The sequence below is a fragment of the Vombatus ursinus genome, unplaced genomic scaffold (genome assembly GCF_900497805.2).
Source record: "Vombatus ursinus unplaced genomic scaffold, bare-nosed wombat genome assembly UNPS02010304.1, whole genome shotgun sequence".
Taxonomy (NCBI): domain Eukaryota; kingdom Metazoa; phylum Chordata; class Mammalia; order Diprotodontia; family Vombatidae; genus Vombatus; species Vombatus ursinus.
This window is the reverse complement of record NW_020950082.1, coordinates 5542020-5686198: the sequence shown is the minus strand read 5'-3', so window position 1 is coordinate 5686198 and position 144179 is coordinate 5542020. Positions and strand designations below refer to the sequence as shown.

The window sequence follows — 144179 nt, the reverse complement described above, 5'->3', positions numbered from 1 at the left end:
GCAGATGTTTATTTAAAAATAAATAAAATTTTCATCACTGTTGTTTTTTGAGGGTAGTGGTTAGAATATAAAGGAGCACAGGGAAAATCAATAGTTGGCTATGAATCTGGGGTCAAAGAACAGGATTTAGCTTCCTGGACCATAATTTAAGAGATAGTAATAATGGACATTTGACCAGGCACGAAGCACATCTAATGAGGACAGGGAAACATTTATGTTCCTTCAGATTTTTGCTGATCTGGTCTGGGGAGATTTAAAAGGAAAAATAAGCAAGGGGAAAAAAACTGCCTTGGTACAACTGTTGAACTAGAGATCAAGAGGGCCATACATATGACATAGGAAGAATTGCAATAGAAGGATATAGTAATTTACAGGAGAAAATAACAAGAAGGAACAGCAAAAATTTTGCTTGTGGTTTCAAATTTTTATGTATTAATCTGCAAGTTAGTGTAGGTGCCAGCTCTGATTCTTAGTAGCTGAGTAACCATGGACCTCGATTTCCTCATTTGTAAAATGGAGTTAATAATACTTCTGCTTACCTCAAAATAGAGTTGTTATGAAATTGCAAACATTAAAGTGTTATGTGATTACAATTTACTGCTGTTCTAAAAGAACCTCAGAATGGCATTAAATGTCATGAAGACATACCTCTATGTGGAAATACATGGGATTTATGGATGAAGTATGGAAGAGAAGGCATGTACTTCACTTGGGGATAGGGACTAAGCTTGTGATTTCATTGGTGTAAAGAACGCTCAGATGTAGAAACCTCCTCCACCAATGCAGGCTAAGATCTTCCCTACAACTTACTGTACTAGATGCAGGGGTGAGGAACCTGCGGCCTCGAGGCCACATGAGGCCTTCTAGGTCCTTGGCTGTTGCCTTTCGACTGAGTCCAAGTATTACAGAACAAATCCTTTTATTAAGGGGATTTGTTCTGTGAAGTTTGGATTCAGTCAAAGGGCCTCACTTGAGGAGCTAGAGGCCACGTGTGGCCTCGAGGCTTGAACCCAGATCTTCCTGGCTTTAAGGATAGCTTTCTAATCTACTATCCTATATGTCTCTCTCAGTATTGAGCAATACACTTCGATGATTTTTTTATTTTTCTCATGTAGGCATTTTCTTTATACCCATGTTTATCACAACCCAACCACATCATCTCATCCCGTGCAATTTTGTCCATGTTCTCCCATCCGTCTCTTATAGAAGATCTACCCAACATATAGGAGACCTTCCTCAAGTCTTTTTCCATTTTACGGGTACCAAAGAGATACTCATTTATATGTCATCCCTCTATATCACCACATGACTGACCTACCTTCTTTTCTAATCATATAATACCTTGATAATATCCCTTATGTCATATAATACATATTAACTATTGTACTACATCCTATTTTCAATAATCATGCCTTTTTCCATTGCTCTTTGGCTCATCCCCAACTTTGATTCTTTGTAGACTGTAATATTCCAAGATGAACAATTATATTTCATCACCTAGAGAAAACAAGCATTCAAAAGTTGGATTTTGTAGTTGTTGTCGGAGAGCAGCTGGGAATCATTGAAAATACGATGTGATATCCCAAACCTACTATCTTCCTCCCTATCACTTTGCTCTCCTCACCCTAGGTAATTCTGAGTTCAACTCATCATCCATCTTCAATAGCTGCCTTAACATGTTATTATTGTTGTTCAGTCATTTCACTTGTGTTCGACTCTTCATGACCTCATTTGAGATTTTCTTGGCAAAGATACTGGAGTGGTCTGCTATTTTCTTCTCCAGCTCATTTCACAGATAAAGAACTAAGGCATATAGAGAGCAAGTGACTTGCCCAGGGTCATACAGCCAGTAAGCGTCTGAGGACAGACTCAAACTCAGGAAGATGAGTCTCCCTAACTTTAGTTTTGGCACTCTATCCACTGTGCCACCTACCTGCTCCTTAGCTGTATGTACTGATTCACTAAAGCAATGGACTGGCCATCCCATTACATTATAACTTGGACAATAGAATTTTTATAACTATTTAGTTTTTCCTGATTGCACTATTCTTTTGATTAATCATGGATGTCCCTGAGAAGGTCCTGTAATATCCCAGGGCTTGATGAAATCAGCACAATACCATCAACGAATAAGAACATCTAGACTTCACCATCTCGGGAATTCTGCTTCAGTTGGGACCTTGAATAAGTTACCCTCCATGAAAGTGGCATGGAACAGAGTTATCTCTGTGGTTCCATCTATTGAAGAATCTAGTATAATCTTAACATGTGCTAAAGACTTCCTGTTCAAGGACAGTTTTTAAGCCTGCACTTTGCTGTATTGAGTGTATTGAGTCCAACAGGCTCAGATCTTGTTTAAATGTGGAGGAAGTGATCATGGCAGGCACTCATGGTCACACGGTTCATTACAAGGATGGACAGGTCCAAGAAAAAAAATACCAACTTCATATTTATCCAAAGCCTCAGAATTCTTGACTTTGAATTAGGCATCAGTATCCAAGATAACCAAGGGGTATTGATCAGAACAATACTGAAATGAGTTAACCACATCTTTCTGGAGCAGAAGGGTTTTATAAAAGTATGTTCTAATGGAAAAATAGTTTGCCTGTTCCTGATACCAGTTGTTACTCTCCCAGTATGATGTTTCCCCAGCAACCCACTTCACATGATGTTCTTCTACTCTATTATTATATTCTTTCATAGTTTATTTCCCCTGAATTTTGTTGTTGTTGTTCTACCAATGCTTTCCTTTTTGGAGAGGTATATGTGATAGACATTTAAAGCAGAATAAGATACTGGTATAACCAAGATAGTCTGTATACCTATTGATATACTAATGTCCTCCTCAGTCTACTCCTAAACAGACAGACAGACAAATAGATAGATAGATAGATAGATGGATAGATTCATACCTATGGCCTAACAGATGTCCTCTTGCACTACAGATAGAGGAGAGAGACCATTTCCTTGGTACCTGACACATCATTTAGTAGCAAATGTTCCCTACATGGTTGGTTATGTGAGGTCTGCCAGCATTCTAGAGAATTATAAAGACAGCCTAATAATAAAAAACATATATCCTAGCAAAATATATTGAAGGCTATACGTATAGCAAGCTGGTCATTTAGCAAGAAAACTAGAGCTAAGAACATGGCTACTGTAGGCCTCCTGGATGCTTCCAAATGAAAGACGTGTTCTTCTCTGACTCTACAAAAGGTATTAAACGCTAACCGTCAGTGACCAAACAAACACCAATACCCATGGATTAGCTCCTGGATGGCTCATCAACGCTAGACAAGAATTTAATTCCCCCTTTAAACAAATGCAATTCTTGTACAGAAAACATAATGGAGAAATAATAATCTAGAGATACTTCACCATTCATGAGATTGACCAAGGGATTTGTGCTGCGCTGCTTAGGCTCTTATTGCCTCAGTAGATTTATCTGTGTTAGGTCTGTTGTTGTTCAGTTGTTTAGTTGTGTCCACCCCTTTATGACCCCACGGATCATAGCACTCCAATATTAACCAGAAGGTTTTCTTGGCAAAGATACCTATATCTGTATGTGATTACTACTTACAAGGGTAGAGATTTGAGAAGGTTTCTTTTTAAACCTCTTTAAAGAGACAGGAGACTCTTCCCTTTTTCAGTGGGAACTGAGGCACAAATAAAGGGTAGATATGCCATTTTCTTCTCCAGCTTATTTTATATACAAGGAAACTGAGGCAAACAGAGTTAAGTGATTTACCCAAGGTCACACAGCTAGTGTCTGAGGCCAGATTTGAAATCAGATCTTCCTAATTCCAGGCCCCGCACTCTGCCTCTACGTTAGGTCTAGAGGTACACAAAGTATGACAAATGTTTATATGTTCCATGAGAAACGTATGTCTGTCTATGACAGACTCTTTGTGCGTCTATCTATATGGAATATGATTGTATTCTCTTGCTTGTATGAAATCCAAAGAGTATGCATGTCTATCCCTTATTTGTGCCTCAGGTCACACTAAAAAAGGGAAGAATCTCCCATCTCTTTAAAGAGGTTTAAAAAGAAACCTTCCCACATCTCGACTCCTGTCAGTAATACATACAGATATAGGTAGCCATTATGGTTTTCATTTATCATAAAACAGCCACGCATGATAATGCAATGAGGATTCAATCAGACGGTAAAAAATGGAAATCAACAGTGACTGCCTTTCAGACTTCTTTTTCTCTTCCTCTCCTCCACATTTGACTTTTGTACAAAGCTTCATATATTGGAGTGCCTTGAATTTGTGAAGTAGAACAAGTAGTTATAACAGGAAATTATCTATTTTATCCTATGAAATTAAAAAAGGTAATTTCAACTATATGAAGCTGAAAGACTTTTCCAGGAATAAAATTAATGCTACTAAAATAAGAAGAAAAATTGTCATTTGGGGGGAAATTTTGTAGCAAGCATCTCTGATAAAAGTCTGATATTCAAGATACATAGGCAACTAACAGAAACATACACGACCAAAAGCCATTCTTCAGTAGATAAAGTGGTCAAAGGATATGCACCAACAGTTCTCAAGACAAGAATTATAAACTAATAACAACTATATGAAAGAACACTCCTAATTACTAATAAGAGATACACAAATCAAAATGACTTTCAGGTTTCCTCTCTCTTTCCCAACAAATTGGTAAAGATGACAAAAGATGGAAATACTCATTGTTGGAAGGGTTATGGAAAGACAGGCACATTAATGCATAGTTGGTGGAAGTATGGATTGGTCCTACCATTCTGAAAAGCAACTTGCAAATAAAGTGGCTAAAATGTCCAGTCCTTTTGACCCAGAAATTTCACTGCTAGGAATATATCTCAAAGAGATCAATCAAAAAAAAAAAATGACCCTTAAGACAACAAATATTGCTAGCAGCACCTTTTATAGCAGCAAAGAATTGGAATTAAAGTAGATATTCCCCAATTCGGAAATTAATATAATGAAATCCTACCATGCTGTAAGAAACAATGAATATGATGAGTTCAGAAAGGTATGTGAAGGCTTATATATGAATTGATGCAAAATGAAGAAAGCAAAACCAGGAACACAATATGCACAATAATTATAACAACGTAAATGGAAAGAACAGCAAAACAACTGAAATGGAAATAGGATCCATTTAGGCCCTAAGAATATATATGAATGAAAATGTACCCCCTGCCATTCTTTTTTGCAAAAGAGGACCATGGGTGTGGAAAAACTAGAGGTGATATCAGAGTTTTTCAAAGTGTTGGTTAGTTTTGCTGAACTGTTTTTGCTTTTTTTTTTTTTTTCTAAATTCTTTGTTATAAGATTTGGCTCTCTGGGAGAAGGATATACCATAAAATGTAGATGTTAAGAAACCAAATCAACATAAATTTATTTATTTAAAAAAAATGACAGGAACCAGAAATGGCATTCATAAGCACATTTTCCCCCTTATCCAATCTTGCAGTCACTCCATCTTTCACTTTCTAGTCACACTAGACAGGTAGGGAGAAGATTTAATCATAAGACCAAATGATAGACAAAATGTTCATATAAATGTCCCACTCTTTTCCAGCAGTTTCGGAACTTAGAAGAGGTTTGGGTATTTTTTTAAGACGTTAAATATACAAGGGATGGAGAGTTTCAGTGCAAAGAACACATTTGGTTTCAGTCAACTGACAGTTGTGGCGTAGGAGGAGTGCTGAGGTTTGCTAAATTTTCAGGAGCAACAGAGAAGCCTGCAAAAAAAACCTGAAAAACAGTAGACTATAGAGAAACCTTCAAGAATCCCTAGTTTGATCTGGATGCTAACTTCAAGAAGCCTGACTAGAGTAGTCTTTTTTAATCAGATGGGCACTGTATATGTAACCTAGAAAAACTCATATAGGTCTCTAAGCAGACTACCTGGTTTAGCAGGTTGACATATAATTCTGTGGTCACAACTATAACAGAAACTGAGAGATCCTTTTTTCATCCTTTCTTTCCTTAAAAATATTTCACAAATTTCTTATCTCCTATAATCCACCTTTGGAACAAAAGTGGCTCTTATACATAGTTAGCTCCTTTGGGAAAAGGGAGGAGGTGAGGGTGGAGGGAGGGAGGAGGGAAGGACATCTACATATGCAAACTGTACGAATAATAAGAGTGATTTTTCAGCAAATTAGAGACACAGGCGTCAGGCCCAGCTGGTGGTTTTGCAGAATAGCCTCCTATTATAGCACTGCAAAGTGTCTCTTCAGGTATGGTCTGCATCTTTCTACCATCCCAGCACCTTCCTGGGGCTAGAAGGATAACTTGATGAGAAGGACATATATGGAGAAACCTTCTTCCTAGGAAAATACATCAGCATTCCCCCGACCCAAGTCTAACCCAAATAAAATTCAGTAGAGAACTCAGTGGCTAGGGATTTGCTTCAAGAGGATTGTTTCAAAGATTTCCCTAATTCTCTCTCAAAACATTTCTGGTGCAGCTAGAAGTGTTAAATTTCTACCTCCATTCCAACCCAGTTTCAGCCAAGGTATTATCTCAGACAGTCCTGGTGGTCTGAGAATGACCTCCAAAAGGGGTTTCTTTTCTTTAACAATCACCCCTTCATGCTCTTTATCCTCCCACTGTTCATCTCTCCCAACCTCATTCTTTTTTTTTTTTTTTTTTTGGTGAGGCAATCAGGGTTAAGTGACTTGCCCAGGGTCACACAGCTAGACCCCCACCCCATTCTTTCCTGCTTCTTTCTATATGATCTGTTGATTCTTCCAAGTTTGTTTTTAGGTTCTACTTGGAGTGAATGCTCATTCAAGTGATTAATTTGCAGCAAGCAGGACCCATCCAAGAGTTCCTTCTGCTTTCAGCTCTGCTTCAGCTCTATTTTCCAGCTCTCCAATTCCTACCATTTGGGCCATTTAGCAGACCCCGGCCATCCCTACCTGCAACTGTTAACCCCTGGTTTCTACCTGAGGCAAGCATCCATTTAAATGACAAAACACCGCAAATAGGATTAGTGCCAGATGATCCTCTCTCCTCCTCCCAGCTACAGTCAACCTCTATTTCCCATCCAGATTCCTGAAAACACACCCTTCTATTGCCTGGGAGGGTGACAGTGATAACAGCTTCTTCTAGTTCCAGGATTCTTTACCTAGGATCCATGCTTTTGGGTTATTGTAGGGTTTGGTTTTGTTTTGTATTTTTAAGAATTTTTATATGGTGCAAAGGATAGAGTGCCAGGCCTAGAGTCAGGAAGACCCATCTTCCTAAATTCAAATCTGACCTGAGACACTTACTAGCTGTGTGACCCTGGGCAAGTCACTTAACACCGTTTGCTTCAATTTCCTCATCTGTAAAAACAGCTAGAGAAAGAAAAGGGCAAACTACTTGGGTATCTTCACCAAGAAAACCCCAAATGGGGTCATAAAGAGTCAAACATGACTGAAATAACTGAATTTCAATATAACTGATTTCCCATATATCTTACCCTATTTTTTAATTTTATTTATTGGGGCACCTAGATAGCATAATGGATAGAGTGCTTTGCCTGGAGTCAGGAAGACCTGAGTTCAAATTCAATTTCAGGCACTTCCTAGCTGTGTGGTCCTGGGTAAGTCACTTAACCTTTATTTGCCTCAGTTTCCTCATCTATAAAATGGGGAAAATAATAGCACCTACTCCACAGGGTTGTTGTGAGGATCTAATGAGATAATAACTATAAAGCACTTAGCACAGTGCCTGGCACATAGTTAAGTATTACGAAAATGTTGGCTATTATTGTTATTATTTTATGCATTTAAAAACATTATTCTAAGAAGTGTTCCACAGATTTCGCCAGACTGCCAAAGGAGTCCATGACACAAAAAAAGGCTAAGAATGCCCTAGTTAGAGCATGATCTCTACCATAGGAGTCCACATCAGCCACCTGGGGATGTAAAAGCTCTCTACCCACCCACCATCATTAAATAGCTATGTAAGGGTGAGTTTAAACCACCCCACTCCATTTTAGCCCTGATACATTATTAGGTGAGAATATGCCAATCAATAAATCATAGGCCTTAGACTAAGCCTTTGAAAAGCCATTTGATGAAAGTTTTTGAAAGTCATTTGATGAAGTGAAATGATGCCAGATAGGAAGTCTGTTCCAATTGTCTTATTTTATCACATCCTCTGGGTCCTTCATGAAAGCCCTGAATTAGACAGAATCCAAAAGTTCCATCAAGAAAGGAACCAGGAGTTTGAAAGGTTGAACAAGCCTAGCATTTTAGTAAAACTCCTGAAAAGGAAATACTTAAGGGGGAAGGAGAGGCCTTGGCTCCAGCCTTAACATAGGTCTCCTTCCTGACCCCATCTTTCACTGAGGACCTTGAAAGCTTTGAAAGGTATGGAGGATTGAGAATCCAACTGCATCCTAACATCAATTTCCCCCTCAACTGCATTAAGTGGTAGCAGTGACTGCATCAAGAGCCAAGAACAAATTAAATGCAGAGCTGGTATGTTAAAAGAGGAATTTCTTGAGCAATCCATAAACAGGAGAAAAGGGCTTCCAGCAACCAGGAGCCATGAGTCACTCCTTTGTTCCATGTTTTCTAAAGTTTGTGTCTACTTCCCTCTGGATTCTGTATGTATTTGTGCAAAAGTGTGTTGTAGATTTTCAGTGGAATGTTTTATATCAACTACTCTTACTCTATCATATTAGTAAATATCCATTCCTTTCTCAAAGCTACTTAAGATTAGATGACTATAATAACTCTCATCTGAATATCTTGGGAGGGAAGCCACTGGTGGGGGCTTGAGTCAATAGAATTTAAAAAGGTATTCCAACTCCTCAGGGATACCCTTAGACCCTGAGGGTATAATGTAGCTAGCTACACTCTAAAAAATTAAGTCCAGAATCTCACTACAGCTGTTTGTTGATATCACACTCCCCTCTTTTTATTTACAATAAATCACATTTTTCTCTTCCCCTATTTTTGCTCCAAATGATGCCATGGCCTCCACCTAGGGCCCCCATGTTCCTTGCATGACTATGCTAATGTCTCCCACAGATGTCTTGGGTTCAAATTATGAGAACACCAAGAGAGTAAAAAAATCACAATGTGGTAGCAAAAAAAGTCTTTCATTGAATGGGGATGAGTTCACATTTCTAGTAGCAGGTAAAAGCCCCATGAGAGACTACAAAATGGCAACCAGTGGTATCATTGACTGGATCCAGATAGAATTAGTCTAATTAAGGTGACCTTTATATGTAGATCACCCTTGGATATACAACCTAGAGAGTTATTTAGTCTTCTAGGCAGGTATATGGTTAAGAGAGTTTACTTGGCCAGATTCATGTCATTATCCAACTGGACAGGCTTCACATATTTCTACTGACTATGCAGTCACTACTACAGCTGGAAATGGAGAAAGGACCTTTATTCAACCTGTATTTCCAAATAAAGTCTTCTGAAAATTCTGTTTCCTATAGAAGGCCACTAGCAAACTGGGGAGGAGATTAGGAAAGGCTTCATGGAGAAGATGGCGTTTGATTTGAGTCTTGAAAAAAGTATAGGATTCTATGAATGGGAAGTGAGGATAGAGAGTTTTCCAGGCACAAGGGATGACCAGTGAAAAGGCACACAGATGGAGACTGAGTGCCATGCATGAGGAATAGCCAGAAGGCTAGTTTGGCTGTATAAACTAAGATGAAATTTAGTTAACCTTTCTGATCCATTCTAAGTCTGACTTTTCCCTGGATTTGCTCTTTTTATTGAAAAAGAAGAGAGAAGTGTCTAAAGATACCAATGTGACTGCACAGGAAGCTTATCAAAGAGCTCAGATTTTAAAAGGAAACATAGAAAGGATGGAGACATGGGCATATAATTCAATACAAAAAAAAAAGAGAGAGAGAGACATAGTCCTAGAAGAATAGCATCTGCAACAGTAAAAACCAGAATGAACTGAAGCTTAATATAAGGGTTAAAAATAGACCAAATGGCTTTTTGAAATTATTCTGCGGCAAAAGAAAGAATAAGAAAGAGACAAGACCACTACTGGGACTGGACAAGACAACAAAGGATGATATTAAAAAGGGCATATTGACTTATTTCATATTTCATTTCAGTTTTAACAAGCTAGAAAAATGATTTTCTATAAAGGAAGTATAGAACCAAAATAATGCCACAGACTTTAAATCCAAGATAAGTGAAGAGATAGTTAAAAGAGAATCTGAGTGCCCTCAATGAATTTAAGTTACCTGGCACAAATTAGATCACAATATACTGAAGGAAAAGGATGTTATAACTGAACACAGTAGGTATTTCTTAAAAAATTACAGAGAGAACAGTAGAAGTTCCCTAGGACCAGAAATGGACAAATGTACCTATTTTTAAAACAATGAAAATGAGTTTGACTTTGATTCCCGTAAAGAACCTATAATTAATGATTAAAATTTTAGGTTGTGAATAATTGGAAAGAAAAGCACAATTAGTATGAGCCAGCATGAGTTAATTTTAAAAAACCATCCGCCAGGGATGGTGGCACACACCTGTAATCTCCCCCCTCCACACTAGGAGAGGAAGAGGCTGATAGATAACCTGAGTTCAGGACTTCAGAGCTCCAATAAGCAAAGCTAAAGCCAATTGGATACTGGCACTGTCAGGAACCAAAACAGGAAGCCATCAGGAGTAGTGGCCACTAGGCTGTTTATAGAGGGGCTCATAAGCCAGCTTTCATCAGAAAGAGAACAGGTCCAAGCTTCTAGGCTGATGAGCAAGGGACTTGGAGGAGTCTTAGGGGAGGGAGCAGGTGGCTGCTGCATTTCCAGCCTGGGTGACATAGGGAGACCTGGTCTCAAAGCAAACAAATAAACAACAAATCATGCCAAACATTGTGAGACATAGGAGACACTGGCACATGACTGCCCAGCATGTCATGCCCACATCAAAGAAGGCTTTGTGTTCTATGAGTGAAGCAGAATTGCGGTAGCTCAAAAGAAACACGAGATGCACAGATGTAGAGACATCTCCACTCCAAATGCTCGTATACACCATTTGTGTGTGACCTGTGGTAGAGCCTTTGGAGTTCACACTGCTCTGATCAGTCACAGTACACAGTCTGTACCTTGACTCCCAGCACAGTGATGTCGTTTTGGTCTTTTCTGAGAACAAAGGATAACATGCCAAAACATCTTCACTGTCTTTTTTCCCCAAAAGGGTTTTTTTTTCAAGTTTTGTTTAGTTTTTAAAATTGACCCATGGATTCATTTGTGTGGAGAGTTTCTGGTGATAAATTTCCTGTACCAATACAGACCTTCACCTTCTCTACATCTTACATAAATGGTCAGAGCATTCCCTGAGACACAAGAGTGTGCTTCTAAATGTTTAACAATCTGCTCTCCAAAAGAAAATATAGCAGGACACATTTTTAGGTTTAATTTTCATCATTGACATTTTCTCCATCACTTTCATAAGTCTCAACCAGGGGTGGGGAACCTGCAGCCTCGAGGCCACATGTGGCCTTCTAGGTCCTTGGATGCAGCCCTTTGACTGAGTCCAATTTTTATAGAACAAATCCTTTTATTAAGGGGACTTGCTCTGTAAAGTTTGGATTCAGTCAAAGGGCTGCACTTAAGGATCTGGGGGGCTACGTGTGGCCTCGAGGCCACAGGTTCCGCACCCCTGGTCTAGACATTCAACAAAACAATAAAGCAAGGCCTGCTTTGTTGTGATTTCCTAGGTGTAAGTGCTCACAATGAAATTTAACAAAGTTCTTAGACCCAGTTGGAGCTGTCTACAACACAACCCAGACTGAAAGGTTCTGACTTGCCTGGGATGACTCAATGAATATGTGTAAAAGGCAGGAAAAGGATATTGCACTAGTCACACAATAGTATTAGAATCCGTATGACATAGTTAATAAAGGGTCAACTTGGAGTTAGCAAGACCCAGGTTCAAGTTCCATCTTTAACAAATGCTAGCTATTTGACCCAGAGACCATTAGTTAACTCTTCAGTGCCTCAGGCAACTCTTAGTCTTTAAGTTACAAAGATCTGCACCTCTGGCAGGAATTCCACACCAAAGAGTTGCCAACATAGATGAAATTACAGGTCCCCAACAAATTAAAAAGAACAATAATTGGCCTCCTCAATAATTTCTATAGTTATTCCAACCAGGTTGACCTAACATATCATATAAGGAAAACTACATCAATGAAAAATGACTTATGGTCCAGAGGATGATATGCAATTGGATAACCAGTTCATTGAGTATGATATATATGTGCTAACTGAACAGTTAGTTGGACCTAGAATTGAATAGGAGGGAGAGAGTGGATTTGATTTGGGAAATTACAAATTACACTTAACAATTCTAAGCTATAAAAACCTGTATTTCGGGGGCAGCTAGGTGGTGCAGTGGATAGAGCACCAGCCCTGATGTCAGGAGGACCTGAGTTCAAACCCGACCTCAGATCAAACACTTTACTAGCTGTGTGACCTTGGGCAAAGTCACTTAACCCCAATTGCCTAAAAAAAAACTAAACAAACCTGTATTTCAACACAAATGCTATCCCAGTTATGCTATATGGTTTCAAATCTTGGAAGCAACAATTTTACTTTATTCATCAAGTATTTATTAGATGCCTTCTCTCTGCAAGGCACTGTGTTGGAAATACAAAGACAGAAACAAATCCACCCCTGCTCCTTGGGAGCTTACATTCTAATTGAGGTTACACAAGGGGTTGTTGTAAGGATCAAATGAGAAAACAATATATGTAAGATACTTTAGAAATCTTAAAGTGCTATAAAATGTTAGTTAATATACACAATACAAATATAAGAATTTGATGAGAGAAGCATCAGTAACTGAGGAGATGAGGAAAGAATTTGAGTAGGGGTGTCATCTTAGCTGAACTTTGGAAAAAAGCTAAGGATTCTAAGAAGCAGAATTGAGGAGGGAATGCATCCCACCCTTGGAAAACAGCCTTTGCAAAGACAAGGAGAGGGGATGGAATGTCCCATATGGATAACAGTAAGTAATCCAATTTGGATGGAACAGAAAGTACATAAAAATATGAAAGATTAGAAAGACAGATGAGAACTGTACTGTAGAAGGCTTAAAATACCAAGTAGAGAATTTTGTATTTTCTCTTAGAGGTACTATGTAACCTATGAAGATTTCTACATAGGAGAGTGTCTTAGGACCTGTGTCTTAGCAATATTCATTTGGCAGCTTTGTAGGGGATGGATAAGAGAAAAGAGAGTTAGTGGGAAAAAAGGAGACAAAACATGAGACAACTGACATAGTCCAACAGTCCTGGAGAGAGATGATGTATAAACTTAGGTGGCAACCACGTGAATAGAGGGAAGGGGACTAATATAAGAGGTAGAAGTAGAATCAACAAGACTTGGCAATCTATGGGGAAAGAAGAGAGGACAATTCCAGGATTTTGAACCTAAATGACTAGAGGAAAGATGATGGTCTCAATGGAAACTGGTAAGCAATGAGGAGGGATAGGTTGTGGAGGTGTGGGGGAAGTACTGAGTTTAGTTCATGGTATTTGCTGACATGGGAACAGAATTCAAAATGGGACAAAATTTAAGGAGAGAGGTTAGGGCTGGATATATAACCAAGATTCATCCGTGTACAAATGATAATTTAATCCACAGGAGCAGTACATTACAAAGAGAGTATACAAAGACAGGAAAAGAAAGCTCAAGACAGAGCTTTGGCAGACATCCAAGGTCAGTGGGTGTGAGATGAGTGATAATCTAGCCAAAGAGACTGACAAGCATATGGTCAGAGATACAGGAAAATAACCAAAATAGAGCAGTGTTGTCAAAGCTTAAAAGAACAGAGATAATCCAGAAAGAAGAGGTGGATAACTGTGACAAGAGCTGTAGATAAATCAAGCTATAGACTAGAGGACTTAGAAAAGGTCGTATGATTTAACAATTAAAAAGATTCTTAGTAGCCATTCAGTAGAATGGTGGTATCATTATCATATTAATTACCCCATAATATGCCAGATGACAAGAGATTTAGAAATGAGTAGAAAATACCAGAGAATTGATATACTTAAAATGCAGAATGAGATATATTTTTGAACAAGGCCAGTGTGGGAATTTGGTATGCATATTTGTTATCAGGTTTTTCTTTTTCTTTTTCTTTTCTTTTTAATTCAGTTGCAGGGGCAGGGGGATGGGAGTGAGGAAAGAAAATAAATGCTTATAAAAATAAAAAGGTGAACTTAGCAAAAGAAAAATGAGAGGTGAGGAAATGGATACAATAGAGTACTGACAATTTTTTCCAGGATTTTATGAAAGGGAGAAGTAATATAGAGTGATAGCTTGTGGGGTTGACTGGGTCAAATGAAGGTTTTCTAAGGATAGAGGACAGGTGGGTATGCTTGTAAGAAGCAGAGAGGGAGCCAGTAGATAAAGAGATTAGAGGTGATAGAAAAAGAGAGTCATTGAAGGGTCAGGCTCCCATAGGAAACAAGAGAGGATGGGATCAAATATACAAGCAGAAGAACTGGCCTTCATGAGGAAAAGGGCTACCTCTTGCTCAGAGACTAGAGCAAAAGAGGGCAGAATGGGGGAGAAGAAGTTCATGGAAGATAAGTTTTACTCCTTAGGAAAGTTGGAATAAAGATCCTTGATGGAAAGGGATAGAGTAAGGGTCTTGTAGATGTCTTGAGGAAGGAAAGGAAGGTTTGAAATAGTCATTGGAAGGAGTATGATTGAGAGTCAATGAGGAAAGAATAAAAAGATTACCATGGAGCAATGAATGGTGAGTTACCCTTTTGCCAGAGAGAGTTCTAAAGCTTGTATACATTTCTCCCTGGATTCTGTATGTACTTGTATACAAGTGTGTCATAGACTTTCAGTGGATTGTTATGTACCATCTTCCACCTGCCCCAAAGCAACCACTTCCATCTGTATCAACACGAGCCATCTTCCAACTTCTGCTGCCATCCCAATTTCCCAACTGGGATGTGGAGAACCTCTAGTTCAAAGAAAAACAACCCTTCTTTGCACTTCAGGCCTCCCATCTCCTGTTATACCTGTCTTTTTGAGGATAGAGGAGGGGTGCCCTTCATTCAGTAATGAACATTGAGTTCCTACTTGGTCATACCCTTCACATCCCAGTGACTTTGAACTCCTGCACATCATCATTCAAACCCTACTCCATACCCCTTACCAACGAATTCTTCATTCCCACCTTAAAGTTTCATCCTAATTCCACCTAGCTCTTCCCCTGTGCCCTTTGGAATGCCTTTTCCATAGGCAACAAACTCCTCTACATCTTAAACCTATTTCTTTCCTACTCCTTCCATCTGCTAGCTCTTAGTGGAACCTGGCTTCCTTCTGATGATACAGCCTCCCTTGCCACCCTTTCCAGTACTGACTTCACCATCATTCATTCTCCTTGGCTCACTGGTCAAGGCAAGGAAGGGGGTTGGAATACTTCTTGCTCCCCATGGTCACTTCCAGGTTCTCTCCCTTCCTCCTAAGTAATCTCTCTTCCTTTGAGGTTCATGCTATTCATATCTACCAGTCAATCCAAATCCTAGCAGCTATTGTCTACAGTCTCCAGGTCACTCCCCTTCCTTCCTCAATGAGTTTAATACCTTGCTTATAATTTTTTCCTCCTCCTCAACTCCTGTCCTCATACAAGGAGACTTCAACATACATATTGATTTTCCCTCAAATACCCTAACAACTCAGTTCTTCACCCTACTCACCTCCCATGAGCTATTCCTCCACCCCACCTCAGCCACACACAAAGATGGTCATACCTTCAATCTTGCATCACCTACAAATATACCACCTCCATGTTCAAGAATTCTGAAATCTCCTTTGCTGTTCAGTTGTTTTCCAATTGTGTCCAACTCTTCATGACATCATTTGGAGTTTTCTTGACAAAGATATTGGAATGGTTTGCCATTTCCTTCTCCAGTTCATTTTACAGATGAGGAAACTGAGGCAAACAGGGTTAAGTGACTTGCCTACGGTCACACAGCTAATAAGTGTCTGAGGTCAGATTTGAACTCACAAAGATGAGTCTTTTTGACTCCAGGCACAGCACTCTATCCACTGTGCCACGTAGCTGCCACTTATCTAACCATTAAAAATCCCCTTTTCTGACCATAATCTATTGGCTTTTCACCTCTCCCTCTGCCTTCCTTTACAAATCCCTTTTCTTCATCCTCATCAAGACGTCCAATCCCTTGGCCCCTTAATTCTCTCCCAGGCCCTCTCCCCTGCACTAGCCACTCTCTCCACTTCTCCCCATAATGACTCCTTGGTGAACCAATTCAACTCCACATTGTCCTTCTCTCTTACATTCCTAGCCTCAGCCTTGAATGACTCCCACCATTCATTGCCTTCATGCCCATACATGTGTTGCTGAAAGAAGGTAGAGAACATCAAGTAACTGTTCCAACTGGAGCCACTACAAATTTCTGTTACATAACCACAACTGGGCCCTCACTGCTACTAGGCAATCCAACTACACCTCCCTTATCAACTCACTATCCCACTCTCCACAGCAACTCTTCCAATCCTTTTCACCCTTCCTCAAACTCCCATGGTTCTTCCTTCCCCCAGCCTCTCAGATGAGAACTATGGCTCACATTTTACAAAAAGTTTGAAGCCATTTAAAGTGAACTTCCTCTTTTCCTCTCTTCCTCATTTCCTCAGGTACCTTGTGCCATTATTTCCTCCTTCACGACTGTCTCATATGATTAAGTAGCCTTACTCCTTAGCAAGACTAACCCCTCTACTTGTTTAATCAATACCATTCCATACCATCTCCTGCATCAGACTACTCCCTCTGTCATCCACTCTTTCCCTTATTTTCAATGACTCCTTTACAATTCATTTCCTACTGCTTACAAACATGCCCATGTCTCATCCCTATCCCCCCCAAAAAAAACAAAACCCTCACTTGATCCTTTGCTAATTATCATCCTATTTCTCTTCTGCCCTTTGCAGCTACATTCCTCAAAAAGGCAGTCTAAAATAGGTGCCTCCACTTCTCTCTCATGTTCTTCTTAATCACTTACAATCTGGCTTCTGATGTTATCATTCCATTGAAACTGCTCTCTCCAAAGTTGCTAATGATAACTTAGTTGCCAAATCCAATGACCTTTTCTCAATCCTCATTCTCCTTGACCTCTCTGCAGACTTTGACACTATTGATCACTCTCTCCTCCTTGACACTCTTTTCTCTCTAAGTTTTGGGGTTACTCTCTCCTGATTTTCCTCCTCCCTATCTGACCACTCCTCTGTCTCCTTTGTTGGATCTTCTTTCAGATCATGCCCTCTTCTCTTCCTCTATACTACTTCATTTGTTGATCTCATCAGCTACCATGCATCTAATTACCATCTCTAGGCTGATGATTGTCAGATCTACCTATCCTGCCCCAATCTCTGTGCTGAACACCAATCTCATATCTCCAACTTTCATGCCGTTCAGACATCTCAAACAGGGTGTCTAATAGACATCTTAAACTCAATATATCCAAAAAAAGAACTCATCTTTCTCCCTAAACCCTCTTTGCCTCCTTCCCTCCCTAATTACTGTAGAGGGCAATACCATCCTCTCAGTCCCTCAGACTAGCAACCTAGGAGTATCCAGGATTCCTCACTATCTCTCACCCCCTATATCCAACCTGTTGCTGAGGCTTGCCGATTTAACCTTTGCAACATCCCTTGAGGTAAGCCCCTTTCTCTTTCATAACACTGCCACCACTCTAATGCAGGTCCTCATCACCTCATGCCTGGACTACTACTGCAATAACCTATTGGTGGGTCTGCCTTCCCCAAGTCTTTCCAAACTCGAATCCATTCTCCATTCAGCCACTAAAGCAATTTTCCTAAAATGCAGGTTGGAAATGCAAGATTGGAAGCCAGCAGAGAGATTGGGGCAGGATAGATAGATTTGAGAATCATTAGCCTAAAGATGGTAATTAGATCCATGGAAACTGACGAGATTACCAAGTGAAGTTGTATAGAGAAAGAAGAGAAGAGAGCCCAAGTCAGAACTCTAAGGGACATCTAGGATTAGAGGGCATAATCTGAAAGAGGATCCAGCAAAGGAAACAGAAAAGGAAGGGTCAGATTGGTAGAAGGAAAACCAGAAGAGAGTGGTATCCCAAAAACCTAGAGAGGACAGTGATGTCCTTGACATAATAAATGTTCTATGATCAGTTCAAGATACTAGAAAAGTTTAGCCTGGGAAAAGAGGAGGGACATAAATGAACACATAATTTACGTCTTCAAACATTTGAAGGGTTGCCACATAGAAAAGGCATTAGATTCGTTCTTCTTGGCCTCATAGAGACAAGTTACAGAAAGGTAAATTTTAACTCAAAATTAAGAAACATTTCCTGACCATTAGAGCTATACAAAAAATAAAATAGTCTGCCTTGGGAATTCTTTAAATGGTGTAGTGCATAGAGCGCCAGGCCTGGAGTCAGAAAAATTCATCTTCATGATTTCAAATCTGTCCTCAGACATTTACTGTGTGACCCTGGGCAAATCGCTTAACCCTGTTTGCCTCAGTTTTCTCATCTGTAAAATGAACTGGAAAAGGAAAGGGCAAACCATTCCAGTATCTTTGCCAAGAAAACCCCTAAGGGGGTAATGAAGAGCTGGACATGACTGCAACAGCAATAACAAGATGACCAGTTGTCAAGGATGCTGCCAAGGTGGATCACATTTTTGGTCTGAATCAAACTATGTATGCTGAAAGTTCTCTTCCGACTCTGTGATTCTATATGTCACCGAGAGTAAAAAAAGGGCATGGATTGAAATTTGAGCATAAAAGATTTAGCTTAAATACAGTGTGTCCTAAAAGGCTTGATATAGTTGTAAGCTATTCAAGTTTAAAACTGCACTAAGTCTTTGGGGACACCCTACATAAGAAAGAGTACCCTGATAGCAAGGACTGTTAAATGCTGGAAAAGGCAATTGAGAGGAATGAGTTTGGGGAACTTGGAAGGGTTAGGGGATAAATATCTCATAGACATGTTTAGACACAGTTTTATCTAACAGTTCTGGGTGGACTAACTTTCTAGTCCTATGAATTTATGATTCAGAAAGAAATACATTAGAAAGGTCCTTACTGAAAGATTTCTCAAGATTGCCTTTACTAGACCCAGAATGGAAACTAGTAAGAATGCACAAGAGAGAGTGACTGCTTCCTGAAGTAATGAATATATGAGCAAACTGTGATGGACTAGAGAGAAGAGAAGAGTATATTTCAGAAAGGAACTCTTTGGCTGGAAGGCTACCAGAGGAAGTTTGTTCTATGGAAAGGAACCAATTGGCAACATCCCTCCTTTCCCACTGCTCTTGAAATTATTTACCGTGTGAAAAAAATGTAATTCCTCCTTGCGTGAGATAATGTAGATGAAGTACCTTGTTAATTGCAAAGCATGGGACTGTGAGAGCTGATGCTCAGAGATCATGCACTCTAATTCCCACAAAATCTTGAATGCTATTATTCTGTCTAGTCTATGGAGATGAGGACCGGAGAGCCAAGGTGAAAGCTGTTAGCTGTTCTTTAGTCTACTTTTAGGGAAGAACTTAAAGAAATGGACCTTGGCATACCCTAAACATTGATCCATTTGTCCATGAGTGTATATGACTGTACTCTTTGATATCTTTGGGAGTGGAGAAAGTATCAAAGGGATTAAAGGAGAATTAGACTTGAATTCCCCTGGAGATGTAGGAGGATTTTAGCCCTTTGTGTAGGGGTGCAGACAATGTTTTGCTACATGATTCATTTCCTTGTTATATACATTGCTTCATGTTTTAAGTAAGTGCTTTTTCCCATTAGGCTTGTTTGTCTGTGGTATGCCCAACGTTAGAGTGATATACTGAATGGGTGCTTAGACCAAAGTTTGAATAACAGTACAGCACACAGAATCTGAATGTAACTGGGAGACCGTGGGTCTGCTACTATATTTGAGATTATTGTTGTTGCTTGTCCTTCATTTTCAAAGAGAACCAATGACCTCACAGGTGATGTCTTGACTTGCAAGTGAACTGGATTTCAGTGAGGTGGAATTCACAAAGTTGTCAGCCTCACTCTGTCTTCCAGAGGTACCTTAGAAACAAATGCATTGTAACACTACTCAGAATTCAGTAGTCAGGAATTCTTTTTAGCACCTCATTTATGACAGTTTAATAAAGAACTAAAAGATGATATTAGCTGCAGGCAATCTCACAGCATGCACGCAAAAGACAGAGTTATGAGGCAGGTAGGTGGCACAGTGGATAGAGCACCGGCCCTGGATTCAGGAGGACCTGAGTTCAAATCCAGCCTCACACACATAACACTTACTATCTGTGTGACCCTGAGTAAGTCACTTAACCCCATTGCCTAGCCCCTCCAAAAAAAAAAAGACAGAGTTACATGAAAGTTTCACTACACTGAGTTCCTAAAGAGCTAGGTCACTAATGGGAATGTTTATTCTTTAGTGCAATGATAACATGTCTAAGTAGTGCCCACTTTGCCCTGATACTTTACATTGAGTTATTCTTGGTCTGGATAAATGTCTTTAAAGAATGACTTTAAAATCAATGCCTTGTGTTCAATTTCAAAGCTACATCTTTAGAAACGTATTGTTTATGTCAAGAAGAGAGTAAGTTATAAGTATTTTGGGAATAGTAGAATCAAGAGTTAAGAGTAAAAAAAAAAAGTCCTCAGGAGGCTGAAGGGTACAGAAAGGGGTAAACAACTTGAGTAATGATGTCATTTGGGTTCATTCTTTTTATGTCTTTCTTTTAAAAAAAAAGTGTAATGGTTTGGGAAGACTGTTTAGGAATTTAAAGAAATGAACCCAATGAATGAGAAAAATGAAGATGAAATTGCAGCAGGTGCTACTCCTGAGTTTTATAATCTCCACAGGCAAATATACTTTACCCAGCATGCTACCCTGAATTAAAATACTATCCTTCAAAAAGTTCTGCACTGGTATTGGGGGATCTAAAAAGAAAACCTCAACTTTGCATTATTCTCCTTGTGAGTTACTGGGTAATCTGGCAACCTATTATATTTACTTTGGTAATTCCGCAAATTTATGATGTCATTAATGCACGTACGCTTCACTAATGCAGACTGTGACCTTCATATGCTTTCTTAACTGTGTAATTCTCATCCATGTCTTTCCATATATTCTCCATAGAAGATCTAATTAAAATGCTGGAGCTCTTTCTCTGGATCTTTTAATATTGGCACAGTGCAAGCCTTGGAGCCAGGAAGACCTGTGTTCAAATCCGACATTTTCTAGCTCAGACATTTACTAGCTATTATCTCTGGTCGTCACTTAACCTCTCAACCTCATTTTCCTCATCTATAAAATAGGGATAATAATAGTACCTACTTCGTACTATTCTTGGGAGAAATAAATCAACATATATATATACACATGTAAAGTGCTACATAAGCACCAGTCATTGTTATCCTATATCATAAATACTACTACTTCCTTTTCTGAAGATATATGTGCTCTTGATTAAATTCTTTATGCCACATCTTTCACAGAAGTCATTATTTGTGGTATCTTGAAGCCGACTTATACCCATCAAATGACTTTCCACTGCCCCATGGGTCACCCTTAACTGTGATTCTTCTGAAATTGTGGTGTTCCAAGAGTTATAGCCACATAGTATCCCTGGGAGAGTAATGATGTCAAAAAGATGTGCTTTAATGGCAGGGAGCAATTGGAATCATTAATAGTAATAGATCATTCATTTATTTAACAAGCAGCTATTAATTACTTTTGATAGGTAGAACCCTTTCTTAGAGCCATGGATTGAGGGTAGTACCTTAAGACTAGATTCTAGTCTAGTCATTGCTGGGACCTACCCTTCTCACCCTTCTCCATTGAGAAATGATTAAGATATTAAAATTTTCAATGAGAAGAGGAGGCTATATTCAATTCCAGAAGTGAGGGCAGTGGTACTCAAGAGAATGGAATGCTGAAATGTTAACTCAGATTGTAATTTTTTGTTGTTCAAGTTTCTTATAAATATTACCTGAACTCTTCTTGGGGGAGAGAGTTCTGTTGGAGAGTACGGAGGACTATCTATTTTGGGCATCTTCCAATAGAAATGGCTTCATTGATCAATTAAATAAAATAGTCTCTGACAGACTTGGTTTTAAATTATAGAGTCCAGTATTAATTTTTTTCTTTGATAGTTGCTAAGCATACAAAAATAGTCCTTACCCTCAAGAAGCTGAAATTACACTAAGGGATAATAGAAATTAAATACAAAGTAATTACCCAAGGGTGGGAGGAGGACACTTACTACTATTGGAATCAGGATAGACCTCCCATAGAAGCTAGCTTTTGAATTAAAAGCCTTGAAGAAAACAAGATTCTAAGAGGGACAAGTGGGAAGGGAATGTATTCCAGAAATGGAGAACTGCCCAAAAAGTAATGATGTGGGAGATAGAATGTCAGGTATAGAAAACAGTAAATAAGTCCATTTGACTGGAGCATAGAATTCATAAAGAGTAAAAGTGCAATAAGCCTGGAAAGGTAGACTGGGGCCAGACTGTGAAGACTTTAAAGGCTGAGAAGAGTTTCTCTCTCATTCAAGAGGCAAGAGCAGGCTTCTGGAACTTCTTGAGTAGTCAGAATGCTCTCATACCTGTGACTTTGTAATATCAGTTTGTTAGCCACGTGGAAGATGGATTGGAAAAAGGAAAAGCTAGAGAAAGGGGTAGCAACTTAAAGATTATTGTAGTGGTACAGGTGAAGAGGGCCTGAACAAAGATGGAGGCAATGAGAGAAAATGATATATGCAAGCAATGCTATGTAGGTAGAATGAACAAGACATGATAACTGAAATAATATGGGGGGAGGGTGAAGGAGAGGGAAGAGTTAAAGATGGCAGATCTAGCATTTAAAAGATCATTGGTATCTTTGGAAAGAACACTTTGGAAAGGACATGACAGTCGTCATGAGGTCATAAACCAGGGTTGAGAAGTGAGTAAGAGGACAGGAAGTAAAGACAACTAGAGTAGATCACTTTTTCTAGGAGTTTGATGGTAAAAGAGAGGAGAAATATTAGAGAAAAGCTTCAGGTTGTAGTTAAGTTGAGTGAAGGTTTTTTAATTTTAATTGATTTGTTTTTAGTTATCAACATTCACTTTTATAAGATTTTGAGTTCTAAATTTTCCCCCCTCCCTCCCCACCCCCCACCCCAAGACAACATGAAATCTGAGATAGATAGATATATAATACATACATAATCTATAATTATATTAAATATATTTCCACATTAATCATGTTGTGAAAGAAGATTCAGAACAAAAGGGAAAAACCACGAGAAAGAAAAAAAGAGAGAAAATAGTATGCTTCGATCTGCATTCAGACTCCACAGTTATTTCTCTGGATGTGGATACCATTTTCCATCTTGAGTCTTTTGGAATCATATTGCTGATTGATCATTGCACAATGTTACTGTTACTGTGTACAATGTTCTCCTGGTTCCGCTCACTTCACTCAGCATTAATTCATATAAGTCTTTCCATGTTTTTCTGAAATCTGCCTGCTCATCATTTCTTATGGAACAACAGTATTCCATTACATTCATATACCACAGCTTGTTCAGACATTCCTATTTTGTTTTGTTTTTAAGGACTGGGGAGACCTGCAGGGAAGGAGCTCCCATGTCTATGAAGATGACCCCTATATCTATATATTCATTCCTAGGATCTATTCTGAGTTCCAGTTCCTCATTGCCAACTGCTTAGTGGACATTTCAAACTGAATGTTCCATCAGCATTTTAAACTCAACATGTCTAAAACAGAATCCATGACCTCCCCAGCCCCAACTCCATTTCTTCTGAACTTCCCTATTTCTCTCTCTCTCTCTTTTGCTTTTTTAAAGTAGGTAATTGGGGTTAAGTGACTTGCCCAGGGTCACACAGCTAGGTAAGTGTTAAGTGTCTGAGGCTGGATTTGAACTCAGGTCCTCCTGAGTCCAAGAGAGCTCTATCAACTGCACCACCTACCTGCCCTCCCCCTATTTCTCTTAAGGGTATGCCTCTCTTTCTAGATATACAGAGGCTCTCAGTCTCAGAGTAATCCTATCCCCCATATCCAATCAAATCAAAGTCTTATCAATTCTACTTCCATAGCATCTCTCCCACCCATACCCTTCTCACCCAACTACCCACCATCTTCATTCAGTCTGTCATCACCTCTCACCTGAACTATTGCAACATGGCCACCTAATTGGTCTCCTTGACTCCTCTCTCCCCTCTCCAACCCATCCTCCACAGCACTAAAGTTATTTTCCTAAAGCACAAGTCTGACCATGTCCCTCCCTTATTCAGTAAACTCCCTGGCTCCCTAAAAACTCTAGGATCAAATCTGGCATTAAAAGATCTTCATAACTTCACAACGATCTTTGATTATTTTGCATTACTCTCTTTTATCTATTCTTCAGTTTAGACATACTAGTCTTCCTCCAATGCCTCACACACTTCAATCCACTCCTATCCCTGTGCCTTTGCCCTAGATGTCCCCCTTCCCTAGCATGAACTCCCTTCTGCTCATCATTTCCTTTAAAGCTTAGCTCAAGTACTATCTTTTACATGATGCCTGATCCCCCAGCTGCTAGTGCCTTCCACCACCCCAAATTAGCTTGTATTTATTTTGTATGTAGCTTATATGTATATTTTTCTTCCCTAATAGACTGTAAGCTCCTTAAGGGGATGGATTGGTTTTGTGTTTTTCTTTGGGTCCCTAGCACCTAGCACAGTGCCCCCTACGGCAGAGAGGTCTCCGAAGTCTGTGGCCCCGAGGTCTGTGAAGTTTGGATTCAATCAAAGGGTCACACTTGAGGACCTAGAGGACCACATGTGGCCTCAAGGCTATAGATTCACCACCCCTGTCCTGAGGAATTTAACAAATGCTTATAGATTGATTGAAGATCAAATCATTAATTTGTCAATGATATATACCCACCAAAGGTGTTCTCCAACATCATGGAGAATGTTCTGTAGCGTTTAAGTGGAATAAGGATGTCTTATGGACGGTAAGATTCCTCAGATGCTGTTTGCAGATGACATTGTACTTACTGCATCCAGTAGGTGCAATACACATGTGGTTCATCTTTAGTGAGAAAAAAAAGTTGGCTGCAAAGAGTTTGTATTATACTAGATTCATACTGGAAAAAAACAAGACATATGAAGAGTACATATGTCCCAGATTATGAAATGCATTTAGACAAGCAACCCATCGAGTGGGCTATATATATATAGTCACTGCAAGTGGGCAGTGAGCTAGTCCCAGAATTGAAGATAATGGTGGACTAGACTGTGCTTGGAAATTACATAAACTTAACTTATATTCTGTTTCAATGCCTCTTATGAGCTGTGGAGTTGCACATTCTGAATCTATGGGTCTCCTTCCACTACCGTGAGCCTTTGGGACACCTGAGAGGACACAATGTCTATGCAAGGGCAGTTTGTGATTTTGGCCAGTACAGCTTGTATTGGTAGACAGGATGAAATGAGCCATGAGTGTGGTCCAGCAGCTGCTGCTTTATCTGTCATAGGTCACAAGTGCAGACAAATGTATCCATGGTGATCTGCCTGACCCAGTGAGGGTCAGAACTGTGGGATTAATGACACACCATTACAGGAGCAACCACAGTGAAGAGAACAGCTTTGACCACTGTAAGTATGTACAAACTTCAAAACTTACAGACAAAATAGAATGTAAGTTTTTACTCCATGTCCAATAAAAAGTTGGGAAGTAATAGGAAGGAAAGCCCAACACCTTTTCTTTGTATGAGAAATCTAGGAGACTTCTTTTAGCCCCTTAAGAGTCCTTTATTTTCACAGACTTTGCCTCCCAAGAGCCACACTCTAGGCACCTTAGAAGAAGAGAAGAAGAAATTGATTCAGTGAACTCGCTAACTATAAAACAAGTCTTAAAGAATGAAGACTCATCATTTTTCACTTCTCTTTAACAGTAACTTGTGTAAATGAGTTTAGGAATTTAACTAAACTTGGAGAAAGTATCATGAAAATTAGAATCTGGATAAAAATGTTTGGGAGATTTAACAAAAGATATAGAGTCTCAGATTGTGTGATCTGTACGGAAATCCTGAATGAGGTAAAAATGTTTGTGGGTTGTTTTTGTTTGTTTGTTTTTGCATATAGGCGGTTCAGGTGAAAAACCTTTCCAGGACCAATGTATGCACCCAGCTGTTTTATGTGAACAGGATCCTTGAATCACCCAGGTAAGACAATAATGTTTAGATTTTGATTTAATTCTTTCAACACCTTCATTGATACTGATGTTTTTTTATTTCTCATGTATATTGCAAAAAATTCCTATGCCTCACCTCCCCCTCCCCAATGTAAATAGTTGGAAGTTGCTAAAGCAAATTTAGGCTTTTTGTCAAGGAAAACTTACTAACACTTAAAGCTACTGTAAGTGTAATGGAATGCCTGAGAAGCTAGTGCCTTTTTGGTTAGATGTTATCAAACAAAGGCTGCATAACCACTTGTCAGGTATTCTATAGAGAAAATTCTTTTTCAGGAATTGTTGAACAAGATAGATACTGGGGTGTCTATTCCAAGTCTGAAGGTTCATAGTTTTGTCCATTTCATTTATAACTCAGAAGATGCTCAAAGCCATCTGAATTTTCTGACCACACTTCTCAATAAGCCTAAGAAAAAGTATTGTAAAAGCCAGCCTATTGGTCAAATGCCTCAATTTCCTGAAGTACCTCAAAATATTCTCTTTGAACTCCTCAGTGTTCTTATTAGAAATTACTCTTAATTCTTGTCCTTTCTTTCAGTATTGCAGAGGAAATAAAAAGCATCTTCATAATTTTCAGAGCAGTCAAGTAAATAAGAGGGAAAATATTTTTTATTTTATAGGGGAATAATCAGTGCCACAGAGTGATCAAATGTCTTGTTCAAGGAAAAAAAGTCAGTGGTAAAACTGAAGTTTTCTAGCATGTTACTCCATTAGGGAATAAGTATTATTTAATCTTATATCACTCCCAATAGCTAGTGCTCTCCACATAGTAAATGGTACTTAATAAATGTTTGTTGAATCAGATCAGTTCAAGTTAGGAATATACATATATACATGTATACGCATTCTGCCTCAGAATAGCTATGTAACCCTGGGCCAAGTCACTTAATGTCTCTGGAACTAGGTTTCTTCATCTCTAAAATGAGAAGATAACACCTATCCCCACAGAGTGATTGTGTGAAGATCAAATAGGTAACATATGTAAATATGAGCTATTATTCCCACATACTATTTATCCCCATTGTACAACTATGGTCAAGGACTAGAGAAATTAAGTGACCTACTTGCCATTGTCAGTCCCATAGCATGAAGTCTAAGTAACTTTAAAGCAAGATTCCCTACACGTTTCTCTTTCTAAAGAGTTACGTTTCAAATTGTTGATATAAAGATCAAATTTCTCTTAACCAATGATTTATAGAGATATTACATGTGGTATTGGGGACAGCATGTTGATTGATACTCTTGTCACCTTAGGAAGCTAATCAATAATAAAAATAAAATTTCATTTGATGGGGGAGGTGGGAAGGCAGATCCATAGATTCATCATTGTAGGAAACCCCTGGTGAGAAATGTCTGCCAATCAAATCAGCACCTTCTCTAAAATTTACAGTGTTAGAGAGTTGTCTGGGACACTGAGAGATTAAATGAGTCACCCAAGATCACACAGTATGTGTTGGGAGCAAGATTTGAACCCAGGCTGTGCTGACTCCAAGACCAGTTTGCTACCTATCTAATGACTCCATGATGCCTCAGAGTTTTATTTATTTTAAACACAATATAGGCCCTTCTTTCTTCAGATCAGTTCTCAGGGGGGAAGGGAACAGAACAAAGATTAAATATGAACAAAAGTAAGTAATCAGACATATATATTCATAGAGAGTATTTTTGCATATTCATTTTTGATAAGGCCTTTAAGTGATTATTTTAATTCCATGGTGGCATAATGATATTTGTAAGTAAGGGTTAGATACATAGATCAAATATGTATAGATTGTTGAACAGGTAATTTAATATTGTTTTCTTAGTCAATAGATCTTACTGCTTTGGTTAAAAAACAAAGCAAAATTTAGAGAATACCAATAGCTGTCTTAATGCAGTTTTATTTATTTTGTTTTCTAATTTATTATTTCATACCAATGTTCTTCCAACTGGATAAGGGTAAGTTCAACAACTTCATCATTGATTCATTCTTTGAATTTTAAAAAGAAATCTCTGGATTCAGAGATGCAAAAGAGAAATGGAAAGAGAGTATGTCTAAAGTTTTATTTAATACTATATTATAGACTTAATACTACTGGATCACCACTCTGTGGCTTCATTAATATGAATACTAATGCCCTAGCTCTGAAAGAGACATTGGGTGGGTGGAATTAAAGAGGATGACTTATTTGAAGTCTTCATTTTCTATGGACCTGTAACATATTTGTAACACCAACCACAGGAAATAGTGTAGGAAGGCTTGATGTCACAATAAGACTTTATGCCTCCATAAGAGAGAGAAATTTTGTGTGTCACTATCTAAACAGTAACCTAGCTGCTGCTGTAATCTGACTAAATGAAGAGGAAAAATATGATGAACGAGTCATCTCTCAATCTTTAAAAATAATCTTGACTCAGGAATGCCTAGAAAAAGTAGGGTCCTAATTCTATTATCTGTATAGTCTGAATAATCCTAACTATATAGAAAAGAGCACAAAGATTCAATAATTCAGCACTGGGTCTGCTTTCTTTCTCTAGGAAAAATCTTCCAAATCTGAACCCTGCTTAATATAGTTATTTTTACTTCAGATGAAGCCACAAATCAAAGGTTTAAAATTATCTATTACATTTAAATGAAAAAAAAAAAATCAACGTTAGAACCCAATAATAAAAAGATACTCATTCTTCGACTTGCTTCAGCCCTATCAGTTATTATATTTAACCAATAAGAGTTAATTTTCATGGTCAAACCTGTGATCTTGTCTTCTAAAGGTCAACAAATCTGTCTATGTCAAACCAGGAGGAGGGAATTCCTAAGCAAGGAACTCAGCTCAGGAAGTACAATACCATGTCTCCAATCCCCTGAAATTCAAGTCAAAACTGGAAACATAAGGATATACTGCCATAAGGTAAAGAATTCCAAACTATGTAGGACTATATCATTGGAAAAAGTATATATGCTAAATAGATTAACAGTGAGACAATCTTTAGGTGTATAGCATTCCATGTGCCTTTATCAGAATCTGTTAGCCCCGTTAAGGGTCCTACAACCTAAAATTCATTTACCTTCTTTCATCATTTGTACAATTTTGGCATATCATTACTACTTACAAGAAAACTCACGTACAGAACTAGAATTAACTTTGCCAAATTTGAAGGTTTGTATGTATTAAATAGTCTATAAGCCCATAGGACAAGGTTCTAAAATAAAGAACCACCTACAGCTACAGAGTGAATGTAATACGTCATGTTAAATCTATGAGTCATATTATATCCTACATTGCATAAGAGCAATAAATCAATTTATTTAAACAATTTCTCCCTTAACATCAGTAAACATTAGGGCACAAATTTCCCCCTTGTAGGCATGTTCTCTGGTTGTCTCATTCACAGCTATACCTCAGGTTAGATTTTTTTTTCAATTTGCAAAAGTTTTAATTAGCAAACTACTTACCATTTATTTCTAACAAACCTTAATTTAGTACAATTCACATCTTTGAAACTGCTCTTAAACAGTCAGGCTTCAGAGGTTCAAAACTATTGCCCAGAAGGAAGGAGAATACTTTATTTATATAGTCAACAAAGATTTTAGTGCCTAATATCAGTTGTATGTGAGCATCGATTGTGTTCTGTGTGCTGTTTTCCTACTTAGAATGGGGGTGGGGAGAGGAGTGGAATATTCAAGGAAGGAAAATGTGGAAATGCATATGATTGTCACACTTAAAATGTCCCAGGAGAGGTTAATGTCTAAAACGCCTCAGAGACTGTAAAAGTCAAAGTAATCCAAAATATCTTCCATAATCACTCTTCGCATTCCAAATCATAGAAGGGAGATTTTATTTTATTTGAGTTTACATAGAAACTAGCCTGATGTTTAATATTAACATGGGAGTCAAGTGGGTTTCATCAAGTATTCATATGTACCTATGACACACATATATATTCATATGTATATGTGATACATATAACAAAGTATTTTACAAATACTTTACAAATACCTGGATTGTTCAAGCAATCCAGGTAGTCCTTATTTTATTAAAAATTTTTATCTGCATAGTTAATTGCAAATAAAAATTTCTATAAAAGTAAAGCCTATCTTCCCATTGACTTCTTTATATAAAATCTGTAATGCACTCCTATAGTGGGAAAAATGTCCAATAAAATAAATTGAGAATTTCAGTGGGATAAGGGTTAATTTAAGAAATTAGTTAACCCCATAGCATTTTGAATAAATTGTAAAGTGATTGAACATAACTGTGTAAATTGGCTATATAAATATTAGTATTATGATTAGCCGGGTTATTATACCCTTTGGAAGAGTGTGTTCTGGACTTTTCTGGTATCTCTCCACTGTCAGTCACCCTCTCTCTCACTAAACCTGCCATTTGTTAAAGTCACATGATTTTCTACCATGCTTGGGGATCTCATTCTTTCACACTTATAATCTAAGAAATTTCTTTCTTGCTGTTTTAAGATAAATATTTACCAAGTACGGTTAAATAGGGTTAGTTTGTGATTTCACAGTTCACCAGTAGGTGATACCACCTAATATAAAAACTGATTTTTTTAAAATGTTGATGAAAACACCCTTTATATAAAAAAAAAACCCTCTTCCTTCTGTTTTTTAAGGATTCTAAATGATTGTATCAGATTATGAAAAAAGGAACTGTCTTTATTCTTTAACATATTGTTTATCAAGTTTATGTGTCAATATTCATGGTCATGATTAAACAATATTTGAAATTCATATGCAAGTGAAACTAAATGCTGATCTTCCCATCAGTTTCTACTTCAAAAACTGATGTCCTACTGATGTTAGAATGCAACACAACAGCTACAAAATGTAACTGGGCAAGCTTTCTAAGCAGCTCATTTTATTCAACGTCAACATTTTCTCACTGCTCAGATCTCCCTACATGATTCTCAAGTTTCAGAGAATTTAAAAGTAAAAAAGTGCAGAATCCTTCACAGAACACTAACTCTATGCTACCTACTCTCACAAGTAAACAAAAAAGTAATCACAGACAGAATTAATGGAAAGGATCTCACTGTTCGATGAACTATCAATAAGGGAGTAATTATATATCCATCTCAAGAAAAAGTATAATCATTAATAAGAGACACAACAAGGCCCTGGACGGGGTTCCACTCTAGAATGCCTATAACTTTTAAAATAAAAATTGGTACATTCTGACAAATGATATTACATTTTCAAAATTTGATTTAAAATAAACTTTTCTTGAAATCAGGGGTGCCCTGGAAAATCCAAGTTATATAACCACTACAGTAGATAGGACACCACCAGGCAGTTAAATCTTACTACGGTTGTTTTTTCTACAATCCGATTACAAAACTTTCAGAATCCTTAAAGGGTACGAGAAAGAGTTAAAGTATTTAATAATCATTTCTTTAAAACTAGTTCTACATGCTTATTTAGTGCTTACAGAAAGGAAAGAGCCTAGTGGGTCTACAGGGCCAACCTTGGAGTCAGGAAGACCAGGGTTCACTCTAATCAATACAAGGCCGTATACCTGAGAAAGTCACTAAACTACCCATTGCCCCACCAGACAACTATAAAACCAACAGGTTATAGAGAGCTACCTAATTCCACTAGGGAAGGGGATTTCCACACCGGGATTTCCCATGGCATTGAATCACAGGCCTGTTCCAGAAGAAAAATCAGTAAGGGATGATGAATAAAGGAAGGTGAACCCTCCAATTGCAAATTTCCTAATCTTAATTAACCTAATTTCCCATCTTAAGACATTTTATCTTCCTAGTAAAATAGGAAGTCAGTAGCCATTATATTGCAAGAGGAATCCTTTCATTTGGGATCACTCTTTACTTACATCCCCTCCCCCCTTTTGAATGACCATTGATTGTTCCAGTTCCTCGAGAGCAGTCCCTACCCTCCAACAGAGTCCAGCACTTATGGCAGGCACTCAATCAATGTTGGCTGATTTATTCGATCACATTCCTTTTTGATGGGAATTTGTTTTAAAGCAGCCCCGACTTTTTTCATCAGCTTGCCTTCTGCGAAGGCAGAAACATCTTCTCGCATCAAATAACTGGCACTAAAATCGGGGCTCTTTGGTAGTGTCCCCCATAACTCTCAGTCCACTTCTTCCTGCCTCAGTTTCTCTACTGTGTTCCTGCCCCCTTCAAGGTGGAGTCCTAGAAATTAACAGATAACTGGCCTAACCAGGACCCAATCAGCGCGCCAGTGCAAACGGATCCAATCCCGCCCCGCCTTCCCTTGAGGAAGGAGGCAGTTCTCCAACTCTCCAGGGACCCCGTGACTGACACGGCCTGCGCCCCTAGACTGAAAGGTGCAGGGGGAGTCCCCGAGCATCCCGGGAACAGACAGATCAGCGAGGGCGCAAGGAAGCTCCGAGGAGCTCGCGCAGCTCCTGGGGCGGATCCAGCGTGGGGGGGCTGGGGGAGGGACTAGCGTGCAACGTGGTCACATTTGGCGGGAGAAAGGAGGAAGCGGAGGGGAGGGGGTGCGCGGAGCCATCTCGGCCCAGGCCTGGCGGGAGTCCGTGACTCACTCCCGGGTCTGGAGAGCCTGAGTCACGCAAGCCTCCGGGGGGACCTCCCGCAGGAGGGGAGAACAAGGGGCGGGGTTCGGAGGAGGGGGCACGTCGAGGGCTATGTTCCACCCGCTACGGTCCTCAGGCCTGGGAGTCCCGGGCCCGGAGGAAGCGGGGGAGGAGGGAAGAAGGGAAGAACGGACCGCGCTAGGCGAGGCTCGCCCCTTCTCCTGCGAGTATCGCGCCTGAGCCTGCCACCAGTGACCGAGCCCAGTCCCCTCCCCGCAGCCCCAGCTCTGCCTAGACGCACGGCTCAGGCCATCTCCAGACCGCGAACCTCTCCTTCCCCGCCCCCAACCCTCACCCCGACTCGGCTCCGCCCGCGCGGCCAGTGACGCCGTCGCAGGACGGTAGGATACGCGGCCAATCGGAGCGGGGCCGGTGAAGAAGGCCGCCTCGGCCTCGAGCCTCCGGGACCAATGAGAGGCTGGCGGCGGTGTCCGCGGGTTGGGAGGGACGGAAGGTGAGAGGTCGCGGGGCCCCACCCCTCCTTTCCTTCCCCCTTTGCCCCGCCTCTCCCGCGCCCCAGCGCCGCCGCGGCTGCTGCTGCTGCTGGTGCTGGTGGTGCGCTGCCGCTGGTGCTGGTGCTGGTGCTGGTGCCGGCAGCTCGTGTCCCCTCCCCCTCCCCGCCCGCGAGCGCTCCCGCCTCACGGCTCCGTGTCTCTCCCCCTCCTCTCTCTCTCCCTCTCCCTCTCTCTCACGCTCAGCGCAATGGCGGCGGCGGCGGCCGAGCAGCAACAGTTTTACCTGCTCCTGGGGAACCTGCTTAGCCCCGACAATGTGGTGCGGAAACAGGCGGAGGTAACTGAGTCTCTCCTCCCCCTCCCCCCCACCCCGACCCCGATCTTCCGGGCCTCCACCCCAGCCCCGGCCCGATCCCTGGCCCCGCGGACTGCTGCCCGCCACCTCGGCCCGGGGGCCCCAAGCCCTCCACCTCACGCTTCTCTCACTGCCACTGTCCTGGCCGGCCTGACCCGGGCTCGGGCAGGCGGAGCAGAGGCGCCGGGCCGGCCCAGCCCACGTGGGAGCTGGAGCCGACGCGGCCACCGCCGCCGCGGACTTTACATCCCGGCCTCGCTGCCCTTTCCAGCTCGGAATGGGGCGGCCTCGGCTCCCCCCTCCCCCCGCCCTGCCCAGTCCGGTCCAGTTCTGTCCTGCCTTGGCAGTTACTCCCTCCCCACCCCCCACCGTGGTACCCGGGTGCTGTTATGCGTGAGTATCTGTGAGTCCAGGAGGAGAGCCCCAATCCTGCCATTGGAGATGGGGGTGGGGAGGTTAGACCCCAACTCGACTTGGATCATCCCCTTCCCCTCCCCCCCTGCACGGTTTGACCTTTCCCATGCCCCCCCATGCCCCTTTTCCCGCTTTCTCCTAATGGGATTTCCCCTCCCCCATCCAGGCTAGTCTCCATCTCTGCCCCCCTCCCCCCACCAAATCCCGAGCTGCTGCCTGTCCCATTTCTCCTCTTCCACTCATTCTTTTCCACCTGGTACTTACTGTTCTCTTATTCTGCACTTTATCCATCCCCCTTGGCTTTCTTTCTCTGCTGCTGTCACTCTTCCATTCTAACTCCTTTAGCCCCATTTTCCTAATTATTCCTGTCCTCACCATTCCCTAAGGCTAGGAGCGGGGGTGGGGGGTGGGGGGGAGAGAGAAATAGATGTTTGTTCTCTTTAGTATTCTCTTCCTTAAGAGACTGCCTTTTCTAAAGAACTGTCCTCAGCCAGCTGCCCAGCTTTATGTATCATGTCTGGGGAAGGGGGGAAGGGGGGAGGCAAATTTTCTCCGACTCTAGGGAGCCATGTGCTCTCATTTTTGTGACACATGAGGGAACTTAGGGGATTTTGCTGTATTCTAGGTCCAGTAGCACGGATTTTTAATAAGTTTAAAAGGACAGAGAAAGTACAGCTTAGTGTTGGAGTACTTGCTGCCTATTTGGTCAACAGCTTTGTCGTGTTGGTTACCTGAAGGGACTGAAATAAACGATCTTCAGCAATGTATAATTTGAACTAAATTTTTATCTTGATTATCTATGAATGGACTTTCTTGCCCAAACTTTTGGAACTGGGGAATGAAGAAAAAGCTTTTCTGAATTGTGTTATTGTAGTGTGTGCCAGATATTATCACATAGCAAAGAAGTGTTTTGTTTCTGGGTTACCATGGCCAAAGAATTGTTTTATATACACCTATATCCAAGAAAGTTTGTTTGGCATCTTCTCTCCGTTCCCCCTCCCCTTGAAGGATTTAGTGATTTTCTTCAAAATCACAGTGATGGGATAGTTGCCTTTAATAGAAATTATAAGTGTATGGCTTCAGGTTTAAAAAAAAAATTCAGTGCTGGAAATTTGGTCCTTGGGGAAAATAATTTAAAGAAACTACTTTTGTCATGGTGTTTTTTGGTAGCTTATTGTTTTTACAGAACAAAATAAAACACTTTATCTTAGCTAACTCACTGAAGTAGAACTTTTTATGTATTGCAAAGCAAAGAATGGTATTATAATTAGTAAGCTAGGTTAATTCTCCTTCCTCCAGTTGCTTAAATCTCTATTGTCAAGCTCAGTGGGGAATCTCTCTCCTATTGAACTAAAATACCAGTGTCTTTTTAGCATGAATTCCTATTGGTGGCTCTCTTTGGTCTTTTATCACTTGCATCACTTTGTTGTTGAGTTCAGCACATTCTTTAATAAGAAACAATTAGGGAAAAGCAGTGTTCTCATTAGTTTCATAATGAAAACTCAGGCACTTAGTGGTTTTTTTTTTTTTAACTTGTGTCTCTTGATTATCACTTATTTGTGTCTGTAATTTTTTTTTAACTGGAAACATAGTTAAAGGTGATTCTACCACTTCATAAGTCAGCTATAAGTCATATAGATTGAATTTTTGTGACTTAATTGGTGACAATAAAGTAATATTAAATAGCTGTCAGTGTGAGTTTCAGTAATAGGAAGACTCAGTGCTAATATTATATTAAATTAATATATATGTTAAATTAAATATAGATTAAATAATTCACTCACTTTAATAAATCAAACTAAAGATAATTGGCCACCATAGGTTAATATGATAAATAAAAAATATTTTCACAAATCTTCTTTGAACTAACTTGAACTGGTATTTGGGAAATGCCCATTTAATATACTATCTAAATAAAATGTATTTTGTTGACATATGAATGCCAGACTGTTCAGGAAGTGAACTTGTTTTGTGTTCAGATGTGATCAAGTTTTAGAAATTTTGTTTGGTGAGATGTTATTCTTACTGTGGGTCATATGTCGTTTGTTTCCTTGTGTTTCCTACATATGCTGTGTGGCCTTGATACTTTTTGTCTATACGTATTTTAAAAAGGAGGCAGTATCAAAATCCTTGTGCATGGATGAATTATCTTGTAAGCAAAATTTTGTTTCACATGAGAAAAAAATTCATAAGGGTTGTTGGTTTTTTTTTCCCCCACTTTATTCCCGAAGTCAATCTTCAAATGTTTTGGGGGGGAAATTGAATATTCCCAGTGATTAGAAACAGAAAAATTATAATGAAATGGTAATTATGAAAGAGAACAAATAATTGAAAGTCATGGTATTCATTGAGTAAATTGATCTAAGTAAACCCATGACTAGAATTCTTAATATAACTTCAGAGTTTTTATTCTGAGTGGATTTAGTATCCCTGTTCATTTTCCCCAAAAAGTTTGTTTCTCTTTGATCCTGGGGGAAGGAAAAAAACTTCATTAATATCAATGGAAGTTGGGTGAAAGGAAAAGACTAGCTCTCTTGAAATGTATTTAATAGTCTTAAGAACAGATAGAAGTTGCTTTTTCCCATTGTACTAGTCAGTTATTTTAAATATTACTTAATAACATCTCTTCAAATAAGAGAAGAATAAAAAGACTTTCCCTAATAGTGACAGAATCGGATGTGACCAAAATATTGGTGGATTTTGTTCGCCAGCACGTATGAACTGGTGAATGACCTAGACTAGTGCTTCTAGTTTTTCTACTATTGAAGTACTACTTAATGGCAACCTCAAACATGTATAGTGATAATGCATTTTATATAGAACTACTTCTGTACCTCTTTATAGGGTGTAAGATAAATGACCCTTAATTCCAAAAGTCTATGCCAGAGGAATGCAAGCTCTGGAAGGTCCTGCTGGGGCTGAGAGGATTCCCATAATAGGCTTCGGTTATGTCTGGTGTCCAAAGACCAGTGTGGCTAAGTTCAGAAAGACTCATCACCAGTTTGGCTGCAGGACAGTCAGAAAGGACCATCTGCTGAGTTGTTCAGGAGCTCCTAATTTCTATCAGTGGAATAGGTGCACACCAAGGAAGAAGCCCCAGGTCCTTGGATGATTGAAATACAGAGCTAGTCTTAGCAGGCCATGTAGAAGCTTCATTGTAGGATCACTTTTCAAGGGATTACCCCTGTTCACAGATCCAGAGCTGGAAGATGACCTGTGAGGTGAGGTCATCCGGTCGACCTGATTTTAAAGATAGGGGAACTCAGACCCAGAGAAATGACGTCATTCACCCAAAGTGGCAGAGATCCAGAAAATTAATCTTAGGTCTTGTGACTCCAGATCTGGAATTGTTTATACCATACTCTTAGAATAAATTTGGATTCTATCTGTTGGTATTGTTATAGTCTATTAATAGGGAATTTAGAGAGTGCTGTGCATCCTTGCTAAAGAGCACGTTGAATTTTAAGAACCATAATAGGAAGTTGAAGATAGTAAGCAGACAGATTTTACCTCTTTGTGGTATCATGGAAGGAGAACTGAACTAGAACTCAGGAAGACCCGGTTTCAAGAACCACCTCCAACACATACCAGCTATGTGACCCTGGGCAAGTCACTTATCTTCTCAGTGCCCCAGCAATTCTCTTAAGACAGGTTTGAAAATGCCTACCTGAAATGGTAGAGGGAGTTTCCTCACCTAAGAATTCCCTATACCAATGAAATTGCTGATCCAGGTGATATTCCTATCAATTATGACTTGAAAATTTTAACTTGCACTGCACCCAGAAAATTTGTTCATGTAGAATGTTTAAAAGGATCAGAAAAGAAATCTATTGAATATGGGTATTTCTTTATTGAAGGCAAGCCTTTCTTTTTTGCAGGGTGGTAAATCTTTTAATTCTCTTGCTTTCTTGGCGTCCAAGTTTAGATTGAGCTCATCTTTTTGGGAGCCTAGAATGTAGCCTAAATTTAAGCCAGTTATCCTTATAAGAAATTATCTGTAGTCACAAATAGCTTTCATTTTCAAACTGTTCTCAGAAACAAAGTTCTGTCCAGAAGTAATGAATACTCACAGACTTGATTTAATAATCAGTAAGGCAGTCAAAGTGGAGAACATATCACTAACTGAAAATTAAACGAATCCCACTTCCTAGTTGGAGACGTATTCTAAGACTATACTCCATTGACTGCCAATCTGGAAGAGAATATCATTTGGTATTTTGAGCTTCATTTTTAAGGCCATTACTAGGATAAACATAGGTATAATATACCATGCAAATATCCCCCATGGGGCTTAGAAGCAGGTGAAGGGAGGTTGACTTTCTAGGCATTTCAAAGAATGGTAGACCAAAGGGAAAAAAAGCTTTACTGACTGGAATTTCACCCTAATATTCGTAATTAGATTTGATTTATGTGTGCTAAAGAAATCAGTGATAACAACATGAATCTTCTTGAATGTTTTGAATGATCTTTTTGTAATTATCTTAGAGTAAGCATAGAATATGTAGGCTTAGTTACAGAATAGCTTAGTATTTGGGGAGAAATGATAATTATTCTAAACTAAGCCTGTATACATTCTTTGTTGTCTATGCTTAAAGACAAATTGTACAAAGATTCTCCAAAACATTCTGGTATAAGAATTTATAGCTTTTCATCTAATATCATTTAAAGAAATACCAATATGCCTAGCTAATAATCATGTTATTACAATAATCATGTGAATACATTCACATAGTTCTTTCTTTTTTCACCTGAATATTGTATCGTGCCTAATTTTATAGAAAAGCAAACTAAGACTCAGATGTTAAGTCACTTGTCCAAAGTCTTATAACTGGTAAGTATTCACTAATATTGAGTGTAAATTGCTAAAGAATGTTAAGATTCAAAAAAGTCTAGAGACTAAGGAATTCACATCGTTACACTGCAAGTTTGCTACAAAAGTTCAGGATCATTCCAGAGCAAGACATAATAGCTGTAGAGATAGGTAAATCATCTGATCTCAATGCCTATTTTTAACCTTAAATTTAAAATTATATATACCTGACTTTACTAATTTTGAGACTTAGAAACTGCATTCACCAGCTTCTATAAAATTCTGCAGTCATCAGTATCACTTTGAATTTGTGGATCTGACCTGTTATCCAAAAAGGAGCTTAAGTTTACCAAGACATCTCCTTCCCCTTCACCCCCAAATTTAGCTTTTTTTCCTCCAGCAAGCAACAGTGTTCCTGTAGTGAGAATATTTCTTATGAGGAAGAGATGAATCAGGTTATCAAGTTTGGAAAAAGAGGTACTGGACTGGGAGGCAGACTTGCATTTGAGTACCAGCAGCTTGACTTGTTTATGCTGGGCAAGTCTTCTAAGTTTCTTAAGCCTCAAAATGGAGACATACTTAACCTGCCTTGCTTTGATCGCACCATAGAGTATATGTGCTGTAGAGTATATGTGCTTTCTAAACCTTATTATATAAAGTTATTAGCCAAACAGCAAACTTTACCTTGGCCTATTCTTCCTTCTATTAGTGGTTAGTAAGTGGGTAGTAATTAAAGTTAGAGGAAAAGAGTGACATCTTGAGAAAAACTAACTTTCACCCCCCCCCCCCAAAGAAAATAGTGCTGTGAAGTTTGGTCAGTTTAAATACTGAGGTGCCTTTGGTGAACTAACTCTGCATCCAATCAATTTAAGTCTTCTGATTTTGAGGCTTACTCCTCTTTGACTAGTAGATGATTGTATGAGAATATTTTAGGTATAGTCTCATTCTGGTAAAGCTAAGGAAAATGTAGCTTGGGAAATGGTAGGTTGTCTTGTCTTCCTACCCTGATTTCTGATTCCAGGTCAGATGTAGCTCTATAGTGGCCTTAAGTAATTTAAACCAATTCTAGGTTGATTATCTTTGGTCTAGAACAGGGATGGGAAGCTGCAGCCTTGAGGCCACATGTGGCCTTCTAGATCCTTGGTGTGGCCTTTTAACTAAGTCCAAGTTTACAGAACAAATCCTTTTATTAGGGGAATTCATTCTATGAAGTTTGGATTCAAAAGGCTGCATTTGAGGACCTAGACTGCCACATGAGGTAGCAGGTTCCCCATCCTTGGACTAGGGATTACAGAGAAAATGGCCTTTATGTTGATGACCTTGCTCTTGGGAAGAGATTGGCAGGAAGTTGTTGAGGCTTAGTCCTACAAAGGAGCATGATGAACTAATGGGTCCCAACCTGTGGAGCCTGGAGTTATTAGAGAGGGTCCTAGAATCCACATGTACTTGGAAATAGATTTCTTGGAATATCATTTTGATAATTGTCTAATTCTATCAAAATACACAGAAAGAAGATGTTGGTTCTAAGTATTATGCTTGTAAAACCATGGCTCCAATACTCTCTGCAACCTTGAGCAAGTCACAGATTGCTTACTTGAAAAGTGGTAGCTTTGGACTAGATGATTTCTAAGGTCCTGTCCAAATCTAAATTTCTAATTAGCCAACATTTCTTTTGTGGGCTAAATTATGTTGGTGCTATTGTGATTAATAAAATACAGAATCATTTAAAAGTTGCTGATTTTTTAAAATTTTCTATTGAATAGATAGCAATAGTATAACTACTATTATTGGGGGGGTCCTCAAAATTTTTTAAAAGTACCCTAATACTTGGGAAGGGTTAATTACAACCCAACTAGGTCACTGTTTCCTCATGAGGCTCCAGAGAACTCATCCTTGGAACATTGTTACAATCTATATTTTTCATTCCCCTCTGCCAGTTTTTTAACAAGGAGAGGAGAGGAAAGGGGAGCTGGGGAGTGGTGGGGTGTACAAGACAGGAGCTAGAAATAGTGACAGCCAGGATTGAAAAAGAATAATTATATCTAATGTATAAGAAGTTGATAGGGGAGGCAGGAATGGGGAAGGATATGGAAAAACAGATTGTTGGATAAATGGCAGGGAGAAAATTGAAGAGCTAACACCCCTAACATAGGTTCCAAGCTGTTGTGTCCCAAGTCACATGTTGAAAAGCATTGGGGGGCACTAGGTGCAGTGACCTTCCTTGATCTCTTCCTACCTTGGTTCTATGTCATTCTCTTTTTTAATGCAGCCTTATATCCATGCTCTAAGCAATAACAGATAACCTACTTCTATATCTAAATTTTCTTGAATCATTAGGCCTTTTCTAGAAATCTCACCCACACCTCCTCATTTTGTGAGTATCTTGACCTTGTCTTGCTATAGATTCTCTATGTAAGGTACTATGGGTCTCTAAATCTAGAGACTTCAGAGACACACAGGAAATGTATAAGTAAATATTCTAACTCTATACCTAGATTACTAGCCTCTTTTTTCTAGGCATATGTTTCTATGATAGTATTCTTTATGTGACTGTAATTCATTTAATCATTCAGCAAGCATTTGCTAATTTCAAACTGTGCTAGATGTTGGGAATTGTGCTATGCCTGAAGAATCTGGCCTCTGACATTTAACTAGCTGTGACCTCTGTTTTTCTCAGTTTACCTAATTGCAAAATGATGATAATAGCAACTACCTTCCAGGGTGGTTATGAGGATCAAATGATATATTTGTAAAGCACTTAGCACACAGCATTGGCACATAGTGGATGTTATATAAATGCTAGCTGTTGGTATATAAAGAAAATTGAAACAGTCCTTGACCTCAAAAAAGGTACATTCTTTTAGGGGGAAGAGAATGATGGTATGTACAAAGATAAATATATTCAAAATATCTACAAAATCTAAAAAGTATTAGAGAGGATGATGCTAACAATTGGGGGGAAATGGGTATAAATACCTTGTTGTAGCTCCTGTGTCTTTGGGACAATTTGTACAAAGTTACAGATATGGGAATTAGAATGTGGTATGCAGAGAACAAGTAGACCACTCTGGCTAGAAGCATAAAGTGTGAAGGGAAGTGACATGTGGTTGTGGTAAGCCTGGAAAGCCAGGCTAGAGTGAGATTATTGTGGAAGTTTTTAAATGCTAAACAGAAAAGTTCATTTTTTATCCTGGAATCAAGAGAGAACCACTTAACTTGGGCCTTTTTAAATAGGGAGTTACATGGTCAAATCTGTGCTATGGGAGTATCATTGGCAGTTCTGTTGAAGGACTGATAGGGTTGCAGGATTAATTAGAGGAGGCTATTATAGTCAAGGCAGCATAGATGATGAAGACTTGAGCTAATGCATTGGCTGTGTGGGTAGAGAAAAGTATGAATGGAGAGATATGTAGATCAGCAAGACTTGGCAAGTGATTGAATAAGGGAGGGGCAAGAGATAATGAGGAGTTGAGGTTGCAAACCTTGGTGAGCAGTAAGATGGTTTAGAAGACAGCAATTTATATATTAAATCATTTATTTTTTTTCCTCCTTAGGAAACCTATGAAAATATCCCTGGACAATCTAAAATCACATTCCTCTTGCAAGCCATCAGAAATACAACTGCTGCTGAGGAGGTATTAAAGCATCTGAAAATAACTTCATTCTCTCAAATAATTAAAATGGGATTGTTGTTAGTAGAAAGCTTATAATAAGAGCTTATATACAGATATATACATTGGATTTACCCTAGAAGAATATAGTTCAACCCCCTCATTAGATATTCTGAGAAAACTGAAATGTAAAAAGGTTATAGAACTAGGACAGGCCTTAGGAATCTGGTCCACTCCCTCAGTTTACAAATGAGGAAACTGAGATCCAGGATGAATCTTATTTACCTAGGTAAGTGGCAGTTGGGAATAGAAGTCCATATTCTTTCTTTCAAAATCCACTGAGATCACCCACACTGCTGATTCTGTTCATTATATGATTGGATGATTGATTAAATCTTGAATAAGACCTAGGTCCATGTTGTTAAACCATCAGAAGGTAAGTTTTTGGTTTTTGCTAGTAAAAAAGCAAACATCATTAGTGATACTTATTAATACTATTTTTTTTTAATATATTCACAAATCAGAAAAACCTAAAAAAAAAAAATCACTGTTGTCAAACAGTTTTGTATATAAAAACAGTAACCTTGGAGTCCAAGAACCTGGAATTAGGTCTCACCTCTGCTATTGAGATGTTGAGGGCTCCTGGTTTTTATTTATCATTATTATTGTTATTATTATCATTATTGTTATTGTCATTGTTATTATTGAGTTTTAAGGTCACAACTCAATTTGAAAGAATGTGTTTTCATGATATACTGTTTTTGAGTATGGGAAACGATTATCTAAAAATAAAATCTTCAATTTAGAGGTCATGAAAATAAATAAGAAATTCAATGTTTACCTAGTAGGGAAAAAAATCTGTATCAAAAAGCTAGCTTTAAAAGCTGAGTAAAAGATTTTCAGATTAGATTTTGAAAGTATACTAAAATGATGATGCTTTTACTTAAAACTTAGTGTATTGAAATGGTAGACAAAGAATGCTAAGATTTTCTTTACTACCAAAAAGGACAGATAGAAATAAAGGTGTGACACCTTAAATGATCAATTTTAAATTTGTCTCAATTGTTTAATGCTCCAAAATGTACTCGTGAGTTCATAATAAGCTAATATTTCTTGTATGAGACAGGCAGATGTAATGAATTTTATTAGGCATTAGTGTAATGGATAGAGAGAGAGCTGGCCTGGGAGTCTGGAAGACCTGGGTTAAGGTTGACCTCCGACTCTGGCCCTAAGCAAGCCACATTTTGCAAAGCAGCTGCGATCTGCATTAGAAAGTGCCTCACTGGGAACTTCATGCACTGATGAAATCCCAGATTGGTTTCCTCCGCCTCCTTTTCCTCTCTCCAGTGATATAGAGTTGGAACTGTAAAAATGGGATGGTGGTATTTGTGTGTCTCGTGAGTTCTATCTCAGTATATGCATCATAGTCACACTTTTACCAGGCCACAATCTAAAGGCTGTTCCTCTGATTGCATGTACTTAATATCATTTTACAAAGTATTATAAAACATCCTTTATACTTTCCTACTCTCTATTCCCAATTTGTTGAATGTGGTAGCTCGGTGTGGAGATGAGTGACAAAGTATAAAGTTAGATCTATCTTGCCTTACCCACTTAAGTTTTGTCTCCTGATCTTTTCCCCCAAAAGTTACAGGTTAACTTGTTTAGTCTTCTCTTTTGTTTGCTGCAGACCAGATTGGGGTTGTCAGCATTTCATAACTGACCTAATAGAATTTCTTTTGTGCATTTTTATCTCTGATCTTCAGATTTACTATATAATAGGTACTTACAATGGCTCTTTCTTTGCTGGTGGATTGGATACTCAACTGTCCCATTTGTGATCTAGATTTACAATTCAATATCTAGTATAACTTACAGATGACATTGATAAAAATGCCAAGATAAGATATCAAAGGTGGTACACGTGCTCACAGAATCATAGAATTTAGATCTGGAATGGGTCTTTGAGATCATCTGCTTACCCATCATTTTACAAAATAAATGAAACTGAGCCCAGAGATGTTAAGTAATTTGAATTATTAATATCACACACAACCCACTAGTTTGGTCCCTGTTTCATGGCCATAAAGACAAAGAACTTACAGGATAAGAAGGCATGGAGGGGTTGTTACCTAGATCAGTGGCATAACTACCCCAATTGATGAGATTACAGATTAGTCAAAGTACAATCATTTTCGCTTTAACCTGTGTTCTAATATATTGGAGATATGATGTATTCTGAGTATAATTTTGAGTTTGTTTCTGCTCGATTTCTTCATTGAGAAACAGCAATAATGCAGAAACTTCACAGTTAACTCCCAGGTTGCAGCCTACTTCCTCAAGCAAACGTCAAGTTTTGTTTTAGGTAAAGTGCCATATTTATTGTATGTCTTCTGGTGCTGTATGTACTGAGTCGAGAAGGGCTGGTCCTCTGCACCCCTTCAGCTGTGTGTCACTTGAGTTTCTGAGCTCTGTCCTCCAACCCTATTTCCCCCATAATTCCTATGGGTTTTATTGCACACAATTTTGCTTAACTTAGAGGGAATGCATGTACCTGTCACCTTATAGCAGAACTGACTTTAGTGACATTTCAGTAGATTTGTGGTATACTGCCCTCTTCTGGTATTGATCATCCATGCCTCACCCTGTGTGTCCTTATATTCTATCTTTGTAAATCCTTGCTTGGTAGAGAATCCTAGTACCTGTTCACTGGAGGCCTATTGTTGTAATCAATGAATGCCTGGGTAACAGTTGGACTATGATTGTCTGTTATACTTCCCTTTCACAGTGTAATAACTGACTCTCTGCTCTTGTTCTGATCATACATGGTCTTAACAACAATGCTTTTATGGCTTTTCTCATGCTTGAAGTGATCATTATGGCCTGCAGCATACTTAAACCCACACAGCTGTCTCCATTGGCCTTTGGGTCACCTACAGTTTTTATTCTTCTGAAATTATGAAAAACAATAGTTATATGTGAGAAATAAAAGAGTTCTCATTTTACAGATTAGGAAAGTGAGGTTTGGAGAGTTTGATTTGCTCACAGTCACAAGCTAGAAAGCATCACTAGCACCTGTGGCCAAGTTTTCTAACTCTGAGTAGTCTCTCTACTGTGCTCTTGTTTTTCTCCTTGTTAGTGTTATATTGGGCTATACATTTCTTTTTTTTTTTTTTTTTTTTTGGCTAGGCAATGGGGTTAAGTGACTTGCCCAGGATCAAACAGCTAGTAAGCGTTATGTGTCTGAGGTCAGATTTGAACTCGGGTCCTGCATTCAGGGCCGGTGTTCTGTCCACTGCGCCACCTACCTGCCCCTATACATTTCTTAAATAGTATAGTTTAATGAACATTTTTAGTTAGTTGGGCATTAAAACATTTTGATTTTATGATATAACTTTGCCCTGTGCATGATGAGAGTTCAGGTTCTTTAGTGTCTGGTTCATCTGTTGTCTTTTTGCATACATTTGTAGAATAGTCCTTAGCCTACAAGAATTGCACATAAGCATTCCAGAGTACTGTGGGCACCAGCATTCAGGCTGATTTTTAAATCTTTGCTGATGATTACATAAATTATCAATATATATACTTTTACAAAAGAAATTGATGTAATATGAGCTTGAGTTTAAATCTTACCTCTGCTATATATTATCAATGAGACTTTGGACAAATCACTTACCTTCTAGGACTTAGTTTCCTCACCTATAAAGTGAAGGGATTGGGCATCTTTTAAGGTACCTTAAAGTTCTTGGTCCTATGATCATATATATATATTCAACAACCTTTAAGCACTTCTGATAGGCTAGACAAAGTATTAGGTCCTGGGGAATACAAAGACAAAAACTTAAGTCTTCCGTCAGGGAGCATGCATTCTGTTGTGCAATGCTGCAATCATGGCCACGTGCAGAATGTTTTTCATTCTGCCTAAATTTTAAGTATTTCCATTTTGCTTGTGAAAACAGCTGTTTTCTCTACAACCAAATTGTGGCAGGAACACTTCAGCAGTGTCTTAAACATAGTAGAAAATCTTTTCAAAAACAGCTAAACCATTGATACGCATCTTTAAAACAAGTTAAAACTTGGGAACTAGGTTGTAAATGTTTTTGCCAACACATACGTGTTTGGCATCAGTAATCCCTCTGACGTTATTTGTATTTGAAACTTTTAAGAGTCTCTTTTGTTGATAGGAGATAACCAGATGTCTTGGTAAAATTTTATTGAAAACTTTCCTTGTTTAACTGTTGTTCTTATATACCTGGCTGCTGTTTCTTTCTTTTTTTTTTTTTGCTGTTTCTCATAGTTTTCTTTATCAATAAAAATAAAGACAAATAATATTTTAAATGAAATTTAAAAAAATTTTTAGTGAAGTAATCCTTAAAGGTTTTTGGTCTATTTGGTTTTGGTTTTGTTTTGTTTTGTTTTGTTTTTTTAAGATAGAAAAATTTGGCATCATAAAGAGTTTGGTATTTATTTTACCCTAGTTGGACCATAACTTACTAAGGTTATACAGGTATCTCAGGTGAAGAATCAGGTTAATTCACGTGCTTGAGAAAGCTTTGCTTTGAAGATACTGTGTTTCACTGAAGCCGCTTAGTAGAACATCTATTTAGGCTTATGAATGGGTTGCAAGTAGTTGTATCAGTCAACAAGTACCTCCTGTGTGCCAGGTACTATATTAGATATTTGGTTTATGAATACAGACTAAATACCTTTTCCCTGGGAAGATTACATTGTACCACTGAAGACAAGAGTTAATATTTGGAATATTTTTAATAAAGATGTTAAGCACAAATTAATTAATTGGCCTAAAAAAGAGCCTAAATTTGGACCTGAATTTGATATTCCTAATAACAGCAGTAATAAGAGCTAGCATTTATGTATAACTCTTTTAAGTTTTATGAAACACTTTACAAATAGCATCTCATTTGACCATCACAGCAACCCGGGAAGTGTTGGCTATTATTCTCCCCATTTTGTAGATGAGGATGCTAAGGCTCAGAGAGGTTAAGTAATTTGCCCAGGGTCTCAGAGCTAGTAAGTGTCTGAGGTAGGATTTGATTAGGTCTTCCTTACTGCAGCACTCTATCCACTGTGTGAATTAACTGCCTCAACAACAGCCATCTAACAATGTGGATGAGAACTAGAAGAAATATAGTATAGGAAAGGAAGGCCAAGAAGAACACCAAATCTGGCAGGATAGGTGATTATATGGTCTGGAATTTTTTGATGATAAGAAAGGAAAGAGAAAGGAAGAAAGAAATATTTATTAAGCACTTACTATGTGTCAGGTATTGGGTCTTTGGTTACCAATATAAGACTTAATTGAACTTATATAGAATATTAATGTAGAAAGTTCCATTATCTGGCAAGCTTGTAAAATTAGGATATCATTTTAAGGATAAAATAAGAAGATTGGACTAAGTGATTTATGACGTTGGCTCCTTCCAGCTAACAACTTGAGGATTTTACTTCCCTATGTGGATTATAAAATTTCATAAAAGTCTATAGTAAAACACTAATGACATATTCAAAGCAATTTAAATCTTAAAACACTTAAGCCTTAAGGATCATTAAAAGTTCGAGGTGTTAGTGAATAAAGAAAATATATTCTGACAGAAAATTCTTATTTTCTGGAATCCAGAGTCATAGGTTTACTTAGGAATTTTAAACATAGCATAAAATAACAGTTTATTATTTTGGTCAACTGCGCCTGAAGTTTTATAGTAAATGCTGACCTGAGAATCCCAATTGAATTTGACAAACAATTATTAAGCACCTAGTACATGGGGTTATGCTGTTCTAGGTATAAATCACCCCAGACCTTGGGTTTAGAAATCTGTTTTGGGGGGGAAAGGTAGATAGCACTGATAACTAGAATGTAAGTTGAAGTTCATAAGAAAAGTCTGAATAGTTTGGTAGTAAGAGCTTATGTATAACAAGAAGTGGTATCAGAGAAACTTCATAAAGGAAGTAGCAACACCTGAGCAAGACCTTGAAGGAAAGAAATTATTCCAACAAAGTGGAAGAGACATTAGATATGGAAAATCAAGGAGGCTTCCATACTGTGCCCATTTGTGTAGATTATAGATAAAGAATAAAATGGCCTTGAAAGCATTCTCCCAAGCTACTTTGTAAAAGAGCAGCCATGCAGAATGATAGGCAAGGGCTCAAGAACTATGTTTAATGTGGAAAGATGAGTTTAAAAGGCATTATTTAATGGTTTTCTGTAGTGATGAAGGACAGTGTTGGTTCAAATTTTACTGTAAGTGAATATAGACAAATTGATGGAAAACTTTCATATACCTTAAATTCACCTTTTAGGGGGCAGGGGCGTATCAAAGTAGTAATTTTTTGATGAACTGTAAAAATCAAGTGAAAATTGAAATTTATGTGTTAAAGAGTGGGATGAAATTAACTTAGAATTTTTTCTCTAGTAATACACAAGGTAACAAAATTTGTTGTCTGTTTTAGGCTAGACAAATGGCTGCTGTCCTCCTACGACGTCTTTTGTCCTCTGCTTTTGAGGAAGTTTATCCAACTCTTCCTTCTGATGTTCAGAGTGCCATTAAAACTGAACTACTATTAATTATTCAGATGGAAACACAGTCTAGCATGAGGAAAAAAGTGTGTGATATTGCTGCTGAGCTGGCCAGGAATTTAATAGGTAGGTATGAAATGAGAGTGCAGTGATAGAAAATGTACATATATTAATCCCTAAGTATTTTTTGGAGTGAAGTTCATGGTTCACTTCTGTGGACCTTTGTTCTTTTCCAAATGAGACTAAAGAGTTGGAATTATTGTGAAGTCTTTTGGATAGTCTCTAAAATGTACATATTGTGCTTCTCCTTATACAAAAATTATAATTTCATATTTTCAGTATATGACTGTCAATAAATTATGCATCAGCTAATGTATATGCAGATGTGCTTAGTGAGATCGGTTTACATTTCTCTTTTTGTAAGACCACTCCCTGAACATTTAGCACTTTAACTCACCTTGTAATTAAGAAACAAATCATTTGAACTGTCTTGTCAATATTTTACCCTTACATTTTGGCAAAGATTTAGAAGTACAGGCAAACCTGTCTCTAAACTGTATCTTCTAATTATGCCAGTGAAGCTGTAGAAAATGCAAAACGGCAATTCATTTTTTAAATTACTTGATTTGAGATTTCTAGATTTGAATATGGGTTTGCCTACTGTCTGAAAGTTCACAGCAGATATAATTGAAGCCACTAGTGGAAAGTTGCCTGGCTTTGTGATTTTTTTTTTCTTTCCCTGTCTAAACTTCCCTAGTTCCCTCATTCCACTATAAGAATAAATGCTGTTGCATCTGATAGAAATCACTGTTTAGCCACATCTTCCTTATTTTGGTTTAAAGGGCTTACTATGGCAAGTTCAATTTCATTTCCCTCTGAATCCATCATATTAAAATATTGATAAGCTCAGCTTCAGTGAGTTCAATTGATATTTTAGTTTGAGTACTGAGGGTATAGTGGAAAAAGTGGAGTAAGACAAGAACAGTTCACATCCCATCTCTGGACACTAGCTGTGCAACCATGGGTACAGATACATCACTGAGCCTTTCTGAATCTCAGTTTCCTCATCTCTAAACTGGGAAGTAGATAATAATTTTAATCCCAGTTTTACCTTGAGAGGCAGCTGGTAGTGTTGTGGAAGAATGCTGGGCAAGTTACATGCTCTACTCTCCCCTTTTGGGGTCTATGGCTTCACCCTGAATCACTTCCCCACTACCTCTTTCAGGGCACTGCCTCTTTCTCTCCATTTTACATTACTCACAACTCAGCTAATACAGTAAAGTCTTTCTCACATAGATATTTTCTTGTGAAGTCTCTTTCATTATCCCAGGACAATCCTCTTCCTTCCATTTATAAGTCTAAAACAGTCCTATTCTTGGACAGAATGCAAAGGAATAGTGCTAGGGATTATATCTGTAACCAGGAAGAAAATAGACAAAAACTATAGCTATCAGCTTCTAGATGAGTGGTTCCCACTCTTTAGATGGAAGACCCCCTGGGAAGCACTAAAATTATTTCAAGAGCTGCCATTCCTTATGTGCATTTTAATCTTTATTTAGATCTGGAAAAGAAAGTAGTATGACTCAATATTAAATTTTTTTAAAGAGCAGTTATCTTGAATAATGAATGGTTTTCACATATGCATTGCAGTTTCTCAAATGCCTTTATAGAGACTTTTATAATTTATAAAGTACCTGTTCCATTTTAAAACATTACTAAATGTGTAGTATACTAAATACATTTTTTGCTTATTTTCTTAGTTGATGAATTTTAGCAGTACAACTATAATGGGGATCCGTGAGACATATTCTATGATTTTTGACAAAAGGGTACTCCTTTAAATATAAATAACCTAAGCATAATAACACTTGTTTCCTACTATTTTTCAACTGTGTTTTGGTTTTTTGTTTTGTTTTGTTTTGTTTTGTTTTGTTTAACAGGCTTTTTAGGCTAGAGAACTGACTACTATAACATTGTTTCTATGGGAAAATTTATTCTGAACTCCACACAACCAACTTGTAAATGAGCCTTTAGAGTACAACCCATTTATAAGTTGAGAACTCTGTTATTCTTCAAATGCTACATAATTCTATCTTTTTTCTTAAACCTTTGCATTTTCCTCTTGTCTACTCAAATAGTAATGAGTTCATGAGTTTTTTTTTTTTTTTTAGACTGGTAGAATTTGTATCATTTAGGTGATTTCAATTTTAGAATCCTAGACACAAAGACTTGAAGATTTAATGTAAAGAGAACATATTTGTGAAGCACAGTTGATAATCAATACATTTATTAATTAAAGTCACCTATGTAATTCATTCCTCCCAAAAAATCAGTCTAAAGTAATTTGGAGAAGATTGAACTCTCTTGATGCAGCTTACTTTCCTGCTTCAGTGTTGATTTAATTGAAATGTAGTTATTTGAATCCACTGTATCATCCCCATCCCCAAAATGGTGGTTCTCATCCTATATTCTCCTCAAATTTCAACATGGACTTTAAGTAACTGAAAGAAAGGTGAGGGAGGCCTTAGTGACTTGTAACTATATGGATTGTTGAAAAGTTAACCTAAGAAATAAAATTCCCTCTGTGCTATGAAACTATAAAATGTGCTTCAAAACATGAAAGAGAAATTCAAATAGTTTTGAGTCTAAGTGAAAGTGATACTAAAGGTTAAAATTTATTTAGGTTTTATTGTTATTTTAAAAAATGTGCAAATAATTACATTTAAGAGGAATGTTTTGATACCTACAAATTGAATATTAGGTAGTGAACATTATGAATGACATGGGTGGACTCTTTTGGTAATTAAACTTAATCTTCTGAATTTGTTATACTACTATTAAGCTATAATACAACTACATTGACTTCTTTTTTTTTTTTTTTTTTTACTAAATGAGGAGTTACCCTTTAAGAAACTTCAGTTTTTAAGTCTAATTATACATTTACTGCCTAAATTTCTCTGCTTCCAGATGAGGATGGCAATAACCAGTGGCCAGAAGGTCTGAAGTTCCTTTTTGATTCAGTCAGTTCTCAAAATGTGGGACTGCGGGAAGCTGCCCTTCACATTTTCTGGTATATTCATGGATTTAGTTATTGATAATAATTTTTGGAAGAAAATTAAAACTTTTAATATTTCAGCCCCTGTATAGGAGCTCTGGACTTAAATCGTTCAGCTTTTTATGGTCTTTAAAATACCTTTGAGTGTGTATGTATATCTATGTATATATGTACATATAAATGCTGTTGCATTTTGTATTAAAGGTAAATAGTAATGTCATACTTATATATGTTATGTTTTCTGTAGACCGGAATTCTGCCTCTTCTGAAAATCATAAATGGAATTCTAATGGAATCATCTTGCTTTTTTCTCTATAATTAGGGGCTTAAACGATAACAAATTAGTCTTTCTCTTTCCTTCTGTGGCAGTTGTGTCAAGAAGTAGTGTCCATTATATGTCTTTCTGCATCCAGGTTTTTAAGAACTATAGTGTTCCAATTTAAGAAAATATTTTTTGCATGTGTGTGACACATTTGTATGTATATATAAATTAGGAAAATGATCCATTATGGTTACTTATCTACATTACAAAATAATTATTTTACTTCGGGGGTTATTTTCATTCCCTTGTTATAATTAAGAAATGATTTGATTAACACAAAGAAACGTGATCTGTGTTCACTAAGTGTGCCTTTACTTTCAGTTAAGCACTTAAAGAGAAGAGAAATGTAGGTATCTGATAAGCCTATTTTTATTTTTCCACTTTGTCTTATCGTATTTCTACTTTAATTTGTATTATCTCAACCACCTGACCTCACACATCAGTAGATACATTCAGTTTTTCATTGACTTGAATATAGAAGAATTTCAAATAACCTGGATTGCTGGGAGTAGGACCAAGTGTTCAAAAACCCCTCCACCAGTCGTCATTCCTGCTTCATATTTGAGCATTGTTCCTATTCATCTCTTAAATCAAAAGCAACTTCCAACTAGGAACTAAAGTGATGAGAGGTTAAAAACAGCAGGAAGAAGTGGCCCTGGGCCAGCCTAAGGCACCTCCTTTGTAGTATAACCTTTGCTTACATTTTCTCTACCCCAGCCAAAATTATATTGTTGGAAATGGTAGGAAAGATTTAATGTAATTATTAAGAGATCATTTGAACTTAACATGAACATTTGATATGAAGACCTAGTTATTTTATATGTTTTGTAACATTTTTAGGAACTTTCCTGGAATTTTTGGAAATCAACAACAACATTATTTGGATGTCATCAAACGGATGTTGGTTCAGTGTATGCAAGACCAGGAACATCCAACGGTAATAAAAATTTATATTTCTTGAGATGTGCAGTTTAATATGGCATCTTATTAATAAAGAAATGAATTTAGCAAATATTTCATGGTATTTTCACTTCCAAATAGCTTAATAGCTAGGATTTATTAGTACAATAAAAAAGAAGTTTACACAGTAGTATCCAGCATTGGAGGATTTGAATTCACAGCAGAAAAAAAATTATTTCTCCTGATCCACAGTGTTTTGACTCTTTTCAGATCAGGACATTATCTGCAAGAGCTGCAGCTGCATTTGTGCTTGCTAATGAGCATAATGTTGCATTACTCAAACATTTTGCAGACTTGCTACCTGGGATCTTACAGGTAAGAAAATAATGTAACAAGGATGTTACTGTCCACTCTTTTTGTTTAAATGTACAACCCTGTGCTTTATAAAATGTGTCTTGTGGAGTTTTAAATATTCCAAGTTTGGGGTGGAAGAATATATATATTATATGCATATAAATGTACATAGACAAATCTTAATTGGATTTAATTGTTAGTCCTAATTTTTTTTTCCTTTTAACCAGTATTAAAAGAGATAAGTTACTTATTTCATACAAGTATGAAGTTTCTGAATTGTCTTTGGACACTTTAGTTTTTTATAAACTTGAGCCAGATTATCTCCATATCTTTTTATATCTTTCCCAGTGCCTACCTTTGCACTGAAATGACCAAATATCACAGTTAAGTTCTCTGTCCTCTCCCAAGAGATGTGAGCATACATATATACACAAAAGCACACAACATATTCACTTCTATTATCCTCATTAAGGGTCTTTCCACTTAATAAGCTTTATAAATTGAGATAATCAAGAACCTCATGAAATAATAGTCTTTTTGGCCTTAGGGGAGAACATGATAAAAACAAACTACTGGTTTCTTTCCCCTTTTGGGTGGGGGGAAGAAAAAGAGTACAGAACAGTCTTACCATTTTGCTCAAAACTTTTTTCTAGCCTTTTTTTTTTGTATAATATTAATTTAATAAATTCAGTTTAACTAGTTTATTGGACAAAAAGCATATATTAAAAGTACCAAATTGTACTAAAAAGTGATTCTTAGTTTCTATTGCCTGCTTTACTGCCACTCTGCCATCACCGTTTGGGGGGTAGGGGAGGCAAAGTAGAACTGTAAGAAATTTTAAATTTCCTTTTTAGGTTGCTATAGCCAGAGAATAATATATAGTGGAGAACCTATTTGTACTCTCCCTACTTAGCTTTTTAAGAATATAGGATTGTGATTTTAAATTTATTTTTATATATATTGAAAAATTGATACATTATTCATGCTTATCCACATTTTTAAATATTTCTTTGTCCTTCATAGAATTAACTAGGTTAATCCTTAAATTTCACTACCAATCCTTCAAGATACCACATGCAAATTCTTTCAAGTGTAGTAGAACTTGTCAGATTTTTGATGGCATAGCCTTTGAGAATCCCATGTCATCTCTACATGATGATATAGTAGGATTTTATGGAGTCAGTTAAGTCAACAACATTTAGTCAGAAGGTGATGAATAGTACAAGCATCTCTCTCCCCCCACCTCACCCCCACATGAAATCTGCAAGAAATGAAATGAACAAGAATCAAAGAATAAGCCATATGTGCACACTATTGACCAAAAGCCCAAAATTATCATCATATTTTTTTAAATGATCTAAAGATGAGAATATACTGCACACAACTGCAAGAAATTCAGCTTGAAGTTCAAATAAACTATTGGGGTTCAAAAATGGGAAGCAAAACAAGATATATATACTGACCTTATTACTATTTCCTGAAAAAGTTTAATTGATTAACCTCAAGGATATGTCCAGAAGAACCCACGCCCCAGCTAATCCTTAGCTTCAAAGCCAGTTACCACTCATTGCCTTGCCAAGGGGAAAGACATGGCAGCCAAAAGTAACACTGGTTTGGAGAGTTGGAATTGAAAACCCCTGACTGATAGGGAAAAAAAAAGATTTACTGCTAATATTATTGGCAGCAGAGTTTAGCAGAAAATATTTTCATTTGTCATAGAACATCCTTCCAACTTAAGGTAGAGTTCCAAAAAACAAGTATTAAAGGATATTATTAAAGAATTTTATCTTCATAGTTTACATTTAGAATTTATGTGATTTTTACAAAGTATTAGATGTGTAGACTGTGATTATTAAGAGCTTTTTTTCCCCCCCAAAGTGTGTAACAGCTGAATTGTTCTGCAGATAAAATTGTACGGTATACAGTAGTGACTAAATTATTGAAGTTACATTAATAAAGTAGAATAGTAAAAGTAATTATCAACTTTTAGGATATAATGGTGATAATCATAGCTGATAGAAATTCCTGTGATGCTGAATTGGTAGGGTATATGTGAGTATGCATGTGGGTATGGACAAGACAGGGTATGACTGAACGTATATCTTCCTCATAGGTTGTCTATGGGTATGGCACAAATGACTATTAAATTGAACATAAGAGAGGTAGTCCTGGTAGTGATGAGAAATTTTTACTGGACCTTGCTTTCATGTTTTACAAAGAATACCAGAGTTTGGAGACTGGAGAGACTTGGTTTTATATCTCATTTCAAACAGCAGTTGTATGACTATGGGACAAGTCAGTTAACTTTTCTAAACCTCAGTTTACTCATCTATGAAATAGGGATCATAATATAGTACATTTGGGGTTTTTGTGAGAAGCACTTGCATATCTTAAGAACAGTATATAAATATCAGTTGTTAAAGGAGGCAGCTCAAGAAGACCTTATGAATAGGCACAAGTGTAGTAAAAATAGTAGACTTTGCTTTAAGAGGAATCATTGCACAGTATCTATAGCCTCTGTAGAGGTTAGAGGTTTTTGAGCAGATAGGTAAATTGTTGCTTAAATAATAGCTGTCCTTGATCAGAAATGTACAAAATGCATTTACATGGAAGAAAACTTCTTTGATTTGCTATACGGAGGGAATTTAATGGACAGAACTCTAGTAGAACAACATTACTGGATATTTCTAATTAGAAGTGTCAAATGGCAAGCCTGATGAAACCAGGAAAATCTGGAAATCTGGGCTTATTAAATAAAATGTTTAATATAATATGTCAACTGTATGCTGAAAACTTCAGAAATCAATATGTATTCTTTATATCTTCATTTAATAAAAATGTATTAATTTCTTAAAGCAATCAAACCTGAATTTTAACAACTATTAGAGCCTAGAGGTAGTTTAAGCAAATTCCGTTCAACACAATTCAAGCTGTTTAATTTTTTAAATTCTTTATTATGAATTTAACATGTTACTTTACTGTTATTAAATACTCTAGTAGCTTTTGATTTTTAGATTAGTCTGTAGTTTTGAAATAAGATCATAGACTTAGAAAAGACCCTAGTGATTTCTTTAGACCTATACTCTCATTTTATAGATAAGGAAGCCAAGGCCCAGAAAGATTAATTGGCCTGCCTGATAACACACAGGAACTGGTAGAATTTATGTCTTAGGACTGCAAACCCAGCATTCTTTTTTTGGCATTACAGTCTCTCAACATATTTATTTCCCATTATAATAGCACAAAGGAAAGCACAAATGTCAAAAGCTGCTTAGAAGATAATCCAGAATTTTATATTTTGGTCACTGGAAACTGTTAGAATTTTTTTTCTGTTTATCAGTGTATAGAACATTATTCTAAAACAATGATTACTGAATGAATAATTGTATAACTAAACTAAAAAAAATTAGTCATGGTAGTGTTTATATCCATTTACCTGGCGCTTTTTTTTTTTTTTTTTTTTTTTTTGAGAAATAAGACACTATATAATTAAGTTTTTCCGTTCCATCTCTCATAGGCTGTAAATGACTCGTGTTACCAGAATGATGACTCAGTGCTAAAATCCCTTGTTGAGATTGCAGATACTGTTCCAAAGTACTTACGTCCCCACTTAGAAGCTACTCTACAGCTGAGTCTAAAGGTAAACTTTATTACTGTAAGAACATTTTTTCCTAAATATTCTTTACTTGTAAATGTACTTAGATCTTCTTGTTTTATAGTTATGTGCAGACACTAGCCTCAATAATATGCAACGTCAACTTGCCCTTGAAGTAATAGTGACCCTGTCTGAGACTGCTGCTGCTATGCTGAGAAAACATACAAATATTGTTGCACAGGCTAGTAAGTAAAAAGTCTTTGTAAAATACTTTGTTTGGTTTAAATTATAATTAATTAAGAGAAAGTTGATGATTTTTGAATGATGTCTTCACTTGAATGCCACTTAGAATTTTCATCAGTTTTATATACTGCATACCTCACTGAATTAAAAGTAGGTGCTTATTTCACTGTCCATATGAAATGAACACTTGAATTAAAGATTATGTTGTTATATTTGGGAAAATAGGCAGATTTGTTGATACTCTTTCCTGCTCTGAGAAAAACAAATAGATATTACTTTTCTCCTTTTTTACAACTCATATCTGAATATGAGTTGTAACATCCCTGACAAATGATTTTCCAGTCTTTACCTGAGCTCTAGTAATTTTTTGAACCTGCTATCTCCTCAGGCAGCCAATTCTACTTTTGGACAGCTCTTACTGTAAAACTTTTCCTTACATCAAACCTAAATTTGCAACCTATTAGCAACTTCAGTTGCTGTCAATACTGGTTCTGTTCTCCAGAGTCAGAAATAGTCTTACACTTTTTCACATAATAGCCTTCAGTTACTTAAAGAAAACTCTCAGGTTACCCCTCCCTTCTCTGATCTACACACTGCCCTGGTATTGTGACAGAGCCTCATTTGACATTGCCTTCAGTCCCGTCATCTTTAGGACCTCCAGTTTGTTAGTATCCTTCCTCAGATGTGTTATACACAAATGAACACAGTGTTCTACATGGTCTGACTAGAGCAGAGTACTGTGGGGCTACGTTTACTAAAGGCAGCCTAAGAGTCTATCGTTTTTACTTCCCATATCATAGTTCATTCATGAAGTTTGCAGTCCCACGACCTTTTCACTGAAACTTTTGTCTAGGCCAGGAGTGCTTTGCCTCAGATTTATGAACTTGTTTACATATTTTGATAGTTATATTTTAATATAATTCTTTTTATTTTGAAATTCCACACATTTTATTTTATGCATGTGTTGGAATTTTGCCAGAAATTAAAGTGAAGCTTATTGAACATAGATTGATTAATCTATCTACCACTTTTTTTTAATTGATTGGAGTTGCTTATGCCTATTTTCTTTTCTAAAGCCCCTTTTTTTGTTCTCTAATTTCTAAAAGGTCACTGATATCTACTGATAGCTACTATTCAGTCGTTTATGTAACTTTCAGTTCCTTGGCATATACATAATCTGGTCCTGTTGGTTTGAACACATTGAGAGTAACCAGGTGCTTTCCTGTTCTCTCCTCATGTAACCTTTGGCATCACATTCCTGTTAATGATTTTTGTTTTATTTTTGTAGTCTTAAGGGTTATTCTTATTGGTAGACAAAATAGAAGATAAGAGTTGCATATTCTGTCCTTTTTTTGATGATGCATTATCATTCTATTTATTTACCCATAGCATTAATCAGATTCTTTTTTTGTCCTCCCCACAACTCTTATAAAATTTTTTTTTTTAATTTTGAGTTTCAAATTTTCTCCCTTCCTCCTTACTTACCTTACCTTACTGACTGAGGAGGCATACAATATGATATCAATTGTACATTCTCACCATAGCTCTTTTAAAAAACAAAAAGAAAAGCCTATTCATCTTCGCATTCATTTCCATCTCAGCATTCACGTCATTACCCTTCTTAAAGGACCATGCCATTTTTTAACATTCAATTCTATTTACCTGCTATTACTTCCATCTGCCATATGCTTCATTTTAAAATCTTAACTGAGCCTCTTAATCCCTATGTATCCCTAAAAGTATTTATCTCGCTTCGGCTTTTCTTCCTCACTGGAATCATTTGTGTCATCAGAATTTTCGTTCTTGACAGAGGTGTCATGGGAAGGATGGAGTGTTGGACTTGGAGTTTGGAAGAATACAGGTTTAAAACGTGACCTAAAAACTTTAACCAAATGGCCTTAAGCAAGTCACTTAATCTCTTTGAGATTTTCTCATTGAGACTTGATTTCCTCATCTCTAGGGAGCTAGAATCTTGACCTCTAGATTTAAATCTATGAACTCTTTGCTTCATTTAGTTACTCTGTAAAATTCTTGGCCATAGGGCCCGATGTATTCTTTATTACTTAAAAGCGACTCTACTCAGTTGTAGATAAATTGCAGATCTTCATGAAATCAAAGTGTCCTTCTCCCGAGGTTCTTGACTTTATAATTTTAATAAACAGCAGTTCTTCCTTATTGGTAAGAATTAGATCTAGAAAAACTTTTGTCCTCATCACTTGGTCCAATTTTTGAGGAATGAAGATATCTTTCAAACAAATCAAAGAGTTTTATCATCTGGTTCTGCTTTTAAGAGAAAAAAACTTTTGATGAAGATAGTGAAAAATGTATTGGATATAGAGTTCAAAGACTTAGGCTCAGATCCTGGCTGTGCTATTTGTGTGACCTTACACAAGTGACTCCAGCTCTTTGGGTAGCCTCTTACTGTAGAATGAGAGAGACTAGGTGACTTCTGATACTTATTTTGGATTCTAATCAAATTGAGAGTCCCTTCTTATGCCCTCCCCATGGGGGGATGGAAAGGAACAACCTGAAGGGTTGTACTACCTTAGTCTTTTTGGTTGGTAAGCTAAACAGTAAAGGCAAGTTCACGGCATACATCACATAAGTCTATACTAACTACCTTTCTGTGTAAATAAGTTTTGTGTTTTGTTTTGTAAACTCCCTCAAAACATTTTATTTGTTTACCCACTAGAAACAAAACTAAAGGAACACATTGAATTTCTTGTGTAAACCAAAAGGACAGGAACATTTTAGAGATGTAGAATGCTCAGGCTAGAATGGAAATTATCTCCTGATGAGACCCAGGGAGCTAGAGAGTCATGGAATTGGATAATACAAGTCTCTTGACTTAGGAAGTTTAGTGGGGTTTTTTTTCTGCTCAACTACTCATCTCACCTTGCCTCTTTTGAATTATTTGTTCTCAGTATTTACAAGTAGGTGCTGTTACATCTTTATTACTTTCATTTGAAGTAAATCATGTGGCAACATAAAATGATGATATACAAGTTCGTTGTCAGTGTTTTAGTTTCTAGTATATGTATGTAGTTTATGATGTTAGATAATACAAGGATAGAAGTAGTTACATAGTTCCTGCCCTGAGATAAAAATAAAGTTTTGGGCCATGATAACATTTATAGGCTTTAGCCAAATGCTACCATAATTTCATGATATCCTATTGTTAACCTAAGTTTGGGTGCATATTGACAATTTATTTTCCCAAAGGAAAGTTGTAAAACAAGATTAATGCTTTTCAGTATATTGATATCCTTGGAAAGTTTCTTGGTAGAAAGATTTCTCTACAGCATGATCTTGGATAGTGTCGCAGATATCCCATTACTATGCCCTCGTAATACCTTTGTGTTATATCCCGACGGTAATAAGAACAGTGACCATCTTCACTCGAGTGCCTTTTATAATAGTCTCTTTTAATTCTCAGAACCTTTGGACCCATTACAACTCTCCAGCTCTCCATTCTACTTTAATTCTCTCACAACTCAAAGCCAAAGCAAATTCAGGGCATCACATCTGATATCCTCCAAAATGTAGCCAGCCATTCTATCCTTGGCTAGTCAACAACCTTGGTTCTTCCTGCCAGGCAGCAGCCCAAATACCAGATGTTTACCTCCTTTGCCCCACTATTTCCCAAGTGGAACCTGTATTTTCCCTGTTAACAAACTTACCTCCCATTTATACTTTGATACTAAAGAACTATCTGCTTTCTGTGAGGTTGTTTGACTATCATGTATTTAGAGAACCATTAACAACATTAAATGGGATAGATCTGTTTTCTCTGTGCCAATTAAAGGACAATGTTTGAAGTCCTAGTAACTAAAAATTGACTACATAGTAGCCCTTCAGTAACAGTTGTGTTTGAAGTGCTATACTATGTTCTGGTTTGAGTGCTTAAGTGTTGAACTCTTGAACTATTGTGTATTTCTTGAGTTGATGTTTACAGCTTATACTTCTCTTTCATTATTGTATATATCCAGTTATATACTCATTTTAATAGCCAAAAAATTTGCTGTCTTTATATTTCTTAAAAATAATAATAAAATGGGAATTATAGAGTATCTATTTGACAGCATTTCATAGGCATCTCATTTGATTATCAGCAACTTTTGAAAATAATCTGCCTATTTTTCTTATATTACAGCTGAGGTTGCTAAGGCTGAAAGAAAATAAGTCATTTGGGCACGTGGTCTTAGCTTGTAAATAACAGGAAGGATTCAAAACCAAGTCTCTACTGAATCCAAGTCTAGAAGTCTTTCCACTGTGCTACATTCCCACTGGAATATTTGAATTTTATCAGAGACCCTTTCACACAAATTTTTTACGTTCTCATATTGGGTGGAGGGGGGGGATATCAAATTAAGAAACCTGTTTCTGTAGATAGGAAGTCAGTAATTGCTTTGTATTTAGTTCCTCAGATGTTAGCAATGATGGTAGACTTGGAAGAGGATGAAGACTGGGCAAATGCTGATGAGCTGGAAGATGATGATTTTGACAGGTAATTGCTCAGAGAAAACTCAAACACATGGCCCAGTAAAACTCAAGACTGGGAACGAAAGCTTGTGAATTCTAATTCCAGCTCAACTCATTGGCTTCTGGTGTGATATTTGCACCATTTATCTCAGAAACTGTTTTGGAGGGATAAATGAATAATTACATTTCATTAAGCATGTTTTAGGGGAAGGTAGGGATTATAATTTCTTACACAAGTAACTGAATGCATTATTTTATCAAAAATACTAACATTTTTAAAGAAATGTGGCATTTTCTTCCTAAGGCTTATGTTTTATTCCTCCTAACACCTGCTCGTGGTTTTAACAGTTAGTGCTTTGTTATTTGAGATGTTTATTTATTGCTTGATGTACACAAAACAAATAAGAGATTAAGGAATACAGGTGTTTTTTAGAATATAAAAAAGATAACTATATTTATTCTAGTAGAGGAAATGAGGTTTAGCTGCAGCATGTGATTTAGGTATTTTGACTTTTTTAGAAATAGTGAAATTAGCTTACTTGGAGCAAAGTTCATTTCAGTTGGAAGAGTCAAAGTATATTATCATTTTGCTTTTATTGCAGTGGGGGAGAATGTCCTTTTTGATACTCATTTACAAATCTGGAATAGATCTAATACAAATTTTTAGAGCAAAGATGGTGTTAAATATCTGAACTGGTTGATGAGGAAATTGGAAAATTTTTCTAAGAAGTCTTGAAAGACAAAGTATATTGCAAATACAAGTATGATTTTTTTTAGGGGGGTGGAGTAGGGAGAGAGAGAGCTTTACAAATGCTTGCCAGCCACAGAGTTCTATAGTTAATTTGAAACCAATAGTCAGTGCCTTATTCAGTATTACCAGTAAAAACTTTAATTAAACTGTGTTTTATACCAGAACTCTTTCTTAAGGTTAGTTTTTAAAATTTAAAAGTTTAACAAGATTTTACAAACCAATATTTGAAACATCACCCAAAACCGTTATATTTTAGTTGTTTTCTCACTAATGTTCTAGCCATATTAACCATTTCTTTGTTTGAAATACCTATAGTAGCTATCATAAATTTCATATGGTAAAAATATATTAGGCTAAAACTTTTAATTTACCAATCTCTTAAAATTTCTCTGACATTTTAATTAATTTATCGATGCATCATTTCTATATTTAGCAATGCAGTTGCTGGTGAGAGTGCATTAGACAGAATGGCATGTGGGCTTGGTGGAAAACTTGTTTTACCAATGATAAAGGAACATATCATGCAGATGCTTCAGAACCGTAAGCCATTTTTATGACATTGTTTATGTTAGATTTAATTTTTTGTCCTTTTCCACAAACTTGTATGTAGACATCATAGGCATTTAACCTGCCATTACCACTTGAATGTCCTTTTTGCTGAATTGATAAAAAATTATACACTAGGAAAATTTTATAATTTATGGTTTCAGAATATACTGCACAACCCATAAACCTTGAGATTTACCCTTGCACTTCCCTTTTTCCTAGCTAATGATTTTAGTCAGTAATAACTTTGTGATTTAACATCTTCATTGCTTTTATTATCTTTCTCTTTGCTAACTTTTAATTTCTTAAGACATATTAAATATCTCCAAAACTGGTTTTGTTAAGGATACCTAGTCTTTTATTTTCATTGTTTCTTTTCATTTTACATCATAAGAATTTGATCATTTTGAAACATCTTGAATAATTGCCTAAGAGTCAACCATTCTCCGTTGTTATGTGATATATTCTGTGAACCCAGTCAAGTGGATAAGCAGTCAAACAGCTAAATATGAAAAATTAATTCAGCGCAGCATTAATAAATTCCTGCTTGCTAAGTACCCAGTATTGATACCAGTTAGATTTCTGGATGTCATCATAAAACGGCATAGCCCTGGGCCTCAACAAACTTTAGTTTAATACAGACAATGAGATGTACGCGAATAATTATAATACAATTTAAAATGTGACTAAGTGACTCAATCAGATTGATTGAACAACCACTGAGGCTTTTTTTTTTTTTAAAGCAAGGAAGATTTCTTTGCCAGTAGTTGCAAAAGATGAATTTGAGAAGTAAATACTAAAGGCAGGAAAGTCAGTTTAGGAGTTTTCTACATTGATCTAGGTGTGATGAAGATTGGCAGTGGGAATAGAAATTAATTTTTGAGGTAAAAACATCAGGCTTTGTTGGTAGGCCTGGTTGTATTCGTGGGAAGAATGAAAACTAACTCCTGTGTTTTAAGCCTGGGTAAGTGGGAGAAGAGTAGTGCTTCCACCATGAAAATAGAGAAATTAAGAGTAGAATCAAGTTAAGATGAAAAATGGTGGGTTTTATTTTAGAAATGTTAAACTTAAGGTATTCGTGGACATTCAAGTGGGAATGTCCAACTGAGGCAGTTGGAATTTTAAGTCTGGTTAGGACTCATAAGTGTTATCTACACAGGAAACCATGGAAGTAAATGTCTAAGGGAGATAACATAGTGTCAAGAAAGTGAAAGAAATCTAGAATGAAAGGTAGTCATCAAAGTGGGCATTCCAGGGGGTTTAATGGAAATTTATTTTTAATATATGTAGTATTTTTTCCTAAATACATGTCAAGACAATAGTTTTTAGCATTCATTTTTACAAGATTTTGAGTTTCGAATTTTTCTTCTTCCCTCTTCTCCCCTTTTCTGAACATGATAGGCAGTTTGATCTGGATTATACATGTGCTATCATGTAAAACATATAATGGAAATATTTTTAAAGCCACCCCTTCATCATTGTCATTAGTAATCTACTTCTCTTTTCCTACCCTCATAGTATATATTTGTTCCTAAAAGAACATGGAAAAGTTACAATGGACAAATAACTATCCCACACTGGCTTTGTAGGATGGAATGGTGGTTGTGAGTTTATAGATTAGACCTTCCTTAAATGACCCTCTCCTTTGAGTAATCTCTAAATTTTAAATGCTTTTGGATTTTTTTCAGAGTAAACTAAAACTTTTTGTCCATTCATTTATCAAGAATTAGACACATTATCTAGTGTTAATCATTTTTATCTAGCATGTTAAGTTTAAAATAGGAAGGAAAAAACCTTTTGATCTCCTATGGTTTCCTTTTTTTCCCCATGTATCTATCTATATTTGGCAGTAGAATTGGTTTCTTTATTTTTGTTTGTTTTGCCAAATGTCTCATTCACCATCATATATATTATATCTTAATGAAATTGCATCTAATTGCTAATAATTTTATAGCTGGGAGAATTAAATGATAAATATTGTCATAGGTATGTTGATTTCGTATGAGATATGGCAATTGCATTCCTTCTTGGAAATTAAAAGATCAAGTAAGTACATCAAATGCTGATGTATTCGTTTTCCATTTTCACCAAAGTTAAAATTTATGTTGAACATTTGTAAAAATGTGGTTGAATGTGGATAAAAGTAGTATTACTCAAAAGCTTAATACCTTGTTAACCTTATTATAGTGGCTAATTTTACGTTGACTCAGGTATGTTACATTACACAAAATGATAAAGATGTCTAATGCAACCCAATGTTATATCCATAAAGTTCTGTTGCTTTTATATTTCATTTTCACATGTAGCCCAAAAAAAAAAACAACAAAACAGTGGTTGACTAATTCTAATAAACAAAAATGGATATGTTTTATAAGAGTTTCACTAAATTTGAATTTTATCATTTGTGGCATTACTGACATTTGAGCTTCTAAGGAATTTTGAGGGAAATGAATTTTGTGACATTCCTAAATTGTTCTAAAAATCAGCAAGTCTGTACTATAAAAATTTCAGCTATCGCTCCTTTATCTTATAATGGTAATCCTGTACCAATCTATTATTTTCTTGGAACTTAGGGTTATTTTCCTGATTTTGCCACAGTTTATCTTTTTATTTTGCTTCTGTATCCTCATCTATAAAAATCACACTACCTGTCTATTCTCAAACTTGTTAAGATTTATATAATGATGAATGAGATGTCAATAAAAAGTTTTATTTAGAGAGTGAATTCTTATAAATATTTTGTATTAATGCTGATTTATTCTGTTTGTTCCTTCTCTCTGATCTTAAATTGAGAATTTAGCATGCAATTGCACGAACATTTACTATGATTAACAAAATGAAATTGTTTGTGTAGAACTTCATACCTGTTTTTTAAGTAAGCACATTTATGAGCATTTGAAAGTTATGCTTGTATTTTTAGTTTTTTAGTATTAAATCTCATTTTTCCACCTTGTTTCTATAATTATTTTTATTTGTCTGATATTATTTGTAATGTTTTTCTGCAGCTGATTGGAAATACCGACATGCTGGATTAATGGCTTTGTCTGCCATTGGAGAGGGTTGTCACCAGCAAATGGAGGGGATTCTAAATGAAATAGTTAATTTTGTTTTGCTTTTCCTTCAAGATCCTGTAAGTACCATTAGCTGTTTCGTTCAGTTTTTTTTTTAATTCACTTCAGCTTTGATTACAATACATTAACATGTACATGTGTGAAAATATGATTTCAGCATCCAAGAGTGAGGTATGCTGCCTGTAATGCAGTTGGACAAATGGCAACAGACTTTGCACCTGGTTTCCAAAAGAAATTCCATGAGAAGGCAAGTAAGCCCTGAAATACAAAAGAAAAAGAAGGTTGCAAAATGACTATTTCCTAAGAGTCTTTATTCTGTACAGGTGATTGCAGCTCTTTTACAAACCATGGAAGACCAAGGTAATCAGCGTGTTCAAGCACATGCTGCGGCGGCTCTTATTAATTTTACCGAAGATTGTCCCAAATCGCTGCTTATTCCATATTTAGACAATTTGGTGAAACATCTTCATTCCATAATGGTGATTAAACTTCAGGAGGTAGGTTAAATTACAATTTGTTTTGGGGGGGTTTTAACACCAATTTCATTTTGACTTTTTTTTTTTTTTTTTTTTTTTTGAGAAAGTTCATGTATACAACCTTTGATTAGTTCATCATTCAATGTTGTACGTGTTGTGTTGCCATCAACTAGGTAATAGTATGATATTTTATAGTATAGAGCTGAAAAAAATAAGAATAAAAAATGGAAAAAGAAAGGGCTTCACACCTGAGATATTAATGACTGGTCCATTTCTTTCTGGTAGACTGCAAAGCCACTATTATCTTTGGGCATATTATGTCAGAGGAAACAAAGATCTTCAGTTTTTCCTTCCCTTAATGAGTTGCCAGGACCTCAGTTTCCTCATGTGTGAAATGGCATGTTAAACAAGATGAGTTCTGTTGTCCCTCTAGTTCTGCATCTGATTCTATAAGCTGTTGCCAATAGCCTCACCACTACTGTTGCGGACCTCCCCATTCCTTATGTCCATTACTGGTAGTTACACAAAAGAATTACACGATGAGACGTACTTGAATGCAATGGTCAAGGAACAAGGTGTGGCATAAGATTGTAATCCCTACTTCCTAAACTTTTAATGAGAGAAGACTTCTGAGGCCCGCAGTTGTCCTCTATGTTAAAGTGGATATCTGCATACTGTCCTCTTCTAGGTGGCCTGTCCCACTCTAGGGCTTTTTAACCAGTTCTACAGTGAATACAGTCGAGTCACCTATTCATACCATATTTCACTTAGTCTCACTATGTTTCCTTAGTTCTAAACTCTGATTGCCAAGTGGTCCTGCAGTAGACACACCCAAGGGCCAGGAGAGATTATGCACCTTTCTCTTTCATATTGATCCTCATTGAACCTACTCTTCCCCTCCTTCCCCTTTTTCCCCTCTCTAGGTGGGACTTAATATATAGATCCTGAATACTACATGTTGTTAAAATTTCAGTAACAAAAATAGTACAATGACCATGGTACCTCCATCCCTTCCCAAATAGCTGGACATGATTATTCTACTATAGATTTATTAAAGAATTACTGAGCAGTAGCAAGGGCCAAATTGACACAATACCATAGTGAGCTAGATTTGCATGGTATTGCTTCTTAATAGCTCATATTCATAACATACCTTACATTTTACAATGTGTGTTGTACTCAAAATAATCCTCTGAAGTTATGCTAAAATTATTATATTTTTAGAGAGAATAAAAACTGAGTCTTAAAGGGGTTAAAAAATAATAAGTAATATACAACTAGTATTTATTGGAACTGGAATTCACTGCCTCATAGAAATTAGAATAGAAGTGACTTTAAAAGATCTTAAAATTCTCAGAGAATCTTGGATAGTACAGGTTGGACTAAATAAGTTTTAAGGTCTCAGTCTTGGATCCTATAATCTGGTCTGGCCCCTCATTTTACATTTAAGGAAATTATGACCAAGGTAAAAGTGACTTACCCAAAGTTATGCACAGCTAGGTTTTGAACTCAGGTCTTCTGATTCCAAATCTAGTACTTTGCCCCAAAATACTATGTTGCTGGCCTCTAATATTTTTCCAGGGTTGTTTGTGCATCTGAGCAGAAACATATAAACAAAACACTATATAGTGTGAGAGGTTCTGAAAGCATTTATTCTTACGTGGTATTTTGGTTTGGCTAATCATAATGAGGCAAAGGAATAGTTTAAGTTAGTGGCAAAGACATGGTGGAAGTAATTGATCCTGTGATCTGTACTGGGTAAAAAGTAATATAATTAATTGGAGGCCTTGTTTAGAGCAAGGTCTGAGTAATGTTAAATGATAGTTTTCATTAGATTGAGGAGATAGCACCACATAGGAGGTGTTGGGGGTAGAGTGATACCAGATCTGTGGTCCATTCATGTGATTAAAGTTAAAATTGTTTGCATCCTAAAAATGAGTAAAGCAGTCAAAGGTTTGGGGTCAGTATGTTGAAGCCAGTGAGGATTATGAGGTGTAAGGTGATGAGGGTGTATCTTGAGAGACTCATATCTAGGTGTTAAGCTGATTCGCATTCAAGATAAGTGAAGTGGATAGAGAGGATTTGGGGAATGATTCATAGAAGGAACAGAGTCTCTCCTTGAAGAGTGGTGGCACTCAAGAATTGATGACACAGGAGTGACACTAAGGTACAAAAACAAGCCTGGCTTTCCCATCCTACTGAGCCATGAGGGTGACGTGGCCTCAGACTACTGGAGGGACAGATGAGGAAGCTGGACTTGTAACATAATAGGGTGAAGAAGGAAGGGACTTCTACTTTAAAAGTAATCCACTTGAGTCTAGTCTACTTTGTTACAATTCTTTTTGTACACATCCCCTTGGCTGTACTGGAAGGGCCTTGAGGGGATAGAGAAGACTTAACTACACAGTGGACTCTTAGTAGGAGGTAAATGCTAAATTTAATTAAGTTAATTAGAAGGTTTGTGGTTTAGAAAATTAGGATCAGGATGGGAAAAGTCTTGAGGAGGAGATGCCTGATAGGAAGTGTTGAACAGTGCTATATTGCAAATGAAATAAAAGTACAGAGCTTGGTAGGCAAAAGTAGAAGACTTAATCTCAGTGTACCCAGTATGGAGAGGTGGCAGAATGATTGAGAGAGGGTACAAATGCTCAGACATACTCTTCTGCCCCCCTTCCCTGATTAATGCCTGGCAAATTATTCCAAGAAAATGTCTCACTGACCTTGTGGTTAGAGGGAAAAGGAGGGAGGTTCTGGATGAATTGATAATTGAGGCTATAGTGCCAGATTGAATTACTTACATTGATTCCCTTTTTTTGGTTGTTTGTCCCGGGTTTTCTTTTTTCTCTGTTTTTGCCACTTTTATTTGACATAATGGTTTTTTGTCTTTGCATCACTTATTTCCCATTTTAGATCCTCCACCTCCCAGAGAGCCATCCCTGTTAACAAAGAATGTAAAAGAGAAAACCAACACAGGGAAAAAACATATGCAGTGTTCTCATACCCATAGTGCCCTACTTCTGCAAAGAAGTTGGGGGGAGATGCTTTCTCATATTTATTCTTTTGAGGCCAAACTTATATTTTCACATCTTTCAGTTTTGATTGTTTTGTTGATCTTCCCCTTTAAATTGTTATAGGCATGTATATTGTTTTCACAGTTCAACTTCACTTTGCATCACCTCATAAAAATGTTCCTATGCCTCTATATTCATCACACTTGTCATTTTCTACAGTATAGTAATTTTCCATTCCATTCATGTATCACAAGTTATCTTTTTTTGTGGTTGAATTTTTTTTCCTGTATGTTTTTTCTTTTCCAAGCTGATTCAGAAAGGCACCAAATTAGTTTTGGAACAAGTTGTGACTTCTATTGCATCAGTTGCAGATACAGCAGAAGAAAAATTTGTCCCATATTATGATTTGTTTATGCCATCTTTAAAACACATAGTTGAAAATGCTGTTCAGAAAGAACTTAGACTTCTGAGAGGAAAAACTATTGAATGCATTAGTCTTATTGGTCTTGCTGTTGGGAAGGAAAAGGTAAGAATTATGAAATATTTTGCATTTACTATTTATGATTTGGTAGTTTAGAATAATAAATTTGACAGAGAAATACATTCCTTTATTATAACTTGATTTGGTGCCTATTAAATAGATTTTCCATTTTCATTTATCTCATATCAGTTGCCCTTTTTCTAAAAACATAATCTAAAACTGAAATAATTTAAAAGAATGATACGTTTTTGCTGCTTCTTAGCCAAAAACCAATAACAGTCTTCTGAAAATATTACCCATATACAAAACTCTTCAGAACAATATTTTATCAAGATCATCACAATCTGCTGTTTTCTTTTAGTCTCAAATTTTGAGTTTCTAATATTATAATCTCTGTATTCTTAGAGATGTAGCACTTGATCCAGGAAGACTTATGAACAATTCATACATGTTAGTGCTTTGCCACTAACTCAAGACATCCTTCTCTCTACACCTTGCTTTCTAAACTCCTCTCGCCAACTCTTCTGACCTATTTACCCAGCCTTTAAAGGTTCAAAAGAACTTTGGTGGCAATAGGCTATGAATAGTACTGTAATTTAACTGACAATTTATAATTGAGTTCCAGATATCTGACTTAAAACAAACTAGAGTATATCGTATCCAAGATATTTGAAGGCATTGTGCAGAAAGAATTCAGTTACAGTTAACTCCAGGATACAAATCTAAATTTTCCTGTCATTCTGGAATTTTTTTGTCTTAAAATTACTTAAAATTGTGAGGCATCTGCTGACCCAATAAGTATGTTGTGGTTGCAGTTTTTCCAGAGTAACCATGAAAAGTTATATAAGAGCAAATACTTTCCTGTTTCTAATTTGTTTCAGTAATATTTTGCAGTTTCATCTTTGAAAATATTTTGTTTCTAGTTTATGCAAGATGCATCAGATGTGATGCAACTATTGCTGAAGACACAGACAGACTTTAGTGAATTGGAAGACGATGACCCACAGGTAAATCAAATGATATTAATTGGTACATTTTTTCCCTCAATTATGTAAATCTTTTTATTATTAGATTTAGCTTTTTCTAATATCACTGAAAAGAAAAAATTTTGAAGGTTTCACTTTCTAAAAGAATTACTACTCCTAAAGAAAATAATGGCTTAAAGTTGAGATTTTTGTTAATATATTTTATATATAGGAATTTTTAAAACAGGTAATAGATGATAAAGACTTCGTTTCATTTTGAGAATCTGTTTGGACTGAAAGATAATATTACAGCTCATAGACTATCTATAATTAATTAAACCACTTTCAGGCCAGCAGTCATGATAATAATAATTGAAAATATCTCTACATTTGAACATCAACAAAACAGCATTTTAGAACTGTTGAATTCATTTGACTAATGTTCAAGTTGTTAATCTCTCATTCATTGCTTCCTTTAACTGAGCCTCCAGAGTAATTAGTAGATTAAGAAAGGACAGTTGAGGGACCAAATTGGTTTTCCTGACAGTTTTATTCTCTTTCTTACATACATCATAAAATCCTTTACACACACATTCATAATGTCTTGTTCCACATAGGTCTCAACCTAATAAAACTTGTCTGATCATAAGAAATTGAGGCATCCCTAAGTACAGGTTTTGCTAGGGTTTTAGTGGGTTAGTGAAGTCTTCACTTTCAACCTATAGGTAACCTTGGAGAAAAATCACTAAGCTTTAGTTTTTTCTTCCATAAATGGGGATAGGGCTCATCCTGCCTACCTTGCAGGGTATTCCAATTTGGAATTTTTGGTACCCTAATATTTTAGTTGAACATTTTCTGTGATATATTCAATTTAAAGTGCATCATCTGTGTGTGTGCCCAGTTTTTATAAATGTGATCTATGTGATATATTGTATGTTAGCCATTACTGTTATTTCATCATACTTAGTGACAAGTCCATGATTGGAAACCACAGAAGGCCCCTTTTAGTGTTATTTTGTATATGTGGTATTAATTAGGATCAAAACAACACAGCATGTATAAATTTTTTAAACCACCCATTCTCCCTCCTTATATCCAGTTCGTTACTAAATCTTGCCATTTCTACCTCAGTATCTCTTGCAGCAGTTCTGTTCTCATTACCACCTTAATTAAGGCCCTCATGACCTCTGTTCCAGACTGTTGTATTGATTTCCTAAATTGATCTGCCTCCCTCAGTCTCTCCGTGTCATTGCGTTCTCCAGAGAGCTGCCAAAGTGATATTCCTTAAGCACAGATTTTGACTGTGTCACTTCCTTGTTTAGTAAGCTTCACTGGCATCATGTTACCTTTGGGACCAAATGATAAACTTCCGCATTTGACTTTTATAGCCCTTCACAAGTTATTTCCAACCTATTTTTCTAGCCTTATTCTATCCTCTTACCCTTTCCACATTGCAGTCTAGCCATATTTGCTTCACTTTGCATATCTCACACAGGACTGTTCATCTCTCACTGCCATGCCTTTGCATCGGCTCTGCCTTATACCTGAAATATACTCCCTCTCCATGTCATTGTAGAATTGCTCACTTTCTTTAGGGCTCACTTCATGTATCACCTTCAATGCAAAGCTGTCCCACTTCATTGAGCAGTTCATCTTTATTTTGTTACATAGTTGTTATATGTTATGTTCCTTGATCAAATCAAAGTTCTTTACAAGAAGGGGGAACTGTTTGATTTTTTTTTTCTTTGTGTTCACAAGAACAGTAGTCCCCTGCCTGGTACATAGTAAACACTCAGGAAATGTTGATTCATTGATTGATTGATCAGTTATATAGAACATTATTTTTGTAATGGTCATTAACATTTAGTTACACACATACTTAAATCAAATTGTTGGAAGGTTTTTTCTCTTTCAATCCCTTAGATATCTTACATGATCTCAGCATGGGCTAGAATGTGCAAGATCCTGGGAAAAGAATTTCAGCAGTACCTTCCTGTGGTTATGGGTCCTTTAATGAAGACAGCATCAATTAAACCTGAAGTGGCTCTCTTAGACAGTAAGTGTTCTGATATATTATTATATTTGTGATAAATTTTTTCTTTGTTAATATTTTAATATTGCTTTGTTCTAATCCCTTTTTTCTTCCCTTTAATAGCACAAGACATGGAAAATATGAGTGATGATGATGGCTGGGAATTTGTGAACCTTGGAGACCAGCAGAGTTTTGGAATTAAAACAGCAGGCCTTGAAGAAAAATCAACTGCTTGCCAGATGTTGGTAAGAGATAGGAACTCCCTATATACTTGTATTATCTTGGGAAATTATACTTCATAGATGCTGTTATAATTATTTTGAGAAGTTAGAAATTTACTCCTTTAAAAGAGTTTGTAGGTTGGTCTGTCATTTAGAACAGTGGTGTCAACCTCATTGCCCATAGGCACATGTTGCCCCACTCTTAAATGTGGCCCAAACCAAATTAAAGTGTAATTGGGAAATTACATTTCTAAAAAAAAATACATTGAAATATAGATAATGTTGATTTTTTGTTTTGTTTTGTTTTCTAAGCCAATATGCAGCATACAGGGATCTGTTTATCTTTGAGTTTGGCACTACTTATCTAGAATAAAGAAATATTGACATTAACATTGCATTCATATTATTTACTGCCTCCTACTTTGTGCATTTCTGATATTTTTATCATTTAGAACTTTCACTTTTCTTATAGAAAGTTTGACTGTATATTTCCCCATGTCTTATTTAAATGCTGATTATGTTGTGCCATTTATCTCTTTACTCCCTCTACCATCCTTTTTCTCTGTCAGATAGAGGGATGGGGGCAGAGAACTGTCCAAAGTCTCTTATTCCTGCCCTTATACCAAGAGACTCTCTCAAACTTCCCCCCTATCCTTCTATTGCTCAACCTCCATGAGTCTCCTAAGCCACACAGAGAGATGATCATACCCTAGATTTTCATTGCCCTCAAGTGTTCTCCTCCCTTCATTAGAAGCTCTGACATCCCCTACCTGACCATAACCTCCCAGCTTCCTCTTTCTACCTGTACATCACCCCTCCTTTACCTGTTCTTAGCCTTCATTGAGACTGCTGTCCTCTGTATTCCTCAAGACTTTCTTGGGCCTTTTCATCTCTCCACTGTCCTCTGCTCATGAATTCCTTGGCTTCCTTGTCCTGTGTTGCTCTTCTATTGCCAAACTTTAGCCTGGGATTACTCCCACCAGCTCATTTGTCTGCGTAAAGTCCCATATGCTAACTGGGCACATTACTAATTTGTGTTATCCAACTTCAACTAGGCTTTCACAGTCATTTTGATTCCCTTCCCCCTGCCCCCCCCCCCCCCAAGTGATTTTAAACTTTCTAGGAGGCTCTGCACAAAGCCTTGGACCTGGGCCTGGGTCTGAAGGTGGGAAGACCCGATTTCAAATCCATTCTCAGAAACTTAGTATCTGGGAGACCCTGGACAAGTCACATTACCTCTTTGCCTCAGTTTCTTCAACTGTAAAATGAGGATAATTATAGCTTCCTCTAACTCTCAGGGATGTTGTGAAGATCAAATGAGATACTATTTGTAAAACATTTTCAAATCTTAAAAGTACTATATAAATGCTAGCTGTTATTGCTATTCTGAAGCCTTTCCCATTTCTCTCTCCCACTTCTCCTGTCAGCATTTTAACTATATTGAAAAAGAAATGAGCCCTCTCTTTTTCCATGGGCAATATCACTCTCTTTTTTTATCCACTCTCTGAGAAAGGGGTGACCCTTTTCCTTTCCAACACTATGTCCACTTGATCCTATCCCTTCTCAGATTCTTAAGCAGATTACATCTTCAGACATCTCCCCCTTTCAATCAACTTCTTCCTATTGACTGATTCCTTCCCTATTGCCCTCAAACATTCCCAAGTGACATCCATCCTTCAAACTATAATCTTTTATCTCGCCTCCCTTTCTCAGCCAACGTCCTTGAATATGTTTCATATACATTCTCTTTCTCTGCCCATTCTCCACAGTAGTCAGCCTTTTGCCACATCTAGCTTTTTATCTCATCATTCAACTGAAAAATGCTTTTCCAAAGTTATCAGTGATCTCTTAATCACCAATATGATAGTCTTTTCTCAGTCCCAATCCTCACTCTGCCTGCTGTATTGGAGACTATTGACTCCATTCCCCCAGTTCTTCTTACCTCTCTGGTTTTCCCTTATATCACCCTTCAGTCTCCTTTGCTGGCTCATTATCAACTGTGGGTTCTGTCCTGGGGCCTCTCTTGTTAAACTCTTCAGCTCTCATGGGTTTAATTAGCCTCTCTATGCCAGTGATTCTCAGTTCTATATATCCAGCCCAAGGCTTTCCCTTTAACTTCAGTCCCAAATCATCACTTGTGTATTAGACATTTCAAATTAGATATCCTGAAGATACCTTAAACTGAACTCATTATATTCTCTTCTAAAACCCCTACCCTCTTCCAAACTTTGCTGTTTCTCTTGAAAGTACCATCTTTGTAGTCTCTAGATTTGCAACTACAGTATTATCTCAGATTCCTCTTTTTTCCTAATCTCACATATCCAATCCATTGCTAAATCTTACTATTTCATGTCTCAACCAATTCCAGTGGCTTTTCTGTAGTTTTTAAAGTCTTATACCACCTGGCCTCAACTTATCCTTTTAGCATTGGACATTAATCCCCATTCATACTCTGTGACTCAGCCAAACTGGCCTTCTCTCTTCTTCATATAAGATACTCCATTCCTTGTTTCCATGCCTAGAATGCACTCCCTCCTTACCTGTTTTATAAAAGAGTTCCTCTTTTCCTTTAAGATGCAACTTCATGAAGCCTTCCCTGATCCCTTCCAAACTGCTACTTTGTATCTATTCGTATTTACTCTGTGTATATTTACATAATGTCTCCATCATTAGAAGGTAAGCTTGTTGTGGACAGGTATATTTTCCCCAGCACAGTGACAACCCAGTAGGTTCTTCATAAATACTTGTTTATTATCTGATAGTTTAAGGAGCTCTAAAAGAATGAAGCAAAATCCTAAAGTTAAGTTTTCTTCAGAATTATAAGCCAGTATTAAATGTTTAAGTTTCATTTTCATTTGTTTTTAGTGAAGCTTGCAAACTATGTACTTGCAAAGTGCTTTTGGCGTGCATAATTGCCCGTGAGAGGTAGAAAATGGAAGCAGTGTTATTATAACTTTTATAAAGGAGAAAATGGAGAATGAAAAATTCAATGGTATTTCTCATTATCAGAGCTAATGTCTTGGAGCATTGGAACTGCAACCCTAGTCATCTCTTGTCTGAGTCCAGTGCCTTTACCAGTGTGCAGTTCTGCCTTTTCAAGTTGGGCTGTCATGGAGAATTCATAAGGTTTTTTAGGTTGATTGATTTATTTGAGACTCCTATATGCAAGGTCATACTTCTGTTGTATTGCAAGATTCTAGGTGTCCTTATTCATTTTCTTTCTTTTCATCCTAAGAGTTCTTTTCATCCTAATTTGTTTTCTAAAGTTCTTTTCATCCTAAGAATTAAATCTTGGAAAAGTAAGAAGACAGATATTTTCATCAAAATTAAGAAAACTTTAGAAAGGCATTGAATGACAGTGCATTTTGTCTCCAACTTTTAGAAGTGAATGAAAATTCTTTTGACATCCAAAATATTCACATATAAACACACTGAGAAAAATTGTTTCTGTATGTTTATCACTTGATAGGTCTGAGAACTTTGTTTATCATTTTCTGTGGGAATTGTTATATCAGTACTGAAGCAGAGCATTAATATTGACATTTCATTGTTTGTGTTTCAGGTTTGCTATGCAAAGGAATTAAAGGAAGGATTTGTGGAGTATACTGAACAAGTAGTAAAGCTGATGGTTCCCTTGTTGAAATTCTATTTTCATGATGATATCCTGTGCCTTTTAAACACAAAATTCACGTCCAATTATGGGAAAAGTTTTTTACAATTAAATATAGCTTGTTTAAGGTGGTACTGTTATCACCACAGGATAAACTTGTTCTTTTAAAACAAGTGCTTTATGTAGAAGTTGTGAATAAGACCTCAACAATACATTGGCTTGTTTATTATTTGAAAAAGCAACACTTCTTGGAGCTTGAAGTTAGAATTCCCTAGTTGCTATAGTGTCTGGATTATATTGCCCCAGGGATTTTAAGAATTAACTGATTTTTATGAGTATAATTGTGAAATTACTCAGTTTCTGTGTTTACCAATTTCTCATAAGCTATGGACTCACAAAGAATTACCTAAGCTTATGTAATAGCATGCATTGAATATAGTAAATCATATGCTCAGAAGCTTTGAAAGTAATAGTTTATTTTCAATATCTGGTTTGGGGGGTTGTATTTAATTTTTAATGTTTTTACTTTTTGGATGTAGATCCCACACTATGCCTCTGTATAGAAAATCACAGGAACCAAAACGAAGTTTGCTGGCTTCTATAATCACATTCAGACCATTTCTTTGAAAATTGAGTTCATTCTGGGATATCACAGAGATGGGGTGATTGAACCGCTACCAAGATTTCACTACAAACGAGTAGCAAACATTCATTTAGGAATGTTCCGTATGGTTTTAAAAAATATCTCAGGATGCTTACAGTAACTGGAGCAAACTTATGTTTAGTTTAGTTAAGTGCCCTTTTAAAAATCATTTTGGGGTTGATTAGATTTTGTTCTGTGGCATAAAACAAAAGCTTAAGCCAGATGAGCTCAGTTTACAGCCTAGCTTGTCCTAGTTACATTGATATTATTTGGACATGATTGCTTGGAAAGGCCTGTTTCTTCACTCTTGGCATTACTACTTTTCATACTGATTGATGAGAACGAAAATTGTTCACCACTGTAGATTTGTTGGCCTTTGACTTAGATAAACCTGTTCTCCCATATCATGTATTGCAGCTCGCACCATAAGCAAAAGTGGTCAAGAAATAAGGGAAAATATAATACATCTGTTTGAAAGTCTGTTTTGTCCCAATTACTCTTTCCTTAATAATGAAACGTGTCCGAGTGGCAGCTGCTGAATCCATGCCCCTTCTCCTGGAATGTGCAAGAGTTCGTGGTCCCGAATACCTCACCCAGATGTGGCACTTCATGTGTGATGCCCTTATTAAGGCTATTGGAACAGAGCCAGATTCTGATGTCCTGTCAGAAATCATGCATTCTTTTGCAAAGGTAATTGGTCTGGTCATTTTGGTTTTGTTCGTTCGTTTGTTTGTTTGTTTGTTTGTTTTTTCTTGGAGCAAGTTTGTGTATTTGTTTACATTTTCTCAAAATGAAAAAAAAACTTAGATTTTACATCTAACCTAGAACAAAGGTTTGAGTTGAGCTGTGGTCTGGTTAGTACTTGTTCATCTTTTTCATTGTCAAATATGAGCAATTTAAGAGGTTTTTTGTTTGTCCAAATATTTCAGAAACCATCTATTAATACATGGGCATTGTTGGTTAAGTGAGGTTCAGACTGACAGATTTAACCTGGAAAATACTTTTATCTCAAGTCCTTTCATAGTAATTGTCAAACAAAAGACAATTCCACAACAGAGTAAAAAGATACGTAATAAAGTAAACATATGCCACGCACACCTTTGGTTCAAGTGAGACCAAGGACTTCAGACCAGGATGCTGGTCTGAATTAATGCATGGTCTGATGAATTCTTAATGCTTTGTAATACATCTCTGGCCTTAGTGTTGGTCTTCCATAGTCTTCTCCTTTTTGTTCTGAGTGCAAACCAGTTTCAGACATAATCAATGGTCGTGAATTCTCGATCTCGTTTTGCACCTGCTCTTGTTCTTCCCTGTGCACGTTCATTAGCAAGATCTTCTTTTTAGCTCACTGGAAATAAGGTGCTCTCTGCCCTTTTTATCTTCAACATATTTTTTTTCTTTTTAATTTTGAGTTCCAAATTTTCTCCTCCTTCCTATTGAGAAGGCAAGCAATATATCAGTTATACATATGAAGTCATGCAAAATATACTTCTAACCATGTGGCCAAAAAAAAAAAGCAAAAGCAAGAAATATAAAGTTTTTTTTTAAAGTATGCTTCAAGTTCATTAGATCTTTCTTTGTAGGTAGATAGTGTTTTTCATCATAGGTCCTTTGGAATTATCTTAGATCATTATATTGATCAGAGTAGCCAAGTCTTTCACAGTTTATCATATATCAATATATCATTATAGAATATTGCTGTTGCTATGTACAATGTTCTTTTGGTTCTGCTTACTTCACTTTGCGTGAGTTCATATAAGAATTCCCAGGTTTTTTGAAAACCATCCTACTCTTCATTTCTCATGGCACAGTAGTATTCCATCACAATCATAAACCACAACTTGTTCACTCATTCTCCAATTGATGGACATCCCCTCAATTTCCAATTCTTTGTCACCACAAAAATTGCTGCTATAAATATTTTTGTCATACAGGTCCTTCTCCCTTTTCTTTGATCTCTTTGGGATACGGACCTAGTAGTATTGCTAGGGTATGCCCTCGGGCGAGTTCCAACTTATTTTCCAGAATGTTTGGAGCAGTTCACACCTCCACCAGCAGTTTATTAATGTATTGGGTTTTTTAACATTCTCTCTAGTATTTGTCATTTTCCCTTTCTTTTGTGTTAGCCAGTTGTAAAGTAGCACCTCAGAGTTTTGTTGATTTGGATTTCTTCAATAATTAGTGATTAGAGAATTTTTTCATACTACTATAGATAGCTTTGATTTCTTCTTCTGAAAACTACCTGTTCATATCCTTTGACCACTTATCAATTGGGGAATGACTCTTATTTTTATAAGTTTGACTCATTCTTTTGCTTTCTGCTTTTTCACTTGATATTGTGAATAGTCTAGAAAAATGGGGTGACAGAAAAGAAACTGTTTTATATACTCTAACAGTGTAACAAATGGTGTGGTGGAGATGTGTTGCCTTGAATACGTGGTAGTCTATACTGAGTGCAGTGTAGAAAGCTGTGTGGGAGTAGAGACAAGTGCCCTTTGCAAACTCATCTGAGACTAGGAGGCTTCCAATTCCAACTTCTAGTTCCATGACCCTGTCTGTAACAGTTTCCTTAAGGAGATTGAGTTAGTTCTAACAGCTGCTAGCCTCAAATGGAGTCTTTGGGCTTTTATCATCTGGTTAGTAGTAGCTTTTTCTAATTGTTCCAGCTAGCAGGCTCATTCTAGGACTTGATGTACATCTCAGAATGAGATTGCAGCATTCACTATAATCGAATCTTAGAAAGATTTATTTATGGTCACTGAGCTACTTTGGTTTATACTCAGGAGCAAAAGAGTAATTTGGATTTTCTCTTAGTTGACTTGAATTAGTAGCATTTTAATTATAATTCATTTTAATGGTTTATGCCATTATTAAACTATTCATGCTTTCTAACAGATAGAGCATGAATAGGTTTGTGTATCTTTCCAGTCATATATAGTGCAGTACTGAAATATAGAATTACCATGTTATTAGCCAATTAATATTGGCCTTCCCAGGCCTTTAGTAAAATCCAATCCCATTTTAAGGGGGATTATTTTCTTTAAAATATATTAAATTAACATAAAGTGTTTTGCATTAAAATATTTTAGTGCATTGAAGTAATGGGAGATGGATGCCTTAATAATGAACACTTTGAAGAGCTTGGAGGAATACTGAAAGGCAAACTTGAAGAACACTTTAAAAATCAAGAATTAAGACAGGGTAAGTTACTTGCTATTTTTATTTCCAATTTTAATAATTGAATGCTATGATTCCAGTTTCTAAAATGCTTATGTTAGCAATGTTTAGCTTTGATTTAAGAATTTATTTGGGTTTTTTTTTTAGTTAAAAGACAAGATGAAGACTATGATGAACAAGTAGAAGAGTCCTTACAAGATGAGGTAACTTATTTCCTTGTTAGAACTTAGATTTTTTTAATAATATTTTTTCTCAATTTTCACATAAAAGGAATTCTTAACATTTGTTTTTTGAAATTTTGAGTTCCAAATTCTCTTCTCTTTCTCCCAGAAATGGTAAGCAATTTGATATAGGTTATACATGTGCAATCATGCAAAAATTTCCGTATTAGTCATTGTGAAAGATAACACAGATTGCACGCACTTCCCCCGCTCCCTCCCTCAAAAAAAAAAATAAAGTAAAAAATAGTATGCTTCAGTCTGCATTCAGACTCCATCAGTTCTTACTCTAGAGATGGATAGCATTTTTCATCCTGAGTCCTTTGGAATTGTATTGCTGAGAATAGCAAAGTCATTCACAGTTGAGCATCATACAGTGTTGCTATTACTGTGTACAGCGTTCTCCTGGTTCTACTCGCAGAACTTAGATCTTTTGGACTGGAAATATAATCCAGATTTAACTGGTCATTTTAATGTAAAGCTGGACTGAACAAGTCTCTGGCAAAAAAATGTTTGAATCATTTCTTTTACTAAGCCATCGCATTGAGTGAAGGTAGTGCATTTGATTGAGTTTTGTAGCAATAGTAAATAGTGGTAGTAATTATTTTTCATTTTTTACTTACCACTTGAAAGAAAATCATATGTATTCGATAATTGTACTCCCATTATAAAATTAACTTTTGCCATCAAATATTTAGCCATTTTTAGGGCCGAAAATGACTGGCTTGTGATGGAGGATCATTACTAAAAAGTATCCAATTAACTGTGGTTTTGCTTTCCCCCAATGCTTTCTTACCTTCTCTCAAAATCGTAATTTTCTTTTGTTCCATCTTTGACTAACCTTTAAAATTGGTAGCTGCTATGTGTTATGTAGAGATCTGCAAACATGGGTTGTCAGGATGAAGTTGTTTTTCTCATTGGGAAGTTTTGAAGTTAGGACAAACTAGATTGAACTGGTGGTAAATAGGAATGAGAAAATGCATCCCTTAAGATAATTGGGTCACTCCTAGAAAAGATCTTAGAGGTCATTTAGTCCACTCCAATTCCCTGAAGCCTAGATGGATTAAATGACTTATTTATGTACCTGCAGTGACATTGCATATCTAGTTCTCTTTTTGTCATCTGGATTGCCCATTGTAAAACTAATGAGGAAATGAGGTTTTTTTGTTTGTTTGTTTGTTTGTTTTTTTAATCTACAATCTTAACTTCCATTAGGAAAGCTTTTAATAGAGATTCGATGTGGCATTAGAACAACTTTTTCTTGAATTGAGTACCTATACCATGTGGTGTTATGTTAGTGTACATAGGGAAGCTTTTAGATAGACATTTCTTTTCAGCTCCTAAAAGATATCTAAGTAGCCAAACTGAAATAGGGTTTTTATTTAGTTTTATTGATAAAATCATAAAACAAGCTCAAGATGTAATTGCAGAACTGGTGTTTTTTTTTTCCTAATTGGTTATTATGCAAAATTGAAATAGTGGAAATTTTATAACTATTAACAGAGATGTTTTATACTATGTAAAAATTATGTAAAGGTTAAACTCTTGTTTGTTCATTTTTTTTAGGATGACAGTGATGTTTATATTCTCACTAAAGTGTCAGATATTTTGCATTCAATATTTAGTAGCTACAAGGAAAAGATACTGCCATGGTTTGAACAGCTGCTTCCACTAATTGTCAATTTAATCGTAAGTATTTTCTTCCTATTTAGTTTCATGAGGTTGATATTAGCTATATACTCAGGCAAATGGAGATAAGAGTTTTAAATATGGGTTCAACTAAAATCATAGAATGTTAGCAGTAGAAAGGAACATAGAGATCACCTAGGGCAACCTGTTTATTTTTCTGATGAGCAAACTCAGATCATGGAAGACACTCCTAAACCACAAATCTTTGCGTTTACCTTTTGATTGTCCCCAGCATATTATTAGCTCACCAGCTTTTTTTCCCTTTTGCCTTGAATGTTGGTGCTTTCAGCCTTCCCTTACTAGTCGCATCCACTATGGATTCTCAGATTGGTATCAAATTTTATTATTGGCCTAACTAGAAAGGTAAGGGCTACAAAAATAATTCATTTCAATGGGAAACAAAATTATCTACCATTTTAGTTTAGCCATGCCAATGTAACCATTTTTTATGCTCCACGAAGATTATATGCTTATTTTTGAAGTATTTTTGAGAGGATGAGGCAATTATATATGCTGCTTATAGTTGTAATTCACTCGAAATTGTCTAAGTTTATCTTGTGACACTTTTGTTAAAGACCTTTATTCAGAAAGTTTTGGGGAAATTTTTTTTTTTCTATTTTGTAGTGTCCTCATAGACCGTGGCCAGACAGACAGTGGGGATTGTGCATCTTTGATGATGTCATAGAGCACTGCAGTCCATCTTCTTTTAAATATGCAGAATATTTCCTAAGGCCAATGCTACAGTATGTATGTGACAACAGCCCAGAAGTCAGGCAAGCTGCTGCTTATGGCCTAGGAGTTATGGCACAATTTGGTGGAGAAAATTATCGTCCTTTTTGCACAGGTACTTCTAGTTTAGTAACTTTTTCATTCTAACAGGGTTACCAGTCACTATCATAATTAGGCAGGCCTTATGTATTCAAGTTTTCTCCCTATGGTTTTCTTTCTAATCCTAAGTCATAGAGATAATCTGCTTCCACTTCACTGAAACTTAAATTCTCTCCTAACTGTTCTACTACTTTTCTTCAGACTTTATACTCATATCATAGAAATGAAAGTCTCAGGGTGAAGTCATTAGTAGTTTCTTATCTTTCATGGGCTTCAGAGATTCTGTGGAGACTTACTTACATAGCCTTGGTTTGTCACACTAGAAGTAGAAACTGAGTACTGTGACTTTTTCAATTCTATAACCCTGGAGTTAAGTATCCTAGCCCCATCCTACTATATCTTCTTGCCCATTATCCTGCTTTTTAAATATAGTCCATTCGCGTGTGTGTGTGTGTGTGTGTGTGTGTGTACACACATAGTTTTCTCCTCTTGAAACTATTAGCATTTAATCAATCTTGTATTTTTTAATGTCTTTGTTTTTTAGAAGCACTTCCATTGCTGGTAAGAGTGATTCAGTCTGCAGATTCTAAAACCAAAGAAAATGTTAATGCAACTGAGAATTGTATCTCTGCAGTAGGGAAAATTATGAAGTTCAAACCTGACTGTGTTAATGTCGAAGAAATTCTACCACACTGGTTATCATGGCTTCCACTTCATGAAGATAAAGAAGAAGCAGTTCATACTTTCAATTATCTATGTGACCTAATTGAAAGGTATGATCAAAGTACACTGTTTCTTAACAAAGAAAAAAAAACCATACTTTTCATAATAATATGTTGTTCTTTTTCTTTGTGAATATTCTGAAATGGATTAACTACAGTATATATCTACATATCTGTTCAGAATCCTTAAAAATGTAGCCTTCCTGGGTTATCTTTTTATACTAAAAGATCACCTTATAATTATATCCTTTTGGTATAAGAAAAATGTACTTTGTCTTGAAATTTGCAAAAAATAGGATTATAAGAGTCCCTTGCACTTTGCTTTTTATTTACAAAGAAATCAAAACATTATTTTAGTACAGTTGTCTATCTGAATGGAAATTCTGATATTTTGGTTGCTAGTGCAATATTGGCTAGGGGACAGCTAGGTGGTGCAGTGGATAGAGCACTGGTCCTGAAGTCAGGAGGACCTGAGTTCAAATCTGGCCTCAGACATTCACTAGCTGTGTGACCCTGGGCAAGGCACTTAACCCCAGTTGTCTCTCCAAAAAAAAAAAAGAAGAAGAAGAATGTATTGGCTAGGCAGCACAGCCTGATATAGGTGTTCTTAACCTTTTTTTGTGTCGTGGACCTTTTTGACAATCTGATGATGCCTATGGTCCTCTTCACAGAATTGTGTTTTAAAATAATTGAAGGAAATTCTAACCTTACTTTAAGGGTTAGTGAAAATAAAGATGTGATGTTTTCCCTGTACAAGTTCATAGATTCTTTGGTCTCAGAGCATTGCTTGATGGTAGAAGTCTGAATTTCTGTTTCTGCCTTTGCTGCCAACCATCAGCCTTGAACATATCCCATCAACTTTCTGGGGATCAGCTTCCTTTTTTATAAAATGGCATTTGGAATAGACAACCTAAAATACCTTCTGTCAATAATTCTTTTATTCTAAGATAACGAAAGGATAATAATATTAAAAATTCCTGCTAGTTCTATGTTTCATTTAATACCTTACCATACAGCATGTCAATGAAGTATGAGGCTAAATAAATGAGTTTCCATACATACATATGTTTATTTTGAATTGCAGAATTCAAATTCATACAGAACTAAATATTGTCTTTAAGCTGACATTAGAATGTTCTATGCATTTCATGGTCATAAGATTGTTCTTGATGGTACTAAATCCATCTCTTTTTCTGGAGAGTCACATCCTCCTCTTTGATTTTTTTTCTGCTGATGGAAAAAGGAAATGGAATGATTATTTCATTAAATGATTTGCATCACTTTCTTAAAACAAACTCTAAATGTACCGAAGTGCTTGTTTTTAAGGTCTCCCCATTATTTCATTTAATGAAAAAAGTTTTTTTTTAAAGTGTGCTTCGATTTGCATTCAGACTCCATCAATTCTTTCTCTGAAGTCAGATAACATTTTTCATCATAAGTCCTTTGGGATTGTCTTGGATCATTGTATTGCTGAGAATAGCTATGTCATTCACAAGTTGATCATCGTACAATATTAACTCTTAACTGTGTACAGTGTTCTGCTGGTTCTGCTCGTTTCACTTTGCATTAGTTCATGTAAGTGTTTGCAGGTTTTTCTGAGAACATCCTGCTTGTTGTTTTCTGATAGTGTAATAGTATTGCATCACAATCATCACATACCACAGCTTGTTTAGCCATTCCCCAATTGATGGGTATACCCTCAATTTCTAAGTCTTTGCTACTACTAAGCTTGATGTTGCTCTTAAAAAGCAACAATGTATTTTTTTAAGGAATATTATTTTATATTTCTGTAAATTTTTCATTGATCTTAGAAAGGAGAATGCATTGTTTTAAATTTTTGCTGTGTATATATAGGTGATACTTTCTACTCATATCTGTGATCATGTCTTCTTTTCTTTTCATCAGTAATCATCCAATTGTTCTTGGTCCGAACAATTCCAATCTGCCCAAAATATTCAGTATAATTGCAGATAGTGAAATTCATGAGGCTATTAAACACGAAGATCCTTGTGCCAAACGTCTGGCTAATGTTGTTCGCCAAGTACAGGTATGCTGAATTCTGTTAAGTTGAGAGAAAAGGAATACTATTTTCAAATGAAATTAAATTATAGTTTTATGATTCATGTTCATCTTAATGAATTCCATTTTGTTTCACCATTGGCGCTTAAAGAAAAAAAACTGCGAGACTTGGGGTTCTTCCATTCTTAAAATGAATGCTTTCAATTTCAGAAACATATTTAAAGTACTTATGTAAAACTAGGTTCACGAGTTACAAAGATCAAAAAAACAAAAACCCAATTCTCAAGAAGCTGGTACATCTTACATAAAATAATATTTTTACACATAAGGCTGCATAGTATTATGTAATGAATGCCAGATTTGTGATCTGAAGACCTGGCTTTGAATATTGGCTCTGCTTTTTATAACTTGCCTTATAACTTTTTGGCATCTTAGTTTTCTCATCTATAAATTGAAAGGGGGGTAGGTTAGATGACTTCTAAGGTCTTTCTGAGCCTTGATCTTATGAACTTATGAATATCAAAAATAGCTGCTAAGCAAATCCCTTCCCTTAAGATCTACCAAGTCATTAGTCTTTGTTTTCTAAATTTATATATTATAAATATTACAAAAATCCTTGCAACATAGTAAAAGGTTAATTACTTATTCTGTTTTAAGTTTCAACTTGGAAAAGAAAAAATTCAGATAAACCTGGAGACTATTTGTTGAAATTTTACATGCTCATCATTTCTGAATCCTGATGAAAATCTTTTTCTTCCGTAGACCTCTGGAGGATTATGGACTGAATGCATATCACAGCTTAATGCCGAGCAGCAGGCAGCTATACAGGAGCTCCTGAATTCTGCTTGAAGGGCCTTAATATCACCTACCAGAAAAACTAACTCCAAATAAACGTTTACCCTTTTGTTTAGGTTTCTTTGTTTTGTTTTTGAGCACAAAAGAACTGTAGTGCGTGTGGGCCATTTTTCTGCAAATCGGCCAGGAAGAGAAGTGCTGGGTGTCAGAAGGGTGTTTAACTGGATGCCCATCTTAAGACTGAAGAAGTTCCCTATAAACCTTACCGTAGCACTGAAGAGTATTTTTCTATCGGTATATGCCACCTGTGGGAAGGTGTAAGGGAAACAAAAGTGAATTTTCATTAGACATAATGAATTTAAGAAAAACAGCTTTAAGACCAGTTATTCAGCAGTAGATGTGCATTTTAACAGAAAACATTTCTATACATCTAGTGTTAATTGTATTAATTGGAGTGTGAGTCTTTTTTGTAGGGTAGAAAGAAAGAAGCCTTCTACCCAGCACACCAGTAGATCACAAAGTAAAAAACTGAAGACAGAAACATCAAGCATGAAGATCTCATATTGATGTCACTTTGAGTTTTTTTCCTAAAAGGCTTGTGCAGTGACTCAATTGTGGGAAGCTATTCAGCTTCTAGCCCTTGAATGTGAAGTGTCTTTGGCATGTCTGACAGAGTCTCTCATTCACTCCTCAATAAACAACATTGAAATACAAAAGAAGCTTGTGTACAAATTCAGTGCTGTGTGGCTTTTATTCATTTAATTCTTTTTAAAGATGTAACAAAAACTTGATATTACTTCACAGCTTGGCTTGTATGTTTGTTTGTTTGTTTGTTTGTTTGTTTTCCTAGTAATATTTGCCTTGTGCAATTCAAATTTTAAGCATTTTCTGTTTTTACCTTTTCCCACTGATTTTAAAATAATTAGCCATTGCTGTGATACTGTTAACTCTTTCATAATTGATAATCACATATTCCTTGAGATTTACATATCTCAGCAAATACGATTTGTTTTAATTAGGCTCATCCTGATTAATTGCCTATTCCAAACTTAAAAGATTTTGGCTAATACTCTCATTTTAAATTGCAGCTACTGGAATGCCACACAAATTGCCAATCTATTGACATTATTATGGGATATTATGACTAAAATATTTAATTGATAAATTCAGTGAAACTTTTCATGTGTCTGAATGTTTTTTCTCTATGTATTTATTAACCTCATAGCAGTAAATAGCTTACTGTTGTTTCTTTGAACATACGATTTTTCTAAGGGGTCTTATGAGATTTCTGTTGAAAGCTTCAGTGTTAACATTTTATAGTTTGTACTAAACTTAACCATGATATGAAAATGAACTTTATGCCTAGACCAGAAAATTTACTTTTCAGAATTAAAGATTTTTCATTAAATGATTTGCATCACTTTCTTAAAACAAACTCTAAATGTACTGAAGTGCTTGTTATATTTTTAAGGTCTCCCCGTTGTTATTTGAAGCATTTGCAGATTTGAGCACAAAGGCTATTAAAATCTGGTTTTCAGTAGCTGTAACCAAACAGGGTACAGGACATCAGTCTACCCCTAGTTAATTTTATTATTTTGAATTATCATCAGTTAACTGTGTTTGGGTGTTCACTTAGTTTGTGGCAGTGTGTTAAGTGCTATATCAGTTTATTTATATATATATATAGATATCTATATATAGATAGATAGATAGATAGATATAGATATCTATCTATCTATATTTAAGTATTTCAATAATGAGGTCTTATTCCAAGACTGGTCATTTGAAACTTTTATAACCTCTAATCCAAGTAAAAAAAAGTGAAGCCTAAGAAAAAGCAGTGGTGGGTTTGGTTCAATTGTGGGAGATCCTTACACTGGATATTTAATATCTGCCTCAAGTAATTAAATGTTTGAAATATTTTCTTTGATCAACTAAAAACAACACTTTGAAGTATGTCCTCAGGTTGTCATTCTGAATGTCAGGTGAAATCAGTAGGTATGGTAGTGTGCAAATTGGGACAAAGTAAAACAATGATTTGCACAATAAACCTTAACAACTTTTTACATCTTTAAAAGCATATTAAGTGCTCAGTATCCCCTTTTGGCTACAGTTATTTGACATTATTTACTCTAATATTTTGATATTCATTATGAAACCATACTTTCATCTCCTTTTTTGATATTAATCATCTCTTTGAACAGTCCATTCTTCCAAGTCTATTTATTGAGTTCTCAGGTCATTTGCAGCACATTCAACTCCATCTTTCTCAAATTTCTTAACTTCTTGTGACTTGTGGCATGACAAGGTCATGTTGCAGAATTCTATCCTCAATTTAGGAATTACAGGATTCTGGAACAATACTGCTTCTTGGTGTTACTTAACAGTGTTTATCGTACTGTTGGTAATAAGATGTCCAATTCTGCTGGAAGTAAAATCCCAACACATTTTTTAGGATAATTTGGTCTGATGAAAATCTCCACATCTCACAAACTCATCTAGATGCATTCTTGGAAAGTTTTTATATAGCTTTGAATGAAGAAGTGGGTTTCACCAATAAAATTTTTACAGTGTTCAGTACTTCAGTCTATATGTATTATCTGTGACCGATATTTTTTCATGGCAACTATGAGCAGTTGTATGTGTGTTTTTTTAACCACTCTTCTCTGTCCTCCACCTTCAAGAAATGTAATCATTGTAGAGGAGAAATCACTGATAACCCTTCCAGGTCCTCCTTAGTATACTTAACTTGCCCATGTCAAAAGCCACTGCAGTATCATAATTAAAATGTGTCTTTAAAAGCTGAGACTTCTGCATGTTTCAGGGGGATACATTTTTTACATTACAGAAAGACCATATAAAAATTATTGTTTGCCCCCTCCTGTGATTCAGAGACAGTTTGAACGTAACTGAAATAATTTGTTTATAAAGAATTAGCAGTGGTCATGTAACTGAGCTTTAGTAACCAGTAGAAACTACACTGACCCTATGTACTCATTTCTCATGATAAATGATCCTGGATGTGCTTTTATACATTACAGTTAGTGTTTTACTTAGTATTTTGATAGCTAGGAGTATGATGATCAGCCAAGTTAAAATCCTGCCTTAGATAATTACAGTTACCCCTTCTACATTTCGACTTTGCCCTTCTGGGTTTTGATACATCTGGGGTCAGCAAAAGACATTAAATGGGAATTCTTTGGGAGTTTTGCTGCAGACGATGCACAAAGGCAAACGTGACAAAAAGTTTCGAAACTCGGGTGCATAAAATATTTGGGTAGTATTATATAATGTCGACATTTCATCTTCTAATGCTGTAATTCAGACTTCTTTGTTAAGAAGGAAGGGCCAAAAAATTTTGTGTGGATTGTGGAGGTGCTGTGCCCATAGGTCTTGCCATGTGGAAGGGATAACTAATAGCTGTGTGACTCTTGGCTTTTTATCCTGTTTCATAATTTCTAAATTCTTAAACCTCTTGGGATTGTTTTGAAGATAAATGAGATAGCACAATGCTTTATAAATCTTAAAGTTTCTGCTAGTTATATTTCCATGAATTTTTTAATAAGACATGGCTTTATTTGGTGTCATGAAAAGATGAAAGTAGTTCAGGCAAATCTCATTTAAGATAGGAGATTATTAACCCTTTTGCTCAGAAGGCTTGGGCCATAGAGTATTAACAGTTAGGAGGAGATAGGAACCTAGCTCTTTTTTGTGATCTTTAGGTCCCCAAAGAATTTGAAAATATGCAACTTTATTTAAAGGTAAGAGTTTTTAATTTACCTGAATTCAGAGTAGTAAACTGTTTCAGTTATGTTAGGATTTTTTCATGTTATGGAAAACATAGTTGGATATTTGGTGGCAAAATCACCTTAGGAGTGAAATAAGGCAATTTTGAGAACAAAATTGGCTTCATGTGCAAATTAGCGGCTAAACTGCAATTTGCCTACCTACAATAAAATCCCCAATTACTGCTAGAATTAGCTAACATCTTTTTCCATAAAGTGCACTTTATCGGAACTTTTTTGTGGGTTGGAAAGAACATGATAAAAAGCAAATTCTCAAACTAAGAGAACAGTCTTTTTCTGTGGATAAAAGCAATAGGTTTGCCCACTCAGCAATTCTCAGGTAGCCAAATGATGGGGGGATGGTTCTTTGCAAGAAAAAATGACATCTGACAGTCTGAGAGAAATTGTTTATGGTCATTCCAAGGTGTCTATACCTACAATTCCATTTTCAGTAGTGGAAAATGTGTGCTAGAAGGAAATTTAAAACCATATTGCTTGTGTGGCAGACAAAGCTTTTGGAGTCAAACAGGAAATGGACTTGAGAATAAATGAGGTACTGTGACTTTTAATGCTTTGGTCCCTAGCACAAACCCCTTATTTTAAGGATAATTGATGCTAGAACTTGAATGGATATGTGGGAGGCTTGAGGCAGACTCTGGTATATGTTAACTTATTTTTTCCAGAAGCATTTAAGCAGAAGATAACACCCTGCCGAGTACACCTGTGATAAAATAATGAAAGTCTACACAGAATATAGGTAAAGTATTGGTTAACGATGTGGGTGACATAAGCATCTGGGAGATCATAAATGGATCAATATTCACATATTGATTGCCCTGTGGTGTGCATCTCCTGGTCTTACACTAATGAAATCCACCAGTCATCAAATATTTAAGTACCTACTGTGTGTACTGCCCTAACCTTCTTGCCCTTAGAATGGCAGGACTTGGTAAGTACCATTTAAATGCAATGTAATTCATATGTAAGTGAGATGCAACCGCAGTTGTATGGGGGTTGGGGAGCAGTGGGGGGAGAGGGGGTGGTATATAATAACTTTGTAAAAGAAAGTTATGCATACTTTTCTCTTTTTCTTTAGTAAAGAATGCCAGGATGGAATAAAACAAGTATATCTTGAGATTGAATGGTAATGTCCAATTGACAACAGACTTTAAAGAAATCTTTTCAAGATAGTTGTAGATCATAAAGTACATGAAATCATAAATATATGATAGTAAGGATGTCTTCTATAATTCAACTCTAGAATTCCTTAAGAATTCTAAAACTCAAGGAGCTTTTTCAATGATGGCAGCTGAGTAAAACTTTTATGTCAGATACTACATATTTCTAGATAAAATGTGGAGAAGCTAAGTAACTTTACGAACTCAGAAGTAAAAGCTTCACTAAAACATAAATTTTCTTACTTTTGAAAATCTTTTTAATCAATGATTCAAAGCTGCGTGCCATGTTTGCTCTTCATTACCAAACAAGTGGTACCCAGTATAGTGGTAAAAGTGATGGATTTGGAATCATAGGGCCTGGGTTCAAATCCCCAATCTTCCACTGACTACTATCATAGCTTATGCAAGTCATTTAATCATCTGAATCTTTTTCCTCATCTATGAAGTTATTAGGACTGGGGAACCTGTGGCCCTCTAGGTGCTCAAGTATGGCCCTTTGACTGAATCCAAACTTCACAGAACAAATCCCCTTAAAAGGATTTGCTTTGTAAAACTTAGTTGCAATCAAAAGACCACACCCAAGGAATGAATTCATGCACTCAAATATCTTCCAGTCCAGGGGCAGTTTATTGTAATGCCAATAGAAGGCCACAGGGTTCCTAGTGAACCTGCAAAAAGGACAGTGAAAGGATCTGGATGAGATTAAGGACTGGTGGGCCAGGTTCCACGGTGAAAGGACTATCAGGCTAATTAGGTGATGAGATGGGATTGGGGAGCATTCTGTATATGCAAGTAGTCTGGGGTGGGCCAAGAGCTAATTAGTCTAGTGAGCTAGTTAGATGGTCTAGGTGTTCTGCGGTGGGCCAGATGCCTTGGGCAGAGGGTCCAGTGATCTGGGCTACTGAAATATATGGGAAAGTTCAGGGACTGGGTTGCTTTCAAAGACAGTCTTTTCTTTTAGGGGTCCAGGTCCCATCACTCCATCACCACCTGACCTGGACTTTGAAGGAAAAGAATTTCAGAGAATTTTTACCAGAAGACAATCTCATTGACATTTTGATACCATGTCTTGATCTCACTAAAAGTGGCTTATCTCCTAAAGGAGATTTAGTTTGAATTGTCCAATATGTACTGACCTGGGACTAATGCTCAGATGAGACTGGAACTTGGATGTATGGATCTATGAGTCATCTGCATAGAGTTGCTGAAGCTACAAAGCTGGTAGAAGAGAAGAAAAAGATGAAGAAAAGATGCCGCAAGACAGAGCCTTGGGAAGCACCCACAGTTAGGGGACATCATATGAATGATGAACCAGAAAAGGAGACTGAGAAGTGACTCAGTAAGAGGAAAACCAGGAAAGGAAAGTGACATACCCAGAGCAAAGAGTATCCAGGAGAGGTCGGTCAACAGTGTTAAATGTAGCAGATAGGTTAAGAAGGATGAGGACTTCGGATGGCAATTACAAGCACTGTTTCCTAGAAGCTCATCCCTTTGTTAAAGCTCAAATATGGGAAAGGTCTTTTGGTTCTCAAGTTCATCTTACTGTGCTTCCCCTTTCCTTAAACTCTGAAGTCCTGGCAGACTGCATTCCATGTCCGGGAAGCCTGAGGCTTTGGGGAATGTGACTGAGACGAAGTTCCTTAACCTGTTTAAAGTCTGACTCTGCTCCCTGTGTAACGATTGGAACAGGTGGAGAGATGCTTGGAAGCTTGATAATCATCTGACCAAATGGGGTTCTTGAAGCGGAAGTCTCTTCAGTATTAGAGAGCTTTGGTTCTTGAACCTGAAGTCACTCAACATCCCAGGCTTGGAAGACTCCATGAATCAACCAAGTGTGGCATGCCCATTCTAGCCCCCACATTCCTTCCCTACCCTTTAGTCCTGAACTTAAAAACAAAACAAACCCACCAGTGCCAAGGGCAATTTACTTGAAACTATGGGTCTAGCACCATCCTATATAGGCTAGAGAACTGATTAGATGAACAGGATGAATGGTTCATCCTACTTACTAACTTCCCCATGTCTGTGTTAATATCACTGGACATAGTGGTCCAGTGCCTTTCCTTCACTTCAAGATAGAATCCATCTATTTCTCCCTTGGTGAAGCTGCCCTCTTCCTGAGTGGGGTGAAGGGTCTTGGAGAACCCAAAGGACACTTGCATGTCAGGTGTCTATTTTAAGCTTTTTTTTTTTTTTTTTAACAATCTTTTATAAAGAAAATGTTCATTCCCCTTCCCCAGTCCAGCTGACCTCCTTTTTGCCCCTTTCTTTTCAGTGCCATTCTGAATCAAAAAGCTATAACTGACCAGAATTTGTACTGAGACTACCTCTCCTGACCCTGGCCACCTCCTTACTCATCTTTCCTACTTCCTTCCTTTTCATTATCATTCTGGATGGAAATAAGAGGCTGTCAGCCAAGGCCTTTAGGAACTTCTATATATTTCCATGGGTTTTATGTTTTTTTCTTTGTTTTTTGCTTTGGTTTTTATTTTGATTGTTCTTCAAAACCAACAGGTATTTGGAAACAGAAAAAGTCTCACCAATGATTGCTGTTAGATTAATGAAGACCTTAGCAACAACAACAACAACAAAAAAGATCATTATTATTTTGTTTCTGCTATCTTTCCATTGATCACTCAAGAGATACTTCTGGAACCACCATCTTTCTGGCCCCTAAGGAAAACCTCAAGTTCAATTCAGACTTGTGATGAAAATACTATAAAAAACACATTTGTAAAACATCATTTGATTGATGAATTTGAGAAGAATATGTAGCCATCTTGATGGTTAAGGTCCATCACTTGTGTTCTATACTAGCAAAAGTTAAGTCCTAATAAATTTGAAGTGTGAGATATGGCCTACCAAGAGGAATTTGGTGATCTGAGAGATGCTTATTACTGCCAAACAGTGTGCCAATATAATGTTTGATGTAGCAGTTGCAAAAATGTACCTCAATGGCATAGTTATCTGGTATGAGGATATAGAAAATATCCCTTTCATTTATGACAACAAAGTGGATATTAAGGACATAAAAGTCAAGATGAAATCCAATGTTTTCCATAGGAAAAATACTTTATAGTATTCTGACATTTTTGCAATAAGTAGCTACAACTTTGAGAAGACCTTTCTTTGGCCTGCTAGAAAACTTATTGGACCCCCTGATTTGGAGTTTGTTGCCATGCCTGCTCATGCATTTCCAGAGGTTGTCATGGAGCCACCACTGGCAGCACAGTATGATCTGGATTTGCAGGTTGCTTAGACAACTGTGGCCCCCAATGAAAGATGAAGTTCTATAAGCGAGTGAAACTAGAGCCCAGTGTCAAAGGTCTACTGCTGTAGGCAACTGTCTTGTGATGTCAGTGGTGTAATTTGCTTGCCACTTTGCTATGTAGCTGAGCAGAACATATGTTTAATTTGGGGGAGCTGATGTGGATAAATGGGCTTTGGAGGACATTTGTTAGCTTAAAATATATATAATTCTGGAGCAGCTAGGTGACTCAGTGAATAGAGCACTGGCCCTGGAGTCCGGAGGACCTGAATTCAAATCCGGCATCAGACACTTGATACTAGCTATGTGACCCTGGGCAAGTCACTTAACCCCAATTGCCTAGCCCAATATATATATTTCATCTATTGCACCTCTCTTTACTTTGGACACCAATTATGTTCCTTTTGAGTTTAAAATATGAGATTGTTGTAGTCTTATTACGATAGTGGTGAATCTTGTTTATTGCTGTCATTCCCATTTCTTTTTCATTTAGATCATAATAAAATTGTATTTTAGAAATAAGGGGGGAAGGAGAGGAGGAAGAGGAAGAGATCATTGATAACTTTGAGGAGAGTGGTTCCCATTTGCTGGTGAGGTGAAAAGGCAAATTGCAAAGAGTTGAATGAATGAAAAGAGAAGAAGGGGAAGCAGCAAGTGTAAACCATTTTTTCTTGGAATTTGAGAAAGAGAAGAGAGATCTAGGATCACTTGGGGGATTGACCTTTTATGGTGAAGGTTTTCTGTTTTGTTTTTTAGGATGGGTTTATATTTGAAGGTAGAAAAGGAATGTAGAGGAGATAGGAAGAGGGTGATGATTGAGGGGAGAGTGGGAAAGGAGTCTTACGAGGTAATCTGAAGAAGATGAGAGGTCATCACATCAAAGAAACATGTAAAAGATTTTAGTGGTAAAATTAAATTCTTTAAAATTTAGCAATTTTATTAGTACTCAGAGCCCAAGGAGAGAAATTTGAAGATTTTTTTTTGCTCTTCTACATCTGTATACAAAGATTATTTAAAAGATTAAATTTCTGATTATTTATACATACATTTTTTTCAATTACATTATTGCTAAACTAAAAGTCTGGGGGTTTTTGCTTAGAGAGGAAATAATAAAAAGGAAATAAGTGCTTGGAAGATTAAAAAAAATTAAATTTGTAACATGAAAAATATGCAAGTTTAAGGATTTTACCTTTAGATTGTGTACATTTTTTTAAAAAAATTTCAAGCATCTGTGATTTCATCCATGACTCTTGAATGATGCAGAAATGGCAAACCTTTACATCTTAGTAGGCTTCAGGTATTCAGGTGATCAAAAAATCTATCACCTTGAAGCCAGTCTGGTAATAAGCATCAATTTAGGTTGGTCGTCAGGAGTTCTTCACCTGCCTAGATTCTAGGCCTTTCCAGCTTAGAGTAGGACCTACCAAAGCTTGCACTCCATTGGGATAGCCTTTGAGAACCCAAGATCTCTATGCTATAATGACACATCGGAGTAAAATTATGGAGGCAATAGGGTGGGAAGGGATTTTTTTTTTTCCCATTTGTTATATTAAAAAAAAATTACAACCTTCAGAGGGCAGTAGAGAAGCATCATAGACCAATGCAAGATTTCATGCTTTTGTGTAATTTTAATTTGCAAACATTTAGAACTAAATTGATTCTTAAAGCTTTTTCAATTTCCAAAACTAATCTTCCGGTTTCTAAAGGATAATAAATCGAAGAAATAGCAGAAATACCTCCAAGTAGAAGTTTCTCTTCAGATGAGGAGACAAAGTAACTTCCTTATATCTATACTTTGCTCATTTGAAAAATTTAATGGCAAAGTACTAACACTAATGTTCATTCTGAGTTAATACAGTCCTACTGAATTTAAAGACTCCCTTTCAGTTAATACAGAAAACAAAGAGGTGACTAGGTTTGTGGCCAGATATCTTAATAAACAATTGAATGGGAATAAAACTTTCTATATATGTTATCTGACATTAGAGAGAGAGTCTGGAAAGCTTATGGAAGACTTTGGAAGGGAATTACAAAATTGGAGTGCATTCCATGACCTGAAGGACAGACTTGGTCCTCCACTCAATTTCAATTGGTCCAGTGCAAGATGAAATTAAACAAAGGGTTTAAGTTAAGCAAAAAAATTATGCATTGAAGAGGAGGCATGATATATAGGGAACTAAAGATTGGACTAGGAATTAGGAGACTTGGATTTCACTCTAGTCCTGTCCTGGCCGCCAACTTGTTGTGTGACCTTTACATTACCTTTGGACTCATCATTTAACCTCTTATGGCTTAATTGACCTCATTTGTAAAATGAGAGATTACAAGAGAATCTCTGAGGTCCCTTTTATAGCTCTGCTTTAAGCCTTTCCGCTTTCCCCAATCAATAATACTTTCTCCACCAAACTTTATATAGTGGTTGGCTTGCCCCTCTCATATAGATATTTAGTTTCGGAGTTGTTTAGGTATGAGTTATTACTATACTTATACTAAATTAGAAACATAAAGACCAGGTCCATCTTAATGTCTGTCTCCGCTAATGTCTAGCACAGTGCTCAGCATGTAGCCGTAATCAAAAATCTGTCCAATGCGTTGCTACCAACTAGTTAGTTCCCTCTGGGGTGAAGCAAAATAAACCAAATCCCTCTTCCACATGACAACCCTTTGGATTTTTGAAGGCAGTGAATGTGGCCTTCTTAAATTGTCTCTTCTCAAGGCTAAACCTCTCCAGATACTTAACTGATGCTATGTTTCAAGCCCCCTTAAAATTTGAACTTACTACAACCTGTCAACAACACTTTTAAAATGTGATGCCTAGATTAGGACCTGACTATGATACAACCTATAATTAAAGAGGAATCACCTCCTTTTCTCTGGACACGATATTACAAATGCAACATAATAATCTGAGTGGGGAGGAACGTTTTTAAAGGTCACCTGATGCTTGCTTGAAAAGAATTCCTAACATACCTAACAGTCATCCAACCTTTCTTGAATACCAATGTGGGGCAACCTACTACATCCTTAGGCAGCCCATTACACTTTTGGATAGTCCTAATTGTTAGGAAGTTTTACCTCTCATCAAACCTCCTTGTATTTTCTGCCTGTTGTTTCTAGTTTTTCCTGCTGGGGTTAAGCACCATTCCAATTTTTCTTCCAGCCTATCAAATATTGGAAGATAGACATCAAGTCCCCTAGTAGCCTTCTCTTCACCAGACTAAACGTTGACAATTCCTGCAATTAATCTTCATTTGGTATGAATTAGCAGGAGGCCTTCGTAATTCTGGTTGCCTTTGTTGAAAGGAAAATTCTTGGTTTAATGAAGCAAAACTCAGGACAAAGAGAATTAAAAGGAGTGTATTAAAATACATCTAGGTAGAAATACATCGACAGACTGATCCCTCGAGATCAGCAAGGTATTCAAAATGGAGCCAGCTTTTATTGATAATGAGTTAAAGACAATTCAGATAGGTCCACACCAGTTAAAAGGGGTAGGCCATTGTATCTCAGCACCTCCCTAATTCCCAGTAAGTGAAGGCTAACAGATAATCCCTTTGTGATATATAGCAGGTAATACAAAGGCTGCAGATTGAATGTAGCCTCCCTCTACAGAGCCTTCACTAACACTGATTTACAAGCAGGACGACTAGCATCTGTGGTGTGAGGGCTTGCTGAGCCCTCTGCAGGGCTGCTCATCCACCTTTGGTGTCCACCTTCTGTTAGTTCTCACCTGTGGCTCCAAGAAGTTATAGCATGCTCTACCCCATAGTAAACTGTCTCAGCAGATGGTGAAGGTAACCAAACCTGTTGGTGAGTTAGAGGAATGTCTACCCCAAGCACGTGAAGACTTTCCTTGGAGGAGTAGGCAGATGAGAATAATTTGTTCCAATGGCCACAAAGGCCATTTTGAAGCTTGGCCAGACATCAAAGATGCCAGGGTCATCCACTGCATCCTGGGCCATCTCCAGTCATCTTGAATTTTGTCCTCCCACTGGACCTCAAACAATTCAGGAAGAGAGAGTGAGGCTGACAGCTTTGTGCAACTGCTTCACTTAAATCCAATTCATACATAAATCAAGACATCACTCATGATGTCATTGGTCTCCTTTGAAAAGGAAGGACCACCACCACCAGCAAACAAGTAGGACTTGGAACAATGGGTGACTGAATCAGCATAACTTTTAATACCTCTGTTTGGGCACTTCAGCTTGTGGACACCCTTCCCAAAACATGGAAGGGAAAAGGAAGGAAATGAGCATTTACATAGTGCCTACCATGTACCAGTTATTCTGCTAAGCACTTTACAAATATCTCATTTGATCCCCACAAACCTAGGCGGTAAATGCTATTATTTTCCCCATTTTAGGAAACTGAGCCAGACAGGTTAAGTGACTTGCCCAGGGCCATACAGCTATAGTAAGTGTCTGAGGTCAGTTTTAAACTCAGGTTTTCCTGACTCCAGGCCTGGTACTCTGTCCACTGAGACACTTAGCTGCCCCATAGTGCACAGAACTGAACATTGTTCTCCAGATATGATCTGGCCAGGGTAAAGGACAGGCTTGCATTAGCTTTTTTAGGTGGCAGTATTGCATTGACTGGTAAAATGCATAAGATGCTGACAATAGCTATACAACTGTGAGCCACAGTTTTCTTATCTGTAATAGGGGGTGGAGGACTAAATGTCCTCTCGGATTTCTTCCTCCTTTAAATCCATGATCCTATGTAGGTCTTTTCCCCATGAACTGACATCTTGCTATGTCTACCCTGACTTATGTTTCTGCAGTTGATTTTTTAACCTAAATATGCTACTTACAAATCAAATGAAATAATGTTTGTAAAAGTGCTTAGCACAGTGCCTGGCACAGAGTAGGCAGTGTATAAATACTTATTCCCTTCTGTATTCTACATTGATTAATCTTTGTTAAATTTCAACTTATTTGGGTTGACTCATCATTCCAACCTTTCAAGATTTTCTTGGATATTGTGTCAGCCAATAAGTTTATCTGCTTTCCCAGATTGGTGTCACCGGCCAGTTTTAATAAGTACATCATCTATCTTCAATATTCATGAACAGAACAGGGCAAAGGATGACACCCTATAACAAATCACAATGGAAATCTCCCTTTAGTTTTTACATCAGTTCACTTGAATGTCATGGCATGACCTCCCCCATGTCATAGTCCTCTTCAAGAATGAAGGACAAACCACAACAGCAATCCATTAATCAACTCTAGGTGTGTTTGTCTTGTTCAGTGGTGTCCAACTCTCTGTGACCCCATTTGGGGTTTTCTTGGCAAAGATACTGGAGTGGTTTGCCATTTCCTTCTCCAGCTTATTTTACAGATGGGGAAACTGAGGCAAACAAGATTAAATGATTTGCCCAGGTTCAGACAGCTAGTAAGTGTCCGAGGCTGGATTCAAACTAAGGAAGATGAGTCTTCCTGACCCCAGACCCAGTGCTCTATCCACTGAGCCACCTACCTGCCCTTGTGTGTCTTAACTAGTTACAAATCTACCTGATAATATCATCCTACCCATATTTCTCCATCATTTTTCCCCTCATTATAATTTTTTTCTCCTCTGCTATAAGCACAGTACAATGTTTCTTCAGTTACTCTAGCTTAATCTTTTTTAAAGGTGGAACTACTCCCACTGGCTCTCTTCCCCTCACCCCTAAACCCCATTCCTGTTTGTTACCTCTTTCCCTTTGGGGTTTTACTTTTTAGTTCCTTTTTCTTTCCTACTTTTTCTGGTTATTAATTCTCCTAGATTCCTTCTTCATCTCCTTCCTTTCAACTAGTTCTATTTGTTAATTTTTTCCCCACTTTTTGCCCTTCTTTCAAGAGAGAGTTTTTCTCACTCTCTTCATTATCCATCCTCTCTGTCTACTCTAGACCTTAATCCTCTGGTTCATGATTTCTATAATTATCTAATCTCTCTTTATTCTCTGTGTTTCTCATGGAATCAGAACTTCAGAGATAGCCATTCTTGGTTCTCCTCTCTAGGCAGTTACTGCCACTGCCTTATAGAATTTACCACAGTATTCTCTTTGTGCCTCACTCCCAGAACAATACTAATTCCAGCAGGTGACAGAAAGCACACTGCCCCATGGTAGGACCCCCTCCACACCTTCATATCCTGATTATTCAGCCCACCACTGATCTATTCCCTCGCCCTGGTTACTTTCTTTCCCCTATTTGCCTCAAGATCTCCCTAGGTCCATGCCCTCCTATTCATCCAGATACCAGTTTCCCCAGGAGTTCCAACTCCCCGTCCCCTCCCAAGGTAGGACATCTTTTCAAGTACTGTATTTTACCGCATAATCATCGCAGATATTATGCCAAAATTTTTTTTTGCGAAAAAGTGGGGTGCAACCATTATGAGGAGCTTTTTAAAAAATTTGTGCCGGTATTACTTAAAAATCATTTATTACTGTGTGGGGCAGAGACCATTACTCAAAATCAAAACAAAGACTTAGATACCTTGAAAGCAGAAAGGAGTTTATTGCTTTCTCATGAGAAAGGGTATCACCCCTCCTCGCCCTAATGGCACCAACCAGGGAATACGGGTACCAGTTGGTTACAGAAAGCAAGGCTTATTTATACCCTAACACGAGTTCCTCCTCCCTAACCCCCTTACCCTTATCCCATTGGCTGGGCTTCAGGGGGCACAATCTATTCACGGAAATCTTCCCCAGCAACAGAGAACAAAGGCAGTTACACAAGTTTGCCCGCAGACAAGAAAAGTTGGAAAGTCTTGCAAGGGTCTTAAAAACAGAGTCTGGGGGCGTTTTGACAAGGTCAGAAGGGAGTGTGTTTCAACAATACAATTAAATTCCTTGAGAAGGCCATCTTCAATAGGTGCCTCCAATTTCTCTCCTCCCACTCTCTTCTTAATCTACTATCTGGCTTCTGACCTTATCATTTAACCGAGACAGCTCTCTCCAAATGACCAGTGATCTCCTAATTGCTGCCCTTTGTGAGAACTATTAACAAAAACTATTAACCCTTTGAGGAAGCTTCACTTCTGAGAGATCATCTCTCACATTACTAAACTGTCTTTGGTACAAGATGAGGATACATGGAATACTCACAAATATATGTTAAAATTGAATACCAGCAATGCTCTTGGGCTGAGAATTCTAGGCTCACAGCTCACAATGCAGGAGAGATAAATGCCACTGGTGCTCTGTTTACCTTTTAAGCAGCATGATGAACAAAATTATATCATGCCATGATTACACAATGAAAGGTTATAAACCAATTTTTGGACTGAAAAAAATACATATACATATGTATGTATGTATATATACACATCACAGGGTGTGATGATTGTGTAGTGAAATATACCAAATCCCGCAGACTACCTCCAGTATAAGTTCCCCATCTCCCTTCACAGTACACCTCTCTTCTCCCCTAAGAGAATTCATCAGTGAAACCCCCCTCTCACCACCAAAAGCTTCCCTCTTTCCCCCCCTTCTCACCCATCCCCTTTCAGGCTCTTCTCTTCCCAAGGTCACATTGCTAGCTCTTAATTTGACCCTGGCACATCACAAACTCTCCCTCTCTTTCACACAATCTTCCATTTTGTAACATAGTTCCTCAAAAGCCATTGATTCACTTGCAGGCAGGGTGTTGCCAGGTTCCTCCAGAGTGCACCATACCCTCTTCACTTTTACCACCATCTTGCCTTCACACATCTCCTTGCGTACCTTCATAAAGAAATCTCTTTAGGTCTCTCTGCTGTCTCTCCTCCTGTCTTCCTGACCTTGTGCTGCATTTGTGTGCCCTTCCTATATTTCTATTGTCTGGGGTGGTTTGAAAAGCAAATAATCTCTTCAGGTCTGGTTTTCTCTCCAAGAATGTTTTAAATGCCTTTTTGTTATTGAACATACATCTTTTTTTTTTTTTTCGTTTATGGTTAAACTCCAATTTGCAGAGGAGGTTACTCTGGGCTGCATCCTAACTGCATTGCTTTTAGGAACATATTATTCCATTCCCTCCAGCATTTTCTGATGGATGCAAAACGGTCTCCTGTTTTTCAAAATTACAAACTTTTGTGCCTGAAGCTCTTGCTCTGAATCTCTTGCAGAGATAATCAACTTATTTCTGAATTGAATTGTTGAATTTAACCACTTGTGTACTGGAGTCTTGCAGCCTTGGGTTGTCCCCCCACCCCAAACCCAGGTGATGCATGAATTTTTTTCATTGGAGTGTCATTTTCTGTGTTCAGAAGTTCTGAGAAGTCCTTTGTATTATTTTCTGCATCATAGTATTCTATTATTCATGTCTAATGTTTTGAGAGACCTATGATCCTTAGATTGTCTCTATGCATCTTGTCTTTGAAATCAGTATGTTTTGCTTAGTGAGCATATTTTCTTTTAATGTTACTTTTTTTTTGCTTCTCTTTTTCCAGATTATTCTTCTCTTCTGTGTATCAAGGTTCCCAACCCATTGTTCTCTCTTTTATTTCTTGGGTAAGACTTGCCATCACACATACAAGTTTTTCTCTTCTTCCCATTATTTTTTACTGTATGGGCCATAAATTCAGCTTTCATAATTCTCATATCTCTTTTAAACCACTGCAGAAGGCAGTATGTTTTGGTCCATGTTCCCCTCACATTCCACAGGGTCCTCTGTCTCATCAAGTGTTGAGACTTTACTTTGCAGCATTTATTTACAAAGGCCATCAAATCCAGCCCTCACATTTTATAGCTGAGGTAACTGAGTCAGGAAAGCTCAGTGAGAAGTAGCACCTGTGTTATGCCTTGAAATTGGACAGGCATAGGTGTGGAATAAGTGCATTCCAGGTTTGGGGCATAGCTTGTACAAAGGCATAGAATTCAATTCAGTTCAGTAAATATTTATTAAGCACGTGCTATGTGCTAGGCACTATGCTGAGTGCTGAGGATACAAATAAGAAAAAGAAAGTTCTTGTCTTCAAGGTGCTTACAGTCTAATGGGGAAGACAGCACACAGAAGGAAGCTGAAAAAGGAAGAGAGAGAGGGAAGTTCTCTGGGGGCATGGTGGAAAAATCTATGTGTCCAAACCAAGTAGAGCTGCTGATTTGGAAAGTTACCTAGAAACTTCTGAAAGTTCAAAACCCTCTAATAAAGGAAGGCTTTGGGAAGAGCTTAATGCTCCACTCCCAGGTTCTCCAATCAGAGCAAAGAGACCATTGAAGAGTTCAGAAGGTGTTGATGGTCAAAAACTTAGTCTAAGAACTTGATTATGAACCTTCAGGTGATCAGCTCATCCTAGGTGAGGGCATCGTATTTAGTGGAGTCAAAAGCAGAGCTCCTGATGGAAAATGGAGTCACCTGGAAAGGAGGCAAGAGATAGAATTTACGGGGAACTATTGGTAAGCCAATTTGACTGCAAGAGATATGGTGACTAGGAGCTTAAGAAGGAAGCCTGGAAAGATGAGCAGGAAGCAGATCATGTGGGGTTTTCCATGACAGTATGAGAATTTTATATTCACCTTTGAGGCAAGAGAGAACTACTTATGATTTTTGAATAAGTGAGTGATGTGGTCAGACCTATCCTATAGGAATATCAATTTGGCAGTTGTATGGAGGATAGACGGAAGAAGGAAAAGATTGGAAGCATGGAGATCAATTGGGAAACTATTCACTATTAGAAGTGATGGTTCTCTGAGTAGAGAGAGAGAAAAAAAGGATGTGAAAGATGTGGCAGTAGAATTGACTTAAACTTAATTAAATAGGGCGTAAGTAAGGTGGATTTTGTTATTCTTTTTTAGATAATAGTTCCCAGGATCCTAGATACTAGTTCCCAGGTTCCTTGGCCATAACAATCAGCTAGTTCCCAGGATTTCACATTGTAAACAATCTCTACTGAGACTGTGCAGTGGATATAATGATGAGATAATGTAAATATTTGAGTTTAGTTGTAAATAACCTACTGCGTCTGTGCAAGTTAGCATAATATTGCTAAAGTTAATGTAAACTTGTGAGGCTATTGATGGCAAATTGCCTTCTTTATGTGCTCCCTTATAAATCAAGTGAGCACAGGTCAGTGAGTGGAGATATGGGGACTATGCCAGCTGGATGCTGTGCGCGCCCTGACCTGCCCCCATCAAGGCTTGGGGGGAATGCTCAAGCTGGAATGCTGTGCTTGCTTTGACTGGCCCCCATCCCAGCTAAGGGGAATGAGATAGGAGTTATGCTCCTACATGGGAGTTGTTGCCCTATTCTTGCCAGTGAGAAGAGTTATTAGGGGAAGCTACAGGAGTTGGTGCTCCCATTATCAGCAACCCCATTGAGAAGAATAAAATAAATTATTTAATCCCTCATTATCTCTCTGTTCCTGTCCTTCTGGCTGCCCAGATCAAGAATGAACCTGCTAGAGGCTGGAGTCCAAATGTTCCAGTGGTGCCTCCTGCCTTACAATTGGCGTAGTCGGTGTCTCCTGTGTCCCTACATATGGAAAAGAATAAAGGTCGAAGATAGTTCTGAGACAGTGAATCTCGGTGACTAGAGGGATGGTAGTGTCTTCATCAACATGCTGGTTTTGGTACACTGGAAAGCATACCATAATGAAAAGAGTACTGGATGTAGATTCATGAGAAATGTGCTTTGAAAACCCATAAATCACATTAGCTTTGTAGCTATAACCAAGTCCTTTAACTTCTCTGAACCTCAGTTTTCCTAAGGGAGTCAAGTATAATATCTGTAATACCTACCTCACTGAGATTTTGAGAGGATCAAGTGAGATGTAAAGCATGACATCAATACATGAGTTATTTTCAGGTGCCATCATATCTGTCCCAACTTGGTCTTGGGCTCCCCTCCTTGTTCATACACAAGGGAAGAGCAGAAAAGCAAGATGGATAAGTTAGAAGGAAAGGTCAATGGCCACTGGGGCTTCTTCCTGGCTTGTACATGACCTGGATAGTGCCTTAGTCAGATGTGCGCAGTTATGTTTTAGTTTCTTCCAGAAAATCATTTGAAACAGTCCCATAGATCTTTTAAATTATGGCTGGGAATCAATAGCCTAAGTAATATCATTCCTTTTCTCTTCTTCCCTTGAAAGCTGGGGTGGGGGGAGAAGTGCAACTATCACCTAAATTCAAAACAAAGCCATAAATCCCTGGAAGGAAAATTGGACTAGAGGATGTCTGAGGTGCTTTCCAATTCTGATTCTATGATTTTATGAATTTGAATAGATTTAGAAGAGACTTTGAATATTACAGTTTTTAGATTTTGGTCATTCTTAAGTCTGTTTTAGAAATTCCTGCATCTGTCATTGGGTGGAGTTCCATTAGGGCCAAATGGAAAAAATTAGGAAATGACTTGATTATTTTATTATTGTTGTTAGTTGTGAATACAAAAAGGAGTTGAAAGAATCCATCTGCTCTGGCACATGCCATATTTTCCAAATGTTTTCTCTTATAATGTGGGACAAAGTAAAGTAGTTTTACAAAGAGTGACAGAGCCAGTGACCCTAAGCTCTAGAAAAAACTCACCGGGTGTTATTGTCCTATTTTTTCACCTGCAAGACTTGAGTCTGCTACTCCGAGGTGCTTTTAGGCTACTGGGAAATTACGACATACAAAAAAAAATGTAATACAATAGAGGGAAAGGGGCATAATGGGGACAAAGGAGAAGTCTAGAAATTAAGTGCCAGGAAAATATGATGAGGCAGAAAATACCTTCAATTGCAATACTGTAGAAGTCTCACAGGAGGTGGCTTCAGGGTGGAGATGAGGAAGCATACACTCCCGGTGTAAGAGGTGGTCTCTGCAAAGGCTGAGGAAGAAGACACGTTGGGTTTGGAAATCTGGTTTGCCTGGAACATAGAGTGTATTATGATAGAAGGCTGAAAGAAGCAAGTTAGAATAAGATCAATAGAGGGCTTTAAATGACAGGCTAAAGTGTTGTGGTTTATTAAAGATTTCTGAGCCAGAGGAATGTCAGGGAAATGATCAAACCTTTGCTTTAGGGAGATTATTTTTTAAACATTTAATTTCTATTTTATTCTTTCTAAATTACATGTCAACAAAAAATTTTCACATTCTTTTTTAAATTTTAAATTCCATATTATCTACTTCCCTCTCTCTCCTCCTCCCTTCTTGAAAAGGCAAGCAAATTGATATAGATCATACATTTCTATATTACCCATGCTGAAAAAGAATGCAGACAAAAAAAAACCAAGAATAATAAAGAAAGTTTAAAAAAAAAGAAGTATGCTTCAATCTGCAATCAGACTCCATCAATTCTTTCTGTTGAGGTGGATAGCATTTTCCATCATAAGTCCTTCAGAATTGTCTTGGATCACTGTATTGCTGAGATAGTTAAGTCATTCATTAAGATCATCATACAATATTGCTGTTAACTGTGTATAATATTCTCCTGGTTCTTCTCATTTCACTTTGCATCAGTTCATGTAAGTCATCCCAGGTTTTTCTGAAAACATCCTACTTGTCATTTCTTATAGAATAGTAGTATTCTATCACATTCAGCATGTTCAGCCATTCCCCAATTGATGAACATCTCCTCAATTTCCAATTATTTGCCAACACAAAAAGAGCTGCTGTAAATATTTTTGTACATATAGGTCCTTTTCCTTCTTTTTAAAATCTCTTTGAGGTACAGACCTAGTGTTAATATTACTGAGTGAAATGTTATACCCAGTTTTATAGCCCTTTGGGCATAGTTCCAAATTGCTCTCCAGAATGGTTGGATCAGTTCACAATTCCACCAACAGTGCATTAGTATTAAGGAGATTATTTTCAAAGATTTTTTTCCCATTTATTTGAAAGTGTAAGTCAATAACACTAATAGTAACTGGCAAGATTAAGTTCACCATCAATAACATCCTAGAATGAGGCCAAACAACCAGCTCTGATTTGCTTCTTGCTATCCCAACTCTCCTAGGCAGAAGACAAAGTGATAGCAAAGTTACTTACCAAGTTACTGGGAGAAAAAATTACTATATGGCTGATACATACATGTGTGTATATAGATACACACAAACTTATATGTATATGTCATCCATGTAGTAATTGTATATACATGCATGCATGCATACATAAATACACACACATTCATTTAGTTAAAACTAGCCTTAATCACTGAATGGGCTTTGCCTCTGTCAAACTGAAATCTGCTAAAGACCTTAGGTTTAAAAGGCCAAGGTCTTCCACTGCATCCTGGGCCATCTCCAGTTGTCCTGATGTGTATCTGGCCACTGGACCCAGATGACTGTGGAGGAAAAAGTGAGGCTGGTGACTTTGCATAGCCCTCCCTCACTTAAATCCAATTCATTTGCATGTCCTGGCATCACCTCCCTGACATCATGGTCCTCTTAAAGAATGAAGGACAAGCAATAACAACAAACAACAGCTGTAAGGTGACGAACAGCAATAGAAAAGCAGGAACTTGGTTGAAGACAGTTCAAGGCAGAGTGGTGCCTTTTGAACAAAGCAGTGTGGTACAATTCATGATGTAAATAACAAAAAACTGTAAAACAAAAACTTTTGCCACAAACCAAAATACAATCTCCATGGGAATCAATCATGGAAAGAATTTTTTTTCCCCACGTTCTTCATCCATATAAAACCGTGTTATCTAATACGGGGAATGATGTTCATATGATACCCATTATGTATTTATGAAACATGTATTTACTTATATTATTTCCTTCCTTTTTGCAGATATTTTATCAATAAAATAATGAAAAAAGATTTATGTAGGTCATGGGAAAACTTGAATCCTTCCAATTATTGAAACCTGGAGCATGTCTCTCCAAGGTGTCAGCATTAACGTTGGTTTCATTTACTTTCAGAACACAGTATTAAGCACAGAAGACATCTCTTTCAGTGTTCTTACCAAATCATCAGAGGTTTAGGGGTACAGTGGTCCACTGGGAAAAATCAAGTGGAGAAAAGCACCCCAGACAGAATTGCCAAATGCAGTTCTTAGTAGAGTCAAAAAGTAAGTAACAAAGCAATGAGTGGCTACTTCTCATTGACTCAATCTATAAGAAATGACATCTATGTTACTAAATTGTAGTTTCTAAGAAGTCGAATATACAGGTGGGTGATGGGCTTTTTAAAAGTACATAGTGCCTCTACTACCACAAAGTAAAATGATATTTTTGTCAATCCAACTGATTTGGCACATGAAATATGTATAGACTCGTAGGATTTAAAGATGTAAAAATCACCTAATCCAATTCCCTTATTTTATAGTTGAAAAAATGAAGGATCATAGATCTTCCCCCATACAAAAGATTAATAGGCAGCACATTGCCTGTCTCCCCTTTTTTTCCTTTATAGTACAATTATTTCAGAATTAATGAATTTAGTATTTGAGTCTTTTCTTTTCTTTTCTATTTTTTTTGGTTAGGCAATGGGGTTAAGTGACTTGCCCAGGGTCACACAGCTAGTAGGTGTTATGTGTCTGAGGCTGCATTTGAGCTGGTGCTCTATTCACTGCGCCACCTAGCCTCCCCTTGAGTCTTTTCTGTAGAGATAATCAGTGTAGAAGTGTTTTGTAAATTGTAAAACAACAGATAAACATGAGTTATTACTATATGTAATTATTGTGGTCTTTTTCTAAAAGGATACAATAAATCCCCACTAATTGAGACTAATATGAGTAAACCAGTCTAAATTAATGAAAAGTCTGAATTAAAGAACCTTCTTTAGAATATAATTTTATTTCTCTCAAGAGTCTACTACTATAAATATATTAATAAAAGTTCATACAGAAGAGGTCCTAAGGAGACTTATTTTAATAAATAGATCTTTAAATATTTGTAAACTAGCATATGAATTGTACTTAAGTGAGCACTTTAAATTATATATTTGCTGATCCTTGAAAAGAGTTCATTCTCTTACATATGTTGTATTTATGTAATTAATATATTCAATACAGTAATATTATTCTATTTTCCCTTTATATAATAGAATTGATGTTGACTACTACCTGTTATCGTATAAGAGTGCTATAGAATTATCCTTATCAAGCACACCCCTGATTGTATATTTGACTTCTTAGAAACTACAGTTTAGTAATATAGATGTCATTTCTTATAGATTGAGTCAATGAGAAGTAGCCACTCATTGCTTTGTTACTTACTTTTTGACTCTACTAAGAATTTCATTTGGCAATTCTGTCTGGGGTGCTTTTCTCCACTTGTACCTAATGTACCATTACTATGTGCAAGGAACAGTGTAGGCTCTGAGGATATGAAAAGATTTAAGAGGGATTTATAGGTTCCTGAAGTAGGTGATACTATCCCCTGAGGGGTGCTGGAATGATGGAGGGGAGCAGTAGTAACCTCAGGTGCAATTGGAGGGCATTGAGTAAACATAAAGGGTTGGTGGAAGCATAAGGAAAGAAGAGGAGAGACAAAAATTTTGAAAAACCTTTCATACATGTTTCATTTGTTGTGTGACAGAGTTAAAGTTGTAGTGATTACATTATTTTCCAAATAAACACACAAAATGCAAGTTATAACCGGTCAGTGGTCAAGTCCACCAACAGGTCTTAATAAGCAAGTGTTGGCAGGTGAGCGTGTTGCACATTGTAGGAAAGTCCAGCATGCATCAGCAGGAATATGTACATGGAATGATTTGTTTACAATACAATACTATATGGTTACATGACACGATATTGCATCATCAAAATTTCAATGCAGGAAAACCCCACAAATTTATAATAAATTATTCAATTTAAGATGTGTCATTTAAAATATATATGATATTATATTTTTTTGAAATGATGCAAATTTTTAAAAATGTTAGAGTTAAAGAAACTAGATTTCCAGTAGCGCACTGAATAATTTTTTTAAAGGGGGAGGTAGGCCAAATAAGTTTGGTAACCTCTGATCTATACAGATAAAATAATTTATCCTGAGGTCTTTACTAACAATGGAAAAGATGGGTATAGGGCAGGAGTATGCTGGAGCCAGTTCTAATGTCTTGAGCCTGTTGTTAAATTTTCAGTGTGGGCATTTACACCTCAGAAATCATCAATACTACAAATCAGGGTTTGATTTATTGTTTTGTTGATTGTCTAGACTTAAGAAAGTGTTAATAATGAAGATTAAACTTAAAAGTATTTCATATATACCTTTTTTTCCCCAGGATAGTCTGGTCATTAAATATTTACAAGCACACCCCTGATATAGCGAATAGGGAAAGTTCAGAGAAATGAAGTGAGTTCAGAACTGGTTGAATGTTGGACTCAAAACAGCCATTAATGGTTCCATATTAAAATCATAAAGAGATTTCTAGTAGAACTCCCCAGGAATCTGTGCTTATTTAATTTGAAGCTGTTTTAAAATTTTTAAAATTTGCCCCCTTCTGTCTGACATTCTGCCATCCTATTGGAATCTTCATTACCATATACTTGGAGTACTGCAATAGCCTAATAGTTGGTCTTTCTACCTCATGTCTCTCCCCATTCCATAGGCTATAAATAAAATACAAAAGGTAACATCATAAACTGGAGGAGCAGAAAAGAAGATATCTTTGGCAAATACAGATAGTAGAAAAGTCTGTAACCAAACAAGAGAAAGTGAAAATTCCAGGAATCAAAATGGAAAATTTTGATTCTATAATATTGAAAAGATTTGTTCAAACAAAATCCACACAGAATTAGAATAGAAACAGTTAACTTGGGGAAAAATTCTTCGCAGCAAATTTCCCTCATAAAAGTTTGATAGCCAAGATATATGAGGAACTGATACAAAAAAAAGAACAAATGTCCATTCACAATAGATGGTCAAAGGAAATGAACAGGAAGATCTCAAAAAAAAAAAAAAGAACAATAAGCTTTTGGTGACCATATGAAAAAATTCTCCAAATCACTAATAATAAGAAAAAATAAAACAACTATAAGGTTCTAGCTATCAGATTTTTAAAGATGACAAAGAAGAAAAATGACAATTTTGGGAAGGGTATGAGAGGATAGCCATACTGATGTTGGTGGATCTGGGAATGGACCCCTCATTTTGGAAAGCTATTTGGAACTAATCCCCTAAAGCCGTTAAACTATGTATAAACACTCTTTGACCCAAGGCCAAGGTCACCCACTACATCCTGGCCCATTGCCAGTCATCTTGACTTTTGCCTTGCTACTGGACTTCCAGTAAGGCAGATGACTTTTCTTAGTTCTACCTCACTTAAATCTAATTCACTCTCAAGTCATGATCCTCATGAAGTCATTGGTACTTTTCAAGAATGAAGCATGAACAACAACAACACTACAAAGCCTACATGGGGCATAGATCAAAGAAAGAGGAAAAGAATCCATATGTACAAAAATATTTATAACAAATTCTTTTTTTGTAGCAAAGAACTGAAAAAAAGTTTTGGTATATAGTATATAATATGTAATTATTATATTAGATAGATAATGTAGACATATAATGTATACATATACATTATTATAAATAATAATGTAATTATTACACTGTAAGAAATGGTAAAAAGGATGAACCCAGAGAAACCAGGAAGGAGTTGGGTGAACAGATACTGAATGAAATAAGCAGATCAAAGGGAGCAATTTATATAATGATGAGGACACTATAGAGTATAACACTTCTGAAAGACTAAAGAACTCTGATTGATGAAATGACTAATTACAACTCCTGAAGAATGATCTTGTTTCCCACATATTGGCTAAGAAGTGATGGACTAGAGGTGCAGAATGAAACATAGATTTTCAGACACAATCAGTCTGGGAAATTATTTTGTGTAACTATTTTTATTTGTTACAAGGTAGAACTTCTATGTTTTGTTTTGTTTTGTTGATGGGAGGCATAGTGATAGTGACGCTAAAAAAAAAAGAAAAGAGCATCATTAAAATACTAAAAAATTAACAAGAAAGAATAAGAAAATTTAGAAAGGGATATAGACAAGCAGGGGAGTGTAGGAACTACTATGTTAATTTTGAATTTTTTTCATCCTTGCTTTTTTAAATTAATTTATTTTGATTTATCAACAATCACTTCCATAAGCTTTTGAGTTTTAAATTTTTCTCCCCCTCCCTCCCCACTTCCCTCCCCAAGAGGGCACGCAATCTGATATAGGCTATACATATACATTCCTATTAAACATTTTCACATTAATCATGTTGTAAGCAAGAATTAGAACCAATAGCAGGAAGCACCAAAAAGAGGAAACAAAACACAACAGAAGGAAAAAAAATAGCAAATAATATGCTTCGATCTGCATTCAAACTCCATAGTTTTTTCTTTGCATGTGGATAGCATTTTCCATCATGAGTCCTTTGGAGATGTCTTAGATCCTTGTATTGCTGAGAAGGGTTAAGTCTGTCAATGTTAGTGATCACACAACGAGGCTGTTACTGTGTACGATATTCTCCTGGTTCTGCTCACTTCACTCAGCATCAGACCATACAAGTCTTTCCAGGTTTTTCTGAAGTCTGCCTGTTCATCATTTCTTATAGCACAATAGTATTCCATTACATTCATATACCACAGCTTGTTCAGCCATTCACCAATTGATGGGCGTCCCCTCAATTTCCAATTCTTTGCCACCACAAAAAGAGCCGCTATAACTATTTTTGTACATGTGGGTCCTTTTCCCATTTTTATGATCTCTTTGGGATACAGCCCTAGAAGTGCTATTGCTGGGTCAAAGGGTATTCACATTTTTATAGCCCTTTGGGCATAGTTCCAAATTGCTCTCCAAAATGGTTGGATCATTTCACAACTCTACCAACAATGCATTAGTGTTTCAATTTTCCCACATCTTCTCCAACATTTATCATTTTCCTGTTTTGTCATGGTGGCCAATCTGATAGGTGTAATGTGGTACCTCAGAGTTGTTTTGATTTGCATTTCTCCAATCAATAGTGATTTACAGCATTTTTTCATATGACTATAGATGGCTTTAATTTCTTCATCTGAGAACTGTATGTTCATATCCTTTGACCATTTATCAATTGAGGAATGACTTGTAATCTTATACATTTGACTTAGTTCTCCATATATTTTAGAGATAAGGTCCTTATCAGAGAGACTGGTTGTAAAAATTCTTTCCCAATTTTCTGCTTTCCTTCTAATCTTGGTTGCATTGACTTTGTTTGTGCAAAAACTTTCCAATTTAATATAATCAAAGTTATCCATTTTGCATTTCATAATGTTCTCTATCTTCTGTTTGGTTATGAATTCTTCTGTTCTCCATAAATCTGACAGGTAAATTATTCCTTGCTCTCTCAGTTTGCTTACAGTATCAGCCTTTACATCTAAATTATGGAACCATTTTGACTTTATTTTGGTATATGGTGTGAGATTTTGATTTATGCCTATTTTCTGCCAGTTTTCCCAGCAGTTTTTGTCAAAGAGTGAGTTCTTATCCCAGAAGCTAGGGTCTTTGGGTTTATCAAATAATAGATTACTATATTCATTGACTACTGTGTCTTGCATACTTAAGCTACTTCACTGATCCACCACTCTATTTCTTAGCCAGTACCAAGCAGTTTTGATGGTTGCTGCTTTATAATACAATTTAAGATCTCTAATGGCTGGGCCACCTTCCCCTGCATTTCTTTTCATTAGTTCCCTTGATATTCTGGACCTTTTGTTATTCCAAATGAATCTTGTTATTATTTTTTTCTAGCTCTATAAAATAATTTTTTGTAGTTTGATTGGTATGACACTGAATATGTAAATTAATTTATGTAGAATTGTCATTTTTATTATATTACCTCAGCCTATCCATGAGCAACTGATGTTTTTCCGATTATTTAGATCTGACTTTATTTGTGTGAAAAGTGTTTTGTAATTATGTTCATATATTTCCTGGGTTTGTTTCGGCAGGTAGACTCCTAAATATTTTATAATGTCTACAGTAAGTTTAAACGGAATTTCTCTTTCTATCTCTTGCTGTTGGGTTTTGTTGGTAATATATATAGAAATGCCGATGATTTATGTGGGTTTATTTTATAGCCTACAACTTTGCTAAAGTTGTCTATTATTTCAAGTAGTTTTTTACTTGATTCTCTAGGATTCTCTAAGTATATCATCCTATCATATGCAAAGAGTGATAACTTTGTTTCTTCTTTGCCTATTCTAATGCCTTCAATTTCTTTTTCTTCTCTTATTGCTAAAGCTAACATTTCCAGTACCATATTGAATAACAGTGGTGATAATGGACATCCTTGTTTCACCCTCCCCAAAGCTTTTTCTTTTCTTTTTTCTTTTTCTGGCTAGTCAATGGGGGTAAGTGACTTGCCCAGGGTCACACAGTAAGTGTTAGGTGTCTGAGGCCAGATTTGAACTCAGGTCCTCTTGACTCCAGGGCCAGTGCTCTATCCACTGCACACCTAGCTGACCCTCCCAAAGCTTTTTCAAATGAAATTCAGTCTAAGCATCCCCTGTGCCCAACTTCTATTTGGTTTTTAAATTCCCCTTGTAATTGTTATGAATTTAGCAAATATCAATAAATATGAACATTTCCCTATTCAAAGAAAAAGATAACTGTATATAACACTGAATATCCAGGACATAGAGCTTGTTTAAAAAAAATTCAAAAAATTATATAATAAAAATAACAATTCTCCCTAAGCTAATTTACGTATTCAGTGCCATACCAATCAAACTACCAAAAAATCATTTTATAGAGTTAGAAAAAATAATAACAAGATTCATTTGGAATAACAAAAGGTCCAGAATATCAAGGGAACTAATGAAAAGAAATGCAGGGGAAGGTGGCCTAGCCATTTCAGACCTTAATTTGTATTATAAAGTAGCAATCATCAAAACTGCTTGGAACTGGCTAAGAAATAGAGTGGTGGATCAGTGAAGTAGCTTAAGTATGCAAGACACAGTAGCCAATGAATATAGTAATCTATTATTTGATAAACCCAAAGACCCTAGCTTCTGGGATAAGAACTCACTCTTTGACAAAAACTGCTGGGAAAACTGGCAGAAAATAGGCATAAATCAAAATCTCACACCATATACCAAAATAAAGTCAAAATGGTTCCATAATTTAGATGTAAAGGCTGATACTGTAAGCAAACTGAGAGAGCAAGGAATAATTTACCTGTCAGATTTATGGAGAACAGAAGAATTCATAACCAAACAGAAGATAGAGAACATTATGAAATGCAAAATGGATAACTTTGATTATATTAAATTGGAAAGTTTTTGCACAAACAAAGTCAATGCAACCAAGATTAGAAGGAAAGCAGAAAATTGGGAAAGAATTTTTACAACCAGTCTCTCTGATAAGGACCTTATCTCTAAAATATATGGAGAACTAAGTCAAATGTATAAGATTACAAGTCATTCCTCAATTGATAAATGGTCAAAGGATATGAACATACAGTTCTCAGATGAAGAAATTAAAGCCATCTATAGTCATATGAAAAAATGCTGTAAATCACTATTGATTGGAGAAATGCAAATCAAAACAACTCTGAGGTACCACATTACACCTATCAGATTGGCCACCATGACAAAACAGGAAAATGATAAATGTTGGAGAAGATGTGGGAAAATTGAAACACTAATGCATTGTTGGTGGAGTTGTGAAATGATCCAACCATTTTGGAGAGCAATTTGGAACTATGCCCAAAGGGCTATAAAAATGTGAATACCCTTTGACCCAGCAATAGCACTTCTAGGGCTGTATCCCAAAGAGATCATAAAAATGGGAAAAGGACCCACATGTACAAAAATAGTTATAGCGGCTCTTTTTGTGGTGGCAAAGAATTGGAAATTGAGGGGATGCCCATCAATTGGTGAATGGCTGAACAAGCTGTGGTATATGAATGTAATAGAATACTATTGTGCTATAAGAAATGATGAACAGGCAGACTTCAGAAAAACCTGGAAAGACTTGTATGGTCTGATGCTGAGTGAAGTGAGCAGAACCAGGAGAATATCGTACACAGTAACAGCCTCGTTGTGTGATGACTAACATTGATAAACTTAACCCTTCTCAGCAATGCAAGGATCTGAGACATCTCCAAAAGTTTCATGATGGAAAATGCTATCCATATCCAAAGAAAGAACTATGGAATTTGAATGCAGATCGAAGCAAATTATTTGCTCTTTCTTATTTTTTTTATTTTGTTTTGTTTCCTCTTTCTTGTGGTTCCTCCTAGTGGTTCTAATTCTTCCTTACAGCATGAAAATATGTTTAACAGGAATGTATATGTATAGCCTATATCAGATTGCGTGCCCTCTTGGGGAGGGAAGTGGGGAGGGAGGAGGAGAAAAATTTAAAACTCAAAAGCTTATGGAAGTGATTGTTGATAACTCAAAATAATTTAATAAAAAATAAATTTAAAAAAAGCTTTGGGGAGTTTACAACCCTAAAAGTTCAACAGTATAATCTGATAGACAAAAAAAGGAGCAAGTTTGATCTTAGGATACATTAACACAACTGTTGTTGTTGTTGTTGTTGTTTGAAAGAGGACCAATGACATCATGAGGGTGAAACAACAATAATGTCCGCCAAAAGGGATTTTTTTGCTCATTTCAGTTTAATCCAATCATTTATGTGCCTATTCTTTGTGAGACCCGGTGGTAGATGCTATAAATACAAGAGGGGAAAAAATATGATCTCTGCACTCAAGGAACTTAGATTCAATGTGGGGGAGATGCAGTATATATAGAGACAGGTAAGCATAATATAAGGTAATCTGAGGAGGAAGACATCATTAACAACTAAAGCGATCATAGAAACCTTTGTATTGTACCTGAGCCAAGCCTTGAAGAAAGACTGAGATGAGGAGGGAGCGCTTGTGTGAAATGTATGAACATGGGAGATGGAGTGTTGAGTTTGAGGAACAGGTATTTGTCCAGCACAGCTAGACTATACAGTACATGAAAAGGAATAAGTCTGGAAATATAAGTAGGAAACAGACTGTAGAGAACCTATTGAATGTCTTTCTAAGGAACTGCCAAGATGGAGGGCTAAACTGGAGTCCTCTGATGTCATAAAATATTGTCTCCTTGGCACTTTTGGGCCTTAGACATTGAGAGAATAGGAACCCAGGAGGCTAACTCCTAGCATCCCAGAGTCAAAGTTGAAGCGAATCTAGCCCCAATGGGCTATAGTAATCCCTGTGTTGGATATAAAGAGCATGTTAAAAGAAGGCGGAGAAGACTGACCCCTAACATCATCCATCCATATGCAAGAAGTATAGTTTTCTCTCCCCTGAATCAGCTTTCCCCAGGAGATTTTTTGCCCCCATCCATTATTTTAGAAAGTGGTAAAGATTTTTAGGGTTAGGGTTTTGGAAGGATGGAGCTGAGATTTACTCAAGCATCCAAGTATTCCTCCCTTCTTTATGTTATTTTATGTCTTGATTAAATGCTTTGCTTTGAATTTGTGGCATGAATTTTCTGATTAGAGTATTGCACTGGGGGCTGGGGAGCATGGTTAGCCATGATTTGTGTAATTGATTGCCCAGATCACTTCATAGTGAGCTTAGAAAAAGTAACAACTTATTTCAGAAAAGATCTACATGAACAGATCTAAAGTGAAGTAAGCAAAACCAGGAGGACATTGTACACAGTAATAGCAATATTGTAACAATGATCAACAAGCTGTTCTTAGCAATACAAAGATTCAAGACAATTCTGAAGGATTTATGATGAAAAACACTATCCATCCCCAGAAAAAGAAATGATGGAGTCTGAATACAGACTGAAGCATACTATTTTTTACTTTGTTTTTTGTGGTTTTTTTGTCTGTTTTCTTTCACAACATGACTAATATGGAAATATGGTTTGCATGACTGCACATGTATAACCTAGATAAAACTGCTTGCCTTGTCAGGGAGGGACAAGGGGAAGAAGGAAGGGAGGGAGAGAATACGGAACTCAGTTTTTAAAAAATGAATGTTAAAAAAGGTTTTTAACTGTAATTGGAAAAAATAAAATATTATTAAAATGAAAAACAAACCAAGTGATTCCAGGGCCAGACTATGGGAGAATTACAGGAAGGGAAAAGGGTATGGAGAGGCAATGCTGTAGATTGAACAATATGCCAATTAGTGCAAGATAGAAAATCTCCCAACATTATTATTATTATTATTATTTTTTACAAATGACCCTCTAGATCTCAGATTCTGCAACATTTCTGCTGGAAGGTTAGAGAATGATTCTTTTCTAAAGAACATCGGAATGAACCTTAGCCAACTTTTCAAAAAAGCTCTTGTGCAAAAACTGTCTAAGGCACTTGAAGGATGATGGTGAATGGTCAGTGTTCCGAGAAAGTAAAATCTGTAATTAGCCTGAAAATAAAAATGAAGAAGCCAGAACTAAGATGCCTTTCCTTCTGGTGAATGAATAGTCAAGATTCTGTAAGCAAAGTCCCTTGATTTAGGCTTAGGCATCTGGAAGACAAATTAGTCCAAGTTGAATAATGCAAATGGATTTCAAAGTCAGCATACAATAAAAGTTCAGGTCACTTATTTCACAGAAAGGTCACAGTGAGAAAGACTGCAGTTAAAAGTCAGCATTTAAAAAGAGCAGCATCAGGTTTCTATTATTAAATCTTTAAAATGTTTCAATAGTGACAGAATAATGTGTGTTTAAAAAAAGGAAAAAAGAAAGAAACCCAACATTCCAAGCAAACATCCGGGAACAGTTAGCTTGATGGAAACAAAAGCTGATTGGTGGAGTTTTGCCAGAAGCCTAATTTGGTTTCTTACTAATACCAGTGGTTTGTCTCTCAGAATGTGCAGATATTTCTCTTGCAGGAAGCTCTTGCTCAAAGCAGATTGTAAATGTAAATTTGGTAGGTTGCATCCACAGGAGGTCTTATTCCTCTTGCCTTGGACTTTCTTCAATTTCGAGGGGGAATGAGGACCTGGCTGGGTAGGACATTTTTGTAAATTGTTTCTCATTCTTCTCTGTCTTTCTTATAGTGGATAGACAGAAGGACAGAATGATGAGAAGGTTTTGATTTTGTTCTTTGGGTGGGGGTTGATTCTCTTTATTAGGTTTGATTGATATCTTTTGTTTTCATATCACAGTCTTTTCGTTATATTCCCTTTCCCACTCTCTATCTATCAATGAGCCTTCCCTAGGAATGTAATTAATGCACTGCATAAGTCACCCTCCTGCAGACTTAAAACTGTACTGTCAGTCAATCTTTATAAATACAGTTAGGAATTTTAATTAAAATGTAATTCTTGTGGCTTTTAGACATTATCTATAATGATCTTGAACAGCAGTCTCAAGAAAAGTATGACAGTCTCTAGAGCAAGATGATGCTTCCCTGATTTAACCTAAAAGCCTGAGATAACACCTTGTATTGCTTATGGTTGTACAATAAAGAGTTTGCTTTATAATATCATCTTTATAGCTCATTAAAATCTATGGAGTGTACAAATCTACCCATTGGATTTAGCCAACTCATTTAGCCAATAGACATAATATTTCTCTTCCCCCACCCCCAACTCACTCCCCTCTACCAAATTAAAATCAGCCAAATTAACTATTTTCAGTTCCATGTTTCACCCCTCTCTTTCCCTTTCCTTGTCTATTTTATATATATATATACACACACACACACACATATACATATGCATAAATACATGCACACATATACACACATATACACATATACACACACATATACACACACATACATATATATGTATGTATGTACATATATGTGTATGTATGTGTATATGTGTATATATATATGGAATATCAAGAGGTACAAATTGTTGGATAATGTATAGTGGCACAGTACACAGAGTGTCTGGCCTGGAGTCAGGAAGACTCATCTTCCTGAGTTCAAATCTGGCCTCAGACATTTACCAGTTGTGTGACCTTGGACTAGTCACTTCACCCTGTTTGCCTCAGTTACCTCATCTGCAAAATGAGCTGGAGAAGAAAATGGCAAACCATTCCAGTATCTTTGCCAAGAAAACCCCAAATGGGATCACAAAGAGGTGGACACTACTGAAATGATTGAACAACAAATAGAGGCAACTAGTTGAAGTAATGAATAGAGTGCTGGACTTGAGTTCAAATGCAGCCTTAAACACTTATTAGCTATAGCACCTACCTCCCAGGGCTTTTGTGAGGACAAAATATGGTAATATTTGCGAAGCATTTTGCAAATCTTAAAGAGCAAAAAATTGCTAGTTGTTGATGATGATGATGATGATGATGTTGATGATGTTGATGATGATGATTATGATGTTAATCCAGGACTCAGAGCCACCCTGTAGTGGGGTTGAGATTTAGGAAACTCAATCTGGGCATTCCTATACCTGGCCCTGAAGAGGTGTAGAGGTTTTGGGGGTGCTCAAACAGACCCCCCCAAGATGGCAGCACCGGGTCTGCCTGAATGAATTCAACCCAAATCTTCTTCCAGCCAGAGAAATAGTTTATTAAAGATAAAGTACATAGGCCAGACTCCAAAGGAACCCAAACATCAGTAAGCCATAGGGACTAGCGGGCATGAAAGTCTCAGCCTTTGGGCGTGAGAGGTTCCCAGCCTCAGAATGGGGGCTAGGGGCTAAGGTGGCCGGGTGATCAGCGTCTGAATGGGGGAGGCCAGGTGATGCCCATAGGGATGACAGTCTCAGCCTTTTGGGCGTGAGAAAAGCTCAGCCTCTGAATGGGGGCTAAGGTGGATCTTCAATACAGTAAAAAACTGGGAGGGATCTAGGAGTGGCCAAGTAGTTTGGGGTGATGGGAGGAAGGGCCTAGGGAGATCTGGATGGGAGTGGCTAGTAAGCTGGGGTGAACAGAACTCCTGGGTCCTGGACCTCGTGGTGCCTAGCCAGAATAAGGGTGGGAAATGGCCAGGAGCCACAGGAAGGTAAAACAATAGAGGGGAGATTGGGTATAGCCACAATGAAAGGCCAGTTGAAGAGGGGAGGTGGTTGAGAAAAAAGGGTCCTGGTGAGAGTTCCTTTTGTATAACATTTGAATAAACAATGAGAATAGACAATGAAGGGAACTGAAAAGTATAAGTTTGCTTTCGAAGGGAGCTGGGACCAGTAGACAAACTTCTTTTTAGAATTAGGGGCAAAGGTGCATTTGAATAAGATTAAAAGGTAAGGCTAAGGCTTTCAGAGAGAGATAAAGTGAGTCTACAAGCAATCTAAAGTTTAAGGTTTTTCTGGGAATTGTAGGCAAACCAGAGCCAGGTTCTTTTTAGGGCCAGGGAGGAAAGCGCATCTGAATAGGATCAAAAAGGCCAGGCTGAGGCTTTGGAAGGGCAAAGCTTTCGGCTTCTGAAACTGAATGAAACCCTCGTCAGCCCCTCAATTTTTTAATATGTGAAGTCAGGTGAAAATGACTATAAAGGGCAGACTTGAAAGGAAAGAGGCTTATCATGGAAGCAGACCAGAGGCTTTGCCTTGGTGACAGTAGTGAGGAAAATATGAGCTAATTATATGTTTGTACATGGTTAGTAACCCTAGTGTTAGAGGATCCCTCTTGATACAAAGAGCAGGAGGACATTTTGGGAACTTCTCATTTCTCTGACTCATTGTTCCCATTCATGTGATCTGGGGAGTGGGGGAGTCACTTGATTTGGGGAGGGGGCCTCAGTTCCTCTGCCTAGAAAATAAAATTAGATTAGATGATTTCTAAATTTTCTTCCAGTTCTAAATCTAATAACCTATGAAATTATGTCTAGTAATTTGAAAACAATCTGGACAACCAATAGGATTTTGGGGGGGATTTTTTCTTTTTTTTTAGGATTAGTAGGTAAAGATATTACAATAACAGATACTTGATGCTTTCTCTTTGTTTCAGCAGATGTGCTGCTCTTGGGAGGGGATGGGCAAAGGAGCTGATTAAGATTCTTCTACTTTTAAATATACAATCTCAACTGTTGATTTTCTTTGGGCCCATGACCAATCAATCCATTAACAAGTGTTATTCATTTTTTTTTTAACTCCTCCATACTGCTAGGCTCATCAAAACTTAGAACAGGTGGTGGGATGTCTAAATACTCTATAGGAATATCTGAAGTTACTGTTTCAATCATTCCTCACATCCAAAGGAAATGAGGATAAAGATGAATGAGATGATAATTTCAGAACATGACTGGAAATTAGAAAAACTTAAGATAAGATTTTATTTTCATTCAAAGACACCAGAGAGCAGAACTCATACTTGAAGTTTCAGAAAACTCTCTGTAAAAATAAAAAATCTTCAAGACTGAAGTTGCTGGAGCTCTAGGGGCCTGAGAATCTAAAGGTAGTTAATTAGTGAATCCACAAGCAAACTGATGATAATCATCACAAAGTCTTTGTGTTGATTTGGATGTATTTTCAAACTGAGCATATATTACAAAGTAAAGACAATCTCCATCTCCTTAGCCATTTGCATGAGAACAGCTGGATAAATAACATAAGAAAATTTCCAGAAAGATAGCAGAGTGAAAGCTTAGCAGGTAGCCAGTTTCCTTATGACCCATCCACTCCTTGAAAAAAAAAAAGAAAGGGGAAAAAAAACATTGAAACTTTGAAAAGGGGCAAAATTTTCTTGAAATTCTTACAGCATGGTCCAATGGAAAGAACAATAGATTCAGAGTCAAAGTAACTGGATTTGGATTCCATATCTCCATTGAACTGCAGTGAAAAAGGGGTAAAAGAAGATAGCAGTGGCAGGGGAAGGGGAGTAAATATATGTGGTGGGTTGTTCTTCATTCTCGATGAGGGCCAAAATGACATCACTACGTTGGGGTCAAAGTACAGTGTGTCTGACGGGAGCTGATCAGACCAGTATGAGCTCAGAAGGCTCTACCACAGGTTGGGCACAAATAATCACGTGAACATTTGGAATGGAGATGTCTCTAAATTTGTACATCTCACATTTCTCTTGAACTACTTCAATTCTGTAGGCCAAAATTAGAACAAGCAGCAGAGAAATAGATCTATACTTTGTTGCATCTCAGCCTTAGAGGCTGTATTGAGTGCATAATCATCTGTGAACAAAAAGTCAGGTACCAACTCTCCCTCCAACTTTAGTCTTGGCTTGTAACTTTTTCAAGTTAAGTAATTTACCATCAATATGTAGCTGACCTTGATGCTGTTTTCATCTCTGAAAACATCATGCTAAAAAGCATGACAGCAAGCACATAGCCCTGCTTAGCTCCATTGGTGACTGGGAAAGTGAAAAAGCATTGTCCATTATCAGAACCTGTGCAAGCATGCTGTCTAACATAAAATACTGATAAACTTCTCTGGGCAGGCAAATTTCACCATAATTTCCCACAAGCCCTCACAGTATCAAAGGCTTTGGTCAGATCAACAAATGTTGTACTGGCTTCTGTTCTGCTCTGGGCATTTCTCCTGGAGTTGTCAGGCAACAAACACCATATCGACCATTCCTCTGCCATTTCTGAAGTCACACTGGCTCTCCCTTTGCTAACCATCTTCCAGGTGAAGGATCAAGGCTATTAAGGAGGACTATGGCAAGAATCTTGTCAGCAATAATTAAGAGAGAGACCCTCCTGTGATTGAGGGCAGATTAAAGGAGCAATGTTTGAAAAGCTACCCAGTCAGAGCTGGGGCAGAAAAAATATGAGACAAACCTGTTTGGCTTAATGATTCTGGATTGGTCAGAAAGAATCAATATCATTGGCTGAGAGCTCCATTAACAAATATTGCCTTTCAGCGCCACCTAGAGTTGGAGAAACACGAAGCTTTGCGTTAGGGCATGTTGCTCTCTGCTGACGGCTCTGGCTTGAGAAGGAGGGGATAGAACCTGTGTTGAAGTGAGCTCTCTTCTGATTGGATAGCACAGCATCCAGGTGAATGAGTAACTTAATTCTAACTACCTGGCCTGGTCTGTATCACCCCCGAGATAGTTTGATGGGCTTTGCAGTTTTCCAGATGAAATAGAACTGCCATTCACAATAAAAGCCAACACTTTCTAAACGTTTAAGGGTGATGGTTAATTGAAAGAATTTGTAAAGATTGTGTTCAAGTAGAGAACAGAATTTCTCCAGCTGAAGAGAGGTGAAGATCAATAGTCTAAGAGTGGGCAGAAGCAATTTTGTGTTGCTGAATGAAAGTGGAACGTTGAAGTCTGTAATCTAGAGTGGTAAGTGCCTTAAGCACTTAAGTTTTCCTCCTTCATGTAACCATGACAGGCTTCCATAAATGCGTGCCAATTCCTTACTTTAGCTATTGAATGATGCGTGGGATAGTGTGTTTCAGGTTTATTATATATATTATATACATATATGTACAATGATACATATGTATATATATACACAAAGACATATATGTATACATACATATATACAATGATATATGTATATATACATATTTAATGATATATTTATGTATTTATTTAATAAATTAGTATCCCTAATATTACTTCTTTTGCCTTATTAAGTAAATTATTATGTTTAAAAGCCAAAAGTGTCATTATTGTGAGTGGTTGTTGTTTAGTCGTGTCTAGCTTTTTGTGACCCAATTTGAGGTTTACTTGGCAAAGATACTGGAGTGGTTTGCTGTTTCCTTCTCTAGCTCATTATACAGATAAGGAAACTGAGGCAAACAAGGTCAAGTGACTTACCCAGGGTCACACAGCTCATAAGTGTCTGAGGCTAGATTTGAACTCATGAAGAAGAATCTGACTCCAGGCCCAGGGCACTATCTACTGCATAATCTAACTGCCCCAGTGGTTGGTTATATAGATAGAAAACATTGGATGGGGGCTCAAGAATAAGAGTAGTGAATAAAGAAAATGTATTTTCTCTTAAAAGTATTACCCCTGGGATCCTAAGAGAGTTTTAATATAGCCATGTGGTAGTAATCTGTCTCTGGGAACTGAAATCTGCTTGTGTGAGAGCAGATTAGAGAACTAAGCCAAACTCAGAGGAAAAAAAAATGTGTGCTAACACATCTAGGTGAGAACACATGAAGTGCCCGAGTACTACATATTGTGAGTGTGGACTATATCTCACTATAGCTACTCATTTATCTTGTTACATTTGGGAGTAATTGAAATAGACCACATACCACTCACTCCACTCCTGTTATTACAAATATCAGTCATGAGATAGACTTGTCTGGGCCCATTTTGTGAGAATGAGGAGTTCCATGGTCCTGGGTCTTTTGATCAGAGCAGATTGGTCGCTAGGGGATAAGACCCCAGGAGCAGAAAACCAACAACAAGAGGGGGAACCCAAGCCCTGGCAAGCAGAAGATAATGACTGTGAGGGACACAGGCAGAGCCATGATGAAATGTAAAATACCTACTTAGCCATCCCACAAAATGCCTTTAGTTTAGAAGGTAAAGTATCCATCTTTATGGGGAATATAACAGAAGTTATTACTGCCCCTTGTTTAAATTTTGTTGCTGTTCAGTCATGTCTAACTCTTCATGACCCTGTGGACCATATTGTCCATGGGCTTTTCTTGGCAGAGACGCTGGAGTGGTTTGCCGTTTTCTTCTCCAGTGGATTAAGGCGAACAGAGATTAAATGACTTGCCCAGAGTCACACAGGTAGTGAGTATCTGAGGTCAGATTTGAACTCAGGTCTTCCTGACTCCAAGCCCAGAGAGCTCTATCCATTGAACCACGTAGCTGTCTCCCTTGTTTAAGTTTGTTTTTGTCAAATACACACTTGTGAGTATACTATGTTTAGTATTTCTTTTATGCGTAAGAAAGAAATACCTGTCTCCATGCCAGATTTACATTGTAGATTGAGTATTTTTCTACTACTCTTTTTTATTAGTTTATTTATTGTTAGTTTTCAATATTCACTTCCAAAAGATTTTAAGTTCCAAATTTTCTCCCCATCTTGTCCCTCCCCCTACCCCAAGATGGCATGCATTCTGAATGCCCCTTCCCCTAATCTGCCCTCCCTTCTAACTCTCCCCCTTCTTCTCTTATCCCCTTCCCCTTCTATTTTTTGTAAGGCAGGATAGATTTCTATACCCCATTGCCTGTATATTTTATTTCCCAGTTGCATATGAAAAAAATGTTTAACATTTGTTTTTAAAACTTTGGGTTCCAAATTTTCTCCCTTCCTCCCTCCCCACCCACCCTCATTGAGAAGGCAAGCAACTCGATACAGGTTATACATGTGTAGTCATGCAAAGCACTTCCATAGTAGTCATGTTGTGATAAACTAACTATATTTCCCTTCATCCTATCCTGCTCCCCATTTATTCTATTCTCTCTTTTGACCCTGTCCCTCCTCAGAAGTGTTTGCTTCTGATTACTTGCTCCCCCAATCTGCCCTCCCTTCTATCATCCCCTCTCTACCCCCCCCATCCCCTTCCTCCCTATTTTCCTGTAGGGTAAGATAGATTGCCATACTCAAATGAGTGTGCATAGTATTTCCTCCTTAGGCTAAATCCAATGAGAATAAGATTCACTCATTCCTGCTTACCTTCTCGCACTTCCCCTCCACTGTAAAAGTCTTTTCTTGTCTGTTTTATGTGAGATAATTTACCCCATTCTACCTCTCTCTTTCTCCTTCTCCCAGTATAATCCTCTCTCACCTCTTAATTTTATTCTCCAGATATCATCCCTTCATCTTCAACTCACCCTGTGCCCTCTATCTATCTATCTGTCTATCTATCTATCTATCTATCTATCTATCTATCTATCTATCTATTGATCTATCGATCTATCTATCTATCTATACATATAACTTTTTCCTCCAACTAACCTAATACTGACAAAGGTCTCATGAGTTATAAATATCATCTTTTCATACATGATTGTAAACAGTTCAACCTTAATAAGTCCCTTATGATTTCTCTTTCCTGTTTACCTCTTCATGCTTCTCTTGAGTCTTGTATTTGAAAGTTGAATTTTCTATTCAACTTTGGTCCTTTCATCAAGAATGCATGAAAGTCCTCTATTTCACTGAATTTCCGTTTTTTCCCCTGAAGCATTATACTCAGTTTTGCTGGGTAGGTGATTCTTGGCTGTAATCCTATCTCCTTTGCCCCCCAGAATATCATATTCCAAGCCGTCCAGTTCCTTAATGTAGAAGTGGTTAAATCTTGTGTTAGACTGACTTGAATTGTTTTTTTCTGGCTGTTTGCAATATTTTTTCCTTGACCTGGGAACTCTGGAATTTGGCTACAATATTCCTAGGAGTTTTCCTTTGGGGATCTCTTTCAGGAGGTGATCAGCGGATTCTTTCCATTTCTATTTTACCCTCTGGTTCTAGAATATCAGGGCAATTTTCCTTGATTATTTCTTGAAAGATGATATATAGGCTCTTTTTTTTTTATCATGGCTTTCAGGTAGTCCAATAATTTTAAAATTCTCTCTCCTAGATGTATTTTCCAGGTCAGTTGTTTTTCCAATGAGATATTTCACATTGTCTTCTATTTTTTCATTCTTTTGGTTTTGTTTTACAATGTCTTGATTTTTCATAAAGTCACTGGCTTCCAATTGCTCTCTTCTAATTTTTAAAGAAGTTTTTTCTTCAGTGAGATTTTGGATTTTCTTTTCCATTTGGCCAATTCTGCTTTTTAAAGCATTCTTCTCCTCATTGGCTTTTTGAACCTCTTTTGCCATTTGGGTTAGGCTATTTTTTAAGGTGTTATTTTCTTCAGTATTTTTTTGGGTCTTCTTTAGCAAGCTGTTGACTTGTTTTTCATGATTTTCTTGCATCACTCTCATTTCTCTTCCCAGTTTTTCTTCTACTTCTCTTACTTGCTTCTCAAAATCCTTTTTGAGCTCTTCCGTGGCCTGGACTGATTCCTATTTTTCTTGGAGGCTTTGGACGTAGGAGCTTTGACTTTGTTATCTTCTGGTTGTATGTTTTAATCATCGTTGTCACCAAAGAAAGATTCTATGGTCTGACTTTTTTTGCACTGTTTGCTCATATTCCCAGCCAATTGCTTGACTTTTAAACTTTTTGTTAAGGTAGGGCTCTGCTTCCAGTGTGGAGAGTATACTGCCCCAAGCTTCAGGGGTTTTGTGCAGCTTTTTTCAGAGATATTTCTAGGGACCTGTAAATTTTCAGTTCTTCCAAGGTGGTATGATCAGAGGCAAAGTGATTACTCCTTTCCTGGCCTATACTCTGGTCTATGAGTGACCACAAGCACTCTTTTCTGCCTTGGAACTGTGAGGAGGATTCCCTTTCTACCGCCACTACAAGCTCCACCACACCAGTGCTCCTCCGTGCCCCAGAATTGACACCCAGAACAGTGACCCAGATCCAAGCAAGGGCAAAGCAAGAGAATCCTGCCTCAGCACCAGCAAAGAGATCTCTGCAATTGCCCTCTGATCAGATGCTCAATCACCCCTCAGTCTGTGGGCCAGAAGCTCAGGAAGCAGCAGCCACCCCAGGACCATAACGAGACTGGAGCTGGGACCAAGCTTCTCTCTCACTGTGGTCACAGACCTTTCCTACTGACCTTCTAAGTTGTCTTTGGCATTTGTGGGTTGAGAAGTCTGGAAACCACCACAGCTGCCTATGATTCAGTCCCCTGAGGCCTGCTCCAGGTTCTCTGAGGCCTGGTCTTAGCCTGCACACCCACTCTGAACAGCATGCCTTTCCCAGCCTGGCTCAATAGACCTTTCAAATCAACCATCCAGGTTGTCTTGGGCTGGAAATTTGTTTCACTCTGTCTTTTTTGGGGGTTCTGCTGCTCTAGAATTTGTTTAGAGTCATTTTTTACAGGTATTTGGAGGGGCTTGGGGGAGAGCTCAAGCAAGTCACTGCTTTTACTTTGCCACCTTGGCTCCACCTCCTTTACTACTCTTTTTAAGGAGATCTTAAATATGAAGTCAAATATTGGAAGTAAGTAAATTGGCATTGGGGTCAAGGGTTAATAAGCTGAACAGTGTGAGAAAATGGATCTTAACCTGTCTAATTAGAGGAAAAGCTCCTCCAAGGGAAAGGCAGCTAGGTGATGCAGTGGATAGAATGCCGGCCCTGGAGTCAGGAAGATTAATGTTCATGAGTTCAAATCTGGCTTCAGACACTTGCTAACTGTGTGCCCTGGGCAAGGCATTTAACCCTATTTGCTTCAGTTTCCTCATAATTCATTAAATGAATGTTCTAGCTCATTAAAAAGAACTAGAAAAGGAAATGGCAAACCACTCCAGTATCTTTGCCAAGAAAACCCCAAATGGGGTTAAGAAGAGTCTGACACAACTGAAAACTACTAAACAACAACTACAATCCCCCCAAGACCAAAATCAGTTGGACTACATGCAAGGGTCTTGAGCAAAGGGGTCCCTTATTGACAAAGAATTGAGCACAGCGTCCCCTTGGTGCAGCCATGCTTACTATTATTAGAATTGGAATAATAGATACTTTTAAATTGTGATTAACTAGTTGTTGCCTTACTAGATAAAACACCACAGGTTAATTTTTTAAATTCAATATTTTGTTTAAATTACTAATTGATAATTATGATAGCTGGGAGTTTTAAAGTACATTAAATTAACAAAGTGCTTTATATACATTATCTTATTTGATACTTAAAAATGTCTTGTGAGGTTAACATTAAAGGTATCTTTATTCTAGTTTTAAAGAAAACCCAGACACAGAGACAAGAAGGGTCACACAGTTAATAAATGACAGTGACATGATTTGAACTCAGATTTCCACTGACTCAAAGTCCAGCACGCTTTATGAGACCATGTTGACTCTCAATAGTATAACCGGGTTTGCAAAAAAAGAGGGTGAGTTGGGGTGGGGGGAAGGAAGGAGTAAGAAAAAAGGCAGAAATAATTAAAAGCAATAGGAAGTGATGGCTATCCCAAGAAGCCTCTTTCTTTGCAAAAGAGAGAAAGAAAGGGCTAAGTTGTAAACATAAATACAGAGCAAAAAACATGGGAATTTTGTTTATGCTCTTCTTTTTGTTTAGTTTGGCCTAAGAATAGAAATAGTAAAGTAAGAATCTACATTACTTTTTGTAAAAGTCAATAATTTAATGAAGTAGAAGGTCATTCAAGTTCAATAATTGTGACATTGAACATGAGTGGATTAACTATCCCGTTGAGAGAAAAAATAGTTGCAGAATGGATTGACAAACTAAAGTCAATAATATGTTTTGTACAAGATACACATAAAATGATTTACAGAAAGCTGTAGTGAAAAGATGGACTAAAATTGATCATGCTACAGCTAGTGAAAAAAAAAGATCTAAAGTTGCATTTATGGTATTTGACAAATTCAAGTTCAAACCAAAAGGCAGTAAAAGAGATAAACAAAGAAATTATCTCTTAGTTAAAAGTACCATTAAAAATGAGAACATATTAATCTGGAACATATAAGTACTTGCTAATGTCAGTTGAATGTATAAAGAAAAACTTCAATTTTGCAGGAAGAAAAAAAAAATTAATTTCGGTGGAGAATCCCAGCACCCTGTTTTGAAAATATAAGTCAAACAAAGATAAATAATAGTTTGGGATAGAATGAATTTATTATTGTTGTTAGTAACGACACATTTATGTAGTAATTTGATTTGATAGACATGAAATGAATCTCTGTAAGTCCAACTCTGATTCCTTATCTTGTGTATAGGTTACTCTAGTTTTTTGAAGATTACGCATTAGAGCACAAATTCTAAATATACTGAGAAGGCTCATAGGATAGTCCCACTCACAGACTGTATCTTCTTTCCAAAGACCAGCCTACCTAAATATAGAGAAGATTATCACCAATAGGCTGATTACTTGGTGATGAATTATTTAGCTATAGTAAACTATGAAACAAAGAAAAATTCAAAATGGCTCTCAATTCTCTATGATCCTGCTTCTACTTTAGAAAGTGCATTAGAATCCAGATTAGCTTAAATGCCTCTATTTTGGTAAACTATTCTCCATTGGGCTTGAAGTTAAAGAGCACATAAACCTGTTTTTCTCCCCTGTTTCAGCTACTACATTTTTCCATTTTTTGTTCCTTTTTTTATGCTCAGGAAGATTACCAATCAACACTGTTCCTGATTGTGATATTTACTTGTTCTTTTAATTATGCTCATTAAAATTTTTAGCACTTTGACCCACCATAAAGAAATTCTCTGAAAATTATGATTGTTTCCCAGCTGTTTTAATAAATTCTGAGTCACTTGGCCTACCAAACAAAGAGTAGTCATTATTTTACAGGACTGGTAAAAACCACTTAGGTTTTATGTCATCTATAAACATCAACTTAGAGGTTACTATTTTAAATGTGAGATCCTGATCTCATGACCAAATAGATATACTGTACTATGGGGGGAACTGAATCATATTAATAGTGACATTTTCACTATAAAAGAAACTGAGTTCAGAAAGAAGTCACACCCAACAGGAGGGCTCAGAGGTTCTCTTTAGAGAGGTAAGTAAAAATACTGACATGATTGTTTTATGATGTGTATAGAAGCAACAACAAACACCATTTCTTGGGGCATCTTATCATTTTATACTGCAAGGTTTAGTATCTGCAAAGAAATAACCATAAAAATAATTGCAGTTTACTGTTGCAGATGAAAAAGAAGAGAAATTCTGTGAAGAACTTGGTAAGACCATTTTAATTAAACCAGTATATAGTTTGATACTCAGTGACATCAGTGCAAAAGTGAGACTGGGTAAGGGTAGCAAAAATATGTTGGAAAATAGGCCTTTAGAGTATTTTAAGCAAATAAGTAAATAAGTATTGTAAGCAAAAAGTAAAGTGGTAAAAGACATGCAGACTACATACAAATCTTATACCTAGACATCATGAATACTTGGAGAAAACAAATTACAAGACATTAGACCTGATAAATACCAAATGATGTACAAGAAGTGAAATCTATTATATTTAACATAGCTTATTATGATGTGGGAGTTATTCCTGAATCAATTGACTGTATAAAATTAGACCACTGACTTGGTAGAACAAAGAGAAAAATTGATTTTAAAAAAAACTAAGAAAAAATTTAAGAAAAAGATATGGCATTCAATTAAGACAATTCCAATCTGACCTACTATAAAAAATTGGTGATGCCAAAAAATGGAAACTGGGTAGAGGAAAAGACTTTGATAATTGTAGTAATTTCATATAGAAATTTAACCCATGTTAATTGATTGCTATAATGAGGAGGCTGAAAGATCCTGAAAACTGTCTGAGTCAACAAATACTTGACTTATTTTCCAAAGAGATAGATATGGCAGCCTAGAGCAGTACTAGTTTAGGATATAAACTAAAATCTTAAGAATGGTGCAAGATAGGAGCAATGTTTCTTCTAAAACAGCAAGAATCAGTGAGGCAGAAATCATTTTAAAGACTTTTGCAAAGTCATCCCAGACATTTAAGGATGAAACTTGAAGCAGGACAGCAAAGAGATGAAAGATGTTATGAAATACAATCCCTGCCTCTCCCCTCCTCCTCCTCCCCCTCTCCATGGAAGTTAAGCTGGTTCTTTTTTTTTTTTTTTTGAAAGGCAATGGAGGAATCACAAAGTCTTGATTGGCTTGTAGCTTCTTCCTGGTCTCAGGCCAAACTGAGTGATTTTCTGATCAAGGAGATGAAAGAGGTCCACCCACACGGAAACAGACCTTTAAGATTAGGCAGATGTCCTAAAACTGCTGAAGTCACCACACCCTACTCAACAGATGTGTTTCAGTCTGGATATCAGAATGTTAGTGTGTACCCAAGCTAAGTGTTATATCTTTGTTGAGTATCCTTTTAATGTTAAGGATAAGTAAACATGCACTTGTTAACTGTTGTACCTATGATTCGCTCGTTCAAATATTGGACTTACAGTAGCAGAGGACCAGCCTGAGTTAGGCCCACATTACAACACGTGGGAAATATCTGCAAAGATTTTTATAATAAATGCTTTCCACCATTGAAGACAATAGAGCCACCATTTTTTGTCTTTAGCATCACAGTCCCATATGTGTTTATCTAGGAAATAGAAATGATGCTAAGGAATTCAAGGTTGGGAAAAACAACTGGCCTCCATCAAGTATATAACAAGAGAAGATCACTAAACTTCAGAACTGTGATAAATGCGGTGTCCAATCGTGACTTCAGGAGACTAAGGATAAAGCATGCTTCCTACCTCTTGGCAAAGAGATAATGGCCTAGACATGCAAAACAAGACATATTCAGATATTACCAGTATGTAGATTTGTTTTGCCTAACTATCCTTATTTGTTACAAAGGAAGGCTTCCATGTTGGGTTGGGAGGGAGGGGGAAGAAAGGGTAGTTAATGGAGTAATGATAGACATGCAAAAAAAAAAAAAGGAGGAGGAAGAAGAAGAGGAAGAAGAAAACTAATAAAGCATTTAAAATACCCAAAAGAAATTAGAAAAAAGTTCAGAAGGGGACAATTTGGTTGCTACCATGATACTTTAATATACATATTTCTACAACAGATTATATAACAGAAATTCATAATTTTATATATGATCCTCTCTTTTCATCCTTTATATACTGAAATGTTTGTGTTTGTTGATGATTAAGTTCACAATAAAGGGGAAAAAATTAAGAGGACGCTTCCTAATACATAAAATGGACCCTTTGTGGCAAACTCATGGAAGGGTGGAGACAAGAGTTTCATAGGGTGGGCAGAATGTATGGATTACAATCTGAATCATTGGAAGGAATTTTCCTCATAGGAAAACTACTTGATTGTCTTCCCCCCAACTCTTTCTCTGCTGGGGGCCTTCCCAGATTCCAAATTCAATCACTCAAAAAGGAGAGGGAGGAGAAGAGGGAAGAGATTCCATTAGCTGACCATTCAGGGAAACAGAGACGCAAATGCAAAGAGTTATGACAAATGTGTAGAGGGAGAGATTGTTTTCTTAGGAGTGGGAGAGTTGGGAGGAGTCAGGAAGGTAGAAATAAAGGGAAAGATTCATTTTGGAGGTAGCGGCTTCTGTCCTTGAAGGAATCAATCAATCAATCAACAAGCTTTTGAGGGGAGGACTTCCATAGACAAGGATTAGGTGTCCATTCCAGGAATGGGGAATCAAATTATCAAAGAAATAGAGACAAATGGAAATAGAGCCAGAACACTGGGAGAAAGTAATTCACTTTGTCTGTAACACATAATACATGAAGAAGAACAGTATGAGATAAGACTAGATGACAGTAAAATTGGAAATAACCTCAGGGTTGAATGACCGGGGAAGAGCTGATATATTCTTATCATGAAATATTATGGTGCCATTTAAAATGACCGCTGTAAAGAATACAAATAAATATAGAAAAGGACCCTAAATATAGACATACAAAATGAGAACTAGGCAAAAAAACAGAAAATTGACTCTAACTATAGAAAAAAATATCAGCAAGAAACCTAAAGGACCACAGAGCAATGTTTTCATTTGTTAAAGTTTTTCTTTGATCAAAATATAAGTAGTTTAAATTTTCTAATTTGGGAAAGAGTTTTTCTTCGTTTTGTTTCTTTAATTGTTGATGCTTATTAGATTATTATTATTAAATTCATAATATAATTATTTTTAATTTAATATAAAGTCATTATACTACTTATAAGCTTAAGGATAGGACGTGTATAGACAATTAAAAATGGAATGTGAGTATTACATATGAAATTAGGGGGTAGTACTTGAGGTTAATAACAAAAAAAAAAAAATGAAGACCCTAAAATCAAAGTAGTAATATCCTTGATTTTCTCTCTAGCTTCTTCATGGAGTTTTAATTCCTTATGTTTCATCATAAGGAAGCAAAATTAAAAGAACACTATTATTTTGGTCATAAGACTTGAGTTGGGTCGTCAGTCAGTTAATCAAGTATTTATGGATTGCCTTTCCTGCGCTAGGCACTCTGCTAAGAGCTGGGAATACAAAGAAAGGCAAAGACATGGTCCCTGTCCTGAGAGAGCTCACATTCTAGCGAGGGGGACAACGTGCAAAAAAACTATGTGCACATAAAATACATACAGGGTAAACTGAGGGTAATCTCAGAGAAAAAGCTGTTGTTGGTGGTGGTGGTTCCTTTGTTCCATCGTTAAGGGGAAAGATTTCTTGCAGAAATGGGATTCGAGCTGCGTCGTAAAGGACCCAGGGAAACTAGGAGGCAAAGACGAGGAGGGGGAGCGCTCCAGGCATGTGGACCAGCCAGTAAAAAGGCACGGAGCAGTAATTAGATGGAGTGTTGTGTATGAGGAACAAGCATAAGAATACTGGAAAGGTAGGAAGGGGCCCGATCGTGAAGGGTATTAAAAGCCAAACTGAGGAACCATATCAATGAGTTTTAGAACTAGAAAGAGCCCTTAGAGATCATTTTGTCACATCTTATCTTATTTTACAGATGAGCAATCAGGTTGACAGAAGTCCCAAACTGAAAGCTCTTCACTAATATAAACAGCAAATTTTCTATTATATTCTGTCAACAAGACCATTACATTTAACAGTTTAATAAGTACTGAAATAGGTGGGGGTGGGAGTGGGGAAAGTAAGAGGGAAGAAGAGAAAGAAGAATTAGAAGAGGAAAAAGAATCCTTGCTATTAAGGAACTCATCAATGAACACATGTGCACAGTACAGAAGTTCACAAAATATGCATAAAACAATAACAAATGTACATCTGTTAACACACAAGACCTTCAAATGAATGATAATAGTGTATTCTCTTTTGAGTACAAGCATGATGATACTGGCCTATCTTTAAAAGGGCGTGAATCTCCTATTCAGGAGAATGGTAGACACATAAATACCAAATCACATAATCTCTTATGGTATAGGGAGAATGATTTTGGCTTGAGGAGGAGTTGTTCCAGCCTGTATGTTCCCTGGTCACGTTTTGTTTGTCCTTCGTTTTCGAAAAGGACCAATGACATCACGGGTGATATCTTGACTTGTACATAAATTGACTGTAAATGAGTTGGAGTTGGACAAAGTCATCAGTCTTACTCTCTCTTCCAGAAACATCGAAGTCCAGTGGCAAGACAAAAGTCAGGAAGACTGGCAATGGCCCAGGATGCAGTGGATGACCTTGGTGTCTTTGATGTCTGACCAACCTCTAAGTGTTCCACAGAACCTGCTTCAGCTGCCTTCATGACCGTTGGAACAAATTGTTCTCATATGCCCATTATGCTGGGGGAAGTTTTCACATGCTTGGGGTAGACATCCCCCTAATTCCTTAATGGTTTTGAGGCATGTTGGTTACTCTTAACCTGGTTTAGCTCATCTGCGGAAGCTGTTTTACTGGAGTGTGATCACTGTACTTGCTATAGTTTCTTGGACCTATAGATGAGAGTTGAGTGTCAGTGGGCACCAGTGGATGAGTAGTCCTGAAGAGGGCTCAGTAAGCCCTCACCTCCTGAACACCTCTGGTCATATATGTTCTCTTTGTATATCCCCTCCCCGAATTGGTGTTGTAGTAAGTAACCTATATTTCTCTGTATTGGTGGGGGACAAGAGGGAAGAAATCTTTCTTTTCAGTTATTTCACTATGTTGTTTTATAAAATATGTTTTGCTTTCAGCTAATGTGTTCTTTCTGGTCGGTTTAGTTCATCCATCATCTCTATGCGGATGATTCCCAGATCTGCCTATACAATCATTCTTTCTATCCAGCTCAGGATGACCCATAAAGTGTCTTGAACTTGGAGTACCCTTCTGGGGTCCTGTATATGAGGAACTTCCTGTGTATGAGGAACCATGCATGCTACAATAGCCAAAAAGATCCTTAGGGATTGTCTAGTTTCATCCCCTCTCTTTACAAATAAGGAAACTGAGAGCCAAAGCCCTAAATAAAAGAGAAAGACCTACTCATGTAGAGAAGTTGCATCATTGCTAAGGACAAGCAGATAGATGGTAGCAGGAAGAATCATCTTGGGCATGGTGTTCCATGCCTGTGATTCCAGCTACCAAGGATGCTGAGGCTAGTGAGCTTGGAAATTCTTAGCTACAGTGGGATATTTAACTGGTTGCCTGCACAAAATTTGACATTAATGTGATGGAGACCCTAGCAGTGGGGATCACCAGGTTGCCTAAGGAAGGGCAAAAGACCCAGGTTGAAAACCAAGCAGGTGAAAGGTCTTATGCTGATCAGTAATGGGAATGAGCCTGTGAGTAGCTCCTCTACTTCCAGCTTTTTTTTTTTTTTTTTTTTGTTGGCGGGGCAATTGGGGTAAGAGACTTGCCCACAGTCACACAGCTAGAGTAAGTATCATGTGTCTGAGGCCGGATCTGAACTCAGTTCCTCCTTACTCCAGGGTCAGTGCTCTATCCACTGCACCACCTAACTGCCCCTACTTCCAGCTTTTTTCTTAAAAATTTTTAAAACAAAACGAAAAGTATCAGAAGCTCAGGAGAGATTAATAGAAAAAAGCAACAATGATGACATAATCTGAGGTCATCAGTAACTTGGCATTGTCAGAAGGATGATTTGACCAAGGTCCAAAGCTAATTAGTGGCAAAGTCAAAACTAGAACACACGTTTCTTGAACTTCTAGTCCATGCACTTTCTATAGGATCAGGGATTCTTAACATTTTTGTGTGAGGGATCCCCCATACTCTGTGAAGCAGTGACGCTAGCCTCTTTGATGTTACGTGAGTCAGATTTTTCAGGCATTTTCCCCATATGTCCACCATAATGAGAATGTTCTCCCTCCCCATTTTTATGTATTGTCTGGTTTTAATGGCTTCCTCCAAATCCCAGTTAAAATTCAACCTTCTACAGGAAGCTTTTTGTGGTGCCCTTTAATTCTAGTTCCTTCCTTCCCTCTGTTGATTATTGCCAATTTATCCTGACTAGAGCTTATACGTTCATAGTTGTTTGCATGTTGTCTCTCTAATTTAGGGATGGGGACTGTGCAGTCCTCTAGGTCCTTGAGTGCAGCCCCTTCATTGGATTCAGTCAAAGGGCCACATTTGAGGACCTAGAGGGCCATATGTGACCTCAAGGCCACAGGTTCCCCACTCCTGCATTGGATTGTGAGGTCTTTGAGAGCAGAACTATCTTTTACCTTTCTTTGTATCCACAGTGCTTAGCACAGTGCCTAGCACATGGTAGATACTCAATAAATGTTTATTGATGATTTGACCTTTGGCAGTTTGATGAAGGAGGCAGCTGATGGCTCAGTGGATAGAACACTGAGTCTAGAGTCAAGAAGACCTGAGTTCAAATCTAGTGTCTGGCATGTGACCCTGGGCAACTCATTTAACCTTTGTTTACCTTAATCCACTGGAGAAGAAAATGGCAAACCACTCCAGTATCTTTGCCAAGAACACCCACTGGATAGCATGGTCCACAGGATCCCAAAGAGTCAGACACAACTGAACAACACCAAAGTCTGGTGAAACCTATGGACTTTTCTTAGAATAAAGTTTTTAAATGCATGAGGTAAAATATATAGGATCACAACAAAAACCAATTGTATTAAATTTATTTTTGAAAAGTTCATGGACTGAGGTTAAGAATATATATCAGTGGTGTCAAATTCAAAAATCTTCACGGTGCCATCCAAATCAGATTAAAATGTAATAGAGAAATATTTAACAAAGTTAATAAAAATACAATATAACATAGGTAATATTAATTTGTGATTTTCTAAGTCGGTATGTAGACCATAGGGATTGTTTCTATTTGAGTTTAATTCCTATGTACTAGACCATACCATTCTTGGTCTGTTGCTCTAGAGTAGATTGTATTATCAAATTAAAAGAGATCTGGGAGTTATCTGCATCAAAAAAAAAAGCTTTTTTCATTGCCTAGACAGGTATGTCCACAAAGAAGTTATGAGATAGGGAAGAATTTTCAGGTTCATTTTTAAAACCCCATTTGCCTGTATATGCTTAATGCAGAACTGGTTCACTACAGGTATCCATCTAGAATGGGAGTTCTTAACTTAGGACCCCCCCAAAAATGTCCATGGATAGATTTCATGGGGACTATGGACTTAAAGGGGAAACATATGTATATGTGTATGTAGATAATTGTGTGTGTATGTAATTGTGTGTGTATATAATTGTTATTAACCTCTAACTGAAATTTAACATTTTCTTCAATTATTTAAAAAAGAAAAACAACATACATTATTCCAAGAAAAGGTCCAAAGGACCCAAGTCACACATACAAAAAGGCTAAGAACCTCTGATCTAGAATAACAGTCTTCTGAACAATCACCCAGACCTAAGGGAAGGAGTCTTAGAAAATGGACTTGCTTTAGGTAGAAGGCATACATTTGAATTCTCAAGTTCCAAACACATGGTGTGAGTGAGGCTTCTGTCTGGTTTATTCCCGGAAGAAGTCAGGGCTGATTCCCTCCTCCCCCGCCCACCGAAAAGCTCATCCATAAGTCCTACGAAAGCTCCATCCTGAAAGTTTTGGAATAGGAACGTCAGCAATGAGTAGCTGTTGAACATTTTCTTTTCCTCTGTTGGCTTCCTTTTATTTATGGTTGTTGGAAAATCCTTAAAGTTTTGTGAGACAGTGTGTTGCCAAAGCATCTGGTCAGTACAGCATGAGCAATGGAAGATTAAGTCCAATGCATAAGCAAAGTAGTTATTTGGCACTGTCTAGAATGGAAGTCTGGCTTACTGGGGTGGAGGGACCTCTTGGACCCAGGTGTCTTACAATCATATAGTCAGTCAGAGAAACAGCCATCCCTCCAACAGTCAACCCAAGAGTATCTTAATGGTTTCCCCATTTCCCTCCCCCTCAAATTCTTCTCTGTCAATGTTCTGAAATTATTCCTCTATTATTTCTCCCTCAGCTGTAATAAGATAGATCCAAGACTGGCCCTAAGTAAGATGTTGAAGTAAGCAAATGTTTGTCTCAACTGACTCTTTTCTCACACTTGCAGTTCCCTTGAACCTTGATATCCAGAGCTCCTTGGCTGCTTAATTATCCTTATTACAAGGGGCAACTAGGTGGCATAGAGGATAGAACATGAGCCCTGGTGACAGGAGGACCTGAGTTCAAATCCTGCCACAGACACTTACTAGCTGTGTGACCCTAGACAAGTCACTTAACCCCAATTGCCTCCAAAAAAATTAAGTCTCCAAAAAAATTAAAGTTAAACCACCTCAAAGCATGACTCCCCTTCTTAGTATTCCTGATAAGTGGTTCAGTTGAAAAACTCAGTGACATAGAACTTATTATCTGTCATGTTGCCAACCCATTTTTTTTTATACCTCTAATCATTAAGTAGTTTTCAGTTCTACCCATTGGCGCCTGGGTCTGTTTTCTGGTTCAAGAAAAACAAGTCTGGGACCCTCTTTGGCATGACAAACCTTCAAATATTTGAAAAAGGTGAGCATGTCTTTAAGCTCTCTCTTTTCCAGAGTGAGCCTCCTGATTTTTCCATTCATTCTTAACATGACACAGTCTATATATCTACAAACCAATATAGTCATTTTCCTTAAGACCTAGGCAAGCTTATCAAAACACTTCCTAAAATGTGGGGCCCAAAATTGAGTATAATATTCCAGATATGGTCTGACTACAGCTGTGTACAATGGAATGACTGCCTCCTTCATTCTGGATTCCATTATTGCTATTATTTTAGCATTTTAATAAGAAAGAGAGGTCCTCTTTTTATAGATTAGGAATCTGAGGCCAGAAGATGAAGTACTATAGAGTAATAGTTACACAGAGATTAATTGGCAGAGTTGAACTTCAAACTTGTCTTCAAATTCATTCAAAGCCAGTGCAGAGACTAGATTTGAAGCTATTCTAATCCCGTCTCTGCTATGTGACAGCTATGTGACATTGTCACAAGTTATATGACATTGAGCAATTACTTAGCCTTACTCAGGCATTATATATCATGGAATCATAGATTGAGAACTAGACAGAATCTTAAAGTCAATATAGATCAATGCCTTCATTTTGTAGATGACCTGGAGAAGCAATGTAACTTGTCCAAGGCTAGCCGGTACTTAGGTAAATCTGGGATTCTGACCCAAATCCTTGGCTCCAAATCCAACACTCTTCTATATAACATCTGGAAAATTTTGTCATGGGAGGAAAATATGTAGCATTTGGAAGCAAAAAATAAATAGATGAAGAATTTGGGAAACATCACAAGCTTGGCACAGAAGCATGATATAGGAATGACCAGAGACCAATTATCTAAAGAAATGCCCAGAACTCTCTATGAAGCAAAGCAATCAATATTGCTTTCCCTTTCCTTTCTGATAACTTTATTCTTCCAAAGGTGAAAGAATGAACAAAGGGAAATTTTAGATCCTGGTTATTGGGTTGGAAATGATAGGAAAAACTTAGGGGGAATTGACCACTTCATCCTGGAGTTTTTGATGGAGGAGAGAAAATCTAGGTATAATTGGATATATTCCCTAGCAGAGCAGATTTCAAAGGAAAGACAGGTTAGGATTCCATGAATTGTAATGCTCAAGAGGGATGGGAGATGCTCAAGAATGAAATTCTGAAGACACAAAGGGAAACAATGAGGAAACATGGGGTTTGTCTGAAGAGACCAATATTGATGGGTAGGGAACTTAACAACCAACTTAGATTTTAAAAAGAAATGTATAGAAAATAGAATCAGGGCCAGGTTAACAATGCAAAGGTATAATCCTGAAAAAATAGTGTCAGAAATGCTAAAGCTCAAAATGAGCAGATGCTAATAAGGGGAGATAAGGACAACAAAAGGCTTTTTTAAAAAAAAGGAACTAAGTAAGAGATAAAAGGAGGATCAAAGAAAGGCTAGGACCTTTGCTTGGGTAGATGGGATGATGATAGTATCTACAACAGAGAGAAGATAAGGCTCTTCAATTGTTATTTGTTTTCCCTGCAAAGGAGAATGCCCTCAACAGTGTAAAAGACAATTAAAAATAGGGGCAGCTAGGTGGCACAGTGGATAGAGCACCGGCCCTGAAGACAGGAGGATCTGAGTTCAAATCCAGCCTCGGACCAAACACTTGACACTTGACACATACTAGCTGTGTGACCTTGGGCAAGTCACTTAACCCTGATTGCCTTACACACACACACAAAAAAAAGACAATAAAAATAACTAATGGAGTGTTGGTACTAAGATAAACAAGGAAATAATAAGGTACCTAGCTGCCTTTAATAAATTCAAGTTACCTGATCCAGATAAAGCATACCCTCAAGATTCTGAAAGAAATGTCAGATGTGATTACTGAGCAATAGCTCATCTATGATATTTGAAAAAACATGGAAAATGGCAGAGGTACAACAAGAATGGAGGTCAAATGTGGCCTTAGTTTTCAAAAAAGGGGAAAGGAGATAGTTCATAAACTATAGGCTTGACTTTGATTCCTGAGAATTTGAGAATGAATCATTTGGAGATATTTGACAAACATATAGAAAGGGCAGCAGTGATTACAAAAATCCATTATGCAGGGGCAACAAGGTGGCATCATAGTGCGCAGAGCGCTAGGCCTTGAGTCAGGAAGATCTGAATTGAAATTTGATGTTGGACACTCACTAACTATAAGACCTTGGGCAGTTTACTTTCTTAGCCCAGTGCCTAGCACAGAGTAGGTATCCCCTCTCCCCTCCCCCTTCCCATCGTGGCCACATCGAAAATGGGTCATGCCAGACCAATCTCTTTTCCTTTTTTGACAGGATTATTAAACTAGTCAATGAGGAGAATGCTCTGGATATAGTTTACTTAGATTTGAACAAAGCTCCTGATAAAGCATTTCATACCGCTCTTGTGGAGAAGATGAAGTGAGAAGATAGAGTCAGACCTGGCTGGAGATCACTCTATAAATGTTAGGGATTGTTTCTGGAAATTTATATGCCTATTATAGTTTCCAGAAATAATCCTTAACATTTATGGAGTGATCTACAGTCATGGTGTCAAACTCAAATGGAAATGGATTGCCATCAGCCACAAGACTTAGAAAAG

At 37.1% G+C, this 144179-nt stretch overlaps 1 protein-coding gene across 1 annotated transcript; it reads left to right on the top strand.

Annotated features, from left to right (window-relative positions):
- The first annotated feature begins 33470 nt into the window (after positions 1-33470).
- On the top strand, positions 33471-88411 carry IPO5 (importin 5). The gene is made up of 26 exons (XM_027854120.1): positions 33471-33637; positions 42434-42514; positions 48959-49151; positions 51993-52095; positions 53243-53339; positions 53573-53677; positions 57174-57296; positions 57376-57496; positions 61914-62001; positions 63161-63267; positions 66279-66403; positions 66502-66591; positions 66668-66841; positions 70139-70357; positions 71236-71319; positions 73201-73333; positions 73433-73554; positions 77093-77189; positions 78301-78473; positions 80873-80984; positions 81108-81163; positions 82745-82867; positions 83492-83711; positions 84240-84468; positions 86323-86464; positions 87199-88411. The coding sequence occupies exons 1-26, from the start codon at positions 33548-33550 to the stop codon at positions 87283-87285; spliced, it is 3294 nt and encodes a 1097-aa protein (XP_027709921.1). The 5' UTR covers positions 33471-33547; the 3' UTR covers positions 87286-88411.
- Positions 88412-144179: the final 55768 nt, after the last annotated feature.

Bases quoted from the DNA above. Each gene is read 5' to 3' on its own strand.
- IPO5 (XM_027854120.1), top strand. From the start codon at position 33,548: ATGGCGGCGGCGGCGGCCGAGCAGCAACAGTTTTACCTGCTCCTGGGG. The intron at 57,297-57,375 runs GTAAACTTTATT...CTTGTTTTATAG, and splicing joins CTCTACAGCTGAGTCTAAAG to TTATGTGCAGACACTAGCCT. The intron at 66,592-66,667 runs GCAAGTAAGCCC...TATTCTGTACAG, and splicing joins AAAAGAAATTCCATGAGAAG to GTGATTGCAGCTCTTTTACA.